Source organism: Muntiacus reevesi, chromosome 3 (genome assembly GCF_963930625.1).
Source record: "Muntiacus reevesi chromosome 3, mMunRee1.1, whole genome shotgun sequence".
NCBI lineage: Eukaryota > Metazoa > Chordata > Mammalia > Artiodactyla > Cervidae > Muntiacus > Muntiacus reevesi.
Window position 1 is genome coordinate 124,259,953 of NC_089251.1, and position 144,179 is coordinate 124,404,131.

The window sequence follows — 144,179 nt, forward strand, 5'->3', positions numbered from 1 at the left end:
AATCATGGCCAAGAAAAAGCTATTGCCTTTCACTGGCTTCTCACACTCTGTATTGCCCATCTCTAGACTGGGATGTAGAAAAGAGGCTGGTCCATTCAGCCCCCTGGCTTCTCTGACTGCACGTGCTCCCAGCAAATAAATGGAAATGGGGCCACAATTCTCCTGTGTCAGGACACGGTCAGCATAAGTGGGAATACCGACTGGCAGGCATGTAACATCTAGTGGGTTCCTAGTCCCGCGCTCCTTTCTCTGCTGGATCAGGTGGCAGTTGACAGAAAAAGGAATATCGTGAAAGTTCATTTGCTATTTGCAGGTCAGGGAACACGACTGGACTAGGAGAATGGTCTACTGCTGCTTTAGAGGATATTTCATAGGCATTTTGAGGATGCTGATTTTCTAGGAAGGAAAGCTCTGACTTCTGGACTACAGTGTACAAGAAAGTTATTGCCAAATCCAGCATGGACCTGTTGTTTCCAAATTTGGGGGATGGGGGAGGGAGGAAGGGCTATATATTAAGTGATGGTAGGTCTCATCTGTTTTATTTACCTTACCTCCTGATATATGGCAGCCATTAACTAAATATTTCTTAAGTAAATGAATAAATAAATGAGCAGTAGAATTTTTTATGGCAGTGGCAGACAAATTCATTTTGAAGAATTTTTCTGGGTCTTTGTGGTTAACAACCTAAAGGGAGACAGTAGAGAGTGATTCTTTAAAATGCAGCTAAATTTTGCTTAAGTAAAATCATAATATGAAAATCTGAGTTCACAAAACAAAAGGAGATTATACACTTCACAATTACATGGATCTATGCTTTAATGCTGGGGGAGGGTTTCCTAAATGCTGGCTTTTAGTGTGGTGTTAATGCTGACGTTTTCTCAGGTTCACACTGAAAGAAGAAAAATCAGCTCAATGCATTGTTCTAAAGAACTGTTCTTCATTCACAAACTGACCTTCCTCCATTTCTGTGGTTAAAATACTTTAAAAAAAAGCAAAATAAAATAAAGCTAGTCTATACTTCCGGTTATGCATTTTCTTTCAATGCTTTGTTGTTGCTGTTTTACTGGCTAAGTTGCGCTCAGCTCTTTTGTGACACCATGGATTGTAGCCCGCCAGGCTCCTCTGTCCTTGGACTTCCTGGGCAAGAATACTGAAGTGGGTTGCCACTGCCTTCTCTGGGGGATTTTCCCAGGCCAAGGATCAAACTGGCATCTCCTGTGACTCCTGCATTGGCAGGGGGATTCTTGACCACTGAGCCACCTGGGAAGCCCTCTAACGCTCTTACTTGCCAAATAAAGTTGACAACCCTACACTGGTTCTCTAGTGTTTTAAAAAACTACTTCATTCGTTTCTGAAATCCAAGTAAGATTCATTTTGTAAAAGCATACAGCATTCTTTAAAAAAAAAAACCTACATATTGAATAAAGGAAGACAGCATAAGCTGGGCCTTAATTACTGAAGGCAATAGCAGCCAATAGGTTTTGAGTGACTACTCTGTGTTAAGCCCTGCTTTCAGGGTTTTTAAAAATGTATTTATCATCTAAATTTCAGAGTAGACCAAGGAAGAAATATTATTTTTATCTCCATTTCACAGATAAGGAACTCTAGACAAACAGCCTAGCTCTTGCCCCCAAAGACACAAACTATATCCAGTAAAAGAGTAGAAGGGCTTTCCAGGTGGTTCAGTGCATAAAGAATCCTCCTGCAATGCAGGAGATGTGGGTTTAATCCCTGGGTCAGGAAGATCCCCTGGAGGAGGGCATGGCAACCTACTCCAGTATTTTCGCCTGGAGAATCCCTTGGACAGAGTGGTCTTCTTACATTACAAAGGAACTGAGCCACTGACACTGCAACCAATACAAAAACACTGGTTGTTAATATCGTCTAATGATCATGGAAATGAAGGTTCAATCAGCATACAGATTATAAACTCCTATCCAAGACTCCTAGTCACTTACATTTAAATCAGAGTCCCTCCCATTGTTAATTTATCAACAAAATTCTTGACCTATTTTTAGCTTCAGTATTTACATAGGTATTGCTTCAAGCAACATCCTTGTTGCTCCGTGAAGTGAAGTCCTTCAGTCCTGCCCGACTCGTTGCGACCCCATGGATAGTAGCCTGCACCAAGCTCCTCCGTCCATGGGATTTTCTAGGCAAGAGTACTGGAGTGGGATGCCATATCCTTGTTTCTTAAGCTCTGTTTTATTAGCAAATACCAGAAAACAGAACAAGAAAATGTTTTCAGTGGGGCATTTCAACCAAGTAAGGGATGAAAGCACAACACTGGTGAATCTAGTTATCAGGATTAAGTTAATTTAGGGAAAATCCAACCTTACAGCGAACAAATCAAAAAGGTATATTTCAGTTCATTTATTAAAAAAATAAAATAAAAATCCCCATCTTCCAAATGCTTAAAAATAATTAAACTTCAGCTTAAAAAAAGCCATTAAAAATAAATTTTAAAAGTGTTAATATTCTATTAATATTCATCCCAACAGGTTCTTACTTAAAATGATATCGCAAACTTTAGTGGGAACTCACATATTCCTCTGCAGTCAGAAATCCAAATTTAACAATATAAAGAGGTAAATTAGGATGCAAAATCCATAATACATGAAAAGCAAAACTGATTAATCAAACTAGACTTTTTGAACACAATGCCAAACTTTTCTTCCCCCAAACTATCAGCAAACTGAAAGACAAAAATTTTTGCTTTCAAAATGTATCATACTCTTTTAATGGAAAAAATGATTTGGCAGGTTAAGGTTAGGCTTCTATCATTCTATTTTCTATTTAACACCATTTACCAAAATATTGCACTGCGTTAAGGGAGTTGTTATTTCAATGGCAACGAAATACAAATTTTAATACTAGTAAATTCTAGGTCTCTCAGACAACAGTGAATGAAGAGCTTATGCTGTTTAAGGAAATTTTATGGATTTCCACCCCTCAATCCTGACAGCTGGAGTGTGCACATCCAATCCGAATACCTTGTTAGGCATACAGGACTCTACTTTCTGACACTGCATATATTAATAACTCCTGCACAAACTCTTCTTTCAACTTTCTGGCTTCTGGTCAAGTACCCATCCCTAGTCCACATGCCCTAGAAAAACACAGGAACCAGTTTCAGGACGTGGTTATGAACCTAGCACCCTACGCGCCACCCCGAGACTACCCTCCTCCCGCTCTAGCCCAGCCCAACCAGGTCCGCCCAGCCAAGCGGAGTCGAACACTGCCTACTACAGTCCGGCTCCGGCTCTCGGAACTTCCCCCGCCCACTCCGTCCACGTGAACAGGACCCCGCCCCCTCACCCGGCGCTCCACCAATCAGCAGCCCCCTCAACCAGGATCCGGTCTCCAACGCTCCCCTTTCAAAAAGTCAGCTTACTCCTCCAGCTTCAGTCCCGCCCCTTTCCTACCTCTCCGCCCCGCTGGCCCCTCCCACCTCCCCAAATCCCCGTTCCCTTCCTCCTCTCCCGTTGCCCCCTCCCGCTCTCAGGCTTCGCCCCGCCCCACCCGGGAAAGCGCGCTCGCTCTCTTCTCGCGAGATTTGAGCGTCCCCCTCCTCCTGCCGCGGCCGCCCGCCTCCCCCTCCTGTCCTCCCACCCCCCCTCCCCCCAATCTCTCCACTCTCAGGCTCTCCTCCCTCCCTCCTCCCCCCTCCACCCTCTGGGCCGGATCTCGTCTCGCTGAGGCGGAGGAGGAGAAGGAGGAGGAGGAGGACGTTCGGCCTGCGCAGTGAGATGTTTGTCCGTCGCCGCCGCCGCCGCCATCGCGGAGGAGCGCGATAAAGGGAGCCGAGCCGGGCGTGAGGGGGACCCCGCGGAGCCGCCGCGCCAGCGCAGTCCCCCAGCCGAGCCCGAGCCGCCGGAGACCGAGCCGCCGCTGTCCCCACCGCGGCCGCCCAGGGGCCGGCCAGCTCCCCAGCCCAGCCCGGGGCTCGCGTCGCCGCCGCCGCCCCCAGCGTCGCCCCTCGCCTGCCCGCCCGCCTTAAATGTGACACCGGCGCCTCGGAGTGCGACCCGAAGCCGCCGCCGGGGAGGGGACGAGCACCATGTCGAATCTGAGCAAAGGCACGGGCAGCCGGAAGGACACCAAGATGCGGATCCGGGCCTTTCCGGTGAGTCTCTTCTCGGCGCCTGGGACCTGGGGTCGGGGGGCCCGGCCGACAGCCGCACGCGAGGCCCGGGCTGAACTCCCCCCCCCCAACAGGCCGCAGGCCCGGCTTCCCATCCCCCACGCCGCCGGCCGCGGGGCTCGAGCCTTCCCGGCAACGGGGCGGCGCGGGGCCCCGGCGCGGCCGCCCTCCCGGGCCGTTCCCCGCGCCCCCGGCGTCCGAGGCCGGCGCCGCGCCCCCGCCCCGGAGCTGCGCCTCCGGTCGCCCCGCGGGCGTCGGCTGCGGCCGGGGCCCCGAGGCCGGTCCCGGCACCTCGCCGCGCTCCTGGGGTGTAGGCCCAATCCCTAGCACCCCGCTCCTGCTCGCTCCCCGGGACTCCCAGCCCTGCGTGGACGGGGACCGTCTACGTTCTCCCGGTGTGGGGCGTGTGTGTAACTTTTCACGTGAGGTTTCGCAGCAGTTGAAAAAAAATCACCATGCTTAAAGGATGGCCTGGCAAAAGATGCCGGGGACGGACCTCTCCCGCTCTTCCCCTCCCCAGGAAGAGCTCTGCCGTCCACCTACCCTCGACGCGGTGACAGATGTTCCGCGTAATGCTCTGTAGTAATAAACTAACAACGCCGGTGTGTTTACAGAATCTTTCATCCGCAGCCTTCCAATGCACTTTACAAACTCTCCTGTGCAGGAATGGCCTAGCCACTCAAGGGGAAGAGAAAACAAATGGGACGATTGGTTCTTCGTTTCCTAGCCATGGAAGCCCAAAAGAATAAGTAGTCACCACCGTGAGTTGCTTTACTCTAGGTTTTAGTGACAGCAAAAGTATTTTTGTTTAGAAACTTTTTTGGCCTTAAATTAAGTCATACCCCTTTGGTGTTAAGCATTATAGGGTATAACTTTGGATGTCATATCTGAATCAGATAGCCAATGGCAAGCAATTAGAGTGTACTCTTGGGACAGAGAAACTGGACATACTTGCTCATGTCGCTTCTGTAACAGGTAGACGTCAAGGTGGACAAACTAGCAATTGAATAGCAGATTTTAAACCAGGACAACTAGAGAAGAAGCTGTGGTTTCCTGTCTTAGAATCACAAGCACGTTGTATTGTGTGGTGGGGTGCGGTGAAGAGAGGGTTTGAATTCACTTTTTAAAACATGCTTTTTCTAAAGTGTAGTTTGCACTTTAGAGGAAAGATTAATATAATTGTCCTAGTTGAGTAAGAAACCGACCTAGAGAACTTGAGGACCTCCCTGAATTCTAAAAATTTAGAATGAAAAAATACACCTGATGCAGAATTCCCAGATGGTAATAAGAAAAATGTTAATGCCTATGTGAAGACTCTTCAGACTTTATGTAAATAAAGGTAGGATATAATCAGGAGAATTAGATGTTTTAATGCACATTAAAGGAATTTTGAATATCTGAAGTTTTTTCCCTAGGTAATCGTGAGAAAGTACAAAGAAAGTAACAAATGTTGACAGAAGAGCTCTAATGAAGCTCACTTGCACGTTTTCCTTTATGATAAACAATGAACTGGGTTTATGAATTTGTGAGTAGTGATAGTTTTCCTATTGAATCAATTCCTACTAAATGAGCAGAATCTAGAATTATGCAGAATTTCAAATAGTTTTATACATTTTTAAGAAAAGTTTGATGTTCTTGAAATCTGTCTTCTAATATAGATTCTTGTTAAAAGGTGAAATAGCTCACATTTGACATCAACTCACTGTTGTGGATATTCTGACTAATCAGCTCTACCTTTATCTATGTGTAATCAACTCTTTGATCTCTTGTTTTGCCTGTCCCTACCTGTTCTTCCACTCCTTCATTCATTTAGGAAATACTGAGGACTGTGTGCCAGGTACTGTTCTGGGGTCTTGGGATGTATCAGGATAGCCTCAGAGACTAGTATCCCGCCTTTCTGAATCTTGTATTGTTGGGAAGAAGCTGTGGGAGAGAATTTTGTTCTTCTTTTAGCTAAAGAGAATCAGAGTATGTGACAGGTTACCACACAGCACTGAAACTGACTTTTTTTTTTCAGGAGCATAATGGTCATGAGCTAATTTAGGCCTTTTCTTACCTGTAACTTGTTGCCCTCTTAAGTTTCTCTAAAATCCTTAAATGAAGTTTGCAAGTAGCTAGTGTTTGATATTCAGTACTTAGTATCTGCTAATTTTTAAAAGTGTATAAGAGTTTTAAATTTTCTCATGGGTATTAACATCACTCGTAAGTAGTTCCTACTGAAAAGAACCATTGCATTTTTTAATATATAAATTTAAAAATCATAGTTCTTTGAACTTTCATTAAGGATGGCTACATAAAACATCAGTGGTGTGATATTTCACTGATTTATTTGGTAAATAAACACTTAACAGAATTTCAGAATTTTTTTTCCTTCCAGGTTAGCAGTCATTTACATAACTGTAGTCTGCATGGATTGCAAGTCAGAAGTAATAAATGCATCTTATTCCATAAAGAAAATATTTTTTGTGTATTCATGTGTGCACACTTAAATTACTGTATTTTACCATTTGAGATAAACAACTATTCTAAGGGAAATTGTAGTGTAAGCAGAAGCCTCAAATAACTCCTTTCAGAGTGTGTTTTATAAAACTGATGTGTGAAAAAGTATAAAAATATGTTTGAAGATTGTTTTGTTATCTTTACAAGATAGTAAGTGATGGTACAGGATATTTTGTAAATGTGTAAACCTCCAACAGCTGCAGTCTCATCAGTAAAATCAGGTTCTGAGAAGTTGGTTCTTTTTAAGACGGAAAACAATGAAGGACTTTCTGTAAGTAACAGATTGACGATGGAGGAAATATTTTATTCCAGTTTGTAAACTTTGCTGCAGTGGACAAAATACATAGTATCTCATATCTTTTGGGGGTTTTTGGTACCCAAAGTGACAGCAAGGGACACAAAACTTTTTAAAGAAAGGAAGCTGTAGTCGTGAAACTCCTGGAAACTGTGGCTTTGGACCAAAGAACGCTGTCCCAAGAAGTTCCTGCCCTTATTTCCTTGCTGTTGCCATGTGTCTCACTCCTGTGCTTTTGTTTCACTCTATAGGATTGGTTGCTGTCAGGTGAACTTTTTGTTCTTATTTTTGTAATAGTCATTCCTCGCTGTCTGTACTGTAGTTGGGTAGTTTGTCCACATGGGCTTGAAAAGCTTGGTTGTATTGGAGGGGATATGGTTGAATGGGAATACTGGTCTCTCCTTTGATTTGCCTTTTTTGACTTAGACCTCAGAGTTTAGGAGACAAATGGTGAAAGTGATTATCATTAGAATGTGATCTGAAAATGGTTTCACTTATTGGTTTATAGAAGCATCCTCAGTCATGATAAGGAATCTCTGGCTGTGTGATGTGCATGCAATAATTCTAGATGAGCACCACCTGTGTGGTATGGACAATTAATGGTAAGGAAGTTATTGTTAGATGGAACCCCCAGAATGACTGATACTCATTTGTTATGCTCTTAAATACTTAAGAGCACAAGAATTTAAGGACAAGAGGGAAAGTTAATGTTTTTGTTTCTCCTAGCTGTAGTGATATTTGTTAGATTTAAGGGAACAGCTTTGATGTTCAAAATAGGTTTCTCTTACTTAGAGTAAGTAGCTGTTGCCTAAACGACCTGGACTGTACATACAGAAAGATTGAATGAGTTGTGCAAATCACACAGGGTGCGGGATTAACCTTTTAAGTTTGGTTTGTTTTTTATTCTTTAATATTTTCTTATAGGGATGTTATGGAGATATAGCATTCATTCAAGTATTGCTTTCACTTAGACTGATTTTTTTTTCTATTTAATGGTTTTAGGCAGCTAAAACAGCTGGTTTTAGCTAGCTGTGTTGTAGTTAGTACCTCACAGGCTTTAGAAGCTTAAAAATAAAGAGATACGGTAGTTATAAAGTGTCTATTTTGTATTGTCTTAGCAGTTCTGAGGAGCCTAGAAAATTATTACTACCAAATTATTAGTGCTCAAATTATCGAATTTGAAACAGTTTTAATAGTATAGAGTATAATGTGAGAGTTTGACTTGTTAAATAATACAGTAGTCATACAGTAAGTTCATTGAAACAAAATAGAGAAAGTTTCATTCATTAAATGTAGCTAGGTAATAATAGTGTTTTCTCTATTGCAACAAGATTATATAATTAAGGCTAGAGAAAATAGTGTATCTTCCCTTTGTGTTATAAATTGGGAGACCTCAGAGATGTTTTTTGCTGTTGTTTGAAAAAAATTATCTGTTAACAGGAAAAAAAATTTTGCTGTTAATCTTGGTGTTAGTTTTGCTAGATTTTTATAAAAGTTATTGGACAATTTGTAGCTTTAAATAACGGAACTTTGATAATAGTTCTTGTTTATCATTATAAAGTCAACAAAAAAGGTGCTACTAGTAAGAAATCACTGAGCTAAAACATGAATTACAGTTAGTCTATAAGTATATTTTGAAAATTATTCAGTTGTAGTCTAGCAAAGCTATGAATTCATTTTAGTAGCTTTTCTAGTTATAAAAGTGATGCATATTCATGATAGAAAACTTAATAAGTATCTGAACATCTAAGTAAGGTAATAAATAATCACCTGTAACCCTGCCACTTGGAAGTAAGCCGTATTAACATTTTGATGTATTTCCTTGTGGTCTTACATATATATGTAAGCGCACAGTAAGATTGAGGTACCATCTTTTTATATACTGCCTTTTAAAAAATACAATATCTTACTGTACATTTATTTCCATGTTAAATATATAAAAAAAACATGATTTTGAATCACTACCTACTACTCTGTAGTACTCTGACTTATCCATTTCCTTGCTGACGGGTTTGACTGATTCCAGTGAATACATGCTTTCTGTATGACAGAGAATGCACCTGTGATTATTTAGGAGCTTTCCTGGTGGCTCAGACAGGAAAGAATCTGCCTGCAATGCAGGAGACCTGGGTTGAATCCCTGGATAGGGAAGATCCCTGGAGAAGGGAATGGCTTTCTACTCCAGTATTCCTAGCCTGGAGAATTCCATGCACAAAGGAGCCTGACAGGTTATACGGTCCATGGGGTTGCAAAGAGTTGGACCTGACTGAGGGACTAAACAGTTTCACTTTTTCACTTATATGATTATGAAATTACTGGACTCAACATAACTGATACATTGACCAACCACATTGACCTCCAGAAAGGTAGGAATAATAATAGTTCCACTTGCTGAATGCTTATAATGTGCCACACGCTGCTCTCTGTGCTTTGCGTGTGTAAACTAATTTAATTTGCATAACTCTATAGGACTCTGTTATCAACTTTTTTACAAAAGAGGTCTTGAGACATTAAGTAATTTGCTTAAGGTCACTTTGCTTGGAAGTAGCAGAACCTAAGGTTCTTTTTAACCTAGGCAGTCTGGCTCTAAACTGAATGCTTTAGGAATTAATTACATCTCTCAAGGTTGTATCAGTTTAACTTCTACTGTATCACAGTGTCTTATATAAGATATCTTTAATTTCATAGGTGAAAAAATAGTACTTGAATGTTTTAATTTGTATTTCTTTGCCTATTTATAAGAGTAAAACTATGGATAGTCTGTAGGGAATTTTCATTTAGTTTTACATTAGAGTATTCAGCATAGGTTTTAGAAACCTGACTAAAAAGTGAAGAGACTAGAGAGCATAATAGTTAAGAGTGTGGGGTCATACACTATCAGAGTTTGAATGTCAGCTCTACCTCTTTCTAATTGTGTTATCTTTAACAAGTTACTTCCCCGCTTCTAACCTCAGTTTTCTCCTCTGTAAAATGAGATTGTAGGACCTGTCTTACATGGTTGTTGTGGGATAGAGTCAAGCATTAGAACAGGACCTAACACATAGTGAACAATTGTATCAATATTTAGTCATGATTCTGCCACAGTTTTGGAGAAGGGAATGGCACCCCACTTCGGTATTCTTCCCTGGAAAATTCCACGCAAAATTCCACAGAGGAGCCTGGTGGGCCTATAGTCCATGGGATCGCCAGGGTTGGACACAACTAAGTGACTGAGCACACATGCCACAATTTATATGTTAAAATTGAAGGTTATTTTTGCAAGTAATTTTATTTACTATACAGTTATTTTTTAAGAAGCTTACACATTCAATTTGTGGTCCCCATTAAGAAATCAGTCTCAATCAGTATATGGGTTTGGTACTGCTGGGGTGTTTCAAAAGAACGCCACTGGCTCTTGTGGGGTGGGGGTAGATTCAAAAGAGAAAATACAATAGTGATAGTTACTTAGTCGTTGGAGTAAGTGTATAACCTTTCTTGGATAACTTTATTGAAGGAGTAAATACTCGCTTGGTGTGTACATTCTAATATGTACATTAAAGTAAGTGTTAGTCGCTCAGTCACGTCTCAACTTTTTGCGACCCCTTTGACTGTAGCCTGCCAGGCTCCTCTGTCCGTGGGATTCTCCAGGCAAGCGGGCTGCCATTTCCTACTCCAGATATGTACATTAAGTGTTTATCTAAAACTACATTTTGTTTTTATTTCCTTCCTTCCTTTTCTTCCACCCTCTTTTTTTTTTTTTTTTTTTTTTTGTTTCACTCATGAACTAGGTTGTGGTCCCTGCCTGAAGTTTATACCAGGTCCCCTTTTCAATCCTGAAGTATTAGACACAGTGTGGATGATTAGTGAATGATTGGTTAAATGAGAAACTAGTCCTTGAAGCCAAACCACAGTAATCAATGACTTAGCTAAGTCGATTCTGGGAGTATTCCAAAATATTTGAACTCTTTCAGCTGTAAGTGAAGCCTTAATTTGTAGGTCATTAATGATCATGTGGCACTTTTCCTTAAAGGTTAGTTAGCCTAGTCTCCTAAAAACAATGACTTGAAAGTAAAGATGTAGGTGTGTATTGGCAGTTACTTTGGATTGCGTGTCAGAAGACTTACTTGCTAGCCTAGTCTTTTCTGTTTACTAGCTTTCTCTACATTTTACTCCCTCCACCGCGACGCCTTCCTCCCAGCCAGTTAACCATACCTGGCAAGGCCCTTCTTTCACGGCAGATTGACGACCATCTGTCATCTCTACCCGTTCTGGGAATTTGTCACCCTCTTTTCATCTGAAATTTACCTTTGACCTGAGGATACAGGCTTATCTTCTTGAATTGAGGTGTCCTATTCCCTTGTAGCTCAGTTGGGAAAGAATCTGCCTGCAATGCAGGAGACCCAGGTTCGACTTCTGAGTCGGGAAGATCCCATGGAGAAAGAAATGGCAAGTCACTCAGTATTCTTGCCTGGAAAATCTCATGGACAGAGGAACCTGGCAGTCCATGGGGTCACAAGAGTCGGACACAACTTAGCGACTAAACCACCACCATTTCCTTATAGTCCATGAATCTTTGGGCCCAGATGCTAATGATTGCTGCATCTATCACTCTTGTGGCTTGGGCCCTTCTGTACTGTTCTTTGAGTGATTCCTTTGACTGTCTCCTAACTTCTTACACATGCTCCCTCAGTCATTGAAGACTTGCATGCATTCTTCACAGATATTCTCTCTAGTTTAAATTGTAACTTTATCCAGTGCGTGTGGGCAGACATTCATTTATTCATTTTAATGTATGTTTATTATGTGTTCCTACTGGCACTAAATAGTAATGATGGGACAGATCTGGCCTCTTCTCTATTACTGTGGTCTTCACTCTGTCTTGAAACTTGTTATCCAGCTACTTTAGAAATCTTAAAACTTCATACCACATTCTGTCCTAGTTCCTTCATTTATTAGATGTAGGACTTAAGCAAACCACTTAACCTTTGCCTGTTTCCTCTTTTGTAAGAGAGAACAACAGTACCTACCTCATAAGGTGGTTGTAAGGATAGAGTCAATACCTATGAAGTTCTTACAAGTGGCACATAATAAACACTATAAATAAATGCAACCTGTTATTATTGAATTATTCTATCCTACGTGTTGCTTGTTTTCTTCTCACATTAAATGTGCTCTGGGATCTTAAGAAGACTCTTTTCATTCTCCCAGGCTCTGGGGCCTGATACCAGTTGCCACTTCTTTCCTGTTGTCTCCCAGGGCAAGGCCAGAAATATCAGCAGAAAGCATCTTGAACCATTCCATTCATCTGTCTTCATTGCTCATATTTTTTAAGACTATTGGGCAGTCCTGGAGAAAATTCCAAGATTGTGGTCTCTAACCTTGCTGGACTTTCAGTGCCTCTGGGCAATTTTTTGTGTCCCTGTAAGCTCCGGCTCACTTTTTCCTGCTTGAACTATTTCAGTCATTGTCCTCAAGCTCTTTATTGAGAATTCTCTTATCTCTCTTCTTCAGGAAACTTAACTACCAACGTTATCTTGTGTAAGTACCTTTAGCTTTGATCTCTTTCAGTTTCATTCATTAACCTGTATCTTTACTTATTTTCAACTCCTTCCCTTGGGTCTCAGAAGTAAGATGTTCCTTTTTCTGTCTTCTCTACCATGGTAACTACCATTCCATCTCCTTTCACAGCCCCATCTTCAGAGAATAGTCAGTATCTCCTTTATTAGAATATGATTTTCTTTAGAGAAGGCTGCAGGTCTCTTTGTATTGATCTTTGTCACTGCTTTACAGTAGCATCCAGCAATGTTGAGTGAATGAGCTGACAGACTCTTTATAGTTTGTTTTCTCATCTTTTAGATGGGTACTATAGCAATCTTTCACACAGATTAACTGTGAGGAATAAAAGAAATAATATTATAAAGTGCTTGCTAATAAACAGTAACATTACTGAGACTGCTAAAATCATTTTCTAATCATAAAGTTAGTATTTTCAAACATAAAAGTAGTGTGTTCATGTAGAACAGGTATTGTCAAACTCTTATAGGGTCTCTATGCTTAGTCGCTCAGTCATGTCCGACTCTTTGTGACCCCATGGACAGTAGCCCGCCAGGCTCCTCTGTCCATGGGGATTCTCCAGGCAAGAAGACTGGAGTGGATTGCCATTCCCTTCTCCAGGGGATCTTCCCAGCCGAGGGATCAAACCCAGGTCTCATGCACTGCAGGCTGAGTCTTTACCATCCGAGCCACCTGGGAAGCCTAAGAGGGGTGGCGTAGATATCTTCAGAAATCTCCCTCTCTAGCCATTTAGAGCCATTTTTGTATTGTTCTTTGTATAGAAGATTTCATTTTAAAAAGTTCTGTTGCTTTAAAATCAGTGAGCAATCCAGCATTTTTAAAGTTGAGAGTCCTACTTTCCCAAGTTGATGCCATTAATGAGAAATTGAGAACAGATTCTGAAGTTGCTTTAACCACTAATCCAGAGCCTTTTGCTACAAGAAAACATTCCTTCTTTCTGTTTTTAAAGTTGAAAATATAATTAAAATTTCTTAATTTGACTTCCATTTATTTAAGTGAACTTTGGGTAGGGTATGGACCTGAGTTTGCTCTTTAGATGAGAAAGGTTATGGCTAAGCAAATAAAGACTTCAAAGAGATATCTTTTACCTAGTTTAAGAAAATACAAGATTCCTTAGAGATGCTTTTCTGTAAAAGCAAGCCATCATTTCTAAGAGGAATGCTTTAACATACTGATTGCAAGTCATTCTTATCTAAAGCAGCTCTTAGCTGAGCAATACTTAGCCTCTTCTCTTCTCCCCATCCTCTTGAAAGTAATAATGAAAAACTCTTCCCCCTTTCCTTTTCAACTTAATAGTATGAGAAGTTGATTTATAAGATTAATAACTGCATCATGTTGAATGTCTACTTTGTGCTAGGCTCTGATTTAGGCTCTTTGAACTATAATTATCTCAAATTTTCACAACAGTCTTTAGATGTTACTTCTGAAGGACTGATGTTGAAGCTGAAACTCCAATACTTTGGCCACCTGATGGGAAGAGCTGACTCATTTGAAAAGACCCTGATGCTGGGAAAGATTGAGGGCAGGAGGAGGAGGGGACGATAGAGGATGAGATGGTTGGATGGCATCACCAACTCAATGGATGTGAGTTTGGGTGAACTCCAGGAATTTGTGATGGACAGGGAGGCCTGATGTGCTGTGGTCCATGGGGTCGCAAAGAGTCAAACATGACTGAGCAACTGAACTGAACTGTTTTAAATCTGTCCTGTGGCTCAGAGTGAAGTGAAAGTCGCTCAGTTGTGTCTGACTCTGTGACCCCATGGATTGTAGCCCACCAGGCTTCTCTGTCCATGGGATTCTTCAGGCAAGAATACTGGACTTGGTTGCCATTTCTAGTAAAGTAATGTGTATTACATATACACCTACGGAAGGGCAGAGCTGGGATTCAGATCCCAGGTGTATCTGACTCAGAAATTCATGTTCTTTCCATTACATCACACTGCCTTAATTATATTCAGTTAAAAATTTGCTAGATTCTGAAGAAGGAAATGGCAACCCACTCCAGTGTGCTTACCTGGTAAATCCCATGGACAGAGGAACCTGGCGGGCTACAGTCCATGGGGTCGCATGGAGTCAGAACACAACTTAGCGACTAAACTGCCTTGCAATATGTAATAAAAGTACTGGTTTAAAAAAGAATTTACTAGTTTCTGAAATATTTACTTTCCTTATAGGAATATATCGGGAAGTTAATTCTAAGCTTGCCATTTAAATGATTACCCAGGGGTGGATCCAGGGCCCCTGAAGCTTATACACTTCAGTGCTCTCTGTATAAAAAGAACTTAAAATTAGTTTCCAAGTCTTGGAAGGAGCTTTTGCAAGTTTAAACCTCACTAGATTCAAAGTGTGTGTACCTCTCACATACAAGTTATAAGAACTTTAACTCAATGGAATCCTATGTTGTTCAGTAAAATTTGACTATATATATTGCTTAAGGGGGTCCTAGTGTGTATTGACTTTAATAAAGCAGTCAAAATCATAGCCTATAAGAAAGATACATTAGTTGATGTATTTCTAAGTTAACACTTTGATTTTTAAGTTAAAGATTCATAGTACACATTTTAAAATTTTTTTCAGTTATTAGAAATTTATCTTGTTAAACATTTTAAAAAAGTGATTCCTTGAAGTTAGTGTGTTTAAATACTTTTATATATAGTTTTTTGTGTCTCAGAATATGCTAAGAAGTAGTAGGTTAAATAAACAGTGTATGAATTTTGGAGTACAAGGATCAGATACTTTAAAATAGTTTGCTTTTCTTCATGGTATATGCAAATGAGATATGAAAGAAGTGTATTATTTTGATGAGCGTTGTTCAGTCACTAAGTCATGTCCAGCTCTCTGTAGAGGACATGGCTTCCCTGTCCTTCGCTATTTCTCAGAGTTTGCTCAGACTCATATCCATTGTGTGGGTGATGCCATCCAACCATCTCATCCTTTGTTGCCTCTTCTTCCCTCGGTCTTTTCCAGAATCAAGGTCTTTTCCAATGAGTTGCTTCTTCGCATCTAGTGGCCAAAGTATTGGAGCTTCAGCCTCAGTCCTTCCAATAACTATTCAGGACTGATTTCCTTTAGGATTGACAGTTTCAGGAGACGCTCAAGAGTTGTCTTCAGCACCACCATTTGAAAATATCAATTCTTGGACTCTCAGTCTTCTTTATGGTCCAACTCTCACATTCATACATGACTTCTGGAAAAACCATAGCTTTGACTCGATGAACCTTTGTCAGCAAAGAGATGTCTGCTTTTTTTTTTTAGTATGCGTCGTTTGTCATAGCTTTTCTTTCCAGGAGCAAGCGTCTTTTAATTTTATGGCTGCAATCACTGTCTGCGGTGATTTTGGAGCCCAAGAAAATGAAATCTGTCATTGTTTCCACTTTTTCCCCATCTGTTTGCCATGAAGTGATGGGACTGGATTGCCATGGTCTTAGTTTTTTGAATGTTAAGTTTTAAGCCAGCCTTTTCACTCTTTCACCCTAATCAAGAGACTCTTTAGTTCCTCTTCAGTTTTTGCCGTTAGAATGGTATTATCTGCATATCTGAGGTTGTTGAGATTTCTCCTGACAATCTTGATTCCAGTCTGGGATTCATCCAGTCCGGCATTTCACATGGTGTACTCTGCATATAAATAAGCAATGTGACGATATACGGCCTTGATGTACTCCTTTTCCAATTTTGAACTAGTCCATTGTTCCATGTCCTGTTCTAATTGTGGCTTCTTGACCAGGTTTCTCAGGAGGCAGGTTAGGTGGTCTGATATTCCCATCTCTTGAAGAATTTTTAAGTTTGTTGTGATCCACACAGTCAGAGTCTTTAGCATAGTCAATGAAGCAGAAGTAGATGTTTTTCTCGAATTCCCTTGCTTTTTCTGTGAGTCAAAAGATGTTGGCAATTTGATCTCTGGTTCCTCTGGCTTTTCTAAATCCAGCTTGAATATCTGGAAGTTCTCGGTTCAAGTACTGTTGAAGCCTATCTTGAAGGATTTTGAGCATTACCTTGCTAACATGTGAAATGAGAGTTTGAACATTTTTTGGAATTGCCTTTCTTTGGAATTGGAATGAAAACTGACCTTTTCCGACCTGTGGCCGCTGCTGAGTTTTCCATATTTGCTGGCATAGTGAATGCAGCAGCACTTTAACAGCATCATCTTTTAGGATTTGAAATAGCTCAACTGAAATTCCATCACCTCCACTAGCTTTGTTTGTAGTAATGCTTCCTAAGACCCATTTGACTTCACATTCCAAGATGTCTGACTTTAGTGAGTGACTGCACCATTGTGGTCATCGGGTCCTTGAGACCTTTTTTGTATAGGTCCTCTGAGTATTCTTGCCACCTCTTGGAAGCCGATCTCTTCTGCCTCTGTTAGATCCTTGCCGTTCTGTCCTTTATTGTGCCTGTGTTTGTATGAAATATTCCCTTGATATCTCCAGTTTTCTTGAAAAAACCTCTAGTCTATTAATTTATTTGCTCCTGTTTGTTTTCATATTTTAATTGTTAAAAGCTAAAAAGATTAGAGAGACTCTGTTCTAAATCTTATGTAATAGACGGGGAAGCGGAGAACTGGAGAGGGTGATTTACCCAGAGGATTCTCATGACTTGAATTTACGGAAGAACCATGACTTAAAAGCCTGGTTTCTGGTTAAAAACTCTTTTCTCTAGGCCAAACTAAAAAAAAAGCATATAGCCTTGGTAATTCGGTGTTAATATTAGCCTGTGAATTATTAATTGATTTTGTAGTACCAGACACTCAGGTGATTTGAGTTAACATGGTTTAACAGAAGGATCCTTAGCTCAGGACACATGGATTCCTTCATTGCTTTAACTAACTGAATAATTTTGGATAAACTCTCTAGCTTCAATTTCTTCATTTGCAAAATTAAGAGATTTTAAATTGGGGTTTCCTTAGGTTCATTTCTGTTCTTAAAATTTCAGTCTAGAAACTGAATGCTGGTGTGTTCTCCTGTGCCCTAGAACATTCTGTGATGTTGCAAATGTCACCTGTCTTTTCAGCTTTAAAATTTCTTTAGAATAAGAATGGTATGTTTCAGTGATGATGATTAAATGATGATTAAATGCTAATACGAAGGAATGGAAAAGTTGATTATGTTCTTACATACTTCTTTTTGTGTAAGTTGGTAGTTTTAGAGAAATTTTGAGATGTGTTGTCAGATTTTTGTAATAATTTTATGAGCTAGGCCTTTTGCTGCATTATCACATTTGGTTTATAGTTAGTCATTCAAAGACAAAACTAAGTAACTGTGGCAGCTTATACTGTTATACTTTTTTTTCCCCCTCTTTGGATTATGTGTAGCTTATTTTGGTGTCAATGAATTTGTTATTGTCTAACAGTTTATACAGCTGTACACATTATTTCCCAACTCAGGAAAGGAACCCAGGTCTTCTGCATTGCAGGTGGATTCTTTACCAGCTGAGCCACAAGGGAAGTCCACACATTATCATAGTTTTAGAAAAACTGGGTTTACCCACTAAGAATAAAATTAGAGATGAAGCCACAGAGAAGAAAGGATTGTCATTTTTTAATTAAAATTCATAGTTTTAGATTGTAGGATAGAAATATGAAACTCAGACATGCATTTAGACATGAAGTATTTCTGTCTGAAGCATTGCTCTTACTACTTTGAGATTCCATCCAAAATATATGATCCTTGCTTTTCTATTATTTTTGTTTTCCAGGTAGATGTTTAAAGAGTTTATACTCATGACCTCTTATTATTAATGTTTGGGATTTAATGGTATATTAAGAAAATAGGAAATGTTTTTATTTTAAATTGTTGATCTTATAGGTGTAATAACTAATTTTCTCAACAAGGAGAGTCTTTGAAGAGTTCCAGTGAATATAAATATTGTATTCTGTGGATAAAAGGTGTTTCAGGACGCCAAGTAACATGTCTTTATCAGAGAACTAACACCAATAGGATAGTGACAGACTTCTTGACTCAATGAAAATACATAACAATTGCATCTTACTTGTTGTGGTCATTATCAGACTATGAAATGTTATACATTTTTTCACATAAAATCACTCACAGAGATAACAGTTGAAAGAATATTGTTCATACTTATTGTCAGTTGTGACTTACAACTTTACAGACTAATCTGAAAACTTAACCTACGTTTTTGAAAGACATTATTTCAAAATTTTAAATTGATTTTTAACAGCCTACTCATGTTGAGAACTGAAATGCGGATTATAATAATTGAACCTTCTGTTGATGATTTAGCTTTCTCATTATAAATGTTATTCTGTAATTTAGTGATGTTAGATGCCAGTTGAGTGTAGATCAGACTTAATTTGTGATTTCGTAGTATTGTTCCAGTCTACTGTGCTTTTCTAATTGATAATCTTTCTTTCCTTCCTTGACATCAGTCATTACTTATGGCAGCACAATTCCAGCACAGAAGGCTGTGTGTTTCTTCTTTGTAAGAAAATAAGAAATTTATTGAGCAAGGGTTATATGTCAGATGCTTTCACAAACTTTCTTAATTGCTACACAATATACCATCTTCTCCCATTTCTCTTGTTACAAGCAGATGAGGAAAGTGAAGTTGGCAAGTTTAAATAACTTGCCCAAAGTCTGAGTGTGTCCCACTGTGCTGTTTTCCTTAAAGGTTGGATCTTTGACTATCTTTTTGGTGGTTGAGGATACTTAAAGATTAAATGATGAGCAAACGGGATTATTATAGACATCATAAGTCGTTCTGTAGCTGTGGGTCATCAAATAAAATTCATCATTATTACTAACTCTTAACGGGACTGCCTTCAAATTATCCAGGCATCATGACATGTATTAAAAAGGATACGGTAAAATAAGAGAACAGACTTGATATTACTTTGAAATGCTTATAACCTGGGAGGGAGTGTCCTTACAGAATTTATGGTTTTAGTTGTATTTGTGTAGAATATTGCCATTCCACAGATATTTGTACCAAAGCAACTTTTTTTTTTTGAAGCTGAAGCTCAGAGTTAAGATCAAGCACTTTTCCTTGTTTATTTTTTTCTAGCTGTGTCATTCTGAATTGCCTGGAATTTCAAATTCTCACCCTTTTCCCCCACCCACCCTGTTCTAAATTTCTTGTTGAAAATTATTCACAGGGGACTAAAGACTTCTTGTCCTTTGTGTGTAGTGAATGTGAAGAATACAGTTTTCTTCATTTTAGTTTTAATTGGCTCATGCTGCAGTTCTCCAGCTCTCAGTAATTACAGAACTTTCAAGATGTGTAAGTATATAATAGACTGACATCCTTTTAAGTGTAGCATTTTGAAGGTTATGTTTTTATATCTTGTAATGTAGATGGGAAGACAGATGTTTGTGAAAGAAAAGAGATTGTTAGTGTTATTTTTCTTATTTATACTTACTAGTGGGGACATTATAATCCTGGATTGGGTACAGGTAAGGGAGTGAAGTTCACTATTGTTTTTCTTTTCTCTTTTTATTACTCTTTGAAGGTCACTTAAAAAATAATTTATTTATGGCCGCACGGCATGTGAAATCTTAGTTCCCCAACAAAGGATCGAAGCCATGCCCTGTGTATTGGGAGCTTGAGTCTTAACCACTGGACAATCAAGGAAGTCCCTTTTTTCTTTTTTTTTTTTAATATTTAATTTTATTTGTTTGAAGGTCAGTTTTAAACATTAGTGTTAATTTGGTTTCTAAGAAGTCTCACTAAACCTTTCTTTTCTTGCTAAATGAATTTATTTTGCTGAACACTTTGTAACTTGAACTTGTTGGGGAAGCATGCAGTATGTTCCTAAAATTGTATGTGCTTAATTGTGTCTAACTCTGTGACCCCATGGACTGTAGCCTGTCAGGCTACTCTGTTCATGGCATTCTCCAGGCAAGAATACTGGAGTGGGTTGGACTTCCTACTCCAGGGGATCTTCGCAACACAGGGATCGAACCTGTGTCTCTTCCATTGGCAGGCAGTTTCTTTACCACTGAGCCACCTGGGAAGTTCCATATACCTAAAATTAGCAAACATTAAATGTGTATATAGATGTGTATGTGTGTGCATTTTATTGTTTTGCTGAAGCATTGTTAGCACATTCCTTCCTGAGTGTATTTTGCAGTTATTGCAACCCGAGTTAAGTCGGTTTCGTCAATGGGATTAAAATTCTACTCAAATAATTTGGAAAATTACTTTAAAGTGTTAGGGCTTTTAAATGACTCTGGTGTTTTTTAATGGTTAACATTGATGACTTCAGAGTTTAACATTTGGTTCCTTTAACTTTCACTGACAGTTAAAGTTGTGTTCTCTATCAAAGAAAAGTTGTGTTCTCTATCAAAGATGGGTGATACATTCATGCATCAATTCATCAAGAGTGTAGTTATCTAGCCACTGTTGTTGACATGTTCACTGATACCAAGACCAAAGCATGTAGGAACCTGCACTTGTTGTGTATTTCCTTGGGTGTATTGTTTTTGGAGTTACTTGATTTAGGGAAAGATTGTAATTGTGGACTCCTCCTGAAGAGCATTTTTATCCACTATTTTTCTCCTAGTTAACAAAATTAATGATTAAACGTCCTTCTGAGGCATTTAGTTAGGTGAATGGGAAAATCTGAAAATACTTGATATATGAAATTTGAGAATCCTTTGCTCGTACATTATTTGAAAAAGATAGTTGATTACTTTAAAATTAAAATTACACTATTACATAAGCACATTAAAATATTTGTTTCATTATGCTTAGTAAACTCAAATGTTTGTGTTTTCAAAATTGCATTGGTATAACATAGGTAAAACAACATTCCCCAGACATTTGTTTATGGCCTTCTAAGTTTGAAGAAAAATGCACAGTCTCTTAAGTATCTCATAGTCTAATGGAGGAAAGAGATTTGTAAATGGATAATTGTGGAGTAGTATGTGAGTGTAGAGAGAAGGCAATGGCACCCCACTCCGGTACTCTTGCCTGGAAAATCCCATGGACGGAGGAGCCTGGTGGGCTGCAGTCCATGGGGTCGCGAAGAGTCGTACACGACTGAGTGACTTCACTTTCACACACTGGAGAAGGAAATGGCAGCCCACTTCAGTTTTCTTGTCTGGAGAATCCCAGGGACGGGAGCCTGGTGGGCTGCCGTCTATGGGATCACACAGAGTTGGACACGACTGACGTGACTTAGCAGCAGCAGCATGTGAGTGTAGTGATAGATATAACTTGAGTGTTATGAAAAAGTTGAGAAAGAGTTGTTAGCTTTGCTTGAGGATTTCAGGGAGGGATTTTTGGAGGATGTGACACTTGAACTTTGTTCAGAAGCTATGTAAGATATCAGGAGGCAGAAGAGGGGCCTGTAAAGAAGACATGAGAGGGTGGTGTGTGGAAGGGAGGTATGACAGTGCAGGAAGTGAATGGAAGATAGGTTTCAGTGAGTGACAGATGAAGTTACAGAAGTAGGCATAGACTGGATCATCAAGTGTTTTGTTCGCTTTTAAAAGAGCCACTGCCTCCTCCCACCTATGCTAATAGGAGCTGGGTTTTGAACGGGGCCATGATGCTCATGTGTTTTACTTTAAAGGGTGGATTTTGAGGAAAATAGATTCTAAAAGGTTATTAGAGTTCAGTTCATGATGCCTGGAAGACTGTTGCAGTGATCTAGAAGAAAGTTTTAGGGCAGCAGTATTCAGGATGAAAGATTGGAAGCATGTTTGAGAAATCTCTTGAGCCTGATGTCGGTAGCCCTTGATGATTGGATAAGAGAGAGGAAGGAAGAAAAGTTAAGGCTTATACTTTCAGCTTGTATAACTAGGTGGTTTGTGTTGGCCACTACTGAACTAGAGAATACAGAAAGCTTTGGGTGGGTTTGAAGAGTGAGTCTACCAGAAAGTTTGGACATGATAAATTTGATTTGTGTCTGGAGGATTTTGTTGGGCATGTCCAGCAGGTAGTTGAATACCATAGTTTAGACTTTGGGGTTACTGCTGGGCTGACAGTATAGATTTGGGAGCAATTAACAGGTAAGCCACTAATTTATCTTCTTTGAGATATGGACCAAACTTCTTCAGAAATCTGATAAGAGCTACTGACCCACCATCCAGAAAAGAAGTGCACGCACAAAATTTTGCAAAATTTTCTATGCAGTTTTAGGGGACTCCAGAATCCATTGCCGATCTAAAACTTCGTACATTTTAGAATCCTGGGAGTGTTCATAGTAGTTGTAACCATTATAATGAATGGAAATGCATGCATACCCAGTGCAGAGTGAATAGAAGAACCAAGGACAGAGCTCTGGGGATTAAAATCATGGAAATGACACTGGAAGAATAGGCGATATGAAGTAGGAGGATGCTGTTTTTGAAAGAAGACTGCATTTTATTGACTTGCATTTAGCATAGTTGTGCTCTTGTTCAGTCCCTTAAGTTGTGTCCGACTTTTAGGTTACCTTGTGGACTGTAGCCCACTGGAAACAGTGGCAGACTTTATCTTCTTGGGCTTCAGAATCACAGTTGTGTTCTTAAGGTACTTTTGTTTTAGCTGTTTATTTGCTAAGCTTGAAAAACTATGTTTTTTCCCTGACATTTGATTTCCATAGATGAGAGTTTAAGAGATCCTGTCACTGTTGGTCAGCATGTGAGGGATTATATAGTAGCCCCTCAGTGTCCGTGGGGGACTGGTTATAGGACCCCTGCAGATACCAGGATCTGAGGGTGCTCAGTGAAGTGAAAGTCCTCAGTCATGTCCAACTCTTTGCAACCCCATGGATTATACTATACAGTATAATGGAATTCTCCATGGAATTCTCCAGACTGAAATACTGGAGTGGGTAGCCTTTCCTTTCTCCAGGGGATCTTCCCAACCCAGGGATTGAACCCAGGTCTCCTGCATTGCAAGTGGATTCTTTACCACCTGAACCACCAGGGAAGCCCAAGAATACTGAAGTGGGTAGCCTATCCCTTCTGCAGCAGATCTCACCGACCTAGGGATCAAACTGGGGTCTCCTGCATTGCAGGCAGATTCTTTACCAGCTGAACTATCAGGGAAGCCCTTGAAGGTGCTCAAGTCCCTTGTATAGGATGCCAGAGTACAGTCTGCCCTGTATCTGTGAGTTCCATGGATATGGAGGGCTGGCTATATGGTGCCCTGGCCTGGGCTAAATTTACCAATATTTGCATTTAATCCTCATGATAGTCTTTTGAGATAGATGTTGTTATTAAATTAAACCCACTTTAAAGTGAGGAAATAAAGGTTTGTTGTTAGTCAGTCAGTCATATTCAGCTCTTCTGCCACCCCTTGTACTGTAGCCTGTCAGGCTCCTCTGTCTAAAGGATTCTCCAGTACTGGATTGCCATTTCTTTCGCCAGGGGATCTCCCAACCCAGGGATTGAACCCACATGTCGTGCATTGGCAGGCGGATTCCTTACCAGCGAGCCACTAGAGAAACCTCAATAGAGATTTAGAGAAGTTAAGTAATTTTGCCCAGGTTGCGTGGCTTGTTCATTTAGCAAAGCCATGACAAACCTAGGCGTGGTGGGCAGCAAAATCTATGTTCTCTACTATGAATAATACGCTGCACTGTGTTTACCAAGATTGTCAGTGATTACTGACAGTACTGCTTCACCCACCTAGCACAGAGGGATGCGAGGTGAGTTCAGTGGTTTGGACTAGATTTGAAAATATGGATTCTGATTCCAGCTCTCTGATTTTAGGGTAAGTCATTTAACTTCTCTGGGTCTATTTTCGTCTTTGTTTGAGCATTTTTATGCTTCAGCAATCATGAAAAGAAACATTTTGTCCTGTGTCTTCACTTCTACCTATAATGCACAAATACTGAGGAAAATATACATAACATCTTGGATTTTTAAATAATTTATATATGTGAGAAATGATTCTGTCATTATAATATAAGAGTATTTGTACAATACTTGAAACTTATTAGTTTATCTTAGTAACTTCTATATTTTATACTACAAGTATCTTAAAAATGCTTTACTTTCTAATAGAAAATTTAGTAATTCATGCTGAGTAGAGACCCTCCTATATGTTTTTTTTAGCCTCCATGGGATCTTCGTTACATAGCCTGAAAAGATCATTTAAGGTTTTGCTGAACTTTTATTTAGCAGTATAATTATCTCTGGCATTTTCAGTCCACAGTAACTGCTCTTTCTTTAAAAGTGTTTTTAACATTCTTCTTTATATGTTAAGTATTTAACCTCAGGAATGGTGTCTTAGTCTGCTTTATTGTAACCTCTATATATACTGTCAGCAAACTGTTAAAAAAAGCACATTTCACACGTATGGATTGTTGGAGGCCATCATTATCACATTGTCTTGTGGCCTTTATTTGTGCAAAGTTGTAAAAAGCCACATCTTATTTATATTTTATATGGATGGCGTCCTCTGTATGAGGGTATCAAATAGGTTGTAGTTTAGTAAAGTAGTTTAGTTCAGTTAAGTCTCTTAAGGCTGTTTCAGAGAAGTCTCTGATAGACCTGGATTTGAATAAAGTTTGAGAAACAAGATAGTTGTTGTTTTCTAAAGAGTTCATTTTAAAGCTCTCCAGAAAAGATTAGAATAATAAGACTTAGTTTGAGTCATCTGCCTAAGAATCCTCTTGACTGGGAGTTGAACTTGTTTGACTGAAAAAACTGTTTTGCCCACCTACTCCTTCCTCTTTTCACATTCATACCCTTTGGACAGGACTTGAAGAGGATTCTTTTTTCTTTTTTTAAAAAATAATCTCTTTATTTAAAAATCTCTTTATTGAGATAAGCTGTACATATTAAACATATGCAACTCGATGAGCTTGGAGGTAAGTATTCATTTGTGAAGAGATCGCAATATATGCAATAAATATATCCATCACCTCCAAATTTTCTTCTAGCCCTCTCTGGAGAGGATTTTATTAGTTAAGTATCTTATCTGTTTCAAGTCAGAAGTAGACATGAATCAGATGAGTAATTGATGTAGTGTTTCCCTGGTTGTGAACAAAGAACTTGTAGGTTTTATGTGGCATGAAAACAGCTGCTTAGTCAGCGATAAGTAGAAAATTTATCAACAAGTGTTTGTTAAATGCCAGGTATTATTTTAATGGCTGAGTTTATTCAGTAGTGAGGAAAATCCTTGCTTTCATGGAACTGATACTTGACTGGGAAGAGAGAGGCTAGGAAAAGAAATAATGTGAGGTTGGAATTTGATGATCACTAGTAGGAGGGACGGGCTTCCCTAGTGGCTCAGTGGTAAAGAATCTGCCTGCCTGCCAATCAATGCAGGAGACGTGGGTTCCATCCCTGGGTCAGGAAGGATCCCCTGGAGAAGGAAGTGGCAACCCACTCCAGTATTCTTGCCTGGGAAATCCCATGGACAGAGGATCATGATTGACTACAGTCCATGGGGTTGCAAAGAGTGGGAGATGACAACAGCAAGTAGGAGGAGGCTGCTGCTTTAAATAGAGTAGATAGTTAAAACTTCATTTTAAGGTGACTTCATTAAAGGTTGAGCAGCGTTTGTGTTTGATAAGGGCATGAGCCACACAGATATCTGGGGGAAGACCATTTCCAGACAGACAGAATAGCAAAAACCACCTTGAAGTGAACTTGTTATCATGTTCCAAGGAATAACAAGGAGGCTGGTAGGGCTGGAACAGAGAGAGCAAGGAGGAAGGATAGATGAAGTCAACAGAGATTATCAGGTCGATTAAGAGTTGGTAGGATAGTGTTTAGGACTCTTTAACTCCAAGAGAAGTCACCCACCGAGGGTTGTGAGCAACCAAGTGACATGATTTGGCTTGTTTTCAGAAGGGTCACTCTTGATTGCTTTATGATAGTGGGCCGAGAGCAGAAATAGACCAATTAGGAGACTGTTGTAGTAATCTGAGAGATAATGGTAGTTTGGACTAGATTAGTAACAGGGGAAGAAGTGAGGACTTAGTTTTGGGTGCATTCTGAAGATCAGTTCAGTTGCTCAATTGTGTCCGACTCTGTGATGCCACGGACTGCAGCATGCCAGGCTTTCCTGTCCCTCATCAACTTGCAGAGCTTGCTCCAACTCATGTCCATGAAGTCGGTAATGCCATCCATCCATCTCATCTTCTGTCATCCCCTTCTCCCCCTGCCTTCAGTCTTTCCCAGCATCAGGGTCTTTTCCATTGAGGCATTTCTTTGTATCAGGTGGCCAAAGCATTGGAGCTTTAGCATCATTCCTTCCAATGACTATTTAGGACTGATTTCCTTTAGGAGGGACTTGGCAATCCCTTGGCAGTTCTAGGGACTGTTACGAGTTTTCTCCAACTCCACAGTTCAAAAGTATCAATTCTTTGGCAGGCACTTAGCTTTCTTTATAGTCCAACTCTCACATCCATGCATGACTACTGGAAAAACCATAGCTTTGACTAGATGGACCTTTGTTGGCAAAGTTATGTCTCTGCTTTTTAACATGCTGTCTAGATTGGTCATAGCTTTTCTTCCAAGGAGCAAGTGTCTTTTAGTTTCATGGCTGCAATCACCATCTGCAGTGATTTTGGAGCCCAAGAAAATAAAGTCTGTCACTGTTTCCATTGTTATCCCATCTATTTGCCATGAAGTGATAAGACCAGATGCCATGATCTTAGTTTTTTGAATGTTGAGTTTTAAGCCATCTTTTCCATTCTCCTCTTTAACTTTGATCAAGAAACTCTTTAGTTCTTCTTCACTTTCTGACATAAGGGTGGTGTTATTTCCATATCTGAGGTTATTGATACTTCTCCAGCAATCTTGATTCTAGCTTGAGCTTCATCCAGCTGGCATTTCGCATGATGTACTCTTCGTGGAGGTTGAAAAAACAGGGCGACAATATACCAGCTTGACATACCCCTTTCCTGATTTGGAACCAGTCAGTTGTTCCATGTCTGGTTCTTACTGTTGCTTCTTGCCTTCCATACAGGTTTCTCAGGAGGCAGGTCAGGTGGTCTGGTATTCCCATCTCTTTGAGAATTTTCCACAGTTTGTTGTGATCCACATAGTCAAAGGCTTTGGTGTAGTTATTAAAGCAGAAGTAGATGTTTTTCTGGAACTTTCTTGCTTTTATGATGATCTAACAGATGCTGGCAATTTGATCTCTGGTTCCTCTGCCTTCTCTCAATCTAGCGTGAACATCTGGAAGTTCTTGGTTTATGTACTGTTGAAGTCTCGCTTGGAGAATTTTGAGTATTACTTTGATAGTGTGTGAGATGAGTGCAACTGTGCAGTGGTTTGAGCATTCTTTGGCATTGCCTTTCTTTGGGATTGGAATGAAAACTGACCTTTTCCAGTCCTGTGGCCACTGCTGTGAAGTTACTCAGTTGTGTCCAACTCTTTGCGACCCCATGGACTGTAGCCCACCAGACTTCTCCATCCATGGAATTTTCTAGGCAAGAGTACTAGAGTGGGTTGCCATTTCCTTCTCCAGGGGATCTTCCCAACCCAGGGATAGAACCCAAGTCTCCCGCATTGCAGGTAGACGCTTTACCGTCTGAGCCACCAGGGACACTGCTGAGTTTTCAAAATTTGCTGGCATATTGAGTGCAACATTTTCACAGCATCACCTTTTAGGATTTGAAAGAGCTCAACTGGAATTCCATCACCTTCACTAGCTTTGTTTGTAGTTATGCTTCCCAAGGCCCACTTGACTTGGCACTCCAGGATGTCTGGCTCTAGGTGAGTGATCACACCATCGTGGATATCTGGGTCATGAAGATCTTTTTTGTATAGTTTTTCTGTGTATTCTTGCCGTCTCTTCTTAATATCATCTACTTCTGTGAGGTCTATACTGTTTCTGTCCTTTATTGTGCCCATCTTTGCATGAAATGTTTTCTTGGTATCTGAATTTCCTTGAAGAGATCTCTAGTCTTTCCCATTCTGTTGTTTTCCTCCATTTCTTTACATTGATCACTGAGGAAGGCTTTCTTACCTCTCCTTGCTGTTCTTTGGAACTCTGCATTCAGATGGGTATATATATCTTTCCTTTTCTCCTTGCCTTTTGCTTTTCATCTTTTGTTGGCTATTTGTAAAGCCTCCTTAGACAACCATTTTGCCTTTCTTTTTCTTGGGGGTAGTCTTGATCACTGCTTCCTTCCTATACAGTGTCACGAACCTCCATCCATAGTTCTTCAGGCACTCTTATTAGATTTAATCTCTTGAATTCATTTGTCACTTCCACTGTATAATCATAAGGGATTTGATTTAGGTCATACCTGAATGGTTTTATGGTTTTCCCTACTTCCTTCAATTAAAGTCTAAATTTGGCAATAAGGAGTTCATGATCTGAGCCACAGTCAGCTCCTGGTCTTGTTTTTGCTCACTGTATAGTTTCTCCATCTTTGGCTGCAAAGAATATAATCAATCTGATTTTGTATTGACCATCTCATGATGTTCACGTGTAGAATCTTCTCTTGTGTTGTTGGAAGAGGGTGTTTGCTGTGACCAGTGCGTTCTCTTGATAAAACTCTGTTAGCCTTTGCTCTGCTTTGTTTTATACTCTGAGGCCAAACTTGCCTATTATTCCATGTAACTCTTGACTTCTTACTTTTGCACTCCAGGCCCCTATGATGAAAAGTATATCTTTTGATGTTAGTTCTAGAAGGTCTTGTAGGTCTTCATAGAACCGTTCAACTTCAGCTTCTTCAGCATTACTGGTTGGGGCATAGACTTGCATTACTGTGAGATTGAATGGTTTGCCTTCGAAATGAACAGAGATCATTCTGTCGTTTTTGAGATGGCATCCAAGTACTGCATTTCAGACTCCTTGGTTAACTATGAGGGCTGCTCCATTTATTCTAAGGGATTCTTGCCCACAGTAGTAGATACAATGGTCATTTGAATTAAATTCACCATTCCAGTCCATTTTAGTCACTGATTCCTAAAATGTTGATGTTCCCTCTTGCCATCTCTTGTTTGACCAGTTCCAATTTACCTTGACTCATGGACCTAACATTCTAGGTTCCTATGCTGTATTGTTCTTTACAGCGTGGAACTTTACTTCCATCACCAGTTACATCCACTACTGGGCATTGTTTCAATTTTGGCTCTGTCTCTTCATTCTTTCTGGAGTTATTTCTCCACTGATCTCCAGTAATATATTGGGCACCTACTGACCTGGGGGGTTCATCTTTCAGTGTCCCATCTTTCTGCCTTTGCATACTGTTCATGGGGTTCTCAAGGCAAGAATACTGAAGTGGTTTGCCATTCCCTTCTTCAGTGGACCACATTTTGTCAGAACTCAACACCATAACCTGTCTGTCTTGGGTGGCCTCACAGGGTATGGCTCATAGTTTCATTGAGTTAGATAAGGTTGTGGTCCATGTGATCAATTTGGTTATTTTTTGTGATTGTGGTGTTCATTCTGTCTACCCTGTGATAGATAAGGATAAGAGGCTTGTGGAAGCTTCCTGTTGGGAGAGACTGACTGTGGGAGAAGGTCTTGTTTGATGTGAGAGGCTAAGCTCAGTAAATCTTTAATCCAATTGTCTGTTGATGGGCGGGGCTGTGTTCCCTCTCCTTGTTTGTAACCTGAGGCCAAACTATGGTAGGGGCATTACAGTCTCGGTGACCTCCTTCAAAAGGACTTGTGTAGGCACTGTTGTATTCAGTGTCCCTGACTCTACAGCAGTCCACTGTTGACCCACGCTTCCGCTGGAGACTCCTGGACTCTCACAGGCAATTCTGGCTCAGTCTTCTGTGGGGACACTGCCCCTTTCTCCTGGGGTGCAGAGAGTTTTGTTTGTGCCTTCCAGGAGTCTGTTTCCCTAGTCCTGTGGAAGTTCTATAATCAAATCCCACTGGCATCCAAAGTCAAATTTCCTGGGCATTCTCAGTCCCTTAGCTGGATCCCCAGATTAGGGAGTCTGTTGTGGGTCCTAGAACTTTCTTAAGAGTGCTAGACTTTCTTTTGTATAATTGTTCTGCAGCTTGTGGGTCATCTGCTCGGCGGCTCTGTGGTGGGTCTAGTGGCGCCCTCCTCCAAGAGGGCTTAACATCACACGCTGTGTAACCCAGGTCTGCTTCATCCAGAGCCCCTGTCCCCACGGCAGGCCACTGCTGACCCATGCCGCCACAGGAGACACTCAAACACTCATAGGCAGGTCTGGCTCAGTCTCTGTAGGGTCTGGGTCCTGGTGCGCACAAGGTTTTGTTTGTGACCTCCGAACGTCTCTGGTGGGTATGGGGTTTGGTTATAAATGTGATTTCACCCCTCCTACCATCTTGTTGGGACTTCTCCTTTGCCCTTGGACGTGGGGTATCTTTTCTTGGTGGGATTCAACTTTCTCCTGTCGATGATTGTTCTTCAGCAAGTTGCAGTTTTGGAGTTCTTGCAGGAGATTAGTGCACATCCTTTTACTCTACCATCTTGAAGACTGTTACTCTGCCATCTTGAAGACTGAAGATAGAGACAATAGAATTTCCTCTTGGATTAGTAGTGAGGTTATGGACTAAAGAGCACTGACTGCAGACTTTCTGGCCTTAGCACCAGGAAAGATGGAGTGGGTGTCTTCTCAGCTGGAGAAGACTGTAGGGATGCCAGCTTAGGGGAAAAGATTAGCCATTCTGTTCTAGATGTGATTGAGTTGCTTAGTAGATTTTCAAGGACAAATATTGAGTTAGAGGGCTGGATATCGGAGTTTAGTATTTAAGCAGTTGGTGGGAGAGGGTGACTCCAAACAGGATATGTAAATTTTGAGGTTGACTTAAAGCCAGGAGACCGGATGAGTTAACTTCACCTGAAAACTGAGTTTGGATAGATAAGAGGTTCTGACAAGAGTTGGAGGTTGTGATGATGAGTAAAAATCAGTTAAGCAGGCTGGCAAAATAGGAGCAAGTGGAATAGAAAGAAAAAGAAGAAATGGTAGTGCTTGAAAGGCAAGGGAGGAATCTGTATCAATCTGAATAATTGGCTGTTTGAATTGCTACCAGAGTGGTTAAGTAAGATGAGAAGTGAGACTTTGTTAGAGATAGCAGTGTGGAAGGTCACTGCTGACCTTCTATAGAGTAGTTTCTGTGAAATGGTAGAGCGTGTGTGCATGCATGCTGAATTGCTTCAGTCACGTTCGACTCTTTGCGCACCTACGGACTGTAGCCCGTCAGGCTCCTCTGCCCAAGGGATTCTCTAGGCAAGAATGCTGGAGTGGGTTGCTATATTCTCCATGGAATCTTCCCGAGCCAGGGATTGAACCTACATCTCTGATGTCTGCTGCATTGGCAGGCGAGTTCTTTACCACTAGCGCCACCTGGGCTAGTAAAATGGTAGAGATGAAAGCATTATTAGAATGGATTCAGGATACAGTGGGGAAAATGTTACCTGGGGATAGTAAATATAGAAGTTTTCTCCCCAGCTCTGTGATTGTGTTGTAAATGAAAAAGAAGGTTTTCTGGTGGTGCTGGAGAAATACGTGGGATTGTGAGGATTTGTTTTTAAGATGGGAAGTTGAGAATATTAAATGCAGACGGAAATTGCTTAGCACAGAGGAAACCTTTGATGATGCTGGAAAGGTAGATTGCTATAGGGAGGTCCTTGAATAGGTGACTTGGGATGGACCTAGGGTAGTACTTGTTAAACTTTGTTTTGTTTAGGTACCACCTGGGGTGCTTGTTAAACTGCAGATGTAGTTCCGTTGGTCTGGGATGGGGCCTGAAATTCTGCATTTCTGGATGATGTCTGTTTCTGGCCCCTGTGCTGTAACTTGCATGTAAGAACTTGGCCCTTCACGCGCAGCAGCTGGCAGGTCATGCTGGTGTGTGGTCACACGGGTTAGTGGGTGTGAGTCTGTGCAGGCGCTTTCTGTTTTCTCAGTGGGACAGGAAGCAACCCCTAAAATCGCTAGGGTTGGGGATGGAGGAGATAGTGTAAAGTCATCTAGGAAAGAAGAGCTAGACTAGAAAGGTGGGCTTGTATTAAGGCCCACTTATGGTTAGTGGTTATGAATTTAAATTTAAATTGAGATATATTGAATACGGTTGTATGTACGTATGTATATCTGTAGTTCGTTCAGCTGTGTGGGTACTTGTGAGGATAGGTGGGCAGTTGGGGTATAGAATGGCAAGTATTTTGAAGTGGGGGAAAGGGACAATTTATTTATGGCTGTATGCAACAGTGCTCAGAAATGACAGACCATGGAATCTAAACTGGGAAAGGAGGAAAATGAGAGAATACTAGGTTAAACAAAGAAAATGTGTGGATTTATTGTTGCTTTGTTTTTTAATTGCAGATGTCCTTATCATCTTTAATTTGCTAAGGAGCTCTGCAGATCTTCAGGAGAGGAAAATAGTGTTCATGTCCCCAATGTTTTTTCATCAGGGAACCTTTTCTGTTTTTCTGAGCTTGTATTCTACTAAATAAAGTTAGGGAAAAGATGTCTTATATTTTTGGCTAAAACAAGTATTAACATCAGGAATTATGATTTTATTTAAAACAGAGGGTTGTGCTGCAGATAAGGAACGAGGGAGGTCTTAAAATGATATTTTAAAATAGCTTCTTTCAGCTCTAAAAACTATTTTAAATGTATCCCATTGCTTCTATTAAAACAGATTGTTAGCATCCTTGTAAGTCATGGAGATATGTAATCATAATCATATAATAAAATATTTACTATATGGACAAATACAGAAAGATTTTCAACCATTGGTTTTTTTCTCTTTTTTTGTCTCTCTCTCTCTTTTGGATATTACAGATGACCATGGATGAAAAATATGTAAACAGCATTTGGGACCTTCTGAAAAATGCAATTCAAGAAATCCAGCGTAAGAATAACAGTGGTCTTAGTTTTGAGGAGCTCTATAGAAATGCATATACAATGGTTTTGCATAAACATGGAGAAAAGCTCTACACTGGACTAAGAGAAGTTGTTACCGAACATCTCATAAATAAGGTATCCAACTTTTAAAGGACTGTTGCTAACTGTATTGAATCTAGAAGTATTATTTTTAAAGGTTCCAGGAAACCTATAGAAATAATAGTAGCTATGTTGTAAAACCTCACTTAAAAACTTATAATCAGCTAAACTAGAATTTTTGATAATTGAGGGAAGGTGGAATTTGTGATCTTTGATAAATATAATTTCAGAAATTAATTTACATATGGTTGTTTATGAATAAGTTAATTATAGATCATTATTTTCTTTAAAATGCTAATCAGCCCATTTTAGCTTTGTATTCTTTGTATATTTGGAAATAAGATGACTACATTGTTTTAAAAACATTGTTTAAGACTTTTTACCAAATGAAATTTGCCTTATTTCATTTTAACTGAGTTTTATTACAATGAATAGGAATTTTTTAAGATAAATTAGTGTTGGACTGTTAACATTATAAAATGGTTCTTTGGTTCCAAAAAGATGTATTTGTTTTTTTAGAACAAATGTTTTTTATAAAGCAGACTCTTCAACTACAAGTATGTCCTGCTTTAAGATTGTCAGATAAGATGTAAAATACCACAGATAAATAAAAACTTCTCAGAGTTTTTTCGTGGTATTAGGGTATTTGTTTTTTAAATTTTGTTTTGAAAAAAATGGAAAACTTGCATCAATAGTACAATGATTTCTTTATATTGTAGATTTACCATTGTCAAGATTTTGCCACATTTTAGGCAATCTTTCTATTGCTATTTGTTATTACTATTATTGATATTATTATTATTGCCGCACAGTTAGAGAATTGGTTTTACATTCGTTTACCCTCAAATGCTTTGGAATATTTCTCCTAAGAACAAGGAAATTTCTTTCAAAACCAGGCAGTTTAACATGAATATAAATCTATTATCTAATATGATCCACATTCAGATTGACGAGTTGTCCTTTGTGGCAGTGATGTCCTTTATAGCAGTTTGTTTTCTGATCCAGGACCTTAATCCAGGATCGCTCACTCGATTCCTCAGCCTGCTTTTGTCTTTCAGCACATTGACAGTTTTGAGAGTATAGGTCAGTTGTTTTGTAGATTGTCCCTCAGTTTTTGGTCTGTCTGATTGTTTCCTCATGACTAGTTTCAGGTTATGCGTTTTTGGCAGGAATTGTACATAAGTGATGTTGTGTCCTCAGTGCATCACATCAGGAGGCACATGATGTCAGTTTACCCCATTATTGGTGATGTTAACTTTGATCCCTTGGTGTCCGCCAGATTTCTCCACTGTGAAGGTACCTTTTTTCCCTTTGTAATTCATAAGTAATTTGTTCAGATATATTGTGAGACTGTGTAAATATCCTGTTCCCCAAGAAACTTTTCATGTGATGGTTTTAGCATCCATTGATGATTCTTACATGAATCATTATTTCTACAATGGTTACAAAATAATCACTTTATATTTCTACTCTTCTGTAATTCTTTTCTCTTAAATGGGATTACATGAGCAGGTAGCTAGTGTCACATGAAGCAAGGTGCTTATGTTCTTCATTCATTCAGTAGTTTTGTTGTTGTTGTTAAGTGCCTAACTGTGTACAACTTTCTAAGAAAATATAGTAGATGCAAAGAGATACGATGCTGTCCCTTTCCAGGTTTGTTTTTGTTTTTATTCTTAGGTGAGGGATGATACATACATTTAGATAACAGTGTGAGGCATTACATAATTAAAGGGCAAATGAGTTGTATAGGCAATAAATGGCATAGTTATTCAAATGAGGGAAATATTACCCTGGGCTGTAAGATTTTATAGGAAAGGATGAAATTGAACTGAACCATGAAAAATTTCAAATGTAAGTGAATGATGCAGAAGGTGTTCCCAGGATGTCAGATGTCTCTTGATTATGCAGAAATATGCTTGGTGGTAAGTAGAGTTGGATTGAGATGTGTAATAATTTATGGGGATTAGTGGAGTGTAGTGTTGCAGAGTTGACTTGGGAATAGATAGGAGAAAAATTTGAATGCCAAGCTAAGGAATTTGGACTTTACATTGGAGGTTTATTGGAGGTTTTTAAGTGGATGATAATATGACAGAATAGTTTAAGATTAAGATGAGAGTGCTATAAAGTAGAATAGAGGGGATGTGTGTGCTAAAAACAGGAATACCTGGAAAAAGCTAATTAAGATGATAGTCTAAAAATGTGATGTCAAAAATTCTGAAATAAGACAAGATAAAATTTAGTTACTGGGAGAGAATTACGTTGCTACCAAGAGAATTATTGTGAACTTTGGTGGAAAACTGATTTGGAATGGGTGGAGGAGATGACAAATTTTGTTTTAGATTAATATTGGAAGCTTTTATAGTTAGAAGTCAACTTAGAAATCATTTTACATGTGAGGACATTTGTGTGAGAGCTTGTAACAAGATGTCCAAATAGAGATATGGTGGGTTTGGAGCTTGGCAGGAACTCAGAACTGGAGAGTGAGGTCGGACATTTGGTAGCCTGCACTGTGGAATACGTGTTGGGAGTTCAAAAACAAAAATCCCAGAGACATGGGATGAATCTTCAAAAGCAAACTATGGTAAACAGGTGTGAGAAATTAAGACTAAGAATCTTGGCATCAAAAGCGAAGAAAAGTAGAGTGGGAGAGGTTTGCTTAAAGCTGTAGCAGAGACGTTTGGAGCAGCTGAAGTTGTGGATATGAAGGGAATGTGAAATGGAGCAGTGGAGAAGTGAAGGTGGAAAGGGAGCAGATTCTCACAGGGCGTGATGATGACCATCCCGGCTAAGTCTCACTTAGTGTTTACTATGTGCTGGGTCCACTTTCAGTGCTCTTGGGTGTGTTCATTTAGTTAATGGTCACAACCCAAAGAGCCAGATAGTACTATTATTACCTCTATTTAAAAATGAAGAAACCCAGGCACACAGTGTTGGTTATTTGTCCAAATACACGAAGTCAGGGACTTCACGGTAGCTCAGATGCTAAAGAATCCGCCTGCAAAAGAGGAGACCCATGTTCGATCCCTGGGTCAGGCAGATCCTCTGGAGAAGGGATTGGCAACCTACTCCAGTATTCTTGCCTGGAGAATTCTATGGAAAGAGGAGCCTGGGAGGCTACAGCCTGTGGGGTTGCTAAGAGTTGGACACCACTGAGCGACTAACACTTCACTTTGACAAAGTTAGTAAGTAGCCTAGCTGAAACAGTGTTCAAGCAGTATGGCTTCAGGCTAAATCCCTAACTTTTTTATAAATCTGCTGCTGAGGCATAATGAATGGATGAAGATGCAGTAAATATGCTGAAATTGAGGGTGCATGTGGAGTTTCATGAAAATTGCCTCATTGTTTATAAAACTGTAGTCCTTTAAATTTTAGTTCTTGGTTTATTTATGGTTAAAATCAAGGAGTTGGCAGCAGTATCTTTGAGATGCTTTAGTTCTAAAACTACTGCAAGTCTAATAATTAAGCAGTGTATCTTCTGAAAATGAGATGAAGAGTCTTGGAGTAGCTCCTGTGGGGAATATACTAAGGAATTGGCAAGTGAGGGAGAAGATATCTCTGTGGGAGTTGGCCTGAATGTATGATACATTTTTCTTCCTTCTTTTTTTTTTTTTTAAGAAGTGCTTTGCAGCTTGGGCACAGATGCAGGAAAAAAACCTCTATATTTATGTGCTTTGATTTCAAAAGGTGAGGAGAGGCGGGAAGGTCAGAGTGAGAGGTCAGTGTTAATGTGACAGATTTTTGGACTCTGAAACATGGTTAGGTAGAAATTGGGGTCATGTGAACAATAATTCTGTGGTAACTGTTAAGAGCTTCAGTATAGTCTCTTAAAGTGGTCCCATATCTAATATTAACTGTTATTTCAAAATATAGCCAGTTCTCTGCAGTATATGCCAGAGAACATATATTTGAGTTGATTTTGCTAAAGAATTAAAAAATGTATATGCTGAACTTTTATTTCTCCTATAAGTATTAATGAAATAGCAGCATCTGAAGATGTTCTTTAATTTTTTTTTCTTTCATAAATACTCATTTGACCACCTTAAGCTAGTTAATTTTTGACTAGGAAATGTGCCAGTGTCAGCATATCTGATGATTTCTTTGTCTCAGTTGAATTAAGTTTTTGGACCTCTGCTGGTATCTATGCTTGCATTTTTCTGTTTCCCGTTATCTTATTTCATTTCTACTTTGATTTTATAAGACACTAAAAAATCGTACAAATACGGTACTGTCTGAAGGGGACACTGTTACAAGAAGTCTTAACTGACAGAGCCATCACACAGTAGCGTTAAATGTTTGTCCTCTGATGTAAGAAGTCTGTGTGTTCTACCACATAGGACTTCGGGATGTCCTATTGTGCAGAAAGATACTGTGCATGTAAATCAATAGTGCCTGTCACTACATTGCACCTTCTGTCTGGAAGGTAAGAGAATGGTTTAGGGTTCTGTGGTATCAAAGCTATATGTCTTCAGTCTCATAGAATGTATCCCTTTTTATGGTTCTGGAAGCATTCCTACAGCTTTTTGTTCACTGTGCTTTGAGCAAGTTAGCTGAACTGCCTAGCTAATGATGTATTTTTTAAAGCAAAATTATTTTCCATTAAAGTGAACCTTTTAGTGCTGTGGTATAGACAGCCAGGACTATCTTTTCACATTGAAGAAATAAGTTTGGCACATTGAAGCAGGCGTAGAAGTTAAATGCTGTTTCTTACTTCTTTCTATCTGTAGAAGAATATTTCCCCAAGAAACTGAGACCCAACGGAATTCAGTAAATTTCTCAAGATCACAAAAACAAAACCCACTGTGTGTTGTGGCCTCTCTGCCTTGTCATAAATGTGAGAGCATTTCAGAATTCTCAGGGGCTGTCTTTTTCCTAACTCAGATACCCTTAAAGGCATGATTATATTGGAGAAAAAAGGTTAGGCTGCTTTTAAGTTTTAAAGGATTTTTAAATTATAGGTCATTTTGTAAAAGCCTCAAAAGTATCCTTGTAAAATTAATCATCACCAAATTTAACATTCAAAAGTATTATTTGCTGGACTGGCTTGGGTGTAAGAAATACTAAATAGAATGCATCTTATATCTGCATTCATGGAACAGATAAACAAGTAAACAAATGTTTTATTACTTGTGGCAGAGTAGGTTAGGATGGAGCCATGTTTTTTTATGTTTTTGATTTTATTTTTCAGCTTTATTGAGGTATAGCTGATGAAATTGTCAGATATTTAAAGTGTTTGGGTTTTTTTTGAGTCATGTCCTTTTAGAAGATTCCTATTTGAGATTCAGACTTCATAGAAAGTCTCTACAGAGGACTTAGTTTTTCTTCTATACACTGCTAAGAACTCCATAATAATAATAATAGATATAATAATAGTTTAATAATAAATACTTAAGAAATAGATGCAGTGAAAAAAAGTACTGGATAGAAAGTAGGGAGAATGAGGCATTAGGCCTGATTCTACCACTAAATCTTAAAAAAATTACTAGATTTTTCTGGACTTCAGATTATTAATGTATAAAATGATTGGGATTAGTTTTGTTAGCTTGAATGAGCATTAAATTTATATAATGATTATGTACCTTGATAATTTGGGATTACTTAGAAAATGATAGTTTTTGAGTTTACTGTTGTCCTTTCATGTGCCATAATACGTGTTTAGAATAGAAGCTTTTCCATTTTTAATTGTTTCTTAAGGTCAGGAGAAACTCTTTGGTTTTAATATAGAAAACACTTTATTATCCTAATCTTGTTATGATTAACAAGTTTCTTAGATTTGTCTTAAGGTTAATTTCCCTCCTTTTTCCCCAAATTTCTACTCTATAGTCATAATAATAAGACAGCCTCATAAGTGAGTTTATAAAAGCTAATTTCTGTGCTTTAAAAGTTTGTTCTTTTAGGAAAATAGCTGAACAGAAAAGATGTTGACTTTTCAACTCTACTAAGAAAGTTTATTATTGCTGAAAGGAATATTTATTCCAGTGGTTTTCAAAGTCCTTCTATCTTGTTCTTCAAATAATGTCTTACTTTGATGGAATCAGTGTGAGGAAGGCAGATTAAGAGGAGCTTCATCCTCCTCACTTTTCATTTATTCAGAAAACTGCCTATTGAGGACCTGTTAATTCCGGGCACTGGACTATGCATTTGTGTTAAATCAAAGATCTCCATCTTTCTGGAACTTAGGTTACCAACTTACATACTTGAATCTGTGCCTTGTAATCCTGATCAGTTCTAAGCACTCTGTTTTGCAGGGAGGAAAAATGATGCTTTGAAGGAGAATAATTTCAATTTTTAAGTGACTTCTTACTGATTTTGTGGGTGTGGGTGTAAATTTTCTTTGTAGAAAAACATGCTACTGTTTTCATTTTGTATGTAGGGTGACCTTTGCTGAAAATGATGTTTCTGTGTAAACTACTTGTTCAGTTTATTAATGTTTCTCCTCATCTTTAGAGGGAGAATGGGAAGAACTGGAGTTTTAAAAAGGAATTGATAGAAACACTAGGGAATACAATTTCATTAGCAAAGACAGATTCAGCTCAGAGGTCCCACAGATACTGAGTCTTCCTGTGTCTTATGCACCAGAAAATAATTAAGACACAGTGCCTATCAGCAGGAAACCTCACCTCCCAGTTTTAGTGAGGTAATCACATTTGAAGGGGAATTATTTTGCCTTAAGAATTCAGGGCAAAGTAGAAAGAGGAGGTCATGTTAGATGAGCCTTAAAGTATTATAGAAGATTCATCATGTAAACATAGGCAAAAGATAATCTCAGTAAGGAAAATGTCATGAGTAAATAAAAAGGTAGGTAGGTAGGAGCATGGTATGGTGGACCAGTATCAGTTTAAAGGGAACATAAAGGACTTCACTTGGATTTGTAGGAAATGAGAATGATAAAGTTAGTTGGCCTAACTTTGTAGGGGATTTGACTTTTATTCTGTGGGTGCTAGGAGCTATTGGGTTTTTAATCTTCAAAAAGCCTGAAGTGGAAAAGATGGAGTAAAAGGTTTAATAGAAGTTCCATTTTCAGTCCTTCATTGCTACTTACCTTTCATTCCTGTGCCATCTTGTCCTTTTTTTTAAATCTAAAGTTGTTGGAAGAAACGAGGAACCCACTGAATGTTAGAGTCGCTTAGGGTGACCCTGACAGGAGTCAGAAAGAAGAGGAAGGCTCTCAGCTAGGTGTACAAACCCTTAAGGAATAGAATTTGAAAGAATGACTTGAATATAAATAGGATGATCCTCAAAGAGGACGAGCTTGTTTAGGGATAGGGTAGGAGTAGGGATTATTGGAGAGTCAGAAAGATAGCGGGCAGAATAGGAGGGGGGTAGGAAATCGAGTAGTTTCTACTTTTAAAGGATTGAAAGAGAAATACTGGGGAAGAGCCAAGTTTAGAGTGTTCTTTAGTAAGTTCACCCATGTTAAATACCAGCTATTTCTACTTAAATTGTGGAGTAGACTATAAGCTCTGTGAGGGCAGTGCTCATAGTCTTGATTGTGTTTTCTAGTGATGTTCTTTTTTTTATTAAGCTAGGATCTGTTTCATTCATCCTTGTGTCTTCTGTTCTCCCTGTAGTTGGCATCGATCATTGTCTGTTGAAATGAATCTCTAAGAATACTAGTAGTCAAATGGAAGCCATTATGGTTTATATCTGTGAACTGCCGAGATCTGTTTTGTCTTCTGTATATGAAGTAATACTTCTCCCTACCTAAGTTCATTACTGAATCTTAACTACTGTAAAGCGGCGTTAAAAGCACCATTTTAAAGTGCGTTTAGTTTTGGAGCTGACTACTTTTGATTTCTTGAGGCTGGAGTCTTGTCAGTTTGCTGGGAACTCTAGATTGTGTGATCTTGTAGAACTGTGTCTTTTCTCTTCATGATACCTAGGAGAGAGTGGTTGCTGTATTGCCACGCTTTGTGTATGTTTTACTATTCACTTTGTCAGTGTCCCTGTTCAGGTTGAACTATGATATTAGTGCTGTAATGTACTGGTGCTTTTAATGTATTTCTTACTGTCTTAAACATTGGGAATGAAGTACTTGACAAATGATAATCATATTGTCCTTCTGTGGTATACTGCTTTGTTCTTTGTTTTCCTTTCCATCCATTAGATAAAAAGCTACCATTTTTCAGGACATGACTTCATCCTTAAATCCTGGTTTTCCAAGTTGTGTTATTTTTTAAAAGTTTTTAAGACTGTTTTTGAAGTAAGAATGTATTTTTTTTTTTAATCCCAAATTTAGGTTAAAATCTTCTTTAATATGTAGCGACTTTTCTTTATGAAACTATGAAAGCCTGTTGTCCTAATAGGCATCATGTGCACCTGCTTTGACTTCTTTAGTACTGTTCATTGAATTCTACTTTGTATTGAGGTTATATGAATGCTAATATTAGGCTCCTCCCTTCTACCCTTCTTTGTAGAGAATGTTAAGTGAGTGAATTTTATATTCCCCATGGTGCCTAACACCCTGCTTGCTTGTTGAAACTAATCTTTAAATATTAGAATTGTCAGCTCAGGGAAAAAATGTTATGTATCCTTTTAAATTAAGACCTTCATTTTGGACACTTAGTGAAATTCTTAAACTTATGTTAGTAACTATGTATGCATTAGTAAACTTACAGAAGAATCTTTTGACAGCGGTCACAAAAAAGTTTCCCTGAAATAGCTGTCTTTAATTTTGATGATACTGGTATGAATCCTCTGATAAAGGTGGCCAGCCTTTATTCTAAAAATAAATGAAGATAATGAGAATAGTACTGTGAATCTAGAAAATATCAAAAGGGCAGTGAATTTTATTCCGTTCAGGAATCTCTTGTCATTAGTGAATTCTTAGACAATTTAAAGTATCTACAAAAGTTAAAATTAATTCTCCTAACCTTTAATAGGACAAACCTACTAGACAGTGTATTGAAAGCAGAGACATTACTCTGCTACCTGGTCAAGGCTGTGGTCTTCCTAGTGGTCACGTGCAGTTGTGAGAGCTGGACTGTAAAGAAGACAGAACACCTAAGAATTGATGCCTTTGAACTGTGGTCCTGGAGAAGACTCCTGAAAAGTGCCTTGGACAGCAAGATCAAACCAGTCAATCTTAAGGGAAATCAACCCTGAATCCTTGTTGAAAGAACTGACACTAAAACTGAAGCTCCACTATTTTGGTCGTCTGATGCAAGCAGCTGGCTCATTGGAAAAGTCCCTGATGCTGGGAAAGATTGAGGGCAGAAGGAGAAGAGGGCATCAGAGGGTGAGATGGCTGGAAGGCATCACCGATGCAGTGGACATGAACTTGGGCAAACTCTGGGAGATGGTGAGGGACAGGGAGGCCTGGCGTGCTGCAGACCATGGGGTTGCAAAGAGTCGGACACGACTGGCCGACTAAACAACAGCAACCTTCAGTAGAAGTTTACTTTGAGATACAAAAGCCTTAAGGTTGTTATATGTATTGTGGATTAGCTACATCTATTCATCAGACTTAATGGAGGTTGGCTGCATTATGAACTCCTCAAAATATGAAATAAAGTAATTCCTTCTAGTTACGGAGAGATTTTTGTTATGTAAAAGAAAGGAAAGAAAGCAGTAATCAGGTGGAAATTGAGAGCTGAGCATCAACACCGTATAAAACATGTGAATATATGTGTGTGTGTGTGTATCTCAGAAAGTATTCTATTAAAACGCAGATTATGATTCGGTGTGTCAAGCTCACAGAGGATGAATGTGGTGATGAGGATATTGACCATGATTCTACTCTGCAGACTACACTCTCAGTAGTGAGATTCAAATAATTTTATAAATAATGTAACAGTAATATTTTAATGGAAGCAAATGCTTATGTAGCATTTAATGTGGGCTAGGCACTGGTCTAAGTATTTTGTGCATGTTGACTTATTTTATCCACACAATAACTCCTTGAAGTAAGTGCTATTTTATAAAATCTGATACACAAGTGAAGGCTTCCTTGGTAGCCCAGTTGATTAAGGACCAACCTGCAGTGCAGGAAACCCCAGTTTGATTCGTGGGTTGGGGAGATCCACTGGAGAAGGGATGGGCTATACACTGCATTATTTGTGGGCTTCCCTGGTGGCTTGGTAAAGAATCCGCCTGAAAAAAAAAAAAATCCGCCTGCAGCGCGGGAGACCTGGGTTCGATTCTTGGGTTGGAAAGATCTCCTGGAGAAGGTAACGGGTACCTTACCTCCGGGTACCCACTCGAGTATTCTGGCTTGTAGAATCCCATGGACAGAGGATCCTGGCAGGCTACAGTCCATGGGGTTGCAAAGAGTTGGACATGACTGAGCAACTAACACACACTATCACTCTCACACAAACGAAGTCCCTCAGGGTCACACATCTACCTAATTTTGGGTCTATGATTTGAATCAGGCAGATGGGCTTTTTAGCATCTGTATTCCTGTGCTGCCTTTATTTACCATGTGATCTTTTAAATCAAGAATCTTTCCATAAGGAGAAGAGCTGTGGAGCGTTTTTTCAAAGGATGCATCAGATTAGAAGAGATACCTTCTACACTTCATGGCTTGGCTTCTGTTGAGATTCACTACGAAGCCACGTTTATTGATAGGTTTATAGCGCATCACTTCGTATTTTGAGATCTTCTGAAATTATTTTTTAATGACGTTTTTAGGAAATCCCTGCCTGCTTGCTTAGTTGTGTCTGACTGTGACCCTTTGGACTGTAGCCCACCAGGCTCCTCCGTCCATGGAGTTCTCCAGGCAGGAATACCGGAGTGGGTTTCCACTTCCTTCTCCAGGGAATCCTCCCAGCCCAGCGATCGAACCTGAGTGTCCTGCGACTCCTGCATTGCAGGCAAATTCTTCCCCTATTGAACCACCAGGGTGGCCCATTTTTAGGAAGAACAGGATTTATGTGACTGGTAAAATTTGCAAAATGATAAGTTCCCAGATTATATACGTAGGGGTCTGAAAAGTTCAAATGTTGTGAGAACTTAAATGCTATTTTTGATCATGGTAAATGTTGCATATTTTTGTAAATACTTGGTTTCATCAGGTGAAACAAGCAGCATGTTTTGGAATTTAGAGCCAAGAGAAGGTACTTGGTGAGTATGAAGTGGCTCTGGCAGTCCAAGGCACACCTTGTTTTACTGTGCCTTTGCTTTACTGCGCTTAGCAGTGTAAATGCTAATGTAATGTAAAAAAACTGCATTTTTTTACAAAGTGAAGGTTTATGGCAACCCTCTTCAGTGTGTTTCTGATAATCATTCCTGATAGGTGGGAAGAGGTCAAAATACCAGTATTGACACAAGTTTGGTAGAAGTTAATTCCAACCCTCTTGAATGACTTGGAAGGGCTCACAGGGTGGAAGAAGTAACTTTAGATGTGGTGCGAGTAGCAGAAAAACTAGAATTAGTATTGGAACCTTAAAGTGTGTTAGTCGTTCAGTTACGTCCAACTGTTTATGACCCCAAGGACTGTAACCCGCCAAGCTTCTTTGTCCATGGTGTTCTCCAGGCAAGAATACTGGAGTGGGTTGTCATTCCCTTCTCCAGTGGAATCTTCCCGACGCAGGGATTGAACCTGCATCTCCTGCATTGCCAGCATCATAGGCAAATTCTTTATTGGCCGAGCTACCAGGGAAGCCTATGGGTGAACAAAGAAAATGGTTTCTTAAGATGAAATGTACTTCTGGTACAGATACTGTGAAGGCTGTTGACATGACAACAAAGGATTTGTTACATAAACTTTGTTGATGAAGCAGGTTTGAAAGGACTGACTCCACTTCTTACTGTTGGTAAAATGCCGTGAAACAGTGTTGCATACTACAGAGAAATCAGTGTTGAAAGGAAGAGTTTATTCATGTGGCACATTTCATTGTCATCTTATTTGAAGAAATTGCCACAGCCATCCCAGCATTCACCAGACACCCCTGATCAGTCAGCAGCCATCAACACCTTGGCAAGATCTTCACCAGCAACAAGATTATAACACTTGGAAGAATCAGATGATGGTTAGCGTTTATTTGCAACAAAGTATTTTAAAATTAAGATATGCATTGTTTATTTAGACATAATGTTATTGCCCACTTAATAGCCTATATAATGTAAACGTAAGTTTAATTTGCACTAGGAAACCAAAAAATTCATGAGACTCGCCTTAACAAAATTTGTGTGACTTGCTTTATTTCAATGCTTGGTTTATTGCAGTGGTTTGAAATCAGAACCATGGTATCTTCAAGGTATGCCTATATTTTTAAATCAGTGGAAAACCCTACTTTTAAAATCACACAAAACCAGTATAAATCATATTAATTAGGGGAAATAGCCCACCCTGGAATGGTTCTAAGGCATTGCATGAGTGTCATTGATCTGATCAATCTGTCATATTATAGGAAGAGGAACTACAGAATATATAGGTTAAGTAACTTAGTCAAAGTCCTATTTTGTAACTGCCCTGGGTAACTGCAAATACAAATTTGATTGTTTAACTCCTGGGTGAACACTGAAATGTTCCAGATTTCTAAGAAGGCACACCTCTTAACATGATAGTGTCTCTGTGGTACCCTTAAATGTTTTCTTTTTTTTTTTTTTTAAGCACATGCACCATATTATTCATGTACCATTTGATGTTTTTAATACATGGTGTATATTTCAATGCAAAATAGTGTCAAATACAAATGTCTGTATTTTTCAGAGGTTTATCTATATTGGAATTAAGTTTTGTCCTGAGTTTGAAGATTTTTTAAAGAAGAAAGTCCTTTTCAGTAGTCCACATCATCATTAATTATATGGCTCAGTTCTGGTTTCAGTAAAGTTGAGAATTAAAGTCTTAATTATTACTTTTAGTTGATAAAATTTCTTGGTTGATAAAATACCTAGACATTAGGATTGGCTTGCTGGGATTTGCCCCAGAAATTTAAACTTAGAGGGTGAAAAAGTTTTAATTAATGATTAAAAATAAATGTGTGTGTGTTAGAGGGTGGGGAGTTAATGTATAGATTATTAATATCCTTCAGATCTTTAGCCATGAGCTCCTGGCCCACAGTCAGCCTCCTTGTCAGTCTTTTCAGCTCCCACTCGTGCTCCTACCTGCTAGCCTCTCCTGTCATACCCTTTCCACCTTCTCCCCCTCGTCAGTAATTTGATTGATTTGAGGATGTATTTCTTACAGCTTGGATGTCAGTTTATCATTGAACACAGTGAACTTATGTTATGGCATAGAAAAATAAAGGTTTAGTTTTGATTTACTAATACACTTTAATCTTTGCTGAGGGCGTAATAAAAAGGACAGGGAAAGCTGTGTTCACAGAAGTGGAGGATGTAGTATGTCCATTTGAATTATTGCAGAGGCCTCAGTGAAGGTTGGTGTACTCAAAATAATGATTCTTCATTGTTTGGCATTCAGGTTGCTTTTTTGAATAATGATTGTGGCATCATTGCTTATGTAAATAATACAGTAATGAAACAGGACCCAATTTGAGAACATAAACGTTGCAAATTTTTAAAAATCAATATACAATAAAATTAGCCTTTTAATTTCATGTACCGTTCTGTGAATTTTAGCCCATGTGTAGGTTTATGTAATTGCTATCACAGTCAGTATGGATTATCCTTCAACCCCAGAAAATTTCTGTTTTTCCTTTGTAGTCAACTTCCTTCTTCCACTCTTAATACTTGGCAACCACTGATCTGTCAGTGTAGTTTTGTTTTGTCAATAATATTGTATAAATGGAATCATACAGTTTGTAGCCTTTGAGACTAACTTCTTTCATTCACATAATTATTTTGTAATTGAGGCAGTCTGTTGTGTGTATCAGTAGTTTGTTCCTTGTTATTGCTGTGTGATACTCTCTTGTTACCAGCGTATCAGTTTGCTTATCCGTTTACCTATTTACTTATTGCAAGACATTTGGGTTGTATAGTTGCTTCTGGTTGTGATAGAGTTGCTGTGAACATTTTTGTGCAAGTTTTTGTGCGCATACAGGTTTTCCTTTCTCTAGGGTAAATCCCTAGGGGTGGGATTGCTGTGTCATGTGGTGAGTGTGTGTTTAACTTCATGAGATACTGCCAGACTGCTTTCTTGTGGGATTGTGCCATTTGTATCCACACTAGCAATGTATGAAAGTTTTAGCTGTTCGGAATCTTTGCCAGCCCTTGACACGGTCAGTATGGTAGCCATTCTCATGGGTGTGTGTAGTGGTATTTCATCGTGCTTTTAATTTGCCTTTCCTTCCTACCTGAGGTTGGTTAACATCTTTTCATGCCACATTGCCATTTTATATCTTACTTGGTTGAGTGTCTGTTCAAGTCTTTCCCCCATTTAAAAGTTCTGTTTGCTTTCTTTCTTGAGTTGTAAGAGTTTGGGGTTTTTTTGTTTTTATTCTTGTCACAAGTCATTTGATACTTTCTCCCTGTCAGTAGTTTGTCTTTTTAATTGTTTTAACAGTACTTGCAGAACAAAAGATTTCAATTTTGATGGAGCCCATTTTATCATTTTTTTTCTTTTATGGCTCATGCTTTTGGTGTTAGGTTGAAAATTGTTTAAATCTCAGATGACATTTTTTTTTTTTTTAATAAATGAAGCCTATTTTATTACTTCAAGTGTTAATGATAAAAAAATTTCAGCACAGCTGTTGCATTTAAAAAAGTGAAACTACATACTATGTTTCTAGCTCGGTTTTCATTCTGCTATACCCATTTTCTTTGAATTATTGCGGTGCTTTGGAAATGAAATGATAGAGCAAGAAATTTGTCTCCTAAAGTAAAGGTTAATGTTGAATGTTAACGATGGCTTTAAGAAGATCCGAACTTAGAACCACATATAGTATGATGATTATTATTATAACTATATAAAAACATTCATATTGAGGAACTTTTGCACAGGGAAGGAACAAAAATAGCTGATGTGGCTCTTTAAGTCAGTCGTCTCCTAATCCTGGCTGTTACATCAGAATCACCTGGGTAGCTCTTTAAAAACAAGAATACCCAGGTTCTCTTTTAGATCCTGTGTGGGCCCCCGACTTTCTGTGTGTGTGTTAGTCGCTCAGTTGTGTTCACCTCTGCGGCCCCATGAGACTGTGGCCAGCCAGGCTCTTCTGTGTGCATGGAGTTCTCCAGATAGGAATACTGGAGTGGGTTGCTATTTCCTTCTTAAGGGGATATTCCTGACCCAGGTCTCCTGCATTGCAGGTGGATTCTTTACCATCTGAGCTACCAGGGAAGCTTTTTAAGATAGAGTTTATTTTTTACAGCAGTTTTTGATTCACACAAAATTGAGCAAAAGGTATAGAGATTTCCTGTATGCCCACTGACACAGGTACAGTCTCCCCCACCACAAGCATCCCTGCCAAAGTGGTGCGATTGTTACAATATTGAACTTACACTGACTTATCATTATCACCTGCTGTCCATCATTTACATGTTGTTTATTCTTGGTGTTGTTTATTCTATACGTTTTGGCAACTGTGTAATGAAATACCATTACAGTAGCATACAGAATATTTTCACTGCCCTAAAAATCCTCTATACTCTGCATATTCATTTTTCCATTCACCCTAAGCCCTGGCAGCCACAAATCTTTTTTCCAGTCTCTTTAGTTATGCTTTTTGCAGAATGTCATGTGGTTGGAATCATATCGTACATAGCCTTTTCACATTGACTTCTTTCACGTTGTAGTATGTACTTAAGGTTCCTCTGCATCTTTTTTTTTTTTTTCCTCATGGGCTTGATAGCTCATTTCTTCCTAGTGCTGAGTGATATTCCATTGTCTGGATGTACCGCAGTTTGTTTATTCACCTACTGAAGGACATCTTGTTTGCTTATGAGTTTTGGCAGTTACGAGTAAAGCTGCTGTAAACATTAGTGTGGGGAATTTTATGGCGACATAAGTTGTCAACTCCTTTGATATTTATTCTGGGGAGCATAATTTTCTGGATCACATAGTAAAGAGTATGTCTAGTTTTGTAAGAAACTGCCACTGTCTTCCCAAGTGGCTGTATCATTTTGTATCCCTCTCAGCAGTGATTGAGTGTTCTGTTGCTCTGCATCCTCACCAAATTTGGTGGTGTCCTTGTTTTGGATTTTGGCCATTCTAATAGATGTGTGGTGGCATCCCATTGTTATTCTAATTCAGACTGAACATTTTTTTATATGCCTGTTTGCTATCTGAATATCTTTTTGGTGAGGTGTCCTGGTCTTGCCAGTTTTAAGAGCTGGGTGGTTTTCTTTTGCCGAGTTTTAGAAATTCTTCGTGTATTTTGGGTAACAGTCCTTTATCAGGTGTGTGTGTCTTTTGTAAATATTTTCTTCCAGTCTGTCTTATTTTCTCATTCTCTTGATTGAAATCTCTTAGTCTCTGTAGGATTCTGTCTCTTTGCCAGGTTTATGATCTGTTGTTTTAAATTACTGTGTCTTGCTTTATCCTTTGCAAGGCTAGATGCTTTGCATAGTCATCAGTTTTCAGCTACTACTTTAGCCTCTTGTCACAGCTGGTACATCATCCTTCGCTCAGCTTCCATGGTCTTGTTACTTGTTCTTCATCGTCTCATTCTGCACATTCCAACTCTTCATCTGCATAATGTTCATGTAGATTTTTAAAGTAATGGATCTGGTCACAGTATGATTGGCAGGACCCTTTGGTTCTGGTACCACCTTTATCTCAGGGTTCTTCTTCCCCTTTGCCTTTGCTAGTGCAAAAACTAATTATGGTTTTGGTAGGGTGTGAGATTAATAATGTTACATATTCCACACTTTCTGTTTCAAACTTTCTGTACTGTTACGTTAATAATTTGTAAGATAAAGGTTAAATCTTTTGTCACGTTGTGTATTTTGCTTTATATGCCAGCTTAGTCTTGAAAAAGCCTGTTTTGATCTTTGTAAACATTAAATTTTCATCTCATTCCTACCATTTTATTGTATGTTTGGACAAATAATCTTTCACTTTTCATGTATCAGTACAAAGATATTTTTCTGAAACAGTTTTAGAGGAATAATTTCTTGCTCATAGAGTGATGATTGCAGCAAGTGTATTTAAGGGCATTTATCTTTCATCTTTTAATCGTGTCTCTGTGTGTGATCATTCAAAAATAAATATAACAAAATTAACTCTTAATAGCACCTTCCTTTCTACTAAGTAGAATTCACTATTACTGATTTGTGAGGATAATTTTTTGAAGTATAATGCAAATAAAGCAGTGTTATCATTTATGACATGTGCTGGCTGATTGCATTTTAATCTTGCTGAAAGGCAGTATCTTATACTTGCTGATAATATTTTTAGAGTATAAATTAGTGACTTTAGAAAACATGCCTTATTTTATAGCTTTTAAATTTAATAGGTAAATTTTTCATTTATTCACCTAATATACCAAGCACGTTTTTGCATTCCAAAATCAGAATGACTTTATAAATAGAGTTAACATATAACTTGATTTTATAACAAAGGGAATATTTTCACTTAAATCCTTTCAAATGATTAATTTCTAGATTTTCTGGTGTTTAGAATGTATAATACAGTTTCTCTAGTATTGTCATGATTTTAATTTAATTGCTATTCAGAATTTAGAGGGTCAGTGAAAGAATATGAAGCTTGATGAAGAATTTTGTAAATAGGTACATTTTCAGCTTGCTGGGTTTTTTTGTTTGTTTAGCATATGGGAGCTTGCATATGATGTGTGGTAGATTTAATTACTTGAAGTAGGTTTTACCACTTTGCGTGAAAGTGTTTAACATAGTACTGTCAACTGACATGGATGTTTATCACTCCTAATATTGTCAACATATTTATGGAGTAATCTCTTCATGATATATTTGAAGTCAAGTAGCTCTAGTCTTGTGAACAAGAGTATATGATACAATTTTGAATTATGTGGTATAGACTAGTGGTTTTCATACTGTATGTTTGGTAGAATAGATTAATTGTCCCAAGAATAAAATCTCCCACTGTTTTTCCTCTTCATGTAAGAAAAAATAAATTACAATTTTCTCAGCTTCAGCTTTCTCTGTGTTGAGAATAATGTGTGTGTGTGTTTTTAATTTTTGGCACTTAAACTCACTTTATTCTAGTTCTAATACACAATGACGTTTTATTTACATGTATTTATAATTTGAGTTTTAGGTGTCAGAAAGCACTGTAACTTCAGATTCTTCCCAGCCTAAAAAAGTTAAACCACTGCTGTAGATTATCTATGGTGAAGAATGTTTAGAAATTAAAAAAAAAAAAAAAAAAATGTCGCTTTAGGCTAGAGTTACTGAGAGTTGAGGTGGACCGTGGAAGATTGGTTGGATTTTAAAAACTGGCATTAATAGTTCCAAAGTGTCATAGGAGCTTAGAGGACAGATGCAGTACTTCATGACAAAGCTAAAACCAGAGTCTAGATTCTGTTTCCTAGTCAAAGAATTTTTCCATTGGACTGATAACATAGCAGGAAGACGTAATGGTCAGTAACCTTTACTGGAGAAGGTGTGAATATACTTGTGGATTGTGGAAAAAAATTCCTGAATTCTTATCAGAATTGCCTTTAAAGGGTATTTCAGACTGGAAGGAACTTTATGCAAAGGCAGATATGGTGAAAGAACTTATGACCTTGTTGCAGGTGAATCATGGTATTGGAGGGTGGGGATGAAATAAAGGGTCTTTCATACTCCAGGCACTGTTGTAGATGTGGGAGGTACACATGGAGGAGGGAGAATCCCTGCTGCCGTGGAGCAGTAATAAACAGATAAATATGTAACATACTGGTAATGAGTGATGGGTACTGGGAGGAAAAACAAAGTGTAGGCTGAAGAAGTAGAGGTCTTGTTATTAAAACAGGATGGTCAGGGAAGACCTTTTTGTGGGGGTTAAACTTGAGCAGAAGAGAAGGAGGGGAGTGAGCGTTGTGAACCCAGCAGAGGAGATGGCAGAGCACATCTGCAGTAGCAGCTTCATGGTGGCTGGAGTACATCAAGTTAATGTATTTTATGCTCATTGAGTGTTAGGCGCTGTCTTATGTGTATTTCAAGTGGTAATTCCATCCTTAAAACAGTCCTATAAAATGGATACTGTTTCAGATATGAGGAAACTGAAGCATGGAGATGAAGTAATTTACCCAAGGTTGCACTCCTAGTCGGGGAACTGGGATTCAAGCCCAGGTAGTTTGACTCCAAAATCAGTGTTTCTGACCATTTTTCAAAATGGGGGAGGCATAGTGTAATAGGAAGTTTAATTGGAGTGATATAGCCTGGGACCAGTTCTGTGGCACCTTTGTAGTTCTTTCGTAAGTCTTTAGGATTTTATGCTGACAAGTTACATCATTGGAGGGTTGAGAAATGCCCAGGAGGTTGCTTTATGATTCTGGAGGTCAAGAGACCGGTCTGGACTATACAAAACGCATTTGTTAGTTATCTGTGTGTAGGTTATATTATAGCTTAAAATATTTCTGCTGGTCTGTAACATGTTTCTTTGATTTAAAATCAAAGATTTCATTATTTTGTTGAACAGATAATGTGCATGTATACATATGAGTGTGTGTTGGGTGTATAAACAAACCGTAATGAACCCTTCTGTTAATAGGTGCGAGAAGATGTACTAAATTCATTGAATAACAACTTTCTTCAAACGCTAAATCAAGCTTGGAATGATCATCAGACAGCTATGGTGATGATTAGAGACATACTAATGTATATGGTAAGTAGAGCTTTGTTGTTTTTCCTTGAAGCATTTCAGAACACAGTGTCTTTTTTTCTGTCACATTTAGTTGGTACAACTCAGTGTGGAAAGCTTTTCTTCTTTTTTTTAATACCGTTTATGTCATAAGGGCCAACTTCAGCTTATATGAATAAAATCTTAGTTGTTTGTATACTTAATTATTAGAAGGGAAAAGATGTAATATTTTTCTCAATATCTAGCACTTATGCTTCAATATGGGAAATACTGAAAAGCCCATCTCTCTTTGAGTGAGGGGAGTTGAGTGACAACATGAGAGATGAAAGCTAAATATTCTCTTGCATATTTTTACCTAATGTCCTTATGTTTTCAGTTACAGGAGATACTGTATTAATGCAAATATTTTTGTAATAACTATACTCTTAGCAACTGCCGTCTATCTCGCCTAATAGTATGCGTGTGTGCTCAGTCGTGTCCGACTCTTTGTGACCCCATGGGCTGTAGCCCACCAGGCTCCTCTGTCCATGGAATTGCCCAGGCAAGAATACTAGAGTGAGTTGCCATTTCCTCCTCTAGGGATGTGTGTGTATATGTGTACACACACACACACACGTATGTATATATATTCTTCAGATGTGTATTCCCTTTTTCATGTATAACTTTTTTGTTTTTATCATTCAAAAAAAATACCTTGTTGATCAAAACAATTAGGAAAACATTGACTTGAGCTAGACTGTTTAATAGCTTTCAAGGAGATTAAAACTCAGGTTTTTAAAAAAAAATACAATTATCAATATTCGTCAAGCTTAATTATGTCTGCAGAATCTTCAAGCCCAATAGCTTGTTTCTTCAGTGTTTATCTTTGGGAATTGGACTTAATGATTTTCTCCCAAGATTTTACTCTCTGCTTTGGAATTTTTATTTTCAGTTTTTTTAGTTTTTGATAATTAGTTGTAATGGTAAGAGTGGATCTTAGTTTCTTTACTTGGTAGAATGAGGCAGTCTTTGAAAAGAATTTCCAGTGAGATCAAAGAACTATAAAATTTTTTGTTCTGCTGAGTAAATTCAATCAGGCCTGTTACCCCAGGATTTGTGATGCTGGGAAAGATTGAACGCGGGAGGAGAAGGGGACGGCAGAGGATGCGGTGGTTGGATGGCGTCACTGATGCGATGGACATGCGTTTGAGTAAGCTCCGGGGGTTGGTGATGGACAGGGAGGCCTGGAGTGCCACAGTCCATGGGGTCACAAAGAGTGGTACATTACTGAGTTACTGAACTGATTGGCAAGAGGGTCAAAGAGGGGCTACTTCATTTTTCACGGTTTTGGGAAAAGGTTTAGCAGATTATTTAGCCTTTCTGAGCCTCATTTTCCTCTTCATAATAGTTATCTTAATGTGGACATTTTGAGGTAAATGAGGTAGCCTGTGAAAACATACCATAATGTTTAGAATTTAAATGTGAAATGACTTCGCTTATTGCTGTCTTTAAGTTCCAGATTTGTTGAGTCTGAATTTCAACACAGACACTGAGATAGAAAATCACTCGTGATTTTATAGTCCATTGCTCTATTGATAAAAGGAGTATTTTGAAATAATATATACTTATTCTTTATACCATATGATTTTTTTTAATTTCTATTTTATTTCAGCACATACACCACATTTTTTGTTGGCGGGGGCACAAAAGAAATCTCAGACTTTGAATCCTAGCTGTTATGTGACTGTAGTCAGGGAACTGATTATCATAATCAAGGAACTAATTATTATTCCTTAGCTTCATTTATAAAGTGAAAATAATATTGTACTCATGGGTAGAGTAACCATGAGGCTTAAAGGAGCCCTTCACGTGAAGCACTTATATGGCCTGGACTGTAGTATTGTGTTCAGTAAAAATTAGTAGTAATATTTCCCTTCATCTTTTCATCAAATCCATCTGGTAGTATAACAGCCCTGGATAAACCCAGCCACTTGCCTTCCCTGGGCTTCTGCTGGTAGAAACCCTATTTGGGAAACCTCGTACTGTGTCCATTTTCATAAACTTCCTCTATCAACATTCCACACTGCCTAGAAGTCTCACTCTTTGTCTAGTCAGCTCATTCTACCACTTTGAAACAATTATTTCTCTTCAAGCCTGGTCCTAAAAATGCTATCCTGCTGGTCCCCTTACTCTTAGTAAACAATCTCATCTTCTGCCTTTCAGAGAAAGAGAAAGCGTCAGGTGGAAGCTGTATTCATCTGTTGCCTCTGAGTCTGCAAGTTTCTGTTTTCTGCCTCTTTCTTCTCAGAATAATATCCTGCTAAATTTTCTCTTGGACCCCTCCACTGCCGCCCAGGATCTCCCATTGCTGTTCACAGCCAAATTTCTCATAGGAAGTGTTGACACTTGCTGTGTCTCTTTTTCTAAACCACCACCGTTCATTTTGAGTATGTTTCAGTCATGCTTCTACCTCAGCTCTTCTGTCTTGCTCCTACTGGGATCCCAATGTCTGCACATCTCTGAAAGCAAAGCTCACCGCTCATCCTCACTTGCCTTGATTTTCCAGCTGCGTTGGCACACTTGACGACTGTTATTCTGGCGTGGTTGGGTCCTTAATTTCTGTGATCAGGTACTCCCTTGGTACGCCTCTGCCTTTCTGACTGTTTCTTCTCAGTCACTCTTCTTTCTCTTCTTGCCCCTTAAAATAGAGCCATTCTTGGGGCTTAACCTAGGCTTCCCTCTCCCGGTACATGGTACTTACTTACCTTGACTCTCTGTAGCACCTCTGTGCAGATGGTTCCCATCTTCTCTCTCTAGTCTCATGCTCTGAGATTCAGACTCGTAAATTCATTGATCTAGCTGGCGGCTCCCTTCACTGTCTAGAGATAGTTCAAACTTGGCATTTCCAAGTGAGCTCATAATCAGTGTTGCTGCATTTGGTCATGACAGGAACCTGGGAATTATTCTTGTCAGTTTCTTCTTCTTTTTTTCCTACATCATGTATTTCTAGAATCTATAATTTCTCTGTTTTCATATCTGCCACTCAAGACCAGAGCACTTTGATTTCTCAGTAGCTAGTCATACAACATTCACCATGCTCCCGTCTCTTCTTTTTCACATTGTTCCTAGAATTATTACTTTAAAGTGCATGATTCTTTCTCATCCTTCTCTCTCGTCTTGGAATCTTCACACCTGCCTTCTGTCGGGAAATGTTTCCATAATGTTTCCTCACTTTTGTCATGTGTTCCTACTTATCCTTCAAGGCTTTGCTTGGATTTCTGGTAAGCGTTCCTTGCTCCATGCTTTGTACTGCCCGTGGCCCCAGCTGCTCTCCTTGTACCTAGCGCTCCGCCGTCTGTAGTGTTATCATTACTAACAGCTGCTTAATGCCTCGCTTCCCCGCTAGACTGGGCTGGGAGGGGTGGGGATGGGACAGTGTTTGTGTCACTGCTCTGTCTCCAACACAGCACAGCCCCCTGCGCAGCCTGGGCACTCACCACATCTCAGAATTACTATACATGTTTTTTAATAGATAGAGCTTTTATTAAAAATGCTCATTAAAAATGCAAAATTTTAGATTTAGAAAGAGGTTAAAGTGTTGATAGTGTATTTTCATATTCCATAGGTATAATTCTTTTATCCTTCATTCTCTTCATTTTGCTTTTTTATGTGTAGTATTCTGGGCTTAATTAAATAAGTGTTTTTTAAATTTAAAGTATAATTAATTTCAATTAACATTGAAAAGTGCAGAACTAAAGTGTACAAAGTTATTTTTGACACATGTATGCACATGTGTAACCAGTGCTTCAATCAAGATAAATTCTTCTAATTTTCCAAAAACTACCCCCCCAATTTTTTTTTTATATTGACATCTCCATTATTTTCTATGAAGTTTTTACCCTCATTCCAGACTTATCAGATCACTTTACCTGCTACATTAGACATATACCTAGGCAGATTTCTTCTTCCTGTGAATACTGGCCCTGACTGTTGGATTTTTAGAACTTAGGCTCATGGGAGAAGAGAAGATGCTGCACTGTCTTACCACCTTCCTCCTCCTCAGCTAGCTGACTTTTACTCTGACAGGGAGATGTCTGTGTCTAAAATGCCCTGCACAAGCCTCAGTGTATAGATACTGTGGGAAACACTGGCTCTTGAAAGTGAAAATGGAGTCACAGGTTACACAGAGGCAGCTGTTGGTTGAAATTTGTCCCTGAGCACTTTGTTGTTGGCAGGTTCAGCATTCTAGAAAGAAAAAGTGTACACATATCTCAAAATGGAACATGTGATTCTGCCACTATATTTTTTCTAACATTTGAGAGTTAATTTACCTGTTTTGTCCCTGAAAGCGTTGGAGTGTGTAACCTGCTTTATTTTTAATTCATCCTTTTCTTTAAGAAAAGTTAACAGGTTAAACTTCTAAGATTGGTTTGGGGCTACTTAGTATGTTTCCTTTTCAGTTTTTTAATTTTATGAAGAAAATTTGTTATAGGTTATATAATAGCTTTAATTATCAAAATAATCCACAGGTATATTAATATTCATGCATTTCTCCCCCTGTAAACTACAAAATAGCTATAATATCAAGGGAAAAATTAAATGTATGGCTGGCATTCTGTAGGTTACTTTGGAGCAATTAGAATTCATGTCAAAAGAAATAGGAAAGCATTTCTTATTGTGGTATGGAAGGTTAATAGAAGAATTTTCTGCATAAAACTCTGTGATGATTTTCAAAGATATTTTCATGTTTTTACTTGTTTATCTATATTCCCAGTCATTTTTACAAATAACAAAAATACAGTTCTATTGAGGTTATCCTTAAAGACTATAAGCTATAAATTCGAAGTCTTGGGGGGAGAGTTGACCCAAGGGAAAAATGGATCACTACTTCTTTGAGCTATTAGGAAAGTCATTAGGATGGGTAAAGAGGTGAGGTGGAATGTAGGAAGAACTTTTTGAAGAGGAGAGAAACTGAGGAAGGTCTCCTTAATAAAGTAGAACATGCAACAGTCAGTTAATAGGTCGCAGAAGCATGTGAGGTACTGAGGAATGTGTTAGGCTGAGTAACAGTCTCCCAGATATGCCCACGACTAATCTCTGGAACCTAGAGATTGTCACTATATATGGCAGAAGGAACTTTGCAGAGGTGATGAGGTTGAGGATCATGAGATGATAATTGTCTTAGGTTATCCTGCTGCAGGGTCTTTATAAGAGAGTTGCAGGAGGGTCAAAATAAGAGAAGGCAATATAATGACAGACACAGAGATTGGAGCGATCTGCTTTGAAGATGGAAGAGGGGCTATAGCCCAGGAATACAGGTGGCCACTAGAGATTGAAAGAGACAGGGAAGTGAATCCCCCTCAGAGCCTCCAGAAAGAACCAGTGCTGCTGACATAGTAATCTATCCTAGTGAAACTGTTCTCAGTCTTCTCAACTCTGGAACTGTTAGAGAGTAAACGAGGTACTGAAGCTGGTCATTTGTTCAGCAACAATAGGAAACTAACACTCGGGGAGGTTTGGAATATCCCCTATGCTGGGTCAGCCATGTAAGTGGATCATCTGTAATTGTGAGGGAATAATTTAAGTTGGCACAAAGTTTGTATAGTGACGGCAATCAGTAGCCTTCATACTTTCTTTGGAGGGACTTAGCCGTCTCAGAGAAAAATATTCAAAAGCTAAGGAAAACCTACTAATTCAACTTGGCTTATTGGGTACAGGGAAGAATTCTCAGGTCATAGCATTGTTAAAATTGTTGATTGTCAATCTGTGCTGTTTTCAGAAGCGGGCAACTGAATCACAAGTTCCCAGGAAACAAGTATTCGGTGTTAGGGATCAGTAGACCCGAGATTGTAGTTGAAGTGAGGAGTTGTTGAAATGTACACAGGGAGGTGGGAGGAAAAAGAGGATCTTTAATACCAGAGATATTTGAGGTCTTCTAATGATGAGGCTGAAAGTCTGTCCATCTCAATATGTGGGTGAAGGGAATCCTGATAAGATGGGAGATGAAAATTTAGGCATCTGTAAGGAGTGTGTCAAATTGGTCATTATTATGAAAATTACAGTTATCAGAGGTGATAGATATCAAGGAACCAAGTTGAGAGATAGTATAAGCTGTTTGCTAAAGCTACCAAAGATTTCTATGTCTTGGATACCAGAAGATAGGATGAGAACATGGAGATCACAGAATTTGAGAGTTTGCATTTTCTTTTGTAGATTTTGGTACTTTTTAGATTCAAAAAAAAATTTCTTCTTTACTGTATTCTAGATTGAGCACTGAGAAAAGTTTGAAAACAGCTGTACAAGACAGGTTCCCCATATGTGCTCTAGTTTTTGCATTTGTGACTGATAGTATAATACCTTGGCATCTTTTTATGGTTAGTTCAAAAGCTAAGTACTGGGCCTTTATGTAAAATTAAACCAGGGCAACATCATAAATACTGTAAAGGTTAAGAGTATTGGGCTTGATAGTTAGTATTTCTTCCTTGCCATCCACTTAAGTTCCCCTTACAGCAAATTAGTAGAACCATAAACACTTTTGATTACTTACGCCCTGTGAACTGTGTTTGCATGTGTGCAGTGATGATGTAGCAATCCATGACATTGAGTTTAGGGAGGAAGGCAAGCAGGTATTAATCCATCATGGGTAGGTCCTGTGGAGGTGCAGTCACAGAGGACAGATACCTTGGTGTAGGAAAGGAAGATGAAACTTTTTTCAGTAAAGGAGACTTCACACACACACTTATATGTTTATGATAGTTTATTTACACAGAGTTGAGCTAACATTTAGTCACGTTTGTTGCTTATGTGGATAAATTGATTCAGCAGGTATGCAGTGAATGTGTATTATGTATCAAACACTATTCTAAACAACTGGGTTTCTTTTTCCAATTTCTTCTGTCATTGGGCAATTTTATGATGTGGACATCGCACTTGGGTAAATAATCCTGTTTTCCCAAGCCTATAATTTAAGAAAAGTGATTTTTATCAATGATCCAAGTGTAAGCTATGAAAGCATATTCGAAATTTTAGCACTGTTTCTTTTCTCATTTTAAAATTTTGAATCTGATAGTAAAATTCTCATTAAAGAAGTGCTTTTCTAAGGATTTAGATACCTGTCATCAGAAGTTATTTAAAACCATTATTATTAGAATAGTTAGAAACTCAGCAAAAATATTATATACTATAGCAGTTGCAGCAGTTATTCTAACCACTAATTCGAAAGTTCCCTTTTAATTTATTGTAAAACACTTTATAAGAGGGAGAAGGAAATGGCACCTCACTCCAGTATTCTTGCCTGGAGAATCCCATGAACAGAGGAGCCTGGCAGGCTACAGTCCATAGGGTCACAAAGAGTCAGAGATGACTGAACGATGAACACTTATGTATAACAAAATAAAACTACGCATTTGCCCATTTTTTAAAATGTGGATTTTCTGATTTTTTAAAAAATTTGTGAGAGTTCTGGGTAAAAATACTTCATTAAATAATAAATGTATTGTGAGATACTGTCTTTCATTCTAGATCTGTCTTTTCTCCTAATGGTGTCTTTGAAGAGAAGTTTTTAATTTCAGTTGATTTCAGTTTTTCAATCTGCAGTTGTTGGAGAAAGTGTTGTGTATATATCAGTTGGTTAGGTTTACTAATCAAGTTCAGATCTTACACGTCTTTACTAATTTTTTTGTCTGCGTGTTCTACCAACTACCAAGAAGTATTAAAACCTTCGGATTTGATTTGAGTCTTATTTCTCCTTTTAGATTATATATTTTGAAGTTTTGTTACACAGTGAATATAAATTTAGGATTATATCCTTCTTTATCTTTCATAATACTTCCTGTTTAAAGACTACTTTGTCTAGTATTAATATGAGATTTCTTATAACTAATGTTTTCATAGCAAACTTCATCCCACTCTTTGCTTTTTACTTTTTTGTCTGCTTATATTTAAGGTATGTCACTTGTAAGTACCAAACAATAACATGCTTTTTAACCCCATCTGATTAGCTTTGTTTTTAAAATGAAGCATGTAGTTCTTTTGCATTTAATGTGATTACTGACAAATTTGGGTTTATGTTTGCCATCCTACTGTGGTTTTCTTTTTTCTGTTTGTCTCATCTGTTCTTTATTGATTTTTTTTTCTTTCAGTTTTCTTTCCTTCTTTTAGGTGAGTCAAGTATGTTTTATTACTATACCCCCTCCCCCATTAGTTGTTATTTATATATGCTTTTATTATTATTAGGGATTTAGAGATTACAACACAGACCCTTGACTTACAGTTTACTTATATTTGTTCGTCATTGGTTTGTTCTTAATCACTTCTGGATAGTTTGAGTGTAGAATACTTTGACTTCCTGGGGCTTTTTCCTCTTAGTTTTTAGACATTGAATCCTGGGGTGTTTGTTTTGTTTTGCTGGGGACAGACCTGGTAACTTTTCCAAAATTGTATATGAAAATTTGTGGAGGCCCTGAGTGATGATAACCTTCCTTAGGAAATGCAGTTTTCTTCTGGCAGACAGGCACAGTATGGGCAGATCACCATAATCTAGATGAAACTGGCTTTTAGCCTTTGTTAAGGTTGATCTATTTTTAGTTTGCGTTTTTGTTTTCTTCAGACCATATTTTACTCACAGGAAAAAACCCTTCTGGGGTCTCAGTCAGAAGCCTTGAGTTGGTTACCGGTTTGATCTCCACATTACTGTGCCTTGAGGTAATACTGACTTGTCCCGCCTGCACGTCTTCCAGCAGTCTGTTCAGCTCTTTAGTCTCCCTGCGCTGCTTTCTGTTTGGAGTTTTGGTGTCTCATCCATGCTTAGATGATGTGTCAGTAAAAGTCTCAATGAGGTTTGCTTGCACAGCTTTGGTTCTTTTCTTTAGACTTTTGCCTCAGAAGCCTTAGCTACTTGATAGCCATTCCACCTATGACTTTCTGCTTGGCCTCCAGTTACTGTGATAACAACAGATGACCCAAGGGAATGAGTGAAAGCAAACATAGGACTCCTCTCAGTATACTTGCCATTTTTCCAGAGTCCTGGTCCCTCAAATCCAGGTGGCTTTTGGTGCTCTTTGATGCTTTTAAACAGTATTTGTTTGTTTTATTTTAAAATACATATAACATAAAAATTTTTAAAGTATACAGTTGAAATTCAGTGATGTTAAGGACATTCATACTGTTGCACAGCTATCATTGCCTCCATTCATCTCTAGAATTTCATCTTGCAAAACTAAAATCTGATACCCATTAAATGGTAACTCCTCATCCCCCACCCTATTCCTCAGTCCCCTGGTCTCCACCACTGTACTTTCTGACTATGAAAGCCCATTCTAGCTACCTCATAAAAGTGGAATCATAGAATATTGTCCTTTTGCAACTTAAGTTTCATCCATGTTGTAATCTGAGTCCGAGTTTCTTTCCTTAACAGATTAGTGGTTTACAGAGGGAAAGGGGAGTGGGGGAAAGGCAAGATGGTGAAACTAAACTTTTGGTGGTGAGCAGGTTGTAGTGTATACAGAAGTCATAATGTTTACATGTGAAATGTGTTACCTCAGTTTGAAAAATTGTCTTTCTTTTTAAGGCTAATACTCAGTCATATGGGTATGCTACAGTTGCTTATCCATTCGCAAGTCAGTGGTCTCTTGGATTTCTTTCCCACCCTTTGGCTATTTTGAATAACACTGCTATGGATAGGTGGAGAAGGCAATGGCACCTCACTCCAGTACTCTTGCCTGGAAAATCCCATGGATGGAGGAGCCTGGTAGGCTGCAGTCCATCTGGTGGCTACGAGTTGGACATGACTGAGCGACTTCACTTTCACTTTTCACTTTCACACATTGGAGAAGGAAATGGCAGCCCACTCCAGTGTTCTTGCCTGGAGAATCCCAGGGACGGGGGAGCCTGGTGGGCTGCCGTCTACGGGGTCGCACAGGTTTGGACGCCACTGAAGTGACTTAGCAGCAGCAGTTATGGATGGGAGTGTAAGAATATTTCTTTAAGACCCTTCTTTTGAGTATAAACCCAGACAGTAGAATTGCTGGATTACATGATAATTCTATTCTTAATTTTTAAGTAACTACCATCTTATTTTCCATAGCAGCTGAACAGTTTTACATACCCAGCAACAATATTCAAGAATTCCAACTTCTCCATATTCTCACTATGTGCTTGTTCTTTTTCCTTTCTTTCCCTTTTATTTTAAAGTTGCAGTATAGTTTTACAATATTGTGTTAATTTCTGCTGTACCGCAGTGTGAATCAACTGTATGTGTACATTGTATATTTCCTCCTGGGCCAAACTCTGTCTATACAACAGCTTCTTGCTAGCTGTCTGTTTTACACACGGTAAGGTATATGTGTCAGTGCTGCAATCTCATTATCCCACCCTCTCCTGTACCTGCTATGTCTACAAGTTCATTCTCTACATGCAAATAGGTTCATCAGTATCATTTTTCTAGAGTCTAGATTATATATGTGTGTGTTAATATACAGTATTTGTTGTTCTCTTTCTGATTCTTCACTCTGTATGACAGCCACTAGGTTCTTCCATATCACTTCAAATGACTTGATTGCAATCCGGTTTATGGCTGAATAATATTCTGTTGTATATATGTACCACATCTTCTTTATCCATTCATCTGTTAGTGGACATCTAGGTTGCTTCCGTGTCCTGGCTGTTGTAAATAGTGCTGCAGTGAACATTGGGGCACTTGTGTCTTTTTGATTTATTATTTCTTTTTAATAGTAGCTATCTTGATGGCTGTGAGATGGTATTATTGTAGCTTACTTTTATAGTTATTTTCAAAGGAGTTTGTTTTATAAAGGGTATTCTTTCAAGATGATAAGTGAAAGTGAGATAGGTGTTATTTTATATTGAAGAAACAGACACAGATGTTAAGGTCACACCTAGTAAATGGTAGAGATAGGATCGAGACAGCCTGTCTGGCTCATAAATCTGTGCTTATAAACACTGAATTATATCTCTTCTCTGATACAGGTCTTCTTTTCTAAAAAATCTTATAATCTCATTATTAAAACTCTCATCGTTCTAATAGGGACAGTATTCTAGCGTTGTTGCTTTATTCCCCACCATTACATTGGTGAAATTTTGGAATAGGAAACAGTGCTTTTATTTTGTGATTTGGTGCAATTTATATAGCTTTAGAGAAACATGACTAGGGGTTTGTTTTGTCACATATCATAAGATACGGTTCTTGAGATGAACGGGAATTATTTTGAAGAAGAATTTCTTGGAGACTTCCCTGGTCATTCCAGTGGTTAAGACTTCATTTTCCAATGCAGGACGTGTGGGTTCCATCCCTCCTCAGGGGGCTAAGATCCCACAAGCCCCATGGCCAAAAAACCAAAACATAAAACAGAAGCAATATTGTAACAAATTTAGTAAAAAAGACTTTTTTAAATGATAGAATTTCTTGCAACTGCACAGCCTTAAATGGCCTTCACATTCCCAAGAGGGAGATTGGGGCTCATTTTATATTGGTGGAATCTATGACTTTCAACTTTAGTTGTGCAGCTAAGTTTTCAAGCCAGGTTTTTGGACACTATATTCTGTGCTTTTTCATTCACTTTATCCATAATTAACCAGTAACATTCTGGGCAGTTTACTATTTCATATCTTATGGATGCCTTTTCAGCAGTGTAATCAGACACTAGCATTCTGTAAAAATATTGGGACACTTCTTCAAAGGTTGCTCTGATTAGACTTTTTTACCCCTGCTGTAAACTCTGCCGTAGAATCTTTTTGTTGCTTTTCTGGATTTTTGTATTGTTTTTAAATTTTCTATTTATATCTTCATTGTGTTAAGCCATCTTAACTTGTGGTTAGAAAGTGAGCCTTGTTTTTGGAAACACTTAAATTTATTACTTGTTGGTAAAAGATTGCCTGGTGATTAAATTTGGGAAAGTACGTTCAAATTTACAGTAGCTACTTGTTATAGCAGTATTTTCTTGTGTGTGTGTTTTCTTTTTAATGAGTTTAATTTTTCAGGATTTACCTCTAGTTGATGAGTAGGATAAATATTTAGTATTTATGAAGATTTTTAACCTAATTTACATTCCTATTTTTCTGTTCTCGTAAAAAAAATGAAAGCAGTTGTAGGTCATTTTGCCTTGAGGACAAGAAAGTGAAAGAAAAATTAAATTTTATTAACCATCTTGACAATGTACTTGATAAACCAACTTTCAGAGCTATTCACTTCGATTCAAAAAGTGATCTTTGCCTAAAGAGCTGCCATTGGTCATAAGTGAGATCAAGCAAGGAAGTGTAGACAGATGAGTACTAAACCATAACTGCCTCTAGTTCTTTAGTGTTGTTATCAAAAGTGTTGAACTACTGGAATTTGAAGCAAAAAAAATGATGAAGATCCACCCTAAATTTTAAAATTGAGGCAAAGGAATGTTGTATATATATATTTGTAGTACTAAGTTTTCAGAGTTGAATATTACCCAAAGGTTAGAATTTGCTCCCTGAGTACCCATTTAATCTTACAAGAAAACATTGTTCAGTGAGACTAGATATGAGTAATACTGAAAGAGCTTATAATTTGTTCTTTCCTTGGCTTTTTCGTGACATGATGACTGTTGATTAAAAATATTTCCCAAACCATTTCTTGTGGGTAAATTAAATAGTATGAGTTACTTTTTGAACTTCATTACCAAATTTTTGTTACTGTTTTATTTTTATGTATCCCTGACTTATGAAACTGTTTAGCCCACTTACACAGTCATTCCTTGACTTTGCATAGATAGATTTAGCTTTCCTAAATTTTTTTCTTTTTTTTTGCATGGTGTGTCTTGGACCATCTGAGAATACTTTTGCATTCTGAGTTTGACCTTTTATAGATATTTAGGTATCGAGGTGAATTAGGTGTCTTGGTGAAGCCATCAGTTAAGGGGAAAAGGTTTGCTTGGCGTAGGAATAGCAGTTCCTGAGAGGGAATCATAGAGATTTTATTTTATTTATTTTATTTTATTTTTTTTAGTTCTACCACTTTATTGCTACCAACCCATTTCCCTCCACCCTTATGCACACATGCTCAGTCATGTAATCCCGTGGACTTCAGCCCGTCAGACTCCTCTGTCCATGGAGTTTTCCAGGCAAGAATACTGGAGTGGGTTGCCATTTCCTTCTCCAATAGAGATTTTAAATGTAGTTTTATCTCTGTAGTGATGAAACATGGATTTTTCAGAACATTTTCGAATTCAGAATGCCTGTATTTTGGCTTTAAAAAGTCAAATAGAAGCAACCACCAACTTTCTACCTCTGCTCATCTCTCTAGTAGATAACTGATTGAAGTTGAACTCAGACAAATTACATTTTGGTAAAATTAAAAACCACATAGACACATATATACAAAATAAAAAGTCCTGCAGTGATTTAAATGATTACAGCTAAATAGATACTGTATTAAAGTTAGCCATTTATTTTTTAACAAAGATTCCTATTAGAATCTGTTATGAGATGCTCTTGTGTACCCACAGGCTGAAGTCCTTCTGATAGTGCTTAATAAACAGTGAAAAGAAGATTTAGCATGTTCATTCAGTAAATATTTTAATATTTATCATGTGCAGATCACAAGTTTATTGTGAATGTGTGCATGCGTTATTGTTCATGCACATGTAAACACCTAGATGTGTGCATGTGTAGCTTTTATTTTGCTTGATGGCTATCCATCACATGTACCAAACAATATAAATAACCATTTGGTATTACTGATTTTAAGTAGCCACGCTCAAGGTTGCAGGTTTTCCTTCTGTATTTATTAGTTCTCTGGTATCCATAGTCAAATTTCAGGGTTAACAGGTTTTCTTAATATTATGTCATTTAATTATGATCATTATATACACCTTGACAGTCTCACGTTGAAAGACAGAGTTTAGCATCAGTATTTTCCTTGTCCTCAGTCATCTTCCATGGATGTAAATTCTGTGTGATTTCCTTGAATACCCCAGCCATGTGTTCCCATTATACCTGGCTTCTTTTACTCTGAAGCATTGTTCGTCTCTGTATGCAATATACCTGAAGAGCTTATCAGCTGCACCAGGCTCCCTTTCTGTCTTTTTGCCAGAAGACTCAAGATAGCAGGTTCTATAGGCTATATGGTTATAGAATGATAGCGTCACCGTGTTTGGGATTGAGAAGGGAAAAACCCAGGCCAGAGGAGACTAACAGAAAGAAAAGGAGTAATAGTGGTACATGTCTTGATCCCTGGTATATGCTAAGTTTTGATCAGAGAGTTAAGCTTCAAAGGAAATCAGAGTTTTAGAGAGTGTTTTTACCAGCCCTTTGTGTTACCCAGGACCAGAGTGGATAAATGACTTACTCAGAGTCACACTAGCAGTTAATGGTAGGGCCAGAGATCTTAAGAATTCTGTAACTGACATGTCCACTTTAGAAAGCAATTTGGCTATTCCCATGTGGCCCAATACTTATGCTCATAGAAATCTATCAAAAAAAAAAAATGAAGGCATACATCCTACAAGAAGATTGTACCCAAGTGTGTATAGCAACATTACCTGTAGTAGACTGGAAAAAACTGGTAAACTGAAACAGCCCCAGATATCCATTAGCTGATAAATGGGTAAGCTAAATGTGGAATATCCATGTGGTGGAATACTATTTAGCACTGAACAGGAATGGAATACTAATATGTATTACATTAATGAACCTTAGCAATCTTATGCTTAGTTAAAAATCAGATTCAAAAGATTACATATTATATGATTCCACTTCTATGAAATGTCCAGGAAAGGAAATTCTAAAAAAACAATGCAGAGATGCTGATAGTGACGACTGAAGTTCCAGAAGGGCTGGAGGGAGTTTTTTTTTTTTTTTTTTTTTTTTTGAGTGATGGAAATATATTCTATAACTGGATTATTGCAGTCATTACACAGTATAGAAATGTACTGTGAATTATTGAACCATACTGTCACAATGAGTGAATTTTATGGCATATAAATTAACTACAATAAAGCCAGAAGGGGGAATGTTAAAATTTTTCACTTTAACACTTTTAATTTACTCTGAAGGTTACATTGCTGCATCTTTTGTTGTGTAATTCTTAAAGGTAATTGCCTTTCACCAAAACCAATAAAATCTGATCTAGTTCTTTGATATTTCTCTTAGCCTAAATTAGAAACATTTGGTTTCTTAAGAAAGAGGTATTTTAGAAGGCACATGTTAAATTTGCTAATATGTATTATGTATATCTATGCTATGAATCTCCTACAAGATGTGCTGATGGTCACAGAGGCATGTAATACATTGACGCTTAACAGCACCTGTCAGAATTGACAGTGCTTTCTGCTCTAGCTGTGAAAAGCCTGACTGATTAACGTTCTCTCAGCACTGTCCCTTTACTTTTCAGTGTATCTTCTCTGTTTTGTTCTTTTCAGTCGAGCTTTCCTTACTGAAAGTCAGTGTATTTGTTTTTAAACTTGCTGATGCTAATTGTACTTGTTTCTACATAATTTTATATTGTGTCAATCAATAGAATAGTGTGTAAAACAATACAGTTTGTTATTTGGCAGACTAGATTGAATGTTTTGGAAAGACTTATCAAAGGCAAATTGCTAAATATTGGGTTATTTGGTAATTTAAAGGTCTAGGGTAGAAACTAAAAATTTAGAAGGCCTTTTACGGTTAGATTGGTTCATGGTTGTCTCTGGTCATGATCCATCTTAATAAAACTGAAAGTGGAAGTGCTAGACAATTTATACTGAATGAGTATATTTGAGAAAGACAACATTGACCTCTAAACACAGGACTCGTGTTCAAATAAAAAGTATCTTAGTGAACACACACATGTTTTAAAATAAAATGTTTAAGGTTCAAGTGTAGGGAGATGTGTGTGTGGGTGTGTGTATGTAATGGTTTTCCTGTTTCACCACTTTAATCAATCAGTTACTGGTTTTGGTGACATTGGGTAAGAGTGATTCTGTAGTTGGTACAGATTCTGTACCATAGAAGTTTATGTTCAAAATTGAAAAAAATCAAATTTATAGATAATTTATGCTTTAATTGGAGTGACTTTTTATAATCAAAATAATTCTCATTGCTTTATGAATTACTAGGTTTTTGTCAGTTTTCATTGAATACATTTTGTTTTATGCTTAAAAGTAGGCCAGAATCAGGATGATACTGGAGGGTGGGGGAGAGTTGGACCTGAAGATTGTGAGTAAGCTTCAGTACAAGTGAGTCCGTTAAAAAAGAGGGATGTGAAACTTATTTAGGACCTCAAGGAAAGAAGTGTGAAATTCAGGAATTTTTTGAAGTCACCCGTGAAAATTTTAAGTTAAGAAAACTTAACTGAAGTTGCTACCACAGTTTGAAAAATGTGGTATAAAATGTAGAAAGTGAGCACCAAAGATTAACGAAAGAGCAGCTTTCCTTGTAGCCATTAGGAATGGACCATTGTTTGAGATGAATAAAAGTTGGAGGAGTAGTGTCTGTGAAGAGAGGCTATTCAACTCATGAAAAATTAGATAAAAATGGTTAGAAAGGTCATCAGCACATGCATATTTCATGTACAACTGTAATATTTTTATACGTTTGCATTTTGTGTATTTGTATTTTTACATAAAAACAAATAGAACTGTCATTTCCTTCCATTGGGGGAAAAAAAGTGGTGTGTACCATTTAATGCCTATGTGCTAGAACTTCTGTTCATGTTTCCCTCATAGTTTATTTGGTATTGCTTTTAGTACAGTATTCCTTTGAAAGTTCAGAGATACAGTTTAGTGAATCTTGTTTGGGGATTACACATTCCTTTAAGAATCTGGTGAAAGCTATGGACTCTTTCCAAAATACTTGTGTTTTAATATGAACAAACACAAAACAATTTTTAAAATTTTCAGAAGTTTGTAGACCCACCACAGCCCAGAGAGATTCTGGTTAAGAACAGAATGGAATTCTGTTACTAATACTTTTGTGAATGAAAAAGAGTAGTTTTATTTCAGTGTATCTTGGTGTAAATACAGATTTCTAAGTATCTCACAAAACGAGACTTTTATGACCAATAATTTTGGATTATCTGTGCTATATTAAGTGAAACAGTGGTAACCATGCTGGTAAGAACTTGAAAGTAACATGACTGACTACTAGTAAATAATCTGAAATGGCATTAGCCAGGGGTGTTTTAATTATGTAGTACTGAATGCTGCTGTATTATAAGCATTTAGGAACTTTCAACATTTACCAATAAGCAGCCAATAAATCACAGGTATCTCTATTTCATTTAGCTCTCAGTTTTATTTAAAGATTATCACCTTCAGGTACAGTATTTAGGAAAATAAGAACCATATTCATGCAGGGTATGACTTTGGGGAAAAGGGAAGACCTGCCTGCCTGCTGTCTGCCTTTCTGCTGACTTGTCTCTCTCCCTGGGTGGAGTGCTTTTTTCCCTCCCTTTTACTTAAGATAAATGGGTGATGTTCACCTATCGCCATTGTTTCAGTAGCCATTGTAAATTGTTAATACGTAACTATGTATAACTTTTATATAACTTGGGAGGTACTAGAAAACTCCATGCTGCCTGAAGTGTTTCTCACCTGAAAACTTGACCACTTTTGGAATTTTATTTCCTTTGTTTTTGTAAACCAAAATGATTATTTTTTTGTTCGCAGGGGTTGTACTAATGTTTATATTATGATTTTGTTTTAACTGCAGGACCGTGTATATGTACAACAAAATAATGTGGAGAATGTCTACAATTTGGGATTAATTATTTTCCGAGATCAAGTTGTACGCTATGGGTGTATTAGGGATCATCTCCGGCAAACACTGTTGGATATGATTGCCAGGGAGCGGAAAGGAGAGGTCGTAGACCGGTATGCCAGTCTTTCTACTCTTTGGGTTTTGGTTTTTACTGGTTATACCCTGAGAATTGATTCACTGTCTTAATTTTAAGTTTGTCTAGCATGTTATGAAAATACTCAAAAACCTTATATAACGGTTAGCAAATTTAGCTAGACTTTAACTGAAAAGCACACATTTATTTTTAGAAAAAATCATCCTAAGCTTTTGTTTAATATATCTTTAAGAAGCAAATCAGCCATGAATCTTTTATGATTTTTCGTGTATTTTTTAATGCTGACATTTTTGCTCTTCTTTTTTCCTATTGGATAACGTGTTTGTCTCTTTGTCTTTTTTTTGAGAGGCTTTTGGTTAGCATTTGCTTTTAATGTGTTTGAAGAAACAAATGTCGAATGTAGTCTAAAATGACCGGGAACTGTTGCGCCCCTTTTGTTAAGTCATGTTCTGAGTTACGGCAGCTCGAGAACAGCTAGAGATGAATAGCTATACAGTATGCTTTCCAACTAAAATCGCTCTAAATCCTTATGGTATACATTGATTCCTTATGGGAGATTGAGCACTTGCATTAAAGTTGTTCTGAAAGTCTTTCTAGCTACTTCTGTTGCATGTTTCACGTGAATCTTTAATGTGTTTTTATTATCAAGTGGTTTAACTTCTTTTGACAGAGGCGCAATAAGAAATGCTTGCCAGATGTTAATGATTTTAGGTCTCGAAGGACGATCAGTCTATGAAGAAGATTTTGAGGCTCCTTTTTTGGAAATGTCTGCAGAGTTTTTTCAGGTAATCAGTGAAGATATAAATACATACTTGCAAGATGTTCTTAAGATTACCAAATATAGTTACTAATTTAAACACTTTGACCTTTTTGTCCTGAGGCCCATTGGGGAAAAGAGTGCAAATTTTATACCCTTCAGCACACCAACCCTTACAGTGAAGGAGCTTATTGAAAATAAATTGAAGAGGTCGGACTTAGACACATGATTTTTTTTTAATTAATTTATTTTTTAATTGAAGGATAATGCTTTATAGGATTTTGTTGTTTTAGGATTTTTTTTAAATTACATGCATATGAACTTCCCTAATGGTTCAGTGGTTGGGACTTTGCCTTCCAGTGCAGGGGTGTGGGTTCAGTCACTGGTCAGGCAGCTGATATCCCACATGCCTCTGCCAAAAAACAAAACATAAAACAGAAGCAGTGTTGTAACGAATTTAATTAAACCTTTAAAAATGGTCCCCATCAAAAAAAAATCTTTAACAAATTTTATGTATAAAACATATAAACTTAGGAATAACCTTAAGTTTTATAATATTTATATGTTACTGTAATTTGCCGTAAATTCACAGGCAGTACGTCACCAATGAAGTCTCATTATTCAGGCTTTTGGTAATTTACTAGTAAAATAAATATAGATTAAATAATAGGCATGATCCCATAGTGCACATATATGTCTTAAAAGCTATTGATGAGGAAATTATAAGATACAAATTTGCAGCTGTATATACAACCCCAAACCAACTGAATGGCCGAAAGTAAGGATAAACTAGTACTGATTTGTAATGAAATAACAATGAGTACCATGACAGACGAGACAGTCTATAGAGTCATGGTAATTGGGCATTCTTCCTGAAAGCCTCAACCATCTGAGCAGTTTATAGTAGGAGCTTTGTAGTACTGCTGAAGTAGACTCAGTAAAAACTTTACTGTTCAATTTCAGTAGTAAGCTTTTTAAAAATAAACAAGCAGAAAGTTACAGTTACTCTACAGTAGGTCATTTTTAAGAGCCATTGAATGTATATAAATGTGGGGCTCCTGAAATTTTTCTGTCACTTACCAATAAAGAAACAAAACAACGCACTTGCACACTGCCGCCCACATCACCCTACCACCACCCCTGCCACAGTTTTTAAAAATCAGTTAGTAACCTATCAGAAAGATTTTTACGGCCTGTACTAGTGAGCCTGAACATGCTTTATGAAATACTAATTTTATGATGTAGGAAACAGTCTTTATTTTCTGATAAGGCAGCAACTAGTTCTGGATATTTTTGACAGTGTTTTTACATTTGCATTTGTTTTAATTTCTTTCATTACAGTGTAGAAATAAAGTTGAAAATTGTCAGGTTTCCAAAATATATTACAGTGATAGGTGTATTAATGTAATAGTAAAGCGGTTGTCTCACCATGATTTTTGTTTGGTGTGATGATGGGTAGTCTTAGAGACTTTTAATTATTTCAAACTACTTTTTATTAAGAGAATGGAAAATACTATTAAATTTTTATATCATTTATATTAACATGTCTAATATTATGTAATTCTTAGATATATTTGTTAATTTTACTATTAGGTTAAAGTCAATAGGGTCAACATTTAAAATTTACTGAGATTTCTCTGTAAGACTGGTGTTAGCAGATAAGACTGATAGTTACTGAAAAGCTCTCTTTCTCAAACTTTATGTATATTCCTTTGAGAGTGGGAGTAGGGTGGCAAGAGGACTTTAGTAACTACCAGTATGCCAGCAAAACTGTATGATAAATAGGATGAATCTTTTTAGGCATAATTTTACATTAAAACAAAGAAGAATTTTTCACTCTCACTTGGGGTCAGATGCTTCATTCTGTAGTTTCAACTTTTACTGGCATGTGCTTGCTTTTTCTGCTATGCGGAATACACTGGCAAAGTTTGAAAAGCGCTGCTTAAGGATAATATGTTAATTTAGTTGTATGTAATGTTTTAAAGGATATCGTTCTGATGATATGAGTATGTATAGACAGTATATAAAATGTAAATAGCTTGGGATATTTAGTTTGGTTTATGAGAAACTCTGTAGAAACCCAGTTGAAAGCAGAAGCACATTTTGCTGCTTTGTTTAAAAAAAGAAAAAAAATCATGCTTTTTGATTGCAGATGGAAAGCCAGAAATTTCTAGCAGAAAACAGTGCTTCAGTATATATAAAGAAAGTAGAAGCTAGAATTAATGAAGAAATAGAACGAGTGATGCACTGCCTTGACAAATCAACCGAAGAGCCGATTGTAAAGGTGGTTGAGAGGGAACTCATTTCCAAGCACATGAAAACTATAGTAGAAATGGAGAATTCGGGGCTAGTACATATGTTGAAAAATGGCAAGACAGAAGGTAAGTGTTAGCAATTGAAAAACAATTAAATTCTTGTAGGTCTTCCAGTTTCTTGGGTTGTTTTTTTTTTTTTTCTGTTGAACATTATGTATATCAGTTTTCAAGATGAAGTCATATTTGATTACTTTATCACTGTTGTTACTTTGATGGGATTTTACAGTAAAGCTTTACACTTAATAAGGTTTCTAGATGTTGCTAGTGAATTGAATAGCTTCTTTTTTCTCTCATCTTCAGTCTCCTCACTTTGTGTTTTTCTTAACCCAGAAGATAAGTCTAATAATGTTGATGAGGCCGGTGAGCTCCTGACCTGCTCCTCTACTTTATTTTTATGTGCCAGGGCATTTAGACTTTTTTTTTCATCCACACTCTCCACAGTCTGAAGTTCCAGTCTTAAATTTTTGTGTGCATTCCTTTAGGGAGTTGGTTGTGATAAGGGTACCAAAAATGCAAAAATTTACATGTCTTCCATGTTGATGTGTTTAGAGGAACTCTTAAGTTATAGACTGAAAAAGAAGAAAGGAGTATTGCTTACAAGTAAACATTTTGGAGATAACTAACATTTACTCTTTTTTTTTTTTTTTTTTACTATTTACCTTATTTCCCTAAAGTGATACTTTTTGATGAATACCCTGGGACAAATTATGAAGAACAGTCATGTTGTCCTCATTCTTAATTTCTGAAGCTTTGTGTTACAACTATGACTTGCTAAGTCACTGATACCATATTGAAAGGGCTTCCTAGGTAGTGCTAATGATGGAGAATCCACCTGCCAGTGCAGGGGACATAAGAGGTGTGGGTTCCGTCCTGTGTCAGGGAAGAGCCCGTGGACAGAGGAGCCTGGCGCGGACAGTCTGTGGGGTTGCGAAGAGTCAGGCACGAGAGAGAGTCTGAGCATATACAGTACCTGGTATTAAAAAATAAATCTGGTGCTGGGTGAAGTCTTAGCCATATTTTAGCCACGTACTCATAAAAGAAATACATACTACCTATGACGTGTGACTCTACCGTGACTGCCTAGGTAGGAAGTGAAACAATTTTTAAGTTAATAATTTAAAAGAGAGGAAGATGTAAAAGAAGGGAAAAGAAAGATGGTAGCAAGAGAGGTTGTTCCATTCTTCTTCTAGGGGAGTCTTTGCCTTGTATTTTCAGATGATTATGTTTCTATATATGTTTTAACTTCCAGAAAAGTTGTATGTAAATTTGTTGTCTTTATTAAGCTAGAGGAGGTTACTTTTTAAAAAACCCTTTGAGGGACTTCCCTAGTGGTCCAGTGGGTAAGATACCCAGCTCCCAATGCAGGGGACCTGGGTTCTATTCCTAGTCAGGGAACTAAATCCCACGTGCCACAACAGAGACCTGGAGACAGCCAAATAAGTAAATGTTTAAAAAAAAAAAAAAAAAACTTTTGATAAATCTTTTCTGTAAAAGCAAAACAAAAATCATTTTTAAGGATATTTTCCAAAATAAGCTACTCCTGGATGCCCACTGTCTAAGTCGGGGATTGGCAAAATTTTTTTTTCTAAAAGGTGAGAATATTTTAAGGGTGTGGACCATACAGTAAACCACCCATCTCTGCTATAATAGTGAGAAAGTAGGCATAGACAATAACATAAGTGAATAAACTTGTATTCCTATAAAACTTTGATTTTTATTTTTCAACCATTTAAAATGTAAAAAGCATTCTTATTTTGTGAACTGTATAATAACAAGCAGTGGGCTGTAGTTGTTCCATGGGCTATAGTTTGATGACCCAAATCTTAATGATCCCTGGCAGATTAGGACTTTATGTAAAGCAATTTTCCTTCCTTAAACAGAATGAGAATCAATTTTCTAATGTATTGTTTAGTTACTGAGTTAATGTTTTCTTATTCATGTTTGGGTGGGGGTGACTAAGAGTGGGGAGATTAAATGGGCTTGAAGATTAAGAGGCTAGGAAATGTTTGATGGAGAGATTATTGAGCACACCTGAATTATAGTATCTGTAGCCTGCATGGAGACTTGTGTCAAAAGCGTTAAGTATATCCAACACATGGCACTGCTTAATAAGCACCTAAATGATGGAGTATCAGAGTAGCCACTTATCATAGTTTCTATTTAGTGCTTAATGTTCTCAGCAAGTAAGCAGCTTTCTGTGATGCTAAATTAAATTTAAAAATCATGGCTTCAGTTTTCCTGGCTTTCCACTAGAAACCTAATTGCAAAATGTCTTAATTATGCTAGGACCTGCTCTTGAATAGTATGTCAAGAATACGTCAGAGACACAACTTCACCATTATGAAGCCAAATGTTTTATAGATCAGAAAGTGAAAGTTTTTTCCCACCATGAGTGGAGGATTAGTTGGATTGTTAGTGAAATGCATATAGCACTATGAAATTAAGTTCAGATAGTATCATTTTACTGTTTTAAGTATAAACAAATAATATTTAATTTCTTGCCACATAATTTTTCTTCTCTTTCACTTTCTCCACTATGCCATCCATTTATTTACAGTGGATTACATATAATGAAATTTTATTAGATTATGTACAGTTAAATATACGACAAAACTATAACAGCATAGGAACAAAGAAGACAAAGTTGGGAACTATTTTGTTAGAGGTATTTGATAACAAAAGCTTACTGTAGTACATATCCATAAATTTCTGTTGCATTTGTAATATTTTTAACATGGGCAACTTGGTTATAATTTATACCAAATGTGAGAAACTGTAAGATTTGCTCTGTGTAGATTATTTTGGACATATATTGTTGATGAGAATAGTTGGTCCAAAAACTTGGCTTTTGAAAGTCATTGAAACAAATTTTGAAGCCCTTCTTATAAAAGTTACATTCATGTATTTTTAGGATCTAAATTGATCTTATAAATACAGACAAGGTGGGCAAGTTATAGCCTGTCTGTCAGATCTGGCCCATTACCAGTTAGGCTGGAAAAAAAGTCAAGAATAATATTTCATTACACATGAAAACTGTATAAGTTTTAGATCTCGGTGTCTTTTTTTTTTTTCCCCCATTTATTTTTTATTAGTTGGAGGCTAATTACTTTACAGTATTGTAGTGGTTTTTGTCATGCATTGACATGAAATCAGCCATGGGTTTACATGTATTCCCCATCCCAATCCCCCCTCCCACCTCCCTTTCTACCCGATCCGTTTGGGTCTTCCCAGTGCACCAGGCCCGAGCACTTGTCTCATACATCCAACCTGGGCTGGTGATCTGTTTCACCCTAGAGATAATATACATGTTTCGATGCTGTTCTCTCGAAACATCCCACGCTCGCCTTCTCCCACACAGTCCCAAAGTCTGTTCTGTACATCTGTGTCTCTTTTTCTGTTTTGCATATAGGATTATCGTTACCATCTTTCTAAATTCCATGTATATGGGTTAGTATACTGTATTGGTCTTTATCTTTCTGGCTTACTTCACTCTGTATAATGGGCTCCAGTTTCATCCATCTCATTAGAACTGATTCAAATGAATTCTTTTTAATGGCTGAATAATATTCCATGGTGTATATGTACCACAGCTTCCTTATCCATTCGTCTGCTGATGGGCATCTAGGTTGCTTCCATGTCCTGGCTATTACAAACAGTGCTGCGATGAACATTGGGGTGCACGTGTCTCTTTCAGTAGATCTCAGTGTCTTATAAATCAAGTGTCATTGGAGTACAGTCATGATCCTTCGTTTATGTATTAGCCATGGCTTCTTTGTGGCTACAGTGGCAACATTGAGTAGTTGAAACAAAACCCATATGATCCACGGTTTAAAACATTTACTGTCTGATGCTTTATATAAAACAGCCCAGATCTAGAAAATGCTGTTCTAACTCCATTTTTATAAGTTCTCCATTTTAAAACCGTTTTGTATCATTGTAAAGTTTTGACACTGTACTCTTCCAGTAAGTTCTTATTTCAGAGATACATTAGACGTATCGAAAAGTAGTATCTTAACTCCATCTTTTATTTTTTTAAAAGGCAGTCTAGAGTTTTCATTCTAAATAAAAACAGTGTAGTTAGATAAGCCAATTTTTCAAATACATATATTGGCTTAGATCACCACCTGAAAAATATTAGGGATTGCTCCGAGAAAAATAGTAAAACATAGAAATTTATACTGTAAGTTTCACATGAATTTTACCATGATGTGTAATAAAATTTATTTCTTGCCACTATTGGCATTGAACTTTTGAGATAGACATGCTTCAAAATATCTGTAAGACTTTTCTTGGTTTTTAAAGTTCCTCTTTATTACATTAACTGCCAGTTATACCACATTTATTTTTTTAATTGGACATACCAAATTTAAAGTTATTCTTTTGATAGTTGTTTTGTAGTATTACTAGTTTCTAAGTTAGAATTATATTGGATAAATTATGTAGGAACCCAGAAGTTCAGTTTTCCTTTTTTGTGGCTTGTTTCTTATGCTATTTGGACATCTCTTCCATGCAAACCAAAACTTGCTACAACTGTTTATTGATGCTTAGTATCTCATCTGTACCATGTATTTCGTAAGTTGCAATAATAACCATTAACTAGCTTTCCCCACTCCACCCCCATTTTGCTGGAGTTTTGTTTTGTTTTGTCTTTTAGTAGTTTTTTAATGTGGTCTACAAATAGATCATAATGGAGCTTCTTTAAATATCACAAATCAGCATGAACAGATTTTATTTGTTTCTTCTTAATCTTTAATGTAGCCAATTTGTGTGTTCCTTCTGATTGCAGACCTTGCTTGCATGTACAAGTTATTTAGTCGTGTGCCAAATGGTTTGAAAACTATGTGTGAGTGTATGAGTTCCTATTTGAGGGAACAAGGTAAAGCCCTTGTTTCTGAGGAAGGAGAAGGAAAGAATCCGGTAGACTATATCCAGGTAAGTAAATACAGAAGATTCTATCATAAAGTAATTTTGATGTGCTAAAAAGATCACTTTTACAAAGTGATGTAGTATGTATTTTCACTGAACTGTTCCAGTGGTAGGTTAATATGTGTAATTATCATAAATATTTCAGGAATTTTGGAAAGCATGTATGTTTATATCAGGAAGCCAAACTAAGCCACTTCTTTTTATGTATTAGCTTATCTGATGAAGACCTTATTTAAATAGTGTCAAGAATGAAAGTTCTTTCTTCTTCTTTGTATGCCTTAGTGTTTTAAAAAAAATAACTGTTTTTAGTGACTTTGTTTCAAGATATTTTGCTTTCAAGCAGTACTACGAATATATTATGCTCTCAAATTTTTCGTGTTTTAGTATCAACAATCAGCTTTCTCTGTGTGTATTTTTAAAGCTGATTTTCTCAGTCTCACCCATTCAATCAAGATAGGGGAAGGTAGGGAGAAACAGTGAAAAGGATCTTTGTTTCATCTTCAGTAGAGTAAATGGAAGATAGAATACATCTCTCACCACTGATGTTTTTAATACAGGCCTAGATAAAGGCTTGAAAGTAACAACATAGAATCTGTAAGTTTAACCCTGAATGCACACATTTATTGCTAGCGAAATCAAAGATAAATGTGTAGTCACACATGTATTGTTTATAGAAAAGTTACTAACATGTATCCTAAGTTTCTTTTTTCTGTTTTTATTTGGAAGGGCTTGTTGGATCTGAAGAGTAGGTTTGATCGCTTCCTCCAGGAATCGTTCAATAATGACAGGCTCTTTAAACAGACTATTGCGGGTGACTTTGAGTATTTTCTCAACCTCAACTCCAGGTCCCCTGAATACCTCTCATTATTTATTGATGATAAGCTGAAAAAGGGAGTCAAAGGGGTAAGTGTTAAAGCATTTGAAAGTACATTAAGTTTTACTTGTAGATGCAACATTAGGAAATAAAACATAAGATTAGACTATTTTGTACAGTCTTTTGCTGTGCTTGGGTTTCTTTGATGGCTCAGAAAGTAAAGAATCTGCCTCCAATGTGGAATACCTGGGTTCGATCCCTGGGTTGGGAAGATCCTCTGGAGAAGGGAATGGCAACCCACTCCAGCGTTTTTGTATGGAGAATCCCATGGACAGAGGAACCTGGCAGGCTACAGTCCGTGGTGTCTGAAAGAGTTGGACAGGACTGAGCGACTGACACTGTGACTTTTCACTTTGCTGTGCTTGAATGTGCACCGTGATATTTGAAAGGATTGTTTTACGTGCTTGAGGTGGTCAGAAGTACTTTGACATTTCGCGTAATGTGTCATTGGTGTCAGAAGCAACCACACAGCCATAAACTTCAGGTTGTGAGGGTTGTGTATGTTATAAGAGGTAATAAGAGACTAGAGAAGAGCTGTGCATCGCACATAGAATGTTGCTTACTCTTACCTGGTTCTGGAGGTTATCTACCCAATAGTACTTGAGTCTAGAATAAGTATCAGAAAATAGTTTGATAGCATATATGTAAGCTCAGTTTCAAGTGTTTATAATATATCTGGGATCTTGGAAGTGCACTATAGCACAGAAAATCAAAATAAGCAGATTGTGATTATGTGTAAATCGGTCTTGCTGACTTCATCTTGGGATTTGTGAGACGTTAGGGCAAAGCAGCCAGTAGGTAACAATAACAGAGAAACAGGAGGAAGATTACCAAGGACACGGAATAGAAAAGACACATCTAAGTAGTCTTCCATAATTTTTAATATAAACTGAATACAACCTGCCACAGTATCATCTTGCCCTTGTTTAAAAGATTAGGGGCAAGAGGCCTTTTTGCTTTGGGAAATATAACATTGTTATGCTTCTGTTTGAACAATTTAGATTTTGAATGAGCTCATATAAAAATAACTGTCTTTTAGCCAATATGTTTTACAATGCAAGGGCACTGTAAAATTCTCTTATGTGATTAAAATTTAATTTCAGCTATTCTCAGTCATCCTTTAATCCAGCCATGTATCAACCTCTCCCTTTCAGAGTTAGCCCACTGGGGAGTGGAGCACCGTTCCAACTTCTGATTCATGTTGCACTAGTCAAGGATTTGAGAGCTGAGCTGTAGGAAGTGGGCCATATTTTCTCACATTAGATCTCTTTTCTGACCTTGGTCAACCAGATATTTATGTTTGTTATTAGTGGTGTTTTAAAACCGAACTGTGATGCTGATTTTGTAGAATTAAAGCTGTGTAATTGTTAAATTGTCTTCTAATTGATTTGCAGCTAACAGAGCAAGAAGTTGAAACAATATTGGATAAGGCAATGGTCCTTTTTAGATTTATGCAAGAAAAAGATGTATTTGAACGTTACTATAAGCAACACTTGGCAAGGAGACTTCTTACAAATAAAAGTGTTTCTGATGACTCTGAAAAAAATATGATTTCTAAGTTAAAGGTAAGGTATGTTTAGGATGGGATGGAGTGCCCTTAAGTAATGTTTATCACATAATTGAGCACCGACAAATAAGTAATTGGGAAATAATTGATTTAAAATATTTGTTTCTGTAAATTAACAAAGCTAGATTTTGAGGGACTTGGGTTTTCTTTTTTTTTTTAAGAGAAAGTTGTATTGAGAGATTTGTTCAAGTTCTGGGACATTCACAGTGTACTGGAATTTCTCTTGGTGATGCAGATACATTTACGGCGATCTGGGGGAGGATCAGCACAAGGGAAGCAGTAAATGGAATATGACATACACTTCTGTTTCACAGAGTGTGATCCACAGGCCACCTGTACCCATATCACCTAAATGTTTCTTGTTAAAAACACAGAGTTCTGGGCCCTACCTTCAGTTAGGTTTATGGAAATCTAAGAGAGAGTCTGGAAATTTGCATTTTAAAATAAAATTCTTAGGTTATTAATGCCACTAAAGTTGGTGCCTACAGGCATAGAACAACTATTAGAAAGATTTAGAAAGGATGGCAGTAACATGGAAGAATTTGTATGTTTCCTCATAACAAAATCCATCATTTGTTTGTGTATATTTGTGTTTTTCTTCTATAGACTGAATGTGGATGTCAGTTCACATCAAAACTGGAAGGAATGTTTAGGGATATGAGCATCTCAAACACAACTATGGATGAGTTCAGGCAACATCTACAGGCCACTGGGGTGAGATTCTTCATTAATTTCTACTTATAAAATTTTTTTATATGCAGTCTTTTGTAATAGGCATTTTCATCCATTTAGATAACTGAATTACTGGTGTCGTTTCTTTAAATGTCATTAGAGACAACATATGTATTGTCTGTGAGTGCTTTAAAAATTATTTCCCCCGTATAACCTATTTTTCTAACTTTTCTAATCTTAAGATATGTTCTCTTATTCTTAAACAACTTAGTTTATCCTCCCTACTTGAAGGAATGCACTGAATATTTAATAAATGGAGCTACTCTGCTGTTATAACCATTTATAGATCATGGAGGCTCAGGCAAACTTCTTGTTGTTGGTCGCTCGGTCGTGTCTGACTCTTTGTGACCCTGTGGACTCCAGCCAGCCAGGCTCCTCTGTCCATGGGATTTTCTCAGGCAAGAAGAATACTGGGGTGGGTTGCTGTTTACTTCTCCTGGGGATCTTCCTGACCCAGCGATTGAACCTTCTTCTGCATTGGCAGGCAGATTCTTTACTGCTGAGCCTCCGGGGAAGCTCCCTAGGCAAGCTTACTGAGTTTTAATACTTTTTCTTTACCCTAGGATGGTACTGTCTTGTGATTGTTACCTGAGCTTCTTGTACCTCAGTATTCTTATTCATGTGAAAGATCAGGGTGAAAGGGCCTGACATCCTCAGGGTTGGTAAGGGGTGACCTGAGCACAGCAGCACTGATGCTGGTGTGCTGTAGGTGTGCTTTTGTATTGTGGTTGCTGGGAGGCAGTGAGCTGAACTTCAGTAAGACTTTGGAGTCCCGTGAAGTTTTTGAGAAGATTTCAGTGGGGTATAACGAAGTTCAGAATTTTCTCTTTTCTTTTTTGTTAAACTGTTTTTCAACTTTGTGTTTACCTTAAAGTTGTTTTTTTTCAAGTGTCCAAGTACTTTTTCTGTGATAGTTGAAGGCCTTTTGATTGAAAAATTACCGTCTTTATTTACTGTTGACCATTCTTTGGAGATCAGTCCTGGGTGTTCATTGGAAGGACTGATGTTGAAGCTGAAACTCCAGTACTTTGGCCACCTGATGTGAAGAGCTGACTCATTGGAAAAGACCCTGATGCTGGGAGAGATCGAGGGCAGGAGAAGGGGATGACAGAGGATGAGATGGTTGGATGGCATCACCGACTCAATGGACATGGCTTTGGGTAGACTCCGGCAGTTGGTGATGGACAAGGGAGGCCTGGCGTGCTGCGGTTCATAGAGTTGCAGAGAGTTGGACATGACTGAGCAATTGGACTGAATTGATTCTTTTGCACCGGGATTGTTCAGTATGATCATTTCATCAGATTCTGTTTTCTTTCTATGAAGTTTGTATATTTTCTGTTCTTTCATTTTGACTGTTCAGTTATATCCTGCACTTTATGGTGGAATATTCATTTCATAATTTGTTAACCCATTAAGTAGAATACTTGTTGAGATGCTTGTTGAGTTATATATCTGCTGATCGTGTTGCAGCTTCCACCTTGTAGAGCCATTATTTGCATGCAGTTACTATTTTGTAACTGTTTATACACTAAGCATCTTAAGCTTTAAGTCTCCTAAACCTTTATTTTCATCAGAAAGATTTGATGAAAAGTAACAGAGTAATCAAAACAAATCTTGAACTTTGTGAAATCTTGGAGCCCTTTTAAAACCTCACCAATCCACAGATATTTCTGTTACTTTCATAAAGGTTCTTTACCTGTTGAAATAGAATGACTCTTCTGTTACTTTCAGAAGTCTTATAACAAGTACTTTCTTAAAATTCTGAATACTTGTAGTATACTTTATTTAGACAAGTCATTATGCTGAAGGAAATTTAAGTATTTGTGCATTATTTCCTGTTTTACTTTTTTCATGGGGATAAGGACAGGAAAACCACCTTGCTATCATATTTCTGTTCATTTATATCAACAAATTACATCCAGAGAGACTTTTTCAGTACCTTTGTCTTTGTGTACTAGTCTCTGTCATGTACTGTATTTGAAACTAAGCTGAATGGCTTAAAAATATTACAATAGCTAGAAATAAAAGGTCCAAACCATTAGAGCAATAGTTCCTTGAGGTTCTTTCTCTTTTTAATTTAACAAATAACTGACTGTTTCTGTGCCAAGCATTGTTCTAGGCACTGGGTATATAGCAGAGAATAGACAAGAATCCCTACCATGATGGAGCTTGCTTTCTAATCTGGGAGGCACGATGGTAAACAAATAATTACAGAGCACTTCAGCTGGTGATAAGATATGTAGAGGAACACTGTAGCCAGGAGGAGTGGTCAGAGAAGGCCTCCTTTAAAAAATGACATTTTGAAGAAAGACTGAAAGATTAGGGAGCAAGATATGGGGATATGAGAAAAGAGATAAAAGACATTATTATTTGGGTGCCCCTTCCCTGCTTGCAAATGTGTAAACAGTTCTCAAGCCTCTTCCATTCATCATCTAAGCATCTTTGCTATGATCTTTCCTATGTGTCATCTAAGGTTTCTGGGTTCAGTTCTTTAAAATGGAGTAACTCATTTAAGATACAGTTATGAAGAGATCTAAGTGTGGAATACTTCTTGATATTTATAAACGGGTTTTTCTTTTTTAAAAATTTCACTGAATCATTCAGGATACATAAAAATGGAACAAGCTGTGAATCTTAATGATAAAGCTGAAGAGTGATTGTTGTTCAGCCGACTATTTGCGACCTCATGGAGTATAGCACCCCAGGCTCCTCTGTGCTCCAGAGTCTCCTGGAATTTGCTTAAACTCATGTCCGTTGAACTAATGATGTCATCTACCATCTCATCCCCTGTTGCCCCTTCACCTTTTGCCCTTAATCTTTCCCAGCATCAGGGTCTTTACCAGTGATTCAGCTGTTCATATCAGGTGGCCAGAGTATTGGAGCTTTTCCCCTTTTAATAATTTCTGTTGATGTACTTTGTTTCTGTTTTCTTAAAAAATTATCTTGTTAAAAGATCTGTTTAAAGGGGAAAAAATAACCTCATTGTGACAGTAATGCTAGCATGTATTTTATAGAGGTAGTCAAACATTATGCAAATAGTTACAGAGCACCTACTGTGTAGAACTGGGCCTAGTGTCCTATGCAAAGATTGGTAGGATGTGAGCTACATGTGAAAACCTGAAAGTTTTGGTCAGTTTAGTAGAAATGTGATTGAGATGTTAGAAATATGTTATTTCTGTATTAAGATGGCAAGAGTACTTAAAAACAGAGATGAAAGGTATTCTAGAGTTTTCTCTAAAATGATACTGATAAGACCCCTTGGCATTTTATCTGGAAAAAATCTTAAAGGCCACAAACTTTGTACATTTCCGTGACATCAGTAAGACTAAGCAAGCATCTTAAGCAATAAAATTTGCCATAGTTAAAACTAGGAAAACATTAGATGAGTCTTACTTTCAAGAAGATGTGTTTTATTTGCTGGCTGTTGGACCTGGAGATAACTACTTTGATAGCTCTGATAATTCTCACAGTGTCTTGGCAACAGATGGCACATCCTAGCTAACTTGTAGGGGGGACGTTTTCTTCTCTTTCCCGCAGGTATCTTTAGGTGGTGTTGATCTCACAGTCCGGGTGCTCACAACAGGGTACTGGCCCACTCAGTCAGCCACACCAAAGTGCAACATCCCACCAGCACCAAGACACGCTTTTGAGATATTCAGAAGGTAAATGTAGATCAAACTTTGTATTTCTTAGTGCAAATTGTCCAGAATTGAGATGAATTGGAGCAGTTAGTAGTGTCCCTGATTGAAGAGGAATATACTCCCATTTTTTAATCTCATTTACCCTTTATGCTTTCAATATGTAAGGATGAATTGCATAATCTTTTCAGAGGAATACTAATACCCTTCTTCAGCACTAATGCATAGTTAGTATGTTTTGTATTGTTGATGTTTGCCGCTAGCTGGGGGTGAGTTGTTTTGGGGTTAATTATGGAGAAAAGTCGTCTTTTGAATCGCGGTGGCTGAGCAGCAGCCAGGGCAAAAGCTACACCAGTAGGAAGTGCTTAGTGAACTGCTTTATCACTGACTGTCTAGCTAGGTTTCTTAGGTCTGTCTTTTTCTCTCTTCCCCCACCCCTTAATTTATGGTTTTTTATCTAAAAAAAATTGGAACTGAACTTGATTTCTAAGATTTTATTTAGCTTTTGAAGTCTCCCTTACATAAATGTTTGTTAAAGATTGGAAGTTTATAATTTCAAATAAATAAGTTATGTAATTCTCAAAAGCCTGGTTTGATTTGCTGAAGGTTTTACTTAGCCAAACACAGTGGCCGACAGCTCACACTCCAGCATCACATGGGCTCTGCAGACCTCAATGCCACCTTTTATGGACCAGTTAAAAAGGTAAATATCAATAGTTTGAGCATATTTTTATTTAATAACTTAAAATTAGTCTATAGAACTGATTAGTGAGTTTTGTTGGTTTCGGTAAATTATTTCTCTTCTTTCCCTTCCTGTTTCAAATATTTATAAGAAGGAAACGTCAGCTTTGATTCTTTACTTCTATTCCTTCAGTTGGTAACTTCCTTTGACGTTACGAAGACTATGCCAGTAGCCTTCCTTATGGAATAAGTAATATAGTTACATGTTTTATTTATGCTATTAGACTTGAGAATTGCATAAGATAATAAAATGCAAGTTGATTTGAGAGCATACGAAAACCATAAGTCCCTTTTCAGAATTCTCAGTCTCCTATAATCCTTATTTCCAATAAATTGAAATCAGGAAAGCTAACAATTAAGATTTGTGAAATCTGTAAAATGTTGCCGAAGTGATTATTTAAAAATTAGCAATACACTAGTAAATTGCCTTCATTTAAAAAAAGTAATTCCTTTTTTGTATGTAAAATTGTGAGCTTTAATTTACTTTCATTGCTCGGTATAAATCAAATCACAGTCATTTGCCTTAAAATGGCAAAATAATAAAAAGAGTTTAATCATTGAAGAAAAAAATACCTAAGTTGTTATCTAGGCAGCAGGTAAGTTTAATTAAAATCTTAACTTTTATATTATACTGTAACACCAAAGTTTTTTTTTTTTTTTTTTTGTAATAATATTGAAAATGCCTACAGTTATAAAACTACATATTGTAGTTTTTTATATTTAATTGAAGTGGGAAATATTCCTTAGAATTCATTCAGTTGGATTACGTTTAAGACTGTTACATGTTTATTTAGCTATAAGTGGGAAGGTCAAGGATATTAAGGAACTCACTCAGCTTTTAATTCTTGCTTGCTTGTTTCTGTTCTAAAGGAGCAGCTTTTTTCTTAATCATGTTAACCTCTGAAGTTTTATTAAACATATAAGTAGGTTTTGAAAGATAGTTCATATGTTAATTATTGAGGACTAAATTTGTACTTTTAAATCATAGAGCAGGCAGTAGGCTTTAAGGATGACAGAAATTACCCCCTCTCCACCCTATGCTATTATTTAATCTCTTACAGTGATCAGATCATGCAAAAAGAAACCTAACCCTACTACTTTGGGTGGTAATATAATGGCAGTGATATCTTAAAAGTCCAGTATTATCCTCTGTGTCCTATTAAAAGGATTATTGATTCATTACTTGTTCAGATACATAAGCGTGTTCATAATGGGAAGAAATGAGATAGTCCCAAATAAAGATTGTGTGTGTTTACACACGTATATATACATATACACTTTTAAAATAACATTTCTTTTTTGTGTAGGAATGAGTCCTGTCGTTTTGTTAAGGCAGGTTTGGGCATTGCAGAGCTTATTTCACAAACATACTGATAAAGCTATCAGAAGATAATTATATCTTGGTTCTATTTTTATGTTTAAAAATTAAACAGGAAGATGGATCTGAAGTTGGCGTTGGAGGCGCACAAGTAACTGGCTCTAATACACGGAAGCATATATTGCAAGTCTCCACTTTCCAGATGACCATATTAATGCTCTTCAATAATAGAGAAAAATACACGTTTGAGGTATGGGTTGGTTGTGTGGATTTTACCTTGTTGTGTCTTGAGTCTTGACTTGACTTGAGTCTTTTTTGTTTGAATAACCTAATGTAGAATTATTATTGAAAAGGATTTGAGTAATAACCTTTCAGAATATAATTAGAGAAAAATGTATAGCATAAAATTGGACTGTGGAACCATGAAGCTATATGAAGGTCATAGGCTTCTTGGGTCATTTGGTCTTTTAAGTCAACTTTGTTGAGTATTAAGTTTTATATAATAAAATGTAACTCCATCTAAGTTCACAGTTTGTTGAGTTTTAACAGATATATGCACCTCTGTAACAAGCATCATGAAATCAAAACACAGAATATTACCTTGTTCAGTCACTGAGTTGTGCCAACTCTTTTGCGACCCTGTGTACTGCAGCCTGCCGGGCTCCTCTGTCCATGGAAATTTCCAGACAAGAGTACTGAAATGGTTTGCCCTTTGCTTCTCCATGGCATATTCCTCACCCAAGGATGGAACCCACGTTTCCTGCATTGGCAGTTGGATTCTTTACCACCAAGCAAGCAGGGAAGCCCCCATAGAATATCCTCCCCCAATTTTTATACTCTGTTGCAGTCATTTCCCTCACAGTATCTCCAGACCTAGGCAGCCAGTTGTCTACTTTGTATCACTGTAAATTAGTTTTGGCTTTCTAGAATTTCATATAATTGGAACCACATGATACATATCATTTTGTCCAGCTTCTTTTACATAATCTAGTATTTTAAAGATTCATCCATGTTGTTGAGTGTATAGTTTCAGTAGTTTATTTTTTTATTGCTGAGTGATACTATGCTACATGGATCTGTTATGGTTTCTTTATCTACTCACCTCTTAATAGGCATTTTGGTTGTTGGATTGGATTTAGGTTGTAGTGAATAGAGCTGTATGTTTAAATTTTTTTTTTTTTTTTTTTTTGCACTTTGCATTACTGTGCTTTGCAAATCCATTTTTTAAAAATGATTATTTTTTTAATTGAGGAGTATAATTGCTTTACAGTGCTGTGTCGTTTCTGCAGTATAGCGTGAATCAGCTATATGTGTACATAGGTCCCCTTCCCCTTGAAAGCCTCTCTCTCACCCCCATCCCACCCTTCTAGGTCATCACAGACCACCGAGCTACCAGGCCCATCCTGAAGTGATTTTACTGCTTGCCATTTCTACCAGCAGTGTAGGAGAGTTCTGGTTGCCGCATGTCCTCTCCAAAATCTAACATTCTATCTTTTAAATTTTAGCCATTTTAGTTAGTGTTCAATTACACCTATTCGTTGTGGATGTAATTTCTTACGTTGACTGCTAATGGTGATGAGCGGTTTTTTGTTAATTCATATGCCACTTAATGTGTCTTGTTTGATGAGTTCTTTGTTCGTATAACTTTATTGGGTTGTTTAAAAATTCTTTATAAGGTTTGGATACAGATCCTTTGTCACTTCTATGTGCTGTGAATATTTTCTCACAGTCTGTTATTTGCCCTTTTATTTTCTTAATTTTACTAAGAGCAGAACTTTTTAATATTGACAAGGTCCAGTAGCCACTGTTTTATGGTTTGTGCTTTTGATAGTCTAAGAAATTATTGGCTGGTGTGTGGTTTCAAAGATGTTCTTCTACATTTTCTTCTAAGTGATTTATAGTTTTAGCTTTTTACATTTAGGTGTATAATCAATTTCAAGTTAATTTTTTTGGTATGGTTATAGGCAGGATTAAGAATTATTTCCTCCGCCCACATATATTCACTTGTTCATTCAGCATCATTTGTCAAAAGCACTAACTGTTCTTTTCTCTGAATTACCTTAGCCCCTTTATTTAGAAAAAATAAAGTCAGTTGACCATATGTATGTATTTCTACATACTCTGATGTCTGTTTCATTAGTTTCTCTGTCCTTTTGCTAATTTTACACTATCTTGATAGTGTCCACTTTCTTTTTTTAGAGTAACTATAAAAATATACATTTCGTTACTTTTTTTTCTCCCATTAAGTCATGATTTGATTGAATTACATTCAGTTAGTCTTTTCCCATATGTTTAATTAGTAGGTTGGAGTTTAAATGAGGATCATGTGATATTTATAAATGAAAGATAATGAATATTTTAAAAGCTGTAGAGTTACTGCCACATTTATACTTAATTGAAAATGAATTTTCAGATACAGGTGAACATTTTGGAAGTTTTAAATTTGGAATGAAGAGCAATTAAATTCTAGGCCTATTTTAATACTCATCTTCATATTCCCTTTATGTGATGAAAATGTAGTTGAGAGATAACTATTTTTATGTGATAATACTTCAGAGAAATATTTTGAAACCTTAGTGTTTTAAGTCAGTGGCTAAGCCGAGAAATTCTGCTCTTGTAAATATCCAGGTGTGTATTACCTTGGGAATAACTTTAATTTCCAAACACAAAATTGTATCAAAATTGTATGTGATTGAATCCTAAGAATATTGATTTCAAGTAAGTATTAAGTACCTTACCCAAGCATTGTAAAGCTTTTCAGGCAGGTCGAATTGAATTATCTCTAACAGCTTGGATGTTTTAGTCAGAAGCTATCATGGATAATATATTTTAAATAAATAAGCTACTTAATACATGCTAGATTTGTTTTTCAGAGTCCTGCTTTATAAAGAGCTGGTAAAAAATAATGGAATAAATAAAAACATAAATGCATTTTCTTAAACCATTATTGGAATTGCTAGTAATTTTAGTGGTTCAAGCTTTTCTCCTTCCCTGTCTGGTTGGGATCATTGAGGCTAACAAGAAGTGATTTAGGTAGAAGGAAAAATTAAGTTGAAAATTGCTCTAATATTTTAACTTTTAGCTGTGTCTTACCAGAATCCTGAGCATACGTGGCATATATAAAATGCCATTCGTATGGCTCCAAAACCTCTGCTTGCATCTCGAACCAGACAATGGTGAAAAGGCTCATTACACACATTCACACTGTGTGCTTATAGTCAGCTGCACAAGTTTTATTAGCTATTTTGCAAAAATCTTCACATATTAGAGAAGATAGTTAATTATTAAACGAAGCTGATCTCTTCAAATATTCTTTCTTTATGAGTTCAGTAAAATAGAGTATTTTTTATTTAATGCTACATAACAAATCTTAGCTTCATGTTGTAAAACAGCCACTAACAATTTGTTATCTTTTGTGGTTTCTTTGGGTTGGGGATTCAGGAGGGGCTTGATTGGGTGGTTGTGGCTTGGAATCTTTAATGAGGTTATGTTAAGATGTCAGCTGGGGCTTCAGTCGTCTGTTGTTGTCAGGACTGGAAAATACTATTGGTTTGCACCTTTTTCCACATGACTGGAAAGTTTGTTTTGGCTATTAACCAAACTTAGGGGGTGTTAGATTCTCTCCATGTGGGCTTTACCAGATATGGCTGTTTGATTGTCCTTGTATCCTAGTGGCTAACTTTCCCTAGAGTGAGTGATCCAAGAGACCCAGGTAGAACCTGCAGTGCCTTTATGATCCAGCCTTGAAAATCACATATTGTTACTTCCTTATTTTGTTGGTCACTAACATCACCCCTGATACAGTGAGGGGACCACACAAGATTAAAATGTACCAGGGTCACTGTGGGCCATCTTGGAAACTACCTTCAAAAGGTAGCATTTATTATAGTATCACATTTAATCCATAGTAGTCAGGCTCCAGAGACTTTACTCTTTTTATATATTTTTTGGAATGTAGTCCTTACTGAGATTTAGAACAGCTAAAATACCAAAATGTATATTTAATGGTAGTCTGTACCTTAGATTTTAGTAACTAGCATTTAATTTTTGAAAGAGGTATGGATATTAATACATGTTTTTCTGAATGTTCTTTATTAATACTTTTTAAATTTCTGAGAATGAGACTAAAAGCTAATTATTGACAATAGCAGAGTTAATATCAGACAGAATTTGCATAGAAAATCATTAGACACCAGTGGTATTTCATTGAGAAATTAAATCATTATTGTGACATAACGCATAAAGGAAATGATTGAAAGTACAAGGGGAAATAGGTAACTCCATTGTTACAGAAAGCCCTCACATATGTACTGTTTATACAATAAAAAAGAAGGATATTAAAGATCTGAATTAACACAGCAAATTAAAATTGAAAGTTATACTGGGAACTTTGAACCAGAAAACAAAATACACAAATTGTTCTTGAGGAATACCTTAGGCTGCATGACCTTATTACTAAAACTGAACTAGGAAAATACAAAAAAGATAAGGAAGCTATAGGTTATTCAAAATAAATATACAAATCTTAAATATTATTAGCAGGTTATATTCAGCAGTGTTTTGAAATAATAATCCACCCTGTCCAAGTAGGGTTTCTTCCTGGAATACAGAGGAGTTTGTTAACAGAGAGATATTGAAATTTTATAATAATAATAGAATTAACCAAATACCTTCTGTATTACCAGGCATCAGTTCAAGGAGAAAAATCAATGATGTCTACGGATGTACACAAAGCATATAAGAAAAGTCAGTCCTGATTTCTTTTTTCCTGATGGTGCACTCTTGACCACCTAGGAATAGAAAAAATGCCTTAATGGCGAAAGGGTGTACCTAATGAGAGACCTAATAAGCAATAATTAGTAGTAAAATATTAGACACCTTCTCCTTAAGGTTGGGAACAATTTATACCTGCCTTTACTCCTCCTGTCCAGCCTTGTTCTGCAGGTCCTAATGAACACACTAAAAAAGAAAAAGGAATGAAATTTACAAACAAGAGTTGACAGAGTTTACAGACAGTATGATTGTCAAGTATAATGGTCAACTAAGAAATTATTCTTTGAGAATTTGGTTGAAAAATCTTTCTATAAGTCAGACTTACTATTAGTAAGTCTCTTCTCTCTGCATCAGAATTAATTGGAAAATGACATGAGAAAAGGGATATTTTAATAATCATAGTCGTTTTGGGAATCATTCTAACACAGACAGTATAAGACTTAGACCAAAAAGGCAATAAGAGAAAAGACTATGGAAGGGTAAATGTACCTGAATGAGAAAGCTATGTGTTATAAAGGAATTTGGTTTTTTTTTTTTAAAGTCACCTATAAATTCAGTGTCTCAATCCAAACCTGTAGATTTATTTTCTGTGAAATTTGACAGCTGATCTCAAAATTCATCTGGGCAAGAGAATGCACAAGAATAGGCAAAGAGGGGCTGGGGTTTGGAAATGGGAAAGCCCAGTAAGAAGGAAAGGAATGTGTGTTAATACCCAAACATAACTCGAAGTTAAAATTGTTTTTGACATGTGTGAATAAATAGCTCATTTAGACAGAGAACCCAGAAACAGAGTACAGAGGTGTTTGGGATGTGATAAATTTGCCATTTCTAATAAATGGAATTGAAATAACTGCTAATTGATTTGTGGGAATGGAAAAAGAGTAGTTCCATATGTCATATCATTTGCAAAATCATAATCAGATTCCTCTGATCTATCATGATAATGGAGATTTGAGACTCTATCAAATTTTTTTGATGGAGCATGAATTTCTACCTAAAAAGGCATTTCTGGTTCTTTGACTCTGGTTAAACAATAATATAGGTAAATAAGTCACTTTTAGCATGTACATAATAATTAAAACTAACATTGTTTATTAAGAGCACATATTTAATTTGCTAGGATTGACATTGATGTGTCTAAAGTATGCAGACGTACTGAGATCATTGGAAGCTAAGGAATGGGCATCATCATCATCATCATCACTAAAACTGACATGTCTCTCAATCCTCACCTCCCTGTAGTCCTCTGAAAAAGCCTGAAACTATTCCTCAGAGTCTTGTGAAGGGACTTGCTCCAGATCAGTTACATAGTCTAAATAACACCATCTTTATGCCCATTCTTCCTGAGCTCCATTTGAGAGGAAGAAACAGCCTTATACAGTGAATCAGAATCATACATCCCATTGTGAAGACTTGAGCCACGTAGTACCTGTCGATGTGTATCATATACATGTACAATTCTCTTCCTGTTCCATTGACATAAAAAGTATATGACGAATTTACTGCTTTTCATGTTTAATATAAATTACGAAGTATTTAAATTTTTTTTCATTTGGTTATACAGGCGGTAAATATGGTCAACTTGGATTGTAAGTCTTTGATACTATATTTTGCTTATTTCTAGGAAAAAGTTGCTAAGCAAAGAGTAGTATGGATAAACTTGGGAGGAAGATTGTAGAGTATTTCTAAAGTGAGCACGTATGTTGGTTAACACTTTATTTTTACTTAAATATTAAAGCAGGCCCCTACTGATCTCTGTTGGATGACATTTTTAGACTGGGCTTTATATCCCTGCAGGAAAAAACACAGCTTTTTGATGTTCTGTGACTTGGACCACCTTTTTCTCTAGTGTGTTCAAATAAGTGAGATTTTAGTGAAGTGTCATAATAGAAAGTTTCTTGTTGTGAATTATTTCTTAAATGAAATTACCTCTCTTAACTACTGCCTGGTCAGTTTGACTTAACTAATTAACTAATTTAATCTTTCACACAGTCTGTTAATTCACAGAGTCTGTTAAACTCTGTTAATCTGGTGAAATTTCAGGAAATTCAACAGGAGACCGATATCCCTGAAAGAGAACTTGTCAGAGCCCTGCAGTCCCTCGCCTGTGGTAAACCAACGCAGCGGGTCCTCACCAAGGAGCCCAAGTCAAAGGAGATAGAAAATGGTCACATATTTACAGTTAATGACCAGTTCACGTCCAAACTACACAGAGTCAAGATTCAAACAGGTATCTGAGATTATCTTTTTCTCTTAAAAATTACATTCATATTTTTTCTTAGAAGTTCTTAATGTTGGATTTCTATTTTTTAAAAAGTAATGTTTTAATGTGTCCTGCATGATACATAGACTTAAGAGATAAAGCGAGTTTTATCATTGTATGTTCCTGTCAAAATGCAGTTGAATCCAGGTTCAGTAAGCATTTGAAAAAATAATTCATAGTGTGAACAAGTATTTATTTTCATAAGGTTCTCAGCAAGTGAAATACAGTTTTATGAATGTTTTCTTATAAAAAATTGTTTTTAACTGGTAGAATTAACAAATAGTCAATGAAGTCTGTTTTTAAAACTGATTTACAAATTTTTCAAAATTGTGAGTTATCTATTTAAAATTTAATCTTTAGATGCAACTATTTATATTTTGATAAATACTTGTTAAATTTCAAAACTTTAAAAGCCCATATTATTTCCCTAACTTGAAAACAGAGATAACCCTGTTGTGAACTGTTTTTGGTTCAGCTTTTTTTAGGATGACAGTAAATATCCTATCTGTTGTATATTTAACAATGTAAGGTGTATATTTCCTGTGTATTTAAGAAAGCAAAAAGGCACTTCACCTTTGTTGAATGTTTAAAACTCTTAGTGTAGGTTTGATACCTAGTTTTTAGATGAGCTTCCTAGTGATAATTCGTCCAATACAGCTAATATATCTGTGAAATAAAACCGTATTTTAAAATGTTAAGCATTTAAAATGACTTCAATTTTCTGATTTTTTTATATATTAATAATAAAAGAGTCTTTAAAAATTTTTAATATTAAGTATACAGTTGGCTGCCAGAATACACTGATTCAAGAACTTTGTATATACACTTTAGTTTTTCTTTTTGACTCTAAATAGGATATTTTTTTCACAGCGAAGTGGTATCTCTTTACAGCCGTGACTACTTTGTTTATTCATTGGAAACCATATCATTGATCCATATCTTTGGGATACAGATGTTTGTTAAAAAATAGAACAGTGCTAAAGGGTGGCTGTGGAATAAAATATCTTTTTCACTAGTGTAAGACATAAGACTGCAATTTTGGGCAGAGATAGGTTTTGGATTTCAGAACTTACTTGTATCTCAGATTTGGAGGATGTGTGGTGATACAGATCTGAATTGTCTAGCCTCAGCCTGCTTAATCCTAAATAAATGTCTTTGTAATTCAAGATTCTATCATGCGCAGCTAATATTGTCAGATAGTATTATGATTATCAAAAAAAGTCATCTTCATAAATTTTTAATTTTTGGTGTTAAGTATATAGTATATATGTGTGTAGTATTTTAGGTTTCATTAAAAAAGAAATATAGTTAAATGTGATGAAAAATTTGACTAGATGACCTTTTTTAAAGTTCTTTTCAGCTATCAAATTCCATAAAGAAAAATGTGTTTCTTTTTTGAAATGGTACTTAGATTATCTTGGCTCTTACTGATTTTTGTGGAAGTGAAAATTTTCTCTCTGGTGCTAAGTATATTCCTCCTGATACATCTAGATACTTAAGTACCAACTTATGCAGCAAATATCCTTGTTATGCTTCTCTTAAACACATAATATTATGCCAGGCTCTGGGAGTGAGCTCCGTCCTCACATTTTTAAAAACATAATCCACAGTCTTGGAGTATATTTATTTAGGTGACCAAATTTTAGATGAACTGAGTTGTTAAAAAAATTTTTTTTCCCTCCACCATTTTATGTATTTTCACCTCAGCGGAAAAAGTGAAAAATACTGTAATAAATACGCGATAAAATTTTGCCACGTTTGCTTAAGCACCTTTATTTCTACCATCCCGTTCTCCCTCTCCCTTGATATATGTTTATAGTTCCTACGGCATTTGGACTTAATTTGCAAACATCATAACACTTATCCCTTAAATACTTGAGAATATACTTATCTCAGAATTAAGATTTTACCACAAAATGGTACTATATCAGACCCAGAAATTAATGATTAATTAGAAATCAATTCCAAACATCTATATGCATTACCCATATTTTCATGTCCACGGTTGTCTCATTTTCATAACTTATTTTTTGGGTCCAGGATTCACTCAAGAGCTCCACATTACAGTGATTTTAAGGTTTCTTTAGTTCTGTTTAAGCCAGTGCCTCGATCTTTGTTTTTCCCCTTACGGTATGGAATTTTTGAAGAAAAGCATTTTTCTCCTTTAGTTGAGCATTTTAATCTAATTTTATTCTCTGCTTTGTTAAGGTGTTAATTAACTTGGGAGAAGACCCTGAAAGTGGAATTCTTAACCAAGGAATTCTAATAGAAATAACTGAATGGGCACACCAGAATGATCTGAATTGTAGTGTGCTGTCTCATGGGTGTGCCCAGGCCTAAGTCAGCAATATTTTATGTGGTTCTTTGTAATATTTCAGTTTTTACTCCAGAAACTTCACATCTATCTACTAGTGATAACCAAATAAACTGCATCAGTTACCAGTTTTCTTTCTCTGCTACTTCAGTTAGAGCAAGGTTATAAGAGAAAGAACTTTGATACTTAATTCTTGAGAAGTTGGCTTGAAGGCTGTGGGAAATAACAGAGTAAGACTACTCTGAAAGAGTGGAATGTAGTTTACATTGTTGTTCAGTCGCTCAGTCAGGTCGGACTCTTTGTGACCCCACAGACTGCAGCATGCCAGGCTTCCCTGTCCTTCACTATCTCCCGGAGTTTGTGCAAACTCATGTCCATTGAGTCAGTGATGCCATCCAACCATTTCACCCTCTGTCTCCCCCTTCTCCTCCTGCCCTCAATCTTTCCTAGCATCAGGGTCTTTTCCAGTGAGTCGGATCGTCACATCAGGTGGCCTAAGTATTGCAATTTCAGCTTCAGCATCAGTCCTTCTAATGAATATTCAGGGTTGATTCCTTCAGGATTGACTGGTTTGATCTCCTTACAGTCCAAAAGACTCTCAAGAGTCTTCTCCAACACCACAGTTTGAAAGCATCAGTTCTTTGGTGCTCAGCCTTTTTTATTGTCCAGCTCGCACTTTTATTGTCCAGCTCGCACTTTTATTGTCCAAGTGCGTGATTACTTGGAAGAACCAGAGCTTTGACTATACGGACCTTTATAGGCAAAGAATGTCTCTGCTTTTTAATGTACTGTCTAGGATTGTCATTGCTTTTATTCCAAGGAGCAAGTGTCTTTTAACTTCATGTCTCTGGTCACCCTCCCCAGTGATTTTGGAGCCAAATTATTTGGAGCTAAATTCCAAATTAATTTAGGAATTACTAAGATAAATGACAAGAAATTGTTGAATAATTGATGAGGTGTCCAAATGGAGTTTTGTTAAGAGACATTCTGGTGGTACTGTAAAATTCTTTTATTTAGCTAGCTAAATCTTGGCAATACATGCTCTTTTGTCCTCTTAAAGTCCCCACATTTCTCCCATTTGAGGTGGTTTTGGTGAGGCTTAACTTGAAGTCATATTGGTAAGATACTAGTTAACCTCTGGAAGTCACAAGCAGTGAAACTTATTTACTGATAATTTTACTGCTAACTATATGTGGCTGCCATTTTTCTTCTAGGAAAGGAATCATTCTAGTCTATAAAAATAAAATTGGTTTTATTATCTCGATAAAATTAAGCTCCTAATATTTAAAAAGAAAAATCTAGAATTATATATTCAGAGGTTGAAATTGATTTAAGGTTGCTTATAAACAGTTTTTCACTGTGTGTTAAATTTGCATAATAATAACATGGTAAATGTCTTTGTTTCTCTTTTAGTTGCTGCCAAGCAAGGTGAATCCGACCCGGAAAGGAAAGAAACAAGGCAGAAAGTGGACGACGACAGAAAACACGAGATAGAAGCTGCTATAGTGCGGATAATGAAATCTAGGAAGAAAATGCAGCACAATGTGTTAGTAGCAGAGGTGAGGACTCTTCCAGACAGCACTGATGTGGAAAAGGCAAAGTTACTTTAACAGCTTAAATTTAGGAAAGTACTGTTGTATTTTAAAATACAATTTTCAAATTTGAAAACTGTAGTCAATTAGCACAGTTTTAAAAGCCTGGCACTTTCTTGATAGTTAAACATAGCTGAGCATCAAATTATGTGCACACCTTAAAAACAAACATGCTTGTAGTAAAGATGTAAGATCATTGTGAAGCCACTGACATAGTGAGGAAAGAGGTGATTAGGGCTGAATGAAGTATTGGGTGAAGATAGAGACCCGGATGAAGACAAATGGGAAGAGAAGTTGACAGCATTCGAAATGAAAAAGAGGAGTGGAAGATGACTCCTAGGCCCCTAGCTTGATTGGCTAGATAGAGGTTGGTTTCTTTAACTGAAAAGGGAGGGGGTATGTACTGCTGTGTTCCACAGGTCAGTTAAAATCATTTTTATAAGTTGACTTTGTATTACATGACAAAGGAAGAGAATTATGGGTGAGTGGTCAGTAATTTCAAAAATCATTTAAAAACCAAATCAAGTAAATATTTAATATGTGTTGGCAGTTAGGTGACTGATTAGTTTTCCCGTTTTCATTGGACTGGTAAGAGTGAGCATTTGGCGGCCGAGCCTTGAGAAGTAAATGGAGCTAAAACCACCAAGTGAATGGCTTGTCCTTTGGGATGCTGTCTTGTGGGGAAGGGCATGAAGAATAACACCTGGAGGATTATGTGTTGAGTTTAGGGCGTCTGAACATTTTTTTTCTAGATGGGAAGACCTTGTGTTGCATTTATAGTCTAAGGATAAGGAAAGGATGCTTAAAAACAAAAGGAAAGAACAGGGATGAGGCATAATTGATGTACTAAAGTCTAGAAAAAGAAAGGCAAGAGAATTGTGTAGAGAATGCACAGGCAGTCGATGTGTTAATGGATGCTACTGAATACCTCTTCCTGAAACCCAGGGCAGGCGGCAGGGGTGGTTCTAATGAAAGGTGGATACATGCTTGGATAAACAGGGTAAGTGCAACGTGGTGATAGTTAGAGGAATTTCAAGTGAAAATGACTTCTTTTCATATGTAAAACAGGATGTGAGGTTATGGTGCTTGGAAACTTCCTGTACTTGAATACTATAAATTTGTGTTATCAGTCTGTACCAGAGATTGGCAGTCTGTTTTTAAATGGCCAGTTACAGCATGAAAGCACCCATAGATAACAAATGGGTGACTGTTCCAGGAAGAATAGACAACAGGCAGTGGGCTGATTTGCCTGTAGGGTGCCATTTGTTGACTCCAGGTCCACACAAAAGGTATAAAAACTACAACTTAGTAAAGAACGGAATAGTGGCTTTTGGGGTGTTGTAGAATGGGTGCTTATGGGATAGAACCAGAGGAATCAGGGAGTTGAAGGTACTGTTGCGAGTGCATCCAGAGTGATCTTACATGAAAGGAGAAGGTAAGATCAGAAGGATTTAGATTCTCCTCTCTTCTGGTTCTGTTTGCTACTTACAACTTACCATTTTTCTTCTCTGGCTTATTTTCCACTTTTGTAAAATGAGACCGCCAACTTTGCAGGGTTAAGAATATCAAATAAATACATATAAAATTGACATATATATAGAGTGCATAGTCAGGTTGCGGCTACTGTGCTGTAGTTACTGTGTCATTATTACTGATGTAACAAGACCTAGAATCCTGACAGCTGTTGAAGAAAAGAATACTAACAGTAACACTTAACTGTGGGACTGCGCATTATCTGCATCACATCTGTTAACTAGTTTAATATACACAACAACTTCATGATGTTAGTAATTTCCCAAGGACCCAGAGCTAGTGAGAGAGCTGGAATTTGAGTCTCTGAATTTGGATAGTAACTTAGAAGGCATTAGATTATAGCTTCAAAGTGGTTAAACTATAGGGTGGTATAAATTGATAAGAATATATTCCAACTAATTCATCTGTTAATCCACTTGAGCATTCACACCCTCATATGAGGATATATGTTCTAGCCAGCCACACAGGACGTTTTCAGTAGTTTCTTTTTAATTTTCATAACCAAATTACTGAAGTTTGCTCTGAATCTTAAAATGGTACGTCATTTCTTTTCAAAGATGATTGTTGCGTGTTTATATAGGAATATTTTTTGTTTCTGGTTTTCTGATAGAAATTAGTTTATTTTTTAACCTTCTCTTTTAGGTAACTCAGCAGTTGAAGGCGCGATTCTTACCAAGTCCAGTTGTTATTAAAAAACGTATCGAAGGACTTATTGAGAGAGAATATTTGGCACGAACACCTGAGGATCGCAAAGTATACACATATGTAGCATAAAATGCGTTCAGAAACTTGATTTATTATTGGACTGTACTCTTCGCATGGACTGGGAAGTTCTTTTAAATCATTAAATATTAAGACGACCATCTCTTCTATTAAATTACAGTACATGTTCTAGACCATTCAGATCAAGCCTTTACTCCCTTTGAGAGTTTTCAACATCAATTGATTGAGCTTCAGGCTTTACAACGTTTATCCCTGTAGAGATCATCTTTACAGTTCCTCGGGAAAATGTGAATGTGCTGAGTTTTGTTTTCAATACTGTATGAAAACAGGAAAAAATAAAACAAAATTTAGAAAATACAGCTCATTAAAATAAAAATTGTTGGATTTCATTTCCCCAGGTCTTCAGTGTTCATGTAATTGTGTTTTTGTAGTGTTGCTAGGCACTTTGCACATTGTATAAGTTGGGTAACAATAATGGTAAAAGCAGTGACACGATTCCCAGTTATCTCGCTCTGCTTAAGGCATTTCTTTAGCTCGTCTTGTTTAATTTAAAGGTTTGATTATATACAGAGACCCAAGCATAAAATTTGAGCATGCTTTATTCTACCACTTGCACTTACTAATCTAATAGCCTTATGACCAGGAACCTTTGTTTTGGGCTCAGTGCACACCCTGATTTGATTTTTCCCTACTGTAATTTGAGATGTCCCAAATTCTTAACAATGATTAGGTTTTGTTCTGCATTATTTCTAGAGAAAGAAAATATTTTAGTATGTATAAATTGTACAATAATTTTTTGCTGTTGTACTCACTGCTAATAGTGGATTGTATAGGGCAGTGTTTATTTCATTTATTGTAGGCAAACATAAATGAGTTTAGTATACACATACTCAATAATTCAAGTATGTCAGAGCACAAAGTTGGCAGCTGGTTATATTTAATTCAGCCCCTCTGAAAAGCACATGTGGTCTACACTTTGTTTCTAAATATCTTAGGTTCCCCCTCTCAAATATATATTTTGGTGAAGCTGGGATGCACTGTTAATTTTCTGCTTCAGAATGCATTCTAAAGATGCAATAAATATGATTACCTTAATATTTTTTAATAATATCTTCAGTTCTTGCAGCTGCAATTTGGAAAGTGATTAAGCAATATTTTTCAAACCTGATGATTCTTGGATGTTTAGCTTTTACAATCCGGAGAGTCATCGTTTTATGTTTTCAGAGACGTGCTTTGTGCTGAAGATTCTTGTCAGTTATCCTGTGCTTCCAACTTTCACCAATATTTTTTACCTGACTGATCTGCCAAGGATTATAGTTCGCTTTATTTTAACTTCAGAGTATTTTTATCTTCAATTTTATTTAATTTTGTTTCATTTTGTTTTCATAAGACAATGTTTCAGATATGTAATTGGGGCAAACCACTATAGAGTTCTGTTGATAGAAGAATGGAATGTTACTAATAAGTTTGAGTAACCAACTGACCCTTGGTTGACTATGGTAAACTGTTGATACATTTATTAGAATGTATGTCTCAGAAGATGGTATCTGTTTAAATTTATGGTCAAGTTAAAACTGAATTCTAATATGGATTAAAAACTCCACATAAATATTTTTCCCCATGCGTCTTGGGTTATAATTTTCCTTTCAGACTTGGAAATATGCTCTTATTGCATTGAATTTCATCTCCATTTGTACTGTAGAAATACAAGCCTTATGCCCTTCTCAGTGCTTTCCAGTTTTGCATGATATAGTTAAGATACAAGTGAAAGCTATCATGAACATTATTAATCTCAGGATACTTTGACCATACTTGAGCAGTAGTCAGTCAGGTGTAACATGGGAAGGTGAAAGGTTTCCCTTTCAGACTTTACACAATTGGAATTTCTACAATGATAGGGTGTTTATCTACAAGAAAATGCTGGTATTGCACATTTCATTGTTTTTGTTTTTTTAATTGGTCTCAGTTTCTAATTAAATGATTGATATATAGATATATAACTTTAGGGAATAGAATACTTATTGTCAAGTTAATAAATATGAAAGATGTAAAAACTCCATTTGAAGTCTAAATGAGACAAAACAAAAATTTAGGTTGTGGTTTGAATTATTAAAAATCAGTCAAGTTAAATTTGTGCAATTGTCTCAAGTATGGATATATACAAATCACATGTAGAATTCAGAGACACACTTGTTAGTTTTGGAGAACAGGTTTGATATCTGTGCTTCTAAACGCTTATAAATACATTAAAACATTTCTGAATTGCAGTTGAACGATCAGCGAATACAGCCATTTTGCATTCAGTTGCATTTCAGTCAATTGCAGTTGAGTTGAGTGGTCAGAAAAATGATTCTGTACTGAAAGACAAAATTGGATCACCCAACATGTTTTACATGTTTTAGTGCATTAGCTTTATTTTAGTTCATAAAGCTCATAGGGATACATTTTGATGTTGCTTTCTTTTCAGCGAGAGGTCATTCATGCTGTTTTTCTTTGTTTTTTAATGTCTTAATCTCAAAACAATGATCCTAACCATTCGTTTAATCCTGTTGATGTGAATAGATTTTGGTGACTTACTTGAAGAATTTTAAGGAGGATGGATACATAGTTTTTCAACTGCAAAAATGATGTACTCATTGTTCATTTGTTTAATTGTAATTCTCTGCTATCATTTTTGAATCCAGGACAGTGTTTATTTTGAATTGTTATATAGTTATATTATTTAAAGATTGAAAACTCATTGCAATTAGGGAACACACAGCCTCACAAAATAAACTGTGGTTGTGATTGTAAGGTTCTTTATGTCAGTGAATTTTAAAAGGGGGCGGGAGCGGGATGCATGTCTTGCTAAAGGATGTATGAAGATCACCCGTGTAGCACCGTAAATGTAGAGAGGTACCACCACCACCCCCAAAGATGCTGGTGTACTCCCTTGGCAAAAATCTTGGCGTAGCAAAGCACTGATGATGCTCCACCCCTCGGAGTGTACATTGGGTGGCAGGAAAGGCTTAGGTGACAGGCAGTAATCTTACAATTATGTCTGCATCCCTAGGAGACTAGTTTGCATGATCTCAGCCTTCTAAGTATTTAGTTGCCAGTTCTGGAAAATAGCTGTATGTTCATTCCAAATAATGTTGGTTTGTTTACAGTTTAAAATACAGATTTTGAATAAGCATTACAGGGTTTTATCTTTGCCAGCCTTATAGCCTTGTTTATCACATGGTATCTCATGAATGCTATTTTTGTCCAAGTCTAGGGAGGAGAGCAGTTAACGTACTACGATTGTAGATCCATGTATTCAATATGGTGCGTATAGTCAGGCATAAGTATTTTGTACACTATCAGTAAGAATGTTAAAACATTTCAGGTTAGCAGAATAGTTTAAATCATTCTGTTCCCCAAAGCAGAAACAAATATATGGGTGTTAAACAGTGATGTGATACTTATCACCATGTGCCAGACACTATTCTGACTGCTTTGTGTATGTTATTTAACTTAGTTGAAACATGGTTTCCATGAGATGAGAACTGTTGATTATACTAGTGTTGCCCAAACTTAATATTGTTTGTTCAGTCACTTAACTTGCGTCTGTTTCTTTGCGACCCCATGGACTGCAGCACGCCAGGCTCCTCTGCGTACCCTTATCTCCTGGAGTTTGCTCAGATTCATGTCCATTGAGGTGGTGATCTAACAATTTCATCCTCTGCCTTCTCCTTTTGCCTTCAGTCTTTCCCAGCATCATTGGAAAAATGAGTTGGCTCTTCCATCAGGTGGCCAAAGTATTGGAATTTCAGCAACAGTCCTTCCAGTGACTATTCAGAGTTGATTTCCTTTAGGATTGACTGATTTGATCTCCTTACAGTCCTAGAAACTTCAAGAGTCTGCTCCAGCACCACAGTTTAAAAGCATCAATTATTGGGCACTCAGCCTTCTTCATGGCCCAACTCTCACCCATACATGACTGCTGGAAAAACCGTAGCTTTCACTCTACAGACCATTGCTGGCAAAGTGGTGTCTATGCTTTTTTTACACATTGTGTAGGTTTGTCATGTCTTTCCTTCCAAGGAGCAAGCATCATTTAAGTTCATGGCTGCAGTCACCATCCACAGTGATTCTGGAGAAAAGAAAATCTGTCTCTGCTTGTACTTTTCCCCCTATGTTTGCCATGAACTGATGGAACCAAATGCTGTAATTTTAGTTTTTGGAATGTTGCATTTTAAGCCAGGTTTTTTCACTTTCTTTCACTTTCATCAAGAGGCTCTTCTCTGCCTTCTGTCAATAGAGTGGTGGTATCTGCATATCTGAGGTTATTGATATTTCTCCCAGCAGTCTTAATTCCAGCTTTAGCTTCATCTGGCCTGGCACTTTGGATGATGTACTCTGCATATAAGTTGAATAAGCAGGGTGATGATATACAGCCACATTGTACTCCTTTCCCAGTTTTGAACCCATCTGTTTTTCCACATTTGATTCTAATGTTGCATCTTGACCTGCATACAGGTTTTTCAGGAGACAGCTAAGGTAATCTGGTATTCCCATCTGTCTCAGAATTTTCCAGTTTGCTGTGATCCACACAAAGTCTTTAGCATAGTCAATGAAGCAGACGTTTTTCTGGAATTCCTTTGCTTTCTGCGTGATCCAGTGGATGTTGGCAATTTGATCTCTTGCTCCTCTGCCTCTTTGCAACCTAGCTTATACATCTGGAAGTTACTGATTCATATACTGCTGAAGTCTAGCTTGAGAGATTTTGAGCATACCTTGCTAGCATGTGAAATGAACACAATTGTACAGTAGTTAGAACATTCTTTGGCATTGGAATGAAAATTATCCCTTTCCTGTCCTTTGGCCACTGCTGAGTTTTCAAAATTTGCTGATATATTGAGTACAGCATGTTAACAGCATCATTTTAAATAGCTCAGCTGACATTCTGTCACCTCCACTAGCTTTGTTCATCGTAATGCTTCCTAAGGCCCACTTGACTTCACACTCCAGGATGTCTGGCTGTAGGTGAGTGACCACACCATCGTGTTTTATCTGGGTCTTTAAGATCTTTCTTGTATAGTTTTCTGTTAGGTCTTCACTGTTTCTGTCCTTTATTGTGCCCATCGTTGTATGAAGTATTCACTCAATATCTCCCAGTTTTCTCGAAAAGATCTTGTCTTTCTGATTCTATTGTTTTTCTTTATTTCTTTGCAATGTTCATTTAAGAAGGCCTTAACTTCTTGCTGTTCTGTGAAACTCTACATTGAATTGAGTGTATCTTTCCCCTTTTCCCTTTCCTTTCGCTTCTCAGCTATTTGTAAGGCCTCCTAAGATGATCACTTTGCATTCTTGCATTTATTTTTCTTTGGGATGGTTTTGTCCATTACCTACTGTACAATATTTTGAACCTCTGTCCATAGTTCAGGCACTCTTAAATCTAATCCCTTGATCTACCCATCACCTCAACTGTATAGTCATGGGGATTTTACATAGGTCATATCTGAGTGGCCTAGTGATTTTCCCCACTTCCTTCAATTTAAGCCTGAATTTTGCAATAAGGAACTCATGATCTGAACCATAGTTGGCTCCATGTCTTGTTTTTGCTGACTGTATAGACCTTCTCCATCTTTGGTTGCAAAGAACATAACCTGATTTCGGTATTGATCATCTGATGATGTCCATGTATAGAGTTGTCTCTTGGGTTATTGGAAAAGTGTTCTTAACGAACACTCAGCATGTTCTCTTGACAAAACTCTGTTATCCTTTGCCCTGCTTCATTTAGCACTCAAAGGCCAAACTTGCTGTTGTTCTAGGTATCTGTTGACTTCCTACTTTTGCATTCCAATCACCTATGATGAAAAAGACATTTTGTGTGTGTGCCTGTGTTCTAGTTCTTCGACTGCTTAACTTCAGCTTTGTCATCAGTGGTTGGGGCATAGACTTGGATTACTCTGATGTTCAATGATTTGCCTTGGAAATGAACCAAGATCATTCTGTTGTTTTTGAGATTGCACCCACATAACTCCATTTCGGACTCTTGTTGACTATGAGGACTACTCCATTTCTTGGGATTCTCGCCCACAGTAGTAGATACAGTGGTTGTCTAAATAAAATGTGCTCATTCCTGTCCATGTTAGTTCACTGATTCCTAAGACGTCGATGTCATCACCCACTTGACAATGTCCAATTTACCTTGATTCATAGACTTAATATTCCAGATTCCTATGCAATATTGTCTTTTGCAGCATCGGACTTTACTTTCACCATCAGACACATTCACAACTGAGAGTCGTTTCTGCTTTGGCCCAGCCACTTCATTCTTTCTGGAGCTATAAGTAATTGCCCCGTGTTCTTCCCCAGTTGGAGAAAGAAATGGCAACCCACTCCAGTATTCTTGCTTGGAGAACCCCATGGACAAGAGGAGCCTGGGAGGCTACAGTTCACAGGGTCAAAAGAGTTGGACACCACCTTTGCCAATAGCATGTTGGACAACTAACCTGGGGGGCTCACCTTCCAGCGTCATATCTTTTTACCTTTTCATGCTGTCCATGGGGTTCTGGAGTGGTTTGAATACTGGAGTATTCAAGAATACCGGAGTGGTTTGCTGTTTCCCCTGGAGTGGACCGTGATTTGTCAGAACTCTTCACTGTGGCTGGTCTGTCTGGAGTGGCCCTGCACAGCCTGGCTCATGGCTTCATGAGTTTGACACCAACCCCTTCATCAGGACAAGGCTGTTACCCATGAAGGGAAAGTGAAGGTTACTGCTAGGAAATGGCAGAGCCTGAAATTGGATCTGGATTTGATCCTATATCTGGCTCCTAGCTTATCTTCCATATTGCAAATTGACATTTTCTACTTAAAAATTTATCATTTATTTTGTACCTCATTCACATGAAAAAGATGTCATGGAAAGCTAAAGGTAATATACAAAGCATGGAACAAAGACTTTTATTGTCTATATTATTTGTTGATGGAGTCGGAAATAGGAACCCACTCTGTATTCTTGGCTGGAAAAGATGTCATGGGCAGAGGAGCCGGCAGGCTACAGTCCATGGGGTCACAAAGAGATAGACTGAGTGACTGAACATTATTTGTTGATCACAGTTTTTAGTAGGAAGGGTAATAGGGAAGGTAATGGCTGCTATTCTGGAGTCTCAGTGAATTTCTTATATATTTCAGTGGGCAAACATGCATAGATGCTTTATTTAAAATTAAATCTTGGATTTAAAGAAACATTTACCTTTTGTATGCCTGCCCTGTACCAAATCATTTAGCCAGAAGTAAAAGGAGACCTAAGAATTAACAAGTAATAATGGTCATGAAACTAACTTGGGGAAACATGAGCAGTTACAACAACTTAAAACCCCATTCATTTAATAATTTTAGATATAGCCAGTTTGTTTGTGAATGAGTCGTCTGAGTGATTTTATCCTCAGTATTGAGGTCTAAAGTGAACCTCCAGTAAGCCACACCAAAATAACTGTATGTGAAGAGCTCAAAGTAATCTTACGTACGTTTTAGTCACAGTGAAATTGTCAAATTTCAATATTCAGGTAAAGTACAGTTCCAATAATACATAAAACTTTAGGACTTTTTACAGTGTGGGAAAATTAAAATTTTAAGCCTTAAAATTCTTTCTGTAGTTGTGATTTCTTGAGGAAATGCCTCAGCATAATGTCTGGCATGTGGTGGGTGTAGGCACTCAGTAAATCTCAGATGAATGTGCATAACGATCACGAAATGATTTGAAAGAAAGTCTTAGAAGAATTGAGCTTTATAAAATTGATACTTCATACTAGAGATACGACAATATGGCATAAGGGTTATATATATATTTTACTTTTATAAGTGAAATCACTTGACCTTTGATTTTTAACTAGGTAGTGGGAAATGCAGACCAGTTGCTGGGTTGCTCCAGATGGTATTAAATGCTTATTTTTGTCCTCTTGACTGAACATCCTATGGAAAAAAACTCAGACTAGTGATCTAAAGACTCAAGAGCCTACTTAGAGCTAACGAGGAGGTGCAGGAATTTAGGCCCAAGTTTCTGAGTCCAAAACCCGTGCTTCCAAGTGAGTGTTCGTGTGTCCTGAGTTTCAGCAGGCAGTGGACAGAGCTTCATGGATTTGGAGCCGAAAGGTGATTATTTTGGTGAGTATTTTGGTGAAAGTTTGTGTTGGCTTCTTTTGAAAGTGTTCCGTGGAGAATTTGATGTTGTGAAACATCTATAGATCCTGCACAAGGGAAAAATTGGCGATTATCAGCTGTGCATATCACTGTATGTGGTATATGTGACTTATTTTTGTCTATAATAAGTTTATAGAACCAATGTCAGGTATCAATATCTGTAAAATTAATCTTTTATTTCCTGCCTGATGCCATATCCTCTGTATTAAAAAAGATAGCCACTGGACTGATATTTTATTTAATGAAATAGAATTGTAAGCGGAAAGAGAAAACTTACCTAAAGGGCGTGGAATTGAGTGAGGAGCAGGACTGCGTTTTGTTGCAGTGTAGCTCTAGCAGTTGGCAGCCAGTGTATGCCACTAGAGACTGTCAAAACTTATTGCAATTTCTACATCTGAGTGAGGGGAGAGGTAGGAGGAGAAGGCCCTTAAAAAAGTCTATATGTTTATAGTATCACTTTAAAAGAAGATTCCCCCTTAGGCATTTTACAGTACTCATATGAAGAGCATTCTTACTATTCTTTGACTGAAATTAGTATTATCGAAACTTGTAATAAGACATCTAATTCACCAAACTGACTTGAGCTGATTAAAAAATAATTCGATCCACTCTCAGAAGAGGGATAGGTTGTGGTAGCTTTTAAAAGCAGTTCCAGAAGAAGAATGATTACTGCTTCCATGTTTTAAAGTCTGACTGCACACCACAGTTTCTTAAGGAAGCTTTAAACAAAACAAAAACATAATGCCTCTTGTAGATTATGATTTGGTAGGCCTGAGCTGATTTCTTCGGTGCAGCTAAATTTGGGAACAATTGTTTTAGATTACATTTGTTACAATAAAGCATTTAATCTCCCAGTTTTACTAATTGGAGAAAACATTCCCTTGATAGGTTATGCAAGTTATGAGATGTTCTTACACATCTTTCATGTGTTTATTGCGCCTCAGCTGATTATGGCAACATGTTGGTCAAGTCAAGAGGTTTGATTACCAAGTGGACCAGTTCATTTCAAGCTACGCATGCTCACAGATCACAGTATTGCAGCCAATCAGTTGTTAGTGAATCCTCATAATTGCAGAAGGGGGGGACATGGGGATGCATCAGTAATAGTGTCCTTATAGTCAAAGGGAAGGCTGTGGTCTTAAAATTTTTTTTTAATTAGGCCTTTCCACTGGGAGAAATTAAATTTAGAAACCAAGTGTTTAAAGCCCAATGACCTCTGTCCCATTAGTATGAGTTTAGACAGCAACTTAAAAGAGTGATCCTAAAAAAAGTCAATGCCCACTGAACCTGAGTTTTTTTCTCCCATAAAGATTGATTGGTGTGAATCAATTTAATGAGATATGGGTAACAATTGGTATGTTTGTGCTGTCAGCCTTGTAAGATCACATGCAAGGGTAAACCATAGTCTGGCCATCGTCAGCATAATCCCAATGGTGCCAAGTATTTCCAGGGAGAGTTACTCTTTGGTTTAAGGAGCATCCGCTTAGTCTGATTGAGGTGCCTCCCTTAAGGTCACAGGAATTGCTCCTTCAACCCCAGCATGGATACACAGCCTGTTAATGTTTATTAATATTTATCATGTTTACTTCTCCATTGGCCTCAACTGTGAGTCCGGTGGTAGAACAGGGTGCCAAATGGCATTATTTCTCCTGAGGGAGATTTTCCCCTCTGTAGCTTCACTTAGAGTTATTTGGAGCTTGAATTTATCAAAGGCATGCTTGCTCTCACTGTAATACCTCATAGCATGATACCTGCCATTCAGTTCTCAAATTCTAACTTCCTTCCACCGCCTAATAGCAGCATTCACTTACGAGGCAATCGGCTTCCCAGGTGGCGCTCGTGGTAAAGAATCTGTCTGCCAATGCAGCAGATGCAGGAGACTCAGGTTCAATCCCTGGGTCGGGAAAATCCCCTGGAGGAGGGTATGGCAGCCCACTGCAGTATTCTTGCCTGAGAATCCCATGGACAGAGGAGCCTAGCTGGCCACACTCCGTGGGGTTGCAAAGAGTCAGACATGACTAAGTGACGAACACACAGACAACTTCCTTCTTTGGTAAAAAAAAAAAATTGTACATACTAGAAAAGCATAAACATACAAGTATGTCTACATATATACAAAAATGCTGCATCAATCCCGAACAGCCAAAGATTCACAAGATTTGTATTCTTTTCATAATTTCTGGTGTCAGTTTTCTGTAACTGTGTTAACACTCATGTCCATACCTTTCTGAGAAGAAGTGAGTGTATACATAATCTGACCTGTCTGTGAAGATTCTGGGTCAATGGCCAGCTGTAGTAAAGTTTTGTGCCTTTTGTCTGGGGCTTGTCTGTGGCGTCCCTCCGACTCTGGCTGAGTCTGCCTGCAAGTTGCTCCCTTGTTGAGTGGGCTTGCCTGTTAACAGCTTCCTTGCTTCTCCTGTGCTAGAGATGGAAAAAAATAACTGCAGTGGCACAATTGTTGTTCAGAAGTAAATGAGGCTAAGACACTATGAGGGAAGGAATCAAGAGCCTGGCTTTGCTAGAGCTTGCCAGGCAATTTGGGTTTGGATTCCTGTTGGTTCAGATGGTAAAGAATCTGCCTGCAATGCAGGAGACGTGATTTCCATCCCTGGGTCGGGAAGATTCCCTGGAGAAGGGAATGGCAACCCACTCCAGTATTCTCCAGTGTGATACTCCAGGTATCACAAAGAGTTGGACACGACTGAGTGACTTAAACTTTCACTTCTAAAGTGAGGAGATCTAACCTCCATAATGTGTATACATGCCTGTGCTCACTCAATCGTGTCTGACTCTGCGACCCCATGGACTATAGTCCTCCAGGCTCCTCGGTCCATGGAATTCCCCAGGCAAGAAAACTGGAGTGGGTTGCCATTTCCTACTCCAGGGGATCTTCCCGACCCAGGGATCAAATCCCCATCTTCTGCATTGCAGGTGTCCCAGATGGCGCAGGAGTAAAGAATTTTCTGCCATAATAATGGTGTGTAATTTTATAACGTGAAATTACCTCTATATTGATTTCTAATTCTTTAAAAGTTTGCAAGTCCAGGTTTACTAAAAATAAAAACCTTTAAAAAGTAGTGAAGGAGTTAAAAGGGGACTGTGGAGGATAGGGTAACAATAGCAAATCCCAGAAAGAGATGCATTATTGAATTTATTCAAGACAGGGTCTATGCAGATAATTTATAAGATATGCATATTTTCAGAAGTTCTCAGTATTGGCAATGAGAACTCTCTTTCATCCACAGGTGGAATTTGGTATTGCTGTTAGATGAACATTCCCAATCTGTTACCTAGTTTGTATAGCACATAACTTACTAAATTTAAGAATGTCAATGTAATGAAATATATTTAAATTAATTGAATAATATTTTGTTTTGCACAGAATTAATTTTTTTATATTATGTGTCTATACATAATTAACCATATTTAATATGTATCTTCATTCACATTTAGGTATATATTTTCTATATGACAGGTAGAGTTTTATTTAGGCCCTTGAGACTCAGAAGTGAACAAAATAGACAAAAAGCCTTGCCCTCAAGAAGAGTGCACTTGGGACTTTCTGGCAGTCCAGAGGTTAGGGTTCCACACTTCCACTGCAGGGGGTTTGGGTTCAATCCCTGATTGAAGAACTAAGATGCTTCATTAGGCATGGCATGGCCTAAAAAAAAAAGAGTACAGCGAGGAGAATTGTCACATAAAATTATGTAACATGCATAATGTGATAAGCACTGTGAGAAAAAATAAAAGCGGCTTGAGGGCATGAGGTGGACATGATGGAAGAGAGTTCTAATTCTGAATAGAATGATCAGTGTAGGTCTGTCTTACTGAGAAGCTCACATTTGGGCTAGATAATGATTTGCAAGAAGTGAAGGAGCAAGCATACCATGTCGCTATTAAGCAAGAATGATCCAGGCAGAGAAATAAGACAGTTCACAGACCAGATTAAAGTGTCAAAGCAACAGACACGGGGCTGAATTCACTGTGCAGAGTCTCAGGGAGGGAAAGAGAGAAGTGAGAAGTAAGAAGGGGCCAGATGGCAGAAGGCTTTGCAGGCCTCGAAAAGACTGGCTTTTACTCCCAAATGGAGTGGAGAACCATTGCAGGGGGCCAACCAGAGGAATGACATCCTCTCACCTATCCTTTAGAAAGATCACTCTCGCTGCTGTATTCTCTGGCTACTCCAGTATTCTGATGGGTTTACAAGTAGCATCTGATGGATAGGATGTGGGCAGAGAGAGAGAGATGACACCAAGGCTTTTGGTCTGAGGAACTGAAAACATAGACTTGCCATTCGCACCAGTGGTTAAAAAAAAAAAAAACAAAAAAACCCCACCTGCCAATGCAGGAGACATAAGAGATGCAGGTTCGATCCCTGGGTCAGGAAGATCCCTGAGAGGAGGGCATGGCAACCCACTTTTGCCTGGAGAATTCCATGGACAGAGGAGCCTGGCGAGCAACAGTCCATGGGTTTGCAAAGACTCAAACACAGCTGAAGTGAGTTAGCAGGAAATAGGGGGAGAAGGTGATAGGGTAGTTTTTTTTTTTTCCATTTTGTTAGTTTTTTTACATTTATCTTTTTTTTTTTAATAGCCTTTATTTTTCAGAGCAGTTTTACGTTCACAGCAAAGTGGATCATTTTATTTTCAGGGAGGGGTGAGTTGAGTTCAGTTCAGAACCTGTTCAATTTCAGTGTCCAGCACACAACCAAATGTACACACTGAGTTGGATATGCACATTTGTGGTTTAGGGCAGGGCTGTGGGGTGGCAGTAATGAATTTCACAGTTGTCAGTGCGTGCTAAGTCACTTCAGTTGTGTCCGACTCATTGCAACCCTACTACCGTAGCCTGCCAGGCTCCTCTCTCCATGGGATTCTCCAGTCGAGAATACTGGAGTGGGTTGCCATGCCCTTCTCCAGGGGATCTTCCCGACCCAGGGCTCGAACCCTCGTCTCTTGTGTCTCCTGCGTTGGCAGACGGGTCCTTCACCACTAGTGCCACCTGGGAAGCCCGAAGTTGTCAGTGGTAGATGGTATTTAAAGCTTTGAGACTGTAAGGGAGCACCAAAGATGTGTGTCGGTTTTCCACGTGTTGCCTCTCAGCTCCAAATACACCCTTCCTCTGTGCCAAGGGACCTGCCTCCTTTCTCCTTCGCCCGCTGACTCGGTGTTGAGCTCTGCCACTGGAAGGTGCCGAAGGGACGTTGCAGAGGGGAGAGCCTTATCGTCCTGGGTTTGCTGGTCCTCTTTGCTCCGTCTGCCGCTCAGCTTGCACTGTTTTTCGGGTGCCGGGTGCCCCAGGGTGCAGCCCGCTCCAGCATCTGGCCACCTCCCCCAGTGCTTTCTTAGGCCCCTGACTCAGGCTGAGCCGCTTGACTGGGCCCCCAGACGGGGTGGACCTGCAGTCTAGCTGAGACACTGCCCCCTCACCCTCTCTTTAGTGAACGAACCCCCTGGCTGTCCCGCCAAGCAGCATTCTAGCCATCCGGGCCCAGCCATGCACAGCCACGAGGGCTCGCAGCCCCCGGATCCAGCAGTCTCTACGGTGGCCCCCCAGCCCCCTCTGCACAGACCGTCCCCTCTGTGCACCAACCCCCGCTGCTAACCCAGCGAAGCATCTGCTCAGTCGCGCCCTGGGGCTTGTTTCCCACGGCCTTGCTAACTCGGTCACTGTACATTCCAGCCCGGGACCTGCAGTGACACGACTCCCTCCGCACGCCTGCAGTGTCGGCTCGCCCGCACCCTAGGGGGTTGCTCCTGCTTTGCCAGGTGCTAAGGGCCGGGAGTTTCTCCTCCTCGCAGTGGGCTGCAGCCACGCCTGCTTCACTCGGTCTGAACCCCCTTCCGCAACTGTCCTTCGAGCACACCTCCTGAGCTCCAGGGTGCCCCTGAGGGTTCGATAGCAATCTTCACAGTTACTTTCCCCAAATGGCTTAATAATTCCTCATTTTATACTTGCCGTGTTTAAGTTCCTGTGTGGCGTCCGTCACCTGATTGGACCTGGATTAATGCCAGGGTTGAGAGGAAAGAGAAGTTTAAGGATTTGAGCTCCGAGTCACCTCCCCAGTAAGAGGCTGAGAAGAGAGGCTAAAGATAGTGTAAGCAAGTGGCCAGGAAAGGAGAAAAAGCAGAATATGGCATTGCATCACAGAAGCCAAGTAAAGAACATATCTCTAAAGAAGGAAGTGATCATGTCATGTATATACAATGCAATAGTATTCAGTCCTTTGAGAAAGAACAGAATTTTGCCATCTGCAGCAACTTGGATGGACTTGGAGGTCATTATGCTAAGGAAACAGTCAGACAGAGAAAAATAAATACTGTGTCACTTATATGTGGAATCTAAAAGATACAACAAACTAATGAATATAACATAAAGGAAGCAGACTCACAGGTGTAAAAACCAAACTAATGGTTACCAATGGAGAGAGGGAGGTGGGAGGGCTTTATGGCGGTAGAGAGTTAGGAGGTACAAACTACTAGATATAAAATAAGCTACAAGCATGTATTGTACAACTTGGGGGATATAATTAATGTAACTATGAATGATGTATAATGTCTAAAACTGTGGATCACTATATTGTACACTTGTAACATATAGAATATTGTACAGCAAAGGTCTCTGAATAAAAAATTTGAAAAGGAAGTAATCAACTATATTAAAAACTGCTGGTTAGTCATGTGTGCAGAGAATTGAGAATAAAACACAGGATGGAGCAACATGGAGATTAACCTCCACAAGAAGCAGAAAACTTAGAGCATACAGTTCATCTACCAACCTCCTACCCAAAGCATCCTTGGCAGATCTTTTATCCATGCATAACTTCCCAAGTTCGCTTCAAATATCATTGCTTATTAGTTAAGCCATTGTATATGTGAACTTTTAGGGCTTTATAGTATTTTTTTAAAAATTGGAAGTGTCAGTTATTGTAAATATAGAATATTGAGAATTCTTTTTATACTTCTCTCTATGTATTAATAACATTTATTGAGCGCCTATTGTGTGGCAGGTATTGGTCTAGGAACTGGGACATGGCTGTGAAATAGGGAAGCAAAGTGCACTTCATCATGAAGCTTACATTTTGGTGGGAGAAACAGGTAATAAAGTAGTAAACGAACACCTAAACTGGTGTGTTTTCAGAACAGTATGTGCAGTCAAAAAAAACAGAGTGACAGGAATAGTAGGGAGTTGCATTAGAATTATACCAGTGGGTTAGAAAATTCTCTCCAAAGAAAAAGCATTTGAGATAGGACCCAAATATGGAGAGAGATGAACAATGATCTGGGCAAAAAGTATTTTAGGTGAAGTGTGTGGCAAATAAAAAGGACCAGAGAGCAGAAGCTTTATGGATTCAAAAGATAAGAGGGGAGCAAATAACCGAAGCACAGAGTGAAATTTGGGAGAGAAGTGGGAGACCAGGGGATAGATAGGCAAGGGGACTTCTGGTTCAGCCATGACGGAGTGACAGGGATAAGATTTACACTCTAACCCTAAATCCAGAACTGTGATCCCTGAGAAAAGGGAAAAAAGCCGAGTGAACCCTGAAATTGCAGTAGGTTCTTCCGGGGAGATAGTTTCCAGGCTGAACTATGGGGAGAGAGCAACCCAAAGAGAGCCTGGCAACCTTTCTAAGTTAGAGAGTCCAAGATCAGAGTTTCAGGAGGTAAAAGATAGGCTAGAATTGGGGGGAGAGGAGACAACTTCACCCAGGGAGCCCCGGACACCTGCAGACATGGGCTCTCAAGTCTTTGGTTGAATACTGAGCTGAGCATTCCTGAGAGCAAATACCCAGGGCTGGGGGAAGGCCCATCAGAAAGGAGAAGGCTGAACAGTCCTGCTGTCCACACAGGACAGGGAACGCTCTGTGCCCCCATCAGCCAAGGGGAAGAGTCTCATGAAACTCAGGGCACTGGGTCAAGTCCTCAGAAGTGTACCAATGTACTAGTGAAGCACAGTGAGCTGTTGACAAAGGCCTACACCAACAAAGATCAGAAGAAAACTTCAAAAAAATCCAGCAGAGTCCAAGTATCTTAACTGTGAACCAGTATTTAAAGGAATGCAACAGTACTTTGTTATTGTTCAGTCACTGGGTCGTGTTCAACTCTTTGTGACCCCATGGACTATAGCACGCCAGGCTTCCCTGTCCTTCACCATCTCCCGGAACTTGCTCAAACTCATGTCCATTGAGTCGGTGATGCCATCCAACCATCTCGATCTCTGTTGTCCCCTTCTCCTCCCACCTTCCATCTTTCCCAGCATCAGGGTCTTTTCCAGTGAGTTGGCTCTTTGCATCAGGTGGCCAAAGTATTGGAGCTTCAGCTTCAGCATCAGTCCTTCCAGTGAATAGTCAGGACTGATTTCCTTTAGGATGGACTGGTTAGATCTCCTTGCAGTCCAAGGGACTTTTAAGAGTCTTCTCCATGACAATGACAATTCAAAAGCATCGATTCTTTGGTTCAACAGTATTTAAAGAAATACAGCAAAATCCTTTGATCAATGAATAAAATTCACAGCATCTGACATCCAATGAAAAGATTATGAGACGTGCAAGGAGTGTAAAATGATCTATAAATGGTAGAAAAATAAAAGAAACAGACCCATAAAGCAGTGATGATGAAACTAGCAGACAAGGTTTCTAAAACAGCCATTGTGAATATATCCCATGTAGTCAACAAGGAGAGAAAAACAAGATTGTAAAAGAGAAGAGAATTAGAAGATGTAAAAAAAAATATGTCAATGGACCTTTTAGAGATGCAAAATACAGCATTTGAAATAAAAATATGCTGGATGGTGATTAAAGCAGATAAGACAGGAATGTGACACAGCGATAGAAACTATCCAAGAAGAACAGAGAAATGAAAAACAAGTAACAGCACAAAGCATCCACAACTTCTGGGACAATATTAAGTTGTCTAACATCTCTGTAATTGACATCTCAGTGGGAAAAGGAGAGGGAAAAATATTTGAACAAACAATGAAAAAATTGTCATAATTCTAGGAAGATTACAGTGGTTGGAAATCAGTGGTTGGAAAACTATAACTTGTGGATGAATTATTTCCTGGAGCCTATTTTTTTTTAAGTTAGAAAATTTATAAACGTACATTTATTCAGGAAATACAATTACTAGAGTCCTTGATATTTCAATGATCATTCCACATAGTGAAATATTCACAACACATAGTCTTGTAAGTCCACACCAACTCATGCTGACATTCTTTTCAGATAAGCCATAGCCATTTCTTCTATTAAATACTGTAACATCCACTTACATTGTAAACAAAGTACTTGAGTCAAACTATTTAAGTACTTGACCAAAATAACTTTCAAATATTTAGAAGAGGAAGACAATGATTTAAAAAAAAAAAAACAAAACCACATCTGGATTATCAAACCCCAAAGAATGAGGCCACTATAACCTAGTGTTAAACTCATGGATAAAATGGCCATATTAAGACAGTTCATAATTATCAATGAAAATATCATTAAATATCATCTGCCATTTTTAAACATGCTGTCTCAAATAATAGACATTTATTTTGAAAATTTTAAAGGCAAAGGGGACAGGCATTAAAAGCTTACATTTAAACTACTGGTAGATTTTATTTAAAAAAGAAAGAAAAAGTTAAGCTGTAGTTACTTCCCCAATAAGGAATGCCAAGTACCTTTTGTTCCTAAAGAAATTACTAAGAAATATAACCGACCCTTACATTTGTAGCTGTTTAGTAGTAGCTGTAAACTGAATTATTCTGACACTTCCAAACAGAGTCCTGGAGCCTATTTTTGTGAATAAAGTTTTCCTGGAACAGAGCTCTAGTCATTTTTGTGTTGTTTATTATGGCTGTTTTTGAGTGTTGTGATGGAAATTATGGGGTGGAAAGCTTAAAGTATTTATTTACTATCTAGCCCTTTACAGAAAAAAAGAAAGCCAGGAGATTGGGAGAGGAAATTAACTTTACAGGACCTGGAGGAAATTTTGGAGGTGGATGGTATTGTTCTATATCACGAGTGGTCATTACATGATTTATCAAAACTCATTGTCAAATTTGTTGTCAAAACTCATTGAACAGGGCTTCCCTGGTGGTCCAGTGATTAAGAATCCGCCTTGCAATGCGGGAAAGACTGGTTTCATCCCTGGTCTGAGAAGATCTCACATGCTGAGAAGCAGCTATGCCCGGGTACACTTTCTGAGCCCTCGTGCCCTGGAGCCTGTGCTCTGCAACAAGAGAAGCCCACACACCACAACAATGAGTAGCCTTGGCTCGCTGCAACCAGAGAAAAGCTTCATGCAGCAAAGAAGACCCCACACAGGCATAGAAAAATCTTTAAAAAATGTTTAAAATGAATTATTATAGTGAAGGTAAATGTTCAAATCCCTGCCACCCCAGTTGTGAATTATCAGGTGCATGGGACAGAAGTGTAGCCTAGGAACGTACTAGGCTACATTTTATTTTCACCCGTTGCCTAGTTTCTCACTCCGGTGTCTCAGCTAATGTGGACAAAAATGCTTTCTCACCACTGACAGCTACAGGTGGGGCCCATCTGCAACTCTGGTGCCATAGGTATTAATTGAAATAATACAGATGAGACTGGCAAATTTGCCATCCGTTATCTTGCTGTGAGAAACTCCCCTAACAAGTGAATTCCCTCTGGTCATTGTGAAAAAACAATAAGCCCCACTGGCTTCCTAAGCTCAGGAGGATCACCTTTTAGCTTGCAAGAGATAAAATCGCCCCAACATCCTCCTGCAGTGAGACCAACATAGATACTAACAGAGTCCATGGTCTCCAGCCGTACAATCAGGCTCCACCATCCTAGGTGAACATGGAGACAGACAGTAACATAAAACTTGAGCAGCATCAGTCACTTGAAAGTACGAAGCCAAATCACATAGTTGATAAATGGTCCCAGTAGATGGTTAGATGGCATCAGCGACTCAATGGTGATCAGTTTGAGCAAGCTCTGGGAGGTAGTGAAGGACAGGGAAGCCTGGTGTGCTGCAGTTCATGGGGTCGCAAAGAGCTGGACATGACTTCGCAACTGAACAACAAGATAGAATTAACACAGAAAGCAGAAGAGAATTTAACAGTATTTCACTGTGTATTTTTGTGTTGATTTCAGGGCTACTGCAACAATAGATCGATCTTGTCATAAAAAGGACTAACTACAAAAATAAGAAAGACTTCTTTCAAATGAAAAGATGGAACTGTCAAAAATTTTTAACTTATTAGAAATGCTGATGGGAAGAACATTCCCCAAAATGAAAATAGTGATTTATATTTATGACTCACTGAATGAATTATTTACCCTCATAAATAACAACTGAACAAAAACAAACTCTTTCAGAGTGCAGAGCAGAAAGACCAAGAAAAAGAATTCATAAAAGGAAAGATGAGACATAAAAACAGAAAAAAGAGACCCCATATTCATGAAACAGGAATGCTAGGAAACAATCAAGCAGATGGCAAATAAGCCCCAAAAAGAAAAACAAAAGCAAAACAGAACAGATACCCAAAGGAAATTTCCCCAAGTCTAAGAGTCATATGAATTCCAATTCAAAACGCCTCACAAATGTTTGGCAGGATTATTGAAAAAATTGAAAAAATACATTTGATTTCCAAGGATAAAATAAGCCTTTTCCAAAATAAATACAAAATATAGTTTGACTACAAAGGGAAGAGAATCATGCTGACATCAGAATTCTTATTTGCAATACCAAACGCCAAATGCAACATGCAGTAGGATTGGCAAATTTCTGAGAACCAAACAGTTTCTGAGAGTTCCATATCAGACCAGGAGTCATCTCTGAGGGCAAAAGAAAGACATTTTTTAGACCAGACATGTAACTTCCTGGAAAGAATTATTTTGAGATTCTCCAGCTAAAGGTAAACTTGAATCTGAATTCGAAAAACAAGTGCTCAGTTGTGTCCAACTCTTTGTAACCCCATGAACTGTAGCCCTCCAGGCTCCTCTGTCCATGGGATTCTCCAGGCAAGAATACTGGAGTGGGTTGTCATTTCCTCCTTCAGGGGATCTTCTCGACCCAGGGATCAAACTCCTGTCTCCCAAGTCTGCTGCATCTACAGGAGGATTCTTTACCACTAGCGCCACCTCGGCAGCCCTTGAAAAACACAGGGAAATGAAAACACGTTATCCAACAAACTAGTGTTGAGCAATGAAACTCAGGCTCCACCCCGGACCTAGTGAATCAGAATTTTCAGTTTGGCAAGAAGCTGTGCTCTTAAAATAATTCTGAACTCCCTTACAACCACCAGCTGCTGAGGAGTGAGTGGGAAAAGTTTTAAATTTTAGTTCAATTTCATTCGATCCCAATTTGCTTAAAACAATAATGTATATGGTCTCTAGATTTAAGTCAGTTTATTTGGGAGAAAGAGGGGCTAATGGCAGTCCTTGTTTCTCACTGCCCACTCCACCTTGTTTTTTCCTAACATGGTATCTGGAACATGGGATGGGGCCAGCAGGGTCTCATGTTATTTGAAGGTGTTATTTGAACCTGATCTCAAGTCCGCACTTGGGTCTTCTGAGAGGTGGATGGTCCTGTCCCACCCTGGGCTTCCTGCTGGTGTCTGGCCTCTGGAAGTGATGAATTCAGTGTTCTCTGTAGGGTCTGTCAGGGTCCAGCTGCCCCTCCCTCTTGTCTCATCAGCCTTCCTTCAGTTTTCACTGAAGCTGAGATCCCCACACACACCCTGTATCCCAGTTTCAGCTCAAGCAATCCATCATGGCCTTTATCTGCTGGTCGTCAGCTCAGGGTCCCTTACCTCAAAGGATGCGAGTGCAGATTGGAGCCACAGGTTTAGATCTTCCGCTTGTATAACTACACTGTCCTCCCTTGTTAGACCAGGGCTGCCCTGCCCCTCAGCCTCCTTCCACAGTCCCAGGGGGACATAGAAGAAGCCTTGCCATCCTGTTAGCACAAGTTTCCCTCAACAAGCCAAGGCTGCAGGAGAAACTGGGACACACACGTGACTCCTTCCTCCCAGGTCACAATCTCCGCTGAACTCTCCGTCTTGGTTTCCAGTCACCTCCCCAGCACCAGCAGGGACTAATTCCTTTTACTCCTTCTGTTTAATATCCTCAACCTTCTGATTCCAAATTCTTGGCTAATCTCTAGTGGCAGACCAAATTATTTTCTGTGAACTTTGGGAGAAATACTGCTTTGTGATTCAAGCCTAGCATTTGATATATTAAATAGAAGCAAAGGAATTTAGACATTTCTTTGTTTTCCACTGACTTTCAAGCATATTTGCCTATTGTCTTCCTGCAAAATGCCATTTAAATGTCAGAAACTGAAAACTCTTTGTTCATCATTACATTTCTTCTCTACAAATGAATCTTAATAATTTTCACCAACATCTCTTGTTGGCAGATGAACACCTTGGTTTTATATACACAGAAAAAGCATTTTTTGCGAAGAATTGGACACGACTTAGTGACTAAACAACAACGAAAATAATTTTTAAAATAGAAGGGCATAATATAAAAGATAAGCAAAAAATTTAGTAAAATGTTTTGAGTTCTGCTTTTTCTGATGGCCAGTGAAGCAAGATTGAACATTAATAAATAAAAAGATAACAAGATTAATCCCTTTCGGAAACTTTAGATTACTCTTTTAAGTAATTCCTTTCAAGAAATCAAAAAGCTCTTTAGGACTGAATGACAATGGGAATATTGAATACAAATAACTATGGAATTCAGCTACAATCATACACTGGAGAAAATTCAGGATTTAATGCCTTTGTTATTAAACAAGAGACTAAACATTCAACTCACTCACATAATAAAAATAACACCATAAGAAATCTAAAGAAAGGAAAAGGATATAATAAATATAAAACTTGAAATTAATTGATAAGCAAGCAATAGTAGAAATAATGGATAAAACTAAGAATCTGACCTCTGGTGGAGTGAAGGGATTAATAACAGACACATTTTCAGAAAAACAAATTGGTTACCAAGTTCACCTGAAAGAACAAATAAAGACCATGGGTTAAAGATGCAAGACTGACAACATGCATTTAACCTTCACTCCCTCCTGAAATCCTATAAAAATGAGAATAAAGGTATTTTTCTTTTTGTTTGATTTTTGCGTAAATTCTCAAGGCTGGAGATGCAGAAGAAAGCAATAACCAGTGTTAGGATCTGCAAAGCAGATGGATTATGGCAGCAGACTTAGCAGCTGCTAAAAGCTGAATCCTAAACCTGGCAGTAGAGAAAAATCAGGAAGCAATCTGACTTACATTGTGCGTATGCGCACGTGCGCTCAGTCATGTCCGATTCTTTGCGACCCCATGGGCTGTAGCCCGCCAGACTCCTCCTCTGTTAATGGGATTCTCCAGGCAAAAATAATGGAGTGGGTTGTCATTCCCTTCTCCAGGACATCTTCCTGACACAGAGATCAAGCCTGCATCTCTTGCGTCTCCTGCACTGGCAGACAGATTCTTTATCAGCTGAGCACAGATCTTTCAGTCTTGGGAATTGAATATATTTGGAACCTATGAAAGTGTATGCAGAGGTGAAGCAAAAAACTGGAGAGAATGGATTCCTTATCTCTTTAAGAAGTTAGAATTTTGATACGATCTCCGCCATCTCCAAAGTCTTTTTACTGGCTCTCTCCCACTCCCGAAATTGGACTGGAATTTTTTGCTTTCCTGGAGAGAGCAAACAGAAAGTACGAGAACAAGTGGAGGGTGGGAATATTGTGCTGAAGACAGTAGAGTAAATAAATGAAAGCTGAGACATTGAAGACGAGACTTGCAAACTTCCTCCCCGGCAGAACCCCCGGAATGCCGGCAGCTAGGCAGACATCCTCCAGGCAGGATGGACTGACTTCCTCCAGGCAGAAAAATATGCAAAGTGAAGGAAGAGACAAACAGGTATTGATGTCAGGGGTGACTGAAAGAACTAGCCCAGTCAGAGCTTCTTAAAGTGAAAGCCACGCTGGACAAGACTGACACTTGCATTCCGAGCTTCCAATCTTCTTTTTGGTTATGTATTCTAACAACCAAAGAGAAGAGTGTATCATATGAGAAACCAAGACCAACAGAGAAAAGTTACTTGAAAGTCACAGAGAGACTGTCCAGAGAGAAAAAAATTTCACAAGAATTGTCAGATCATCAGAGGGCTAAGAGAAGATAAAGTGCATGCATGCCTGGGTGCTCAGTCACTCCAGTCGCGTCCTACTCAGCGATCCTATGGACTGCAGCCACCAGGCTCTGCTTCCATGGAATTCTTCAGGCAAGAATACTGGAGTGAGTTGCCATGCTCCCCTCCAGGGGATCTTCCCAACCCAGGGATTGAACCCCTGTCTCCTGAATCTCCTGAAGACTCTTTTACTCACTGAGCCACCTGAGAAGCCCGAAGATACAGTATTAACGGAATATGAACAGCATACTCTAAGAAAAAGAGCATTGAGAGAGCAAAGAAAGAAATTAAAAATATCACAGAAGTGAAAGACTTGATAGAAAAATTGGAAGATTCTGTTGAGGAAATCTACTGGAAAGCAGGGAGGAAATAGGAGGGAAAAGATGATTGGAAGACTGGTCCAGGAGGTGGGGTATGCAAAATAAGAGAAGATCCAGAATGGGAGGGCAGAAACAAGCGAACAAGAATGGAGCGTAATACCATCAGAGAAAAAATTCAAGGAAATCTTCCTGGGATTGGATGAACTTTTCAGGAATGGGCTTACTAATTGCTCAAAATAGATCCAAACCAAAGGATATCATCATATAATTTGAACAGACTGATCACTAAAAGTGAAATAGAATCTATTAAAAAAACAAAACCAAAATCTCCCTACAAATAGAAGTCCAGGACCATATGGCTTCATAGGTGAATTCTACCAAGCTTACAAGGAAGAACTTAAACCAATCCTTCTGAAATTTTTCCAAAAGACAGAAGAGGGAGAGAACACTCCCAAAGATAGTCTGTGAAGCCACCATCACCCTGATACCAAACGCAGATAAAGACACCACCAAAAAAGAAATTTACAGGCCAATATCTTTGATGAATATAGATGCGAAAGCTCTCAACAAAATATTAGCAAACCAAATCCAACAACACATGAAAAACATCATACACTGCAACCGAGTGGGATTTATCCCAGTGTCACAAGGATGATTCAACAGAGCAAATCAATCAGTGTGATGCTTCACATCCACAAAAGAAATGACAAAAACCAAGCAACTATCTCAATAGGTGCAGAAAAAGCAATTGACAAAAATTCCAAGTATATCATGAAATTGCAGAATACTAGAAACAGAGAAAAGAGCCCACAAGTTTCCAGAGAGAAAAAAAGTTTTTACCCAAATGAAAGTGAAAGTCGATCAGTCATGTCTAACTCTTTGCTGAGTGGGTAGCCTTTCCCTTCTCCAGGGTGTCTTCCCAACCTAGGGATCAAACCCAGGTCTCCCACATTGCAGGCAGATTCTTTACCAGCTGAGCCACCAGGGAAGCCCAAATAGCAGAACGAATTTTATTTCTTGATGGCAACGTCGGAAGTTAGAAGACAATAAAGAGGTGTATTCCAAATTCACAAAAGATAATTTTCCAATAGACATGAGAAAAACTACATAATATCAACAATAAAAGAGGAAAATTTAAATATCAACGCCTATTTTCCATTTGTATAATGGAAAAATAAAACATGTTGATACTATTCAGTGTTGGTAAAACAATAGGAAAACAGGGACTGCTCAGGTGTTCCATCGAGTCATTAAGACTTGATGCCTCCACTGCAAAGGGGTCAATCCCTGGTTGCGGAACTAAGATCCCCCATATTGTGTGGCATGGTTTAAAAAAAAAAAAACAAACAGCTCACTGTGCAGTTTTTTTATGAGATCGGGCATGTTCAGGGTGGTATGGCCATAGGTCAATGAGCTATTTTTTGTTAATAACTGAAATACACCGTGGTCCATGCTTACCTGATGGAAGTACCAAAGGTCATTCTGGTGTCGAACTTATTCTGGGTTTGATAGAAGATATAGGAGCTAGAAAATACAGCAGTTATGTAATCCATTCATTATCCATCCACCAAACCTGATGTGTTTAATACGTTTATTGTACTAGGAGTGGCCTAATATAAAAAATAAACAAAACCTTTTGGAAGGATTATGCACAGGCTTGGGAAGATGAGTCAATCTCATCCTCAAAGAGGTCCTGAGATTATTACGAGTTTGGGCTTCATTTATCCCATCTATAAAATGAAGGTATTGGATGACTCAGCGTCTAAAGTCTTCCAGCCCTATAATGTTATATTCTTCAATAGCTAAAGTACGTTTTATAAGTGCTGTACACCAATCAAGCCTTTGCATCACTGTGGCATAAAGAAACCACGTATGTATTAGTCTGACTCATAGTCAATCAGGCTCTAGGTGGTACAGTGGAGTCCAAATGATTCACATTTCAGTTGTCTGATGAGAAGGTAAGTTTATGTAAAAGTTCTGACATCCACTGTTTACGGGATAAAGACACTTTTTTCCCCCAGGAATTCCCTGAAGTCCATATGACACCGAACTTCTCCAAACAACAGAGCATACCCAATTAACATTCCAGAATCAAGGCAATTCCAGTATTTGATTACCTATTCTAAGTCCAACGGAAACATACCAAGGAAAATGAATAGCAAATTATTTTTTTTTATAAGTTCAGGAGTGTTCCTTGTTGGCACATTTTAAAAGAGGGCTCTAACATGAAATTAAAATATTTCTGAGAATTAAGTAAACGTGTTTAATGGAGGAAGAAAATCTCCTAGGTATTTTAATAAATGATGAAACTATACTGTAAACAAAAACTTATTTAAGAGAATTTCAAGTCTCATCTAAAAAACAAAATTAAATGCAAATATTAAAAAATCTAAAAACTAGCAAGACTGAAGTTTAATTTATTTTTTGATTGAAGGATAATTGCTTTATAGAATTTTATTGTTTTCTATCAAACCTCAAGGACTGAAGTTTTTGAAATTTACATTTTATATGTTCAGAATTTTGGTTACAGAACCAGCACATTATTTCATAAATATAGAAACAAGAAAGAGGTTGCTTTATTTGGGGAAAAAACTATTCCTTCCAATAGTGTATTTCAGAGTGTCATCTGTTAGCTGCCTCTCTCAGAATTTCTTGTGATGTTTGCTGAAAAAAAGAAGAGAAGCCCTGCTGTCTGTACTTCCCCTGATATCACTAAAACAGAATTTCTGAAGAGTGGACTGGGAATTTTCAAATTTAACAATATCCACAAAGTTTTCTGTCACACATTAACATTTGAAAATACAGTCTTACAAAGTTTTTCAAGTTTGTATGTGAATGTCCTGGGCAGCTGTATTATTTTTCTAGATTCCCCATACATGCATCAATGTACCATGTTTGCTTTTCTCTTTCTGACTCACTTCTCTCTATACGGCAGTCTCTAGGTCCATCCGTGTCTCTACAAATAGTACAAGCAGACGTATTTCCAGGGTAGGGATGGAGACGCAGTCATAGAGAGCGGACATGTGGACACAGAGGGGAAAGGGGTGGTGGTTGTTATCCAGTCGCTCAGTCGTGTCCGACCCTTTGCAACCCCATGGACTGCAGCACGCCAGGCTCCCTTTCACTATCTCCTGGAGCTTGCTCAAACCCGTGTCCATTGAGTCGGTGATGCCATCCAACCATCCCATCCTCTGTCATCCCCGTCTCCTCTTGCCTTCTATCTTTGCCAGCATCCGAGTCTTTTCTAATGAGTCAGTTCTTCACATCAGGTGGCCAAAGTATTGGAGCTTCAGGTTCAGCATCAGTCCTTCCAATGAATATTCAGGACTGATTTCCTTTTGGATGGATTGGTTTGATCTCCTAGCAGTCCAAGGGATTCTCAAGAGTCTTCACCGGCACCATGGTTCAAAAGCATCAGTTCTTTGGTGCTCAGCCTTCTTTATGGTCCAACTCTCACATCCATATATGACTACTGGGAAAACCATAGCTTGACTATATGGACCTTTGTTGGCAAAGTAATGTCTCTGTTTTTTAATATGCTGTCTAGGTTGGTCACATCTTTTCTTCCAAGAAGCAAGCATCCTTTAATTTCATGGCTGCAGTCACCATCTGCAGTGATTTTGGAGCCCCTCAAAAAATAAAATCTGTCACTGTTTCCATTGTTTCCCCATCTGTTATATACCATGAAATGATGGGACTGGATGCCACGATCTCACCTTTTTTGAATATTGAGTTTTAAGCCAGCTTTTTCACTCTCCTCTTTTACCTTCATCAAGAGGCTCTTCAGTTCCTCTTCACTTTCTGCCATAAAGGTGGCATCATCTACATATCTGAGGTTATTGGTATTTCTCCCGGCAATCTTGATTCCTGCTTGTGATTCATCCAGCCTGGCATTCCTCATGATGTACTCTACATATAAGTTAAATAAGCAAGATGACAATACACAGTGTTGACGTACTCCTTTCCCAATTTGGAACCAGTCTGTTGTTCCATGTCTGGTTATAACTGCAGCTTCTTGACCTGAATACAGGTTTCTCAGGAGGCAGGTAAGATGATCTATCTGGTATTCCCACCTCTTTAAGAATTTTCTACAGTTTGTTGTGATCCACACAGTCAAAAGCTTTAGCATAGTCAATGAAGTAGAAGTAAATATTTTTTTCTGGAATTCTCTTGCTTTTACTATGATCCAGTTGATGGGTGGGATAAATTGTGCAATTAGGATTGACATATATACACTACCATGTGTAAAATAGATTGCTGGTGGGAACCTGCTATAAGGCACAGAAAACTCAGCTTGGTGCTCTATGATGACCTAGAAGGGTAATAAGGGTAGGGGGTGTAGGAGGGATGTCTAATAGGGAGGGGAATGTATGTATACATATAGCTGAGTCACTTTGTGGTATAGTAGAAACTAACACAATATTGTAAAGCAACTATATTCTAATAAAAAATAAAAATTAAAGAAGTCATGGGCAGCTGGCATCTGTACATCTTAGAGTTTGTATGTACATATCATTTTAAATATAGAGATACTTTTGAGTCATAATCCTATATAAAAATTTGTATTTTATATTTAGTAACCTCTCAGACCATTATTTCAAGCTATCAAAGATATGTGTATATATATGTGCACATGTGTGTGTATTTGAGTTTGTGTGAATGTGTAAATATGTAAGTACACACAGAGGAAGTATTCACCAAGTTTCTTACTGCCATAAGGATTTGTCAGGAGCTTGAGTGGCTGTGCTTGAGTATGTCTTGTAGAGAAGAAGGCATATCAAGGGAAGAGAATGTGAGGGAAGGACTGGAACCAAGAATCCTATCTTGGTTGCCATAAAAGACTGAGCTGAGGATTTGCCTTGGGAATGCCACAGGCTATTTCTGCACATTCACGTGAGACATGGGGCATGCTGGGGTGAGAATATCACCTGAAAGCTGCAGGCAGATTTACTTGAATTCCGGAAATATGGTGGTTAAAGCAGAGGGAAGGATGGCGGGACTGACAGACTGAAAACCCTTGATTCAACATGGTAGGTAACAGGAAGACAGTGCAGTTTCCAAGAGAAACATCAGACAGATCCCAGGAGAAAACTGGGTAAGTTTAGATTAATTAGGGGGAAAAAAAAAAGAAGAGTAAACACCCCCTAATGATTACCATTAAAATTAATTAAAATTTCCTTTGTAGAAATGCTATTTGGATTTTTCCAAAGCAGTTTGGTTCTAGAATATCACAACTCTCACCACTGTTACATGATTCATTCTTATTCTCTCTCATTATGCTCTCCAGTTAAAAATATAGCATATTGGGACAAGTGTCTGATTTTAAACTCTAAGTTGATTCCACAAAAAAGTAGAGAAAAAATCTAAATTTGTGTGACCTTTGATGTTTTAATTAATGATTTTCTCTGTATAATGTCTCAAATAATGTATAACACAAACAGTTTTCTGCTTAAAACACAGAAATAATACATGAATTCACTTGAAGATTAATGTTATCCACCACTGAGTCTTGTCAATAAATGTTTAATCCTAATTTAAAATTAAAAATAAAAAAAAAAATTAAAAATAGCTCCTTATAGCACTGTTGAATTTTTGCTACATTTTTGGAAAGTAAGAGTGAATTATGGAAGTGTTATTTACTTACAAGCCATGTTTTAGTGTGACCTCAGGCCAGATAGAGGGGTAAACTATTTGTTGTGGGCATGCGTGCCAAGTTGTTTTAGTCATGTGCAACTCTTTCCGTCCCCATGGACTGTAGCCCACCAGGCTCCTCTGTCCATGGGATTCTTTGGGCAACAATGCTCAAGTGGGTACCCATTTTCTCTTCTAGGGTGTCTTCCTGACCCTGGAATCAAATCTGTGTTTCCTTCATCGCAAGTGGATTCTTTACTATCTGAGCCACAAAGGAAGCCCAACCTATCTGTTAAGCCTTATATATGGAAGGTTGACCCAAACTGATGAACCCGGTCAAGCTCCTGCTCTGGGTTTTGCGTGTGCACATGTGTGTGTGTGTGTGTGTGTGTGTGTGTGTATTTGCGTGTATTTTGCCACCATTGAGTTCATATGCCTTTGGTGGAGTCCGTGTTCTCCAGTTTCACCACACTTGGCACCAGGATCTATTGTCAGACACTGGGTTACTTGGCACAATTACATAACCTGTCTGGCTTCTGAAGGCATCTGACTCTGTATCTCCTGATAAAATCTATTCCAACTCCAAAATCTGTAATAAATAGGCACTTGGTGAATCCACCAGGGGTCAGCACACCAAGCCTTATCACTCCAGTATCAATACAAGTTGAACCAAGAAAAAAATTATAAAGATTGGAAAAGCCAAATACCTTTTGAAACTTGCATATGCCCATAATTTTATTTTTCCCCTATCAGGCAAGTTGCCACACTTGCTGGCTTTGTGCTGCTTTGATCCTTTCCTCTGAGGACTAGGAACTTAATAGCCGTTAATTCTAAGTTCCAGTCTAAGATGACTCCATAAGTTAACCTTCAACTCATCCCCCTTGCTCCAAACTCAAAGCAATGACAGCTAGGTCATAAAAAGGAAAAGCCATTAACATGAATTCGGGATCAAAGACAAGACAAATTATTTCTGGATCAAAAATGGATCAGAAATGTAATGCTGTGAAGAGCCAATACCACACAAAGTTCTTTATTTAAGTAATTATTGGGACTTCCCTGGCAGTCCAAATTAAACTCCACACAGTGTGGGTAAAACTCCACACTGTCAATGCAGGGGGGCCCAGGTTTGATCCCTGGTGGGGGAACTAGATCTCACTTGCTGCACCTAAAAATCCCATGTGCTGCAACTAAGAAAGACCCAGCACAGCCAAAATAAATAAATAAAAATAAATATCTTAAAAAAATTATTGAAGCCTATACTTTATTGGAAGAAAAATGAGCTTAAAGAAAAGATATGGAAAACAAAAAAGCAAAACAAAACCCAGAAGCACAGAAACTGATAAAATGTAAGCAAATGTTTATAAACTATTAACTGTAAAAAAATTCTCTTTCTTTTCCCTTTTTTTTTCAAGAAATACAAAACCAAAACTCTAGATAACAATAAACTGAAGAAGTACTGTCAATGGCCAGATAAAGTATGCTAAAGGCTTCTTTGCTATTATTGTCCAGGACAAAAGCGAAATTATTGAACATTTTGGATTATTTAGAAAAATGTGTGGTCTAATGTGTATGTCAAACAACAAAAGGGAAAAAAAGCTAAAGACAAATAGTCAAAATATAAAAACACTATTAGAAGCTTCCTACCATAAATGGGAGAAATATAGAAAAGTACTAGTTCAATAAAATTCAGAAAAGAGGGAAGAAAAACATAAATGAAGATGAACAGAAAATTAAAACTAACAGAGTAGAAATAATTTTTAAATCAATCAATAATTGAAAAATGGAAAATAGAATAAAATATAAAAAATAAGATTATATGATTAAATTAAAATTTAAAAGCTATGTATAAGCAAATAATCACTTAGTCGTGTCCCACTCTTGTGATCCATGGACTGCAGTCCACCAGGCTCCTCTGTCCACGGGATTCTCCGGGCAACAATACTGGAGTGGGCTGCTGTGTACTCCTCCAGGAGGCTTTCCTGACCCAGGGATTAAACCTGGGTCTCCTGCATTGCAGATGGATTCCTTACCATCTAGTCTTTCTAAAAAAGATATAAATAAAACAACTCAAATAAACTTTTCAGCTAAAGGAACGGAAAAACTTATCTTCAGTTCAGTTCAGTTCAGTTGCTCAGTCGTGTCTGACTCTTCACGACCCATTGGACTGCAGTACGCCAGTCTTCACTGTCCATCACTAACTCCCGAAGCTTACTCAAACTCATGTCCATTGAGTCGGTGATGCCTTCCAGCCATGTTATTCTCTGTCATCTCTGTCTCCTCCTACCTTCAATCTTTCCCAGCATCAGGGTCTTTTCACATGAGTCAGTTCTTCACATCAGGTGGCCAAAGTATTGGAGTTTCAGCTTCAGCATCTGTCCTTCCAATGGATATTCAGGACTGATTTCCTTTAGGAAAATTTAGGAAAATTTCCTTTAGTCTGGTTGGATCTCCTTGCAGTCCAAGGGACTCTCAAGAGTCCTCTCCAACACCACAGTTCAAAAGCTTCAGTTCTTCAGCACTCAGTTTTCTTTATAGTCCAATTCTCACATCCATACATGACTACTGGAAAAACAAAAGTTTTGACTAGACAGATCTTTGTCAGCAAAGTAAAGTCTCTGCTTTTTAATATGCTTGTCTAGTTGGTCTTAGCTTTTCTTCCAAGGAGGAACTGTCTTTTAATTTCATGACTGCAGTCACCATCTGCAATGATTTTGGAGCTCCCCCAAAAATAGTCTGTCACTGTCTCCATTGTCCCCTGGTCTATTTGCCATGAAGTGATAGGAACAGATACCATGATGTTAGTTTTCTGAATGTTGAGTTTTAAGCCAACTTTTTCACTCTCCTGTTTCACTTTCATCAAGAAGCTCTTTAGTTCTTCACTTTCTGCCATAAGGGTGGCATCATCTGCATATCTGAGGTTATTAATATTTCTCCCTGCAATCTGAATTCAAGCTTGTGCCTCATCCAGCCTAGAATTTCTCTTGATGTACTCTGCATATAAGTTAAATAAGCAGGGTGACAATATGCAGCCTTGACGTACTTCTTTCCCAATTTGGAACCAGTCTGTTGTTCCACAACAGTTCTTACTGTTGTTTCTGACCTGCATATACATTTCTCAAGAGGCAGGTCTGGTGGTCTGGTATTCCCATCTCTTGAAGAATTGCCCACAGTTTGTTGTGATCCACACAGTCAAAGGCTTTAGCATAGTCAATGAAGCAGAAGTAGATGTTTTTTTGGAACTCTCTTGCTTTTTCAATGATCCAGCGGATGGTGGCAATTTGAACTCTGGTTCCTTTGCCTTTTCTAAATCCAGCTTGAACATCTGGAAGTTCACAGTTCATGTACTGTTGAAGCCTGGTTTGGAGAATTTTGAGCATTACTTTGATAGCATGTGAGATGAATGCAATTGTACAGTAGTTTGAGCATTCTTTGGCATTGCCTTTCTCTGGGATTGGAATGAAAACTGACCTTTTCCAGTCCTGTAGCCACTGCTGAGTTTTCCACATTTGCTGGTATATTGAGTGTAGCACTTTCACAGCATCATCTTTTAGGATTTGAAATAGCTCAACTGGAATTCCATCGCCCCACTAGCTTTGTTCATAGTGATGCTTCCTAAGGCCCACTTGACTTCATATTCCAAGATGGCTCTAGGTGAGTGACTTCATATTCCAGTCTGACTCTAGGTGAGTGATCACACCATTGTGGTTATCTGGGTCATGAAGATCTTTTTTGCATAATTCTTCTGTGCATTCTTGCCACCTCTTCTTAATATCTTCTGCTTCTGTTAGGTCCGTACCATTACTGTCCTTTATTGAGCCCATTTTTGTGTGAAATGTTCCCTTGGTATCTCTAATTTTCTCGAAGAGATCTCTAATCTTTCCTGTTCTATTGGTTTCCTCTATTTCTTTGCATTGATCACTGGCTTTCTTATCTCTCCTGGCTTTCTTATCTTTCCTGGCTATTCTTTGGAACTCTGCATTCAAAAGGGTATATCTTTTCTTTTCTCCTTTGCCTTTAGTTTCTCATCTTTTCACAGTTATTTGTAAGACCTTCTCAGACAGCCATTTTGCCTTTTTGCATTTCTTTTTCTTGGGAATGGTCTTGATCACTGCCTCCTGTACAATGTCATGAACCTCCGTCCATAGTTCTTTATGCACTCTGTCTATCAGATCTAAGTCCTTGAATCTATTTCTCACTTTCATATAATTGTAAGGGATTTGATTTAGGTCAAACCTGAATGGCCTTGTGGTTTTCCCTACTTTCTTCAATTTAAGCCTGAATTTGGCAATAAGGAGTTCATGATCTGAGCCACAGTTAGCTCCCGGTCTTGTTTTTGCTGACTGTATAGAGCTTCTCCATCTTTGGCTGCAAAGAATATAATCAATCTGATTTCAGTATTGACCATCTGCTGATGTCCATGTGTAGAGTCTTCTCCTGTGTTTTTGGAAGAAGGTATTTGCTATGATCCGTGCATTCTGTTGGCAAAACTCTATAAGCTTTTGCTCTGCTTCATTCTGTACTCCAAAGCCAAATTTGCCCATTACTCCAGGTATTTCTTGACTTCCTACTTTTGCATTCCAGTCCCCTATAATGAAAAGGACATCTTTTTTGGGTGTTAGTTTTAGAAGGTCTTGTACATCTTCATAGAGCCATTCAACTTCAGCTTCTTCAGCATTACTGGTTGGGGCATAGACTTGGATTACTGTGATATTGAATGGTTTGCCTTGGAAACAAACAGAGATCATTCTGTCATTTTTGAGATTGCATCCAATCCAAGTACTGCATTTTGGACTCCTTTGTTGATTATGAGGGCTACTCCATTTCCTCTAAGGGATTCTTGCCCATAGTAGTAGATATATGGTCATCTGAGTTACATTCACCATTCCAGTCCATTTTAGTTCACTGATTCCTAAAATGTCTATGTTCACTCTTGCCATCTCCTGTTTGACCACTTCCAATTTGCCTTGATTCATGGACCTCTGGAACAACAGACTGGTCCCAAATAGGAAAATGAGTACTTCAAGGCTGTATACCATCACCCTGCTTATTTAACATATGCAGAGTACATCATGAGAAATGCTGGGCTGGAGGAAGCACAAGTTGGAGTGAAAATTGCCGGGAGAAATATCAATAACCTCAGATAAGCAGATGACACCACCCTTATGGCAGAAAGTGAAGAGGAACTAGAGAGCCTCTTGATGAAAGTGAAAGAGGAAAGTGAAAAAATTGGCTTAAAGCTCAACATTCAGAAAACTAAGATCATGGCATCTGGTCCCATCACTTCATGGCAGATAGACGGAGAAATAGCGGAAACAGTGGCTGACTTTATTTTTCTGGGCTCCAAAATCACTGTAGATGGTGACTGCAGCCATGAAAGTAAAACACACCTGCTCCTTGGAAGAAAAGCTATGACCAACTTGAACAGCATATTAAAAAGCAGAGACTTTAGTTTGCCAACAAAGGTCTATCTAGTCAAGGCTATGGCTTTTCCAGTAGTCATGTGTTGATGTGAGAGTTGGACTATAAATAAAGCTGAGTGCCAAAGAATTGAAGCTTTTGAACTGTGGTGTTGGAAAAGACTCTTTGGAGTCCCTTGATGTCAAGAAGATCAAGCCAGTCCATCCCAAAGGAAAGCAGTCCTGAATATCCACTGGAAGGACTGATGCTGAAGCTGAATCTCCAATACTTTGGCCACCTGGCAAGAACTGACTCCTTGTAAAAGACTTTGATGCTGGGAATGATTGAAGGCGGGAGAAGAAGACGATGAAGAAGAGGATGAGATGGTTGGATGGCAACACCAACTTGATGGACATGAGTTTGAGTAACCTCCGGAAGTTGGTGATGGACAGGAAAGACTGGCATGCTGCAGTCCACGGGGCTGCAGCGACACGATTGAGCGACAGAAATCAAAAAGTTCTCCTGACATTCTCCTTCACTTCCTCAAAACAACACCAGGCCAGTTGATTATTATGGGGTTGAGATGGGAGGGTAGTTTTACAAAACGTTCAAGGAGCATTTATTTTATTAAACTACTTCAGAGGAAACAGAAGAAAATTATCTAGCTAATTTTATGAGGCTAACAAAACTTTGGTATGAAGACAGGATGAGAACAGTACAAGCAAAGAAATGCACAAAGCACATGTATGGTTTAAATGCAAAACTCCTAATTAAAATGCTAGTAAATTGAATTCGGAATTAGATATATCTAGGAGGATAAAGAGAAAACTAAAAAATGCCTTTTTTGAGACTTTCCTGGAGGCCTAGTGGTTAAGACTCTGGGCTTCTGCAGGGAGCATGGATTTGATTTCCTGATGGGTAAACTAAGATCCCAGGATCCCACATGCTGCATGATGCAGCCAAATGCACAATAAAGAAAACAAATTTAATGCTTTTTTTGATATGAGCTCAGATGTCACACCCCAGTTTTCTCCTGGTTGTGCACACCAGCCCTGATTCAGTGCCTCCGTCACCTACACCAGGGGCATTATAGCTCAAGGTGAGGACCCCTGGGGGCCACCTTGGGGCTGGCTACCACCTGCAAGTGCCCTTTCGGAAATTAAAGAACTACATAGGATATCAGTTTCTCTAAGAAGTGCTACTGTAGTATAATTTTTAAAGCCCACTATTTGTTTAATCCATATCTGATCATTGTTGCTGTTGTTCAGTCGCTCGACTCTTTGTGACCCCATGTACTGCAGCACGCCAGGCTTCCCTGTCCATCACTATTTTCCGAGTTTGCTCAAACTCATGTCCATTGAGTCAGTGATGCCATCCAATCATCTCATCCTCTCTTGACCCCTCCTCTTCCTGCCTTCAATCTTTCCCAGCATCAGGGTCTTTTCCAATGAGTCAGCTCTTCACATTAGGTGGCCAAGGTATTGGACCTTCAGCTTCAGCATCAGTCCTTCCAAAGAATATTCAGGGTTGATTTCCTTTAGGATTGACTGGTTTGATCTCCTTGTTGTCCAATGGACTCTCTAAAAGTCTTCTCCAACTCTTCTATTCATCTAATACCTACTGATTCTTCCATACCACACACTGGGAAATCTGCTTTCAGTTGTTTAGTTGAAGGAAGTATTAAAGAACCCAGTGTTCATGGCACCTTAGAAATTGGGCCACATTTTGTAAAATAGCTTCCTTTTGAACTTTTTGAGTGTTTGGGATGTAATGGAACATCTGATTCATTTCTTGAGGCTAGTCAGTGAAAGCCCAGTATGAGGAGGTCCCTTCTGCTCAGGTGTTGGTGGCTCATCTCTTTAGACTCAAGATTGGATATGGTTCTCTAGCCTCCAGGTGTAGGTACAGGTCCGAAGGGAGCCCTGGGGACACCATCCTGGGGAAAGGGCGGAAGGTAGAGTCAGAATCTCCTAAGTCTCCTTCAGCTCCTAAAATTCCCTTATCCGACTTCAGTTAATGCCTTTGGGCTTCTCTCTTTAAACTCCTGGCCTCTTGTTTGTTCTTCAAAAGGTATCAGCACTTTGAAAGAAACACTGGGTGGTGTTTCTTTACAGCACGTAATGCTAAATTAAATTAATAACCCCCATTTAGCCTGGATCTTCCCTCGTGGCTCAGTGGTAGAGAGTCCGCCTGCAATGCAGGAGACTTGGGCTCGATCCCTGCGTCGGGAAGATCCCCTGTTGTAGCAAAAGGCAACCCACTCTAGTATTCTAGGAGAATCCTATGGACACAGGAACCTGGCGGGCTACAGTCCATTGGGTGGCAGAGTCGGGCTGGGTTTAGCGACTAAACAACAACTAGGCCGCGGGTTTTACATGTGGATAATTCCCAAGAGTTCTCATGAAACTGGTAGTTCTAGGGTAGAGGAGGTCAGAGCCAAATTGGCATGAAAAAGTAAAGAGGTGTTACATCCGGTCGGGAAATAATCGGTCTGAAAATGAAAAAGGGGGGCCAAAAGAAAATACTAGGCTCTGTTTAGAGTGAGGGTTTCACCCGTTCGGCTCTCGCCTCCAGGAAGCCTTCCTGGGGAGCGCCGCCTCTCCGTGGCCCCATCAGAGCCTGGATGGACCAGGTCCCTGGTGGCCCGGCCATCGGTCTCGCTCTAAGCGCCCCTGGGCACCAGGCCCGGGCCAGGCGGGGGGCTTGTGCCCGCGGTCGGGCTGAGGCAGGCGGGGGACCGCGAACGCGCGCTAGACCTGGGCACAGCGGCGCGGCGCCACATCCAGTTCGGTGGTGACCGGGTGGAACAGCTCGAGGGGGACCGAGGGGAGCGCAAAGCCACGGCGGCGGCTGCGGAGTGGCACTTCCCGCAAGCCCTTTTGTGCCAGGGGTTAGTGGGCGGCTTCCACGTGGCCCGGGCCGGGATGGTGGTGGGGGAGGGGCGGGCGGGACGGGGTCGTGGAGGGACCGGGTCGGAGCCTAGACAGGGCGTGGCCAGAACCTGATGGGGCGGGGCCGGAGCCTAGGTGGGGCGGGGCCAGAGTCTGGGATGGGCGGGGCCGGAGCCTGGGTGGGGCGGGAAGCCGAAGTCCCCGTCCAGCCTTCAGGGAGACTAGCCTGGCACCGATGGAACCTGAATCCCTGGACTCAGCCTGCGAGAGAGGCGGGCTAGAGGCGGGATGCGGGTGGGCTGGGGGGACCTGGCGTGGCTTCGTTTCTGAATGCGGCCTGCGAGATTCCCTGGACGTCGGCTTCTATTTCCTTCCTCTCTGTCATTGACGATGTGTCCCGGGTCTCAGAATGGACTCTCTGATTGCCCCGTTATTCTGCTTCCTGAATCCTTAGTGCTCTTTCTTTGGCTTCCCATTTTGGATTCTCCTGATATCGTCTCCCATGAACTGAACTCCCATCCTCACTCCCACCCCATCTTTAACAGCGCACAGAGGTCACGTGGTGTCTTGCACAGAGCCCCACTCAGCGTCCGCCCAGATCCCCTCCTTACATCCATCATGAAAAGATCCAAAAGCGGTGTTAGAGACCAGGTCCTCCAACTAGGTTCTCAAACCTGGCCTCGTGATCACCCGAGCCCCATCATCTCCTTTGGACGGGAGTTTGTGGAAATCCACCCTTTGGCCCAGCTCCATCTTTCCCTCCTTCTGTTTATGACTTTTCTCCTGGATACTTAAAAGCTATTTATTTATGTTTTCCCTTTGTACTAAAAGGTGAGTGGTGATTCCAGCACTATTGATGGAGAAGAAGTTAAAGAGGAGTGAGGGTGGTGACTGGGGATGAGGGGTGGGGTTGTGGAGGAGACCAGGGGAATCTGAATGAAAGGCCAACAGTGCAAGCGCACCACCTGGGCTTGAAGAGAACGTGCAGCCTAAAGTAACTGCAGTATTCGGGGTGCTGTTTCTCCTCTCCTTTCTAACTTGGGGTGATCACGTTTTGCTCCATAAAGACCACCTTCTTATGTGTTACTTGTGTAATGTTGAGCCAATGAAAAGAAAAATTCAATGGTGATTTTTGGGAAATGAGTACGTCAAAGCTGTATATTGTCACCTTGCTTATTTAACTTACATGCAGAGTACATCATGAGAAATGCTGGGATGGATGAAGCACAAGCTGGAATTAAGATTGCCGGGAGAAATATCAATAACGTCAGACACGCAGATGACACCACCCTTATGGCAGAAAGTGAAGAACTAAAGAACCTCTTGATGAAAGTGAGAGAGTGAAAAATTTGGCTTAAAACTTGACATTTAGAAACCTAAGATTATGGTCCCATTACTTCATAGCAAATAGATGGGGAAACAATGGAAACAGTGACAGACTCTATTTTCTTGGGCTCCAAAATCACTGCAGATGGTGACTGCAGCCATGAAATTAAAAGACGCTTACTCCTTGGAAGAAAAGCTATGACCAACTTAGATAGCATATTAAAAAGCAGAGACATTACTTTGCCAACAAAGGTCTGTCTAGTCAAAGCTATGATTTTTCCAGTAGTCGTGTATGGATGTGAGAGTTGGATTATAAAGAAAGCTGAGCACCGAAGAATTGATGCTTTTGAACTGTAGTGTTGAAGAAGACTCTTGAGAGTCCCTTGGACTGCAAGGAGATCAAACCAGCCCATCCTCAAGGAAATCAGTCCTGAATATTCATTGGAAGGACTGATGCTGAAGTTGAAACTCCAATACTTTGGCCACCTGATGTGAAGAACTGACTCATTTGAAAAGACTCTGATGCTGGGAAGGATTGAAGGTGGGAGGAGAAGGGGATGACAGAGGATGGGATGGTTAGATGACATCACCGACTCTATGGACATGAGTTTGAGTAAGCTCTGGGTGTTGGTGATGGATAGGGAAGGTTCCATGGGGCCACAAAGAGTCAGACACGACTGAGTGACCGAACCGAACTGAACTGAACTGAATGGTGATTTTTTCCATCTGCTTAGCAAATTAATACCTGGGAGGATAAAGGCTCAAATTACAGGGAACCTTCCCCCAGATTAGCTCAGTAACTGTGTGGGGATGAGAAGTAACTGTAGGAGGTAGAAATCACTTAGCCATTTGAATCTTGACACTAATCAACAAGATTCAAATGAGTATCAGTAGACCAGAACCCTGTGCAAGAGAGCAAAATACACAAGGGTCTTTATGTCACAGCTTTAAGCTGAAGAGGATTGGGCAAAAGAAAAAAAAGAAGAAAAAAGCAAAAACAAAAACCCAAAGCATCAACTGAGGAGTGAAGAAAGGCAATTGTGGGTAAACCCAGTTCAAAAATGATCACTTTGATGAGCTGGATAGTTGCTTGCAAGCCGAAGATGGGAAATGCTTGTCGTTTTAATAATGAATCATACAAAATATTTTCTAGACCGAGGATATTTTAATTCCACTGCTCTCTTCTTTGTAATACGACCTGATTGGGGAACATGGCAAGGTCAAAATCTATCAATTTGAATCCTAACTCAGGCTTTCCCAGACTGCATTACCCCTGGGGTAAGAGGAGGGGAGGAGAGGGAGCTACCAACCTCTCAGAGTCTCTGCTGGTTCATTAGCTAAATAGGATTGTGTGTGAATTACATAATAAACAGAGCATCTATACACCTGGTAGCTGCTATGAACAAATATAATTGTCATTACTAAAATTACTAGTCATATTAATAAACTACTTTGTTAGAAATCATGCCATGGCTTTAATGGGCACTCAGTATATATTTTAAGTTTTTAATTTTCTTTTTAGTACATATTTTCTTGTCTGGAGAATCCCTTGGACAGAGGAGCTTGGTGGGCTAAAGTCCATAGGGTCTCAAAGAGTCGGACATGACTGAAGTGACTTAGCATGCACATGGATTTAAAGAATAAATGAATCTCCTTAATACTGTCTGTGTCTAGTGTTTAGTCACAGACTTCCTGTTTTATCCTAAAGGCAATATCATACAAACTAAAATACTGGCATTTACTTACTTTTGATTTGTTCTAGTTAAGAATAATAGAAAAATTTACAGACTGTGGCAAAAGAAGCTGGTACAACTCTGTAATCTTATGAAAGATAAAAGAATGAGAAAGGAAAAAAAAAATTAAAAAAAAAAAAGAATGAGAAAGGGAAACTCGGGACTGCCCAGAGTCACCGCTTGTCACTCATAAATCCTTGTTGATTTGGGGGGTTTCCCAGTTTGCCTGTCATTCTCAAGGTCAAAATCTAGCTTTCCCAGGATGCCAAGGCACTTTGGAATGTTAGTGGAAGATAGTCTTCTTGGCCCTGGAATCCTTACATCATCCTAGGGGCTGTTGCAGAGAGAGGAGAATAATTAAAGAGTAAGTAAATTAATATTGCTCTCATTCTCTTGGCAGGGGCCATACAATGGGATTTGCATTACAAAGGTGGAATTTACATGATAAAGAAGTCCCTTAAGTGTTTTATAACTCAATCCTTTTAGGCAAAGTCTGCTACAGACTTGCCTTGACTGACTACACGTTCTTTATAAAGCATTCCATTTCCACAGAAATCTAAGTGAACAGTGATATGATGAATGCTTTTTGGAGTAAATCTTAAAGGACTTGATAAGTGGAAGGGCATGGTGGTGGTGGGGGCCCAGCAGGGTGGGACGTATGAACAAAAGCCTCTGGAGAAGGGTGGTTGGGAGTCTTCTCTAGTGCTGGTGTAGAGGTGGTTCGTGTGCTCCATCACTTCAGTCATGTCCGACTCTTGGTGACCCCATGGACTGTCGGCTCCTCTGTCCATTGGATTCTCCAGGCAAGAATACTGGAGTGGGTTGCCATGCCCTCCTCCAGCAAATCTTCCCGACCCAGGGATCAAACTCGCATCTCTTGTGTCTCCTGCATTGGCTTGCAGGTTCTTTACCACTAGCAGTAGAGGTGGGAGATGGGAGAATTTGCTCTGGGGATAGGAATTCACTCACAAATGAGAAGGGGGAAGGGAGAGAGGGATAGGTTGCTGGAAATAAACCTTACAGCCCTGGACCAGAAGTTTAGCATGATCAGGAGCACATGGGAAAAAAGGACAGCATTCAAAAGGAAGTCATTGTGTTGTTGACTTGAAAAAATATTCACAACCTAAAAGTTGAGAGTTATGTTTACGTGGTGGAAATTTTTAGGAATTCAACACCAGGAGGCAGCATCTCAAGTGACCCTGAGAGAACTGCTGTGAGGAGGTGAGGGGAGGAGCCAGGTTATACAGAAGCTTTGCAACAAAGGGCAGGTAGTCTGGGCATCAAAAAATGAGAGTAAATTAAAGAAAACCAGATCTCCTAAATTAAGGAATTTATCGATTTTCTGGGAAGATGCAAAAGTCTGAATTCACTGAAATCATCCCTTTCATATGCATCAAACCATCAAACCTGGGGTCAGTGTCCTATGTTCTTCACACCCTGAGCTTCCATGGGGCTCACCTTAGGGAGTGGCTGCAATCTGATGGCCTGTGTGTGCTCAGTTGCTCAGTCGTGTCCAACTGTTTGTGACCCCATGGACTGTATCTTGCCAGGTCCTTCTGTTCATGGAATTTTCCAGGCAAGAATACTCGAGTGGGTTGCCATTTCCTCCTACAGGGGATCTTCCCAACCCAAGAATCAAACCTGCGCTTCTTGTGTCTCCTGCACTGGCAGGCGGATTCTTTACCACCATACCATCTGGGAAGCCCAAAGATATTTTTCTCCTTCCTGAGTGCCCTTAGGGTTCAGCAACTCACATTCAGTTCAGTTCAGTTCAGTCACTCAGTCATGTCTGACCCCATGAACTGCAGCACGCCAGGCCTCCCCCTCCATCACCAACTCCCAGAGTCAACCCAAACCCATGTCCATCGAGTCGATGATGCCATCCAACCATCTCATCCTCCGTCGTCCCCTTCTCCTCCTGCCCCCCAAATTTCCCACCATCAGGATCTTTTCAAATGAGTCAGCTCTTCACATCAGGTGGTCAAATTGTTGGAGTTTCAGCTTCAACATCAGTCCTTCCAATGAACACCCAGGACTGATCTCCTTTAGGATGGACTGGTTGGATCTCCTTGCAGTCCAAGGGACTCTCAACAGTCTTCTCCAACACCACAGTTCAAAAGCATCAATTCTTCAGTGCTCAGCCTTCTTTATAGTCCAACTCTCACATCCATACATGACCACTGGAAAAAACCATAGCCTTGACTAGACGGACCTTTGTTGGCAAAGTAATGTCTCTGCTTTTTATTATGCTCTCTAGGATGGTCATAACTTTCTTTCCAAGGAGTAAGTGTCTTTTAATTTCATGGCTGCAGTCACCATCTGCAGTGATTTTGGAGCCCAGAAAAATAAAGTCTGACACTGTTTCCACTGTTTCCCCATCTATCTGCCATGAAGTGATGGGACCAGATGCCATGATCTTACTTTTCTGAATGTTGAGTTTTAAGCCAACTTTTTCACTCTCCTCTTTCACTGTCATGAAGAGGCTCTTTAGTTCTTCTTCACTTTCTGCTGTGAGGGTGGTGTCATCTGCACATCTGAGGTTATTGATATTTCTCCCAGCAATCTTGATTCCAGCTGTGCTTCCTCCAGCCCAGCGTTTCTCATGATGTACTCTGCATATAAGTTAAATAAGCAGGGTGACAATATACAGCCTTGACGTACTCCTTTTCCTATTTGGAACCAGTCAGTTGTTCCATGTCTAGTTCTAACTTTTGCTTTCTGACCTGCGTACTGGTTTCTCAAGAGGCAGGTCAGGTGGTCTGGTATGCCCATCTCTTTCAGAATTTTCCAGTTTATTGTGATCCACA

At 38.4% G+C, this 144,179-nt stretch overlaps 1 protein-coding gene across 1 annotated transcript; it reads left to right on the top strand.

The window, feature by feature from the left end:
• Positions 1–3,915: 3,915 nt before the first annotated feature.
• Positions 3,916–102,363, top strand: CUL3 (cullin 3). The gene is made up of 16 exons (XM_065930458.1): positions 3,916–4,126; positions 33,121–33,318; positions 52,793–52,906; positions 70,535–70,695; positions 71,347–71,461; positions 73,586–73,814; positions 78,535–78,680; positions 79,401–79,577; positions 80,943–81,113; positions 81,722–81,829; positions 85,385–85,509; positions 86,092–86,188; positions 87,660–87,794; positions 94,361–94,547; positions 98,308–98,453; positions 100,662–102,363. The coding sequence occupies exons 1-16, from the start codon at positions 4,061–4,063 to the stop codon at positions 100,791–100,793; spliced, it is 2,307 nt and encodes a 768-aa protein (XP_065786530.1). The 5' UTR covers positions 3,916–4,060; the 3' UTR covers positions 100,794–102,363.
• The last annotated feature ends 41,816 nt before the right edge of the window (positions 102,364–144,179 follow it).

Excerpts from the sequence above, each read along its gene's own strand:
- CUL3 (XM_065930458.1), top strand. The coding sequence starts at position 4,061 with ATGTCGAATCTGAGCAAAGGCACGGGCAGCCGGAAGGACACCAAGATG. Across the intron at positions 78,681-79,400 it reads ATCCGGTAGACTATATCCAG|GGCTTGTTGGATCTGAAGAG; the intron begins GTAAGTAAATAC and ends TTTATTTGGAAG. Across the intron at positions 94,548-98,307 it reads CAGAGTCAAGATTCAAACAG|TTGCTGCCAAGCAAGGTGAA; the intron begins GTATCTGAGATT and ends TTTCTCTTTTAG.